This window comes from Cheilinus undulatus, linkage group 21 (assembly GCF_018320785.1).
Source record: "Cheilinus undulatus linkage group 21, ASM1832078v1, whole genome shotgun sequence".
In the NCBI taxonomy this organism is placed as follows: Eukaryota; Metazoa; Chordata; class Actinopteri; order Labriformes; family Labridae; genus Cheilinus; species Cheilinus undulatus.
This window is the reverse complement of record NC_054885.1, coordinates 14,852,786-14,996,964: the sequence shown is the minus strand read 5'-3', so window position 1 is coordinate 14,996,964 and position 144,179 is coordinate 14,852,786. Positions and strand designations below refer to the sequence as shown.

Here is a 144,179-nt window from a genome sequence, read left to right as displayed (position 1 = left end):
GGGTGAGTGGCAAAGAGAAATTCACTGTTTAGGAAAACTCATATCAAATCTCAACTATAGCTCACCAACAGGCATGTGGGAGACTCCATGGTCAAGTGGAAGAAAGTTATTTGGTCTGTTGAGACCAAAATGTCACTTTCTGGTCATCAGACAAGATGCCAAACACTGCACATCAGCATAAAAACACACCATCCGCACTGTGAAGCATGGCGGTGGCAGCATCCTGCTGTGGGGATGCTTCTTGGCAGCTGGCCCTGGAGGTGCTCGTAAAGGTAGAGAATAAAATGAATGCTGCAAAAAATAGGAGGACAATCTGCAAGAGAACTACGGCTTGGAAGAAGATTTATTTTCCAGCAAGACAATGACCCAAAGAATACAAAATTAAAAAAATCAATGAATGGGTATGTAGCGCCACATTATGTAATAACATGTAATGATGTAATACATTTTCAATTCATTATGTAATAATGCCATATTTTGTAAGCCACTAAGCGGTTAGGGTTACGGCAAGGTAGTAGGGTATACCCTGGAGCCCACCTTAAGTCCTAGGGTTAAGGTTAGGTGTTCAGTCTAGAGCCCTGAAAGGGGGTTAGGTTTAGGCATAAGTCACTAAGCGGTTAGAGTTTGGGCAAGGTTGTTGGGTAGGGCATACCTTGGAGCCCACACTAAGTCCTATGGTTAGGGTTATTACATAATGTGGCGTTATTACATAATGTGGCACTACAGGGTAAAACATCCCATGGGATGAATACTTCTTAAAGGCACTGTGTCTACAAAATGCTTAAAGAAATCTTTTATTAGCTTTCCACAAATTATTGCTCTGACTAAAGCATAAGCATATTACATTTTGGAGGTCAAAGTCAGTGTCATTAGGCCTCATGTTTAACCCTTCCTCGAAGGATGTTATTTAAACTTTGCACAAATGTCGTTATTTAACTCCAAACTGTAGTCCCAGATTTTTACTAAAGCATGACATACATAATGGAGGCCAAAAATCATATTCCACATATATAATAAGAGATGTCTTTACCTAAGGGATGTAAAATTACCCCAAACAAGCAAACTTTCACATCAGTGGGACGAGGAAGAAGATTTTCCAGGCTTTGATATGCACATGTCTTGTTCTTGTTCTCTTCTCTTCTCAGTGTTTACAGACACTTACCTCCTCTCTCCCGTCTGTTATTGTTGTCTTCATCTCACTCACACACACACACTCACACACACTGACACACAAAGACACTCTCCTCCTCTCCTGCTGCTCCATCTCTCCACACTCATCTGCATTATGACACACCGCCTCCCCCCTCCAACCCCCCTCCATCTTCATCTCTCTGTCTGGCTGCTTTTCCACCTTTGTTTCCTCCCTCGTCTATTTTTTTTCCCACTGCAACCACCCACACCCAGAGACACCAAGAGACTCCTCCATCCATCTCCATTACAAACAACACTGCTTTCACTTTCTCAGTCTGCTTTCTTAGCATCTTTTCTCTCTCTGTCCATCCTCCTTGCAGCTACTCCTTCTTCTCCTTCTCTCCTTTCCTTCATCTCCTTCACCCCCCCCATCATCCCTGATCTCTCCAGTTGTAGCTTCAGCAGTGGAGTCTCTTAATAATTTATCAGAATCTAAAATTCAAATGAAGCAGTGAGAGGAGAGAGGGAGTCAGACCTCTCCCCCTCTCTGCCTCCGTCCCAGGTTCCAAGGCTGCCTCTCACTCCCTTGCCGACGGTTGCCGTGACAACCTGCGCTGTCGTCCTAGAAACAGGGTGTAAGAAACGAAGCATCGCCCGTCGTTACGTCTCCCGCTGCTTGTTTTCTTTCTTAATTTCTTCACGTCACTGTAAATAAATAACCAAAACGACCTTTCAAAGTGAAAGCATAGACATGAACTCTTATTGAAGCTTTTCCAGCAGACTGAAGGTGTTAATACTTGTTCATCTAACTCAGCACTGTTACTGTGATTGTGCTTTTTTTTTGTCCTGATGAAAGGGACACTTTCTCCCAATAATGTGTTTGTGTTTTTTAACATTTTTTTTTAAGTTCTCTTGGCTTTTAGGTAACTTAACCCACCAGATAGACTGTTTCATATATCCATTGCACTGGACATATTTCACATTAATCTGCGAAAACTCCCATACAAAGTGTTTGGGAAGGACAGGGCTGTCAGGAGGTGATTGGATGATGGTCTTGTCTGTTACGGGTCAATCAGAGCGACAAGGCAAAATGAGACATCAGACATGCACAACTCCTGTAGAAGCCTGAGCTTGACAGGAAGGAGCTGGTGTAGTTTTTGAAAAATGGTTCAAATTCTGATAAAAATGCATATTACAGCTACATCTGAGTGCTACACCGGCTGCAAGCATTGCTATTGGCTCCAAGTACAACTAAACCCTGCATGTAGCTACGGCACCATTCTCCTCCAATGATGCTGTTTGGTCCAGTCCCTCTCAGACCTGGCACAATCGTACCTGACTGGAGCTTTGCAAAATGGATATGCCTGATAACAGTCTGGCCAGTCCATCTGCTTTGCAATGTTAGCTTTAAGGTATACTGCACAGCCACATTAAGTTTGGTTTTATGCTGGGTTTAAAGGTACAAAATTGATGTAAAATTTTTGCACCAAAAAGTCTCACTTTACAAAAAAACATCAGCTGCTATGTTTTATATTTCATAGTTAAGTATTACTTCAGTATTTCCAACAATCACGAACTGTCAAAGCCAGAGAAATTCTTAAATTCTTGTCATGGTAGCCGTCATAACCATGGGCGCTTTTAACATTTAGCAAAGGGTGTCAATTGCCTTTTGGATACTGCCTCATTTTTAATGATTTTGAAGCTTAATTTTATAATTTTGGAGACATTTTACTTGACTGAAATTTGATTTAGGGGTTCATAACACAGTGACCTGTCATACAAAAAACCTAAACACAGATTTATTTTCACTTTACGGGGTCTTTAAGGCTTAGTTAAAGGTATGCATAACATATGAAGTATACAATACATAAAGGACTGTTTCAATAATTAATATGGATATTTACAATGTAAATAATGTATCCAGATAGCATAAAAGAAAGCATAAAGATATCAAGACACAGTTTGACTGATCCATCCATCCATCTTATTCCTCTTATCTGAGGTCGAGTTGCGGTAGAAGCAGGCAAAGTATGTCAACCTAGACATCCCCCATACCCCGCATACCATAACGTTTTCCAGTTCCTCCTAAGGTGTTCCAAGGCTGATGAGATATATAATCCCTCTAGCAAGTTCTGGGTCTACCAAGGGGTCTTCCAGTTGGATTCTGATGCCTGAGCTGCTCAACTGGCTCCTTTTGACGTGATGTGGCAGCGGCTCTACTTTGAGATCCCTCCGGATGTCCAAGCCTCTCACTCTATCTCTACCACTTAGCTCAGACACCCTCCAGAGGAATCTCGTTTCGACCACTTGTGGCAGTAATCTCATTCTTTTGGTCAATACCCAAAGCTGATGATCATTGGTGAGGGTTGGAACATTGAGGATTGGTAATTTGACAAAGCTTTGCCTTCTGGCTTAGCTCCCTTTTTACCACAATGGTCTGGTACAAAGCCTGCAACACTGCTGCTGAACCAATCCACCTGACAGTCTCACTCGTGAACAAGACCCTGACATACTTGAACTCCTTCACTTGGGGAAAAGCCTGACCTGAAGAAAGGCCTTTCTTGTAAGCATCATAAGCGGTCCCCTAGGCTTCTATTAATGCCTGCAGTATTACTGGTTTTTATAGGGTGTTTATAGTGGCTTTCTCAGTAAGTGGTTCGTCATACATTGATGTCTTACAAAACTGTGAGTCACCATCAGACCCACAACATACATTTCAGGATGTGAACACTTCCTGTTACTGTACAAAGACATGCATTAAACTCCTGGGAATTTTCAGTGATCGCACAAGTCATATCCAGGAATATCTTTGAGCATGCTGCCTCACATTGATTCACCATAAGCAGACTCACAGGAGGTTGTATTGAACTGGGATTTATTCCCTTCAAACATGTTCAGATACTTTACATCAGTAGTCAAGATCAATAGTGTCTTTGATAAATGTAGTGTGTACACCCATACTCATTCTGGATGCTTCACAGAGCATTCAATTTAAGGCATGCACAGGCACAGAAAGAGTCCAGTGTCAGGAGATAGCAATCAATAATTAGAGAAAGACATAATGAAGTCTATTCATGCTAACAGAGTCCTCCCCCTCCAAACCTTGCAGTTTAAAAAAGCGAGCAGGAAGCAGCTAATACAGAGCGTCACAAACAGTAGATTATCATACAAAAGTGATCCGGAGAATAGGAATAGAAATATAAAAATACAAAGATCAGGTGTCAAAGGGGCATTTACAAAAATAATTGAAAGGATAAAGTGAGAGGGTGACATGAAACAACATAAATACAGGAGGATTTCAAAGGTGTCAAAGTGTGAACGTCAAATTAACCACAAAATACAGCATCTATTTACACTAGTTGGTGGAGTTCTGTGGAAGATTTTCAGCATTTCCCCCTGATAAAAATAAATGTTAGAGTAAATATTTTATTTTCTGACCCTAGACTTAGCGGGATCCTATTGAACTGGCTACATTATCATCTGATATTTCCATTTATTATTGTATATGTTGGAGGAATGTCAGCAGTCACTCCTTTTGTTGCTAAAGCCTGAAAGTCTATTTTAGAAATCCAACATTTAGAGCACATGAATTGTTAAACTGTACGTCTGAATTATTTAGTGAATGTCAAGAAAACATTAGTGAACAGCCAAATTCCAAGTATGTCCATGTTTCTCTGTCCAGTAGCACACTACATAAATTCGGATAATTTTGGCTTACAGATGATGTTTTTCATGTTTCTCTAGGAAGTGTGTAAGGCCAAGTAAGTAGTTTTGGAGGGGCTCCTGGAGCTATTCTGGTAAAATCCCTTTGAGAAGAAAATATCTGAAGCTTGAGTCGCCAAGGTTGTACAGCATTGTTAATCAGGTTTATTTAAGAGTAAGCATTGCTAGCATATTCATTCAGAGCTTTAAATTAACGTAACTTTTTTCTATACACCTTTCAGAAATGTTGCTAGCTTAAAAGAAAACTAAACATTGTAAACCAACAGTCAAAACAGTCAGCTATGTTTTTTTTCTCCAGTTTACTTTGAGTCCAGCTAGCATAAAAGAAAAAACAGTACACTGCTTTACTAGCTGATGTCAAGCGAAACAAAATACTTCACTGCCATGTTAGCTATTTTAGCTTATTAGCTAACAGTAGCTACACTAGTGTGGTGGAGCCAAAAATTTGGACGTGTGTTTGTCTTTCTTTACTATAACTTTTTTAGCTTTAGTGGGACTCTTTAGTTAGCTACCATCACTAGCAGAAAAGCTATTATAGTATAGCTATTGTGGGTCATATTTTGACTATTTCATGACTCAAACCATTTTGGCTTGTTACAGTTTTCCCCTGTACAGCTAGCATCCATTTTTCATTTATAATCAACCAAAAATCTTCCTCAGAACTGTTGATTTCTTAGTGTAAGACCACTTGATTATCGGCAGTTTTCTGCTTGTACCTTTAAATATGCTAATATTTGTAGTCCTTTTATTTACAGAACTTTTGCCAGTTAAGATAAATGACTGTAAAGATGTGGGACTGTGTTCACATTAAAAATCCTGCACATTAATATCACATTTACAATGTTAGCTGTGAAAATCTCCAAAAGCACAAAAGAGCAAAAATACAAACAATAGCACGAAGGATTTAACAGTCAGTTAAACTCATCAAATTGAAATGATGTGAGGCGCTGTTGATAAAACACTGTAGGCAACTCTGAGAGGTAGCGCAAGCAAAGTCCATACAAAACCGTGTACAAGTACACAACCATAGCAAAACTCAGGGAAGCTAGCATTCATACTGACATCGAGCTGGGACCTCTTTTTTTTTTTTTGCATAATGTGAATAGTAAACAGGCATGCTACATACAGTACAAGAGTGAGTAGCGTGAAGGTGTGGGTGAGACGGAGGCAAGTTTACACGACCCTCCACTCTGCCCCCACTCTCTACCTCTGAGCTGGACCTCGTCTGACCTCTCCTCTACGCAAAGACGCCAAATGACTGGTTCAAATGTGTTGCTGTCTTTTGAAGCTTTGAGCTGTGCGTTCTCCTTCCTGCTTCTAGAAAACACTTTTTGGCGGCAAGTCGACTAAATCAGTTACGTCTTCATGACGACATGTAGAGAAAAAGAAGGTATCGTAACTTTGTCGATTCAACAATTCCCCAAACTGTTTATATACAAAGTGCTACTCAGTTAGCTTTCCTGCTAAATGAGGCTACAGTCTCATGTAAAAGCGTCCCGTAATAAATACTGTAAACATGCACAGGTTATATAAGATAAAGGCTGATTTTGTCCCATAACAACAGCTTTATTCCCTCTGTCTAATACGTCCAAGGAGTGGCTGTTAGCTTATCACATTAAATATAACAGGCTAACAGAAATGTGAGGGCTGTTCTTGTGCAGGTTGGCAACCACTCAGGTGTTTGGCACAGCGTCACACTGAGGCTCTGAAAGCTGAGACGAAGCTGATTCAACAAGGACAAGATGAGCTCTATGGCGGTGTAAAAGAAGCTGTTAGACAGCAGGTAAACCCTAAAAGGTGTCACAACGCCGTGCTAGTTTAAACTAGCTTGTTCATGTGGGTTTTCATGCTTTAGTTTAAGATCACAAACAATCCCTGGAGGATTTTAAGACACTGGAGAAGAACAAAAATGCTTATTTTAGGTTTATAAATGACCAGATGAAGATGGATCAGCAGCATTTTGCATTTCGAGCATTGTGAACAGTGGATGAGGTGTCATTTAACTATTAAACCAGAACTTCGAATTAGTTATAGGCCATTTAATTTCATTGCTAAAGTCGTGTCCCAAGTGCACCTTACATCTAAGCTGGTTTTGATTTTGTAAGGTGTTGCAATGAGAAATGAAATCGGATCAAATGAACAATCTGAAAATATGCTAGATTGTTAGTGTGCTTTGATAGGCCCAAGATGCATTGCACCAATAAAACTGAGGAGTTTCTGCAAACTGTGGAAGGGAGGGCAATATAGGGAAAATAGAGAGAAAAACTTCTTCAAAACTTTTGCTATAATTTTTAAAACCCTAACAATATGGATGAATAAGTAATGAAAATGTGACACAGTTGAGTGTTATGCTTGCTGGCATCCTACATTAGCTGTAGAATTGATACTGAAAAAGGATTTAGAGGATGAGCATCTGATTGAATGACTGTGATTCAAGACCAGAGTTACACAGAAATATGTTACGAAGCAGGAGTCAGGCTGAAATTACCAACTTAAAAAATAATAGACGAAGGTCGAAAGAAAGGGGTGTGGGGACTTAAATTAAAAGCCTGGACAGATAATGAAACCAAATTAGGAGTAATAACGCTGATCCATGTCATGTCAGAGCACATTGTGGTGCACAGGAAGTCATGGCTAGCCCAGATCTGTGGTGGAAATGTAACCCTAATCTCCCAAATTAATAGAGGGGCCTGGAGATCGCAGGGAGCAGCATCAAACTGCCGATCACTTCACATCCATTAAAGTAGAAAACGCTGCACATACTGCGGTCAGACAGAATAATTAAATAGGTTTGAATCAGAGGGACTCAGCTGGAATCAGTTACAGGCAAAGAGACGCACTTAGGCGTCCCGGCGACCACAGCCGAGCACTTAACCCTCTCCTCAAACACTCCTGCTGCTTTTCTTCATGGAGATAGAGAGGTAGAGTACACAGTTAAAAATCAAATGTTATGTTTGAAGAAAATGAAGGGGGAAAGTCAGCAGAAGGACCAAAACGTGGAGCATAAAGAACTTTAACAGAACACTCACTGGCTAAATGTTGTGGCTGAAGAGGCCGGACTGAATTCGATTAGAATTGAATTTCTGAGTTTTTACTGGATGAGGATGACACTGATTTAAAATGACAAATTCCTTCTATGATCGACCTGGAAGAGGCTGTAGTTTATTTCTGTGTTAACAAATTAAAAAAAATTTAAACATTTAAAAATCTGTTCTAAACACTTAGTTACTATTTCTGTTCACAACCCTTTATTTTGGTAAGGTTATCATTAAAAAATGCTTCATGAAAGAATGCACTGAGTTACAACCAAGGCTGCACAGGATGTGACCTTTTGAAATAAAGCTCCTATTGTATTGTTTTCTCATTTACAGCTGACCAATTGTATCTGTTAAAGGGGATCAATAAGAGGATATTGCAGGATTTGCTAGAGTCCTCTAGGAAGAAAACAGAGATTTATTTTTTTTTACCTTGTTTCCTGTCAGTCATCAGAAGAAAGGTTAACATCTCTTGCGTCCATCAGCAATTTAAATGTTTCAGCTCAAAGTGAAAGCAGCATGCATGTAACAGTCATAAGCTCCTTTCTGAAGAGGAACAGAACCGGGGGCACAGTAAAATCTGCAGTGTTAAGTGTTAGACTTTTTACAGCTGATTTTAACTCTTTAACCAGTGTAATTTCAACTCCATTCAGAGTAAATGCCCCTCAGTGTTGGAGTTGTTTGATAGTGTTGATCCATTCAAAGTTAATCTAACTCTGTACCCACTGCCATGTCAAATCTAGGGGGCAGTTTTCCCAATCATGCCTTTGTGCAGTGTGAGTGTTAAATTGTGTTTAGATGTTGCCTGTTGTACAGTGATCACTGCTGAGATTCCTTTGCTTTTGTTTGTGGTGAATTATTATTGTTATTTTGTTTACATTAAACTCTTCTGCACCGTGAGTGAAGTTATCTACTAAGTTGGTCACTTCCTGACTGTGATAATGGGTTGGTCTGTAAAAGCTGAGAAAGTGCAGACAATCAACTCAGGGCACAGTCTTCATCATTTACGTGGGGTGGCAATCTATAAACATTGAGACCGCTTTGTACCGTGTAAAAAAACAAAAAATGATAAATGCCTCAGATTTCCACCAGATGAGACAGAGTTAAACATTAACACTTTCCAAATTGTTTAATTAATACTCAAAAGAGTGGACACATAAACTTTTCTAGCTTTAGTTTTAACACTGTCAGTGTTAATTCAACACAAGTGATTTTGCTGTGTAGTGCTAATGTAACCAACTCTTCATTAGTCTTAAAAAAGTATAACACTGGATTGAGTAAACCTTTAACACTGTACAATAGCGGCATGTAAAATTCACACAAACCAGTGTCCATCAGTCTTAAATTTCAGCCATCAACGGTTGATTTAATTCTGTCATACTGTAAAATATTCAATAGTTTCAAATGTTTAAGCGTAGTTATAACTTTATGTAGTATGGACCAATATAGACACTTTGAAAGCGTAAAAAAATAAAAAATAAACTATAGGTGTTTGATTAACACTGCTGATTTTGCTGTGAGGAGGCATTGTTCTCTGGTAGAAATCAGGTCAAATTCATGTCAGCAATCTCCAGTGTTGAGAACAAATCTAGGTTTGAAGTATAACAAACTGCAGCTCCTTAAGAGTCCACTTAGGGCTGGCTCCAAAAACCATGGAACCCTCACTTGAGCCCATATAAAAGCTGAATCTGGGATAAATATCATCTGTTACATTATATTAAGGCAAAAGTTTTGCATAAAAAGGCTAAGCTTCACTTACATCCCTTAATGACCTGGCGTTTTATCATGCTGTTTTCATCTTGTAGAAAATGCTAGCAAAATAATGAGCTAGGCTAGCTTGATGGACCTGTTCAACGATCAAGATATTCATTCATTAGCTGATTTAACCATATCTAATATGGCAACCGCTTTTGTTATGCTTCACAATGCCTCTTCAAGAAACGGTGGTCGACTTCACTGAGACTATGTCCATATTTTTATGTAAAGTCTAATTGGCCAATCAGATGGGGAGGGTGTGTACTACCTGCCACCAAAGAGACAACTCATTGTCATCAACTCTCATGAGGAGTCAAACTAATGTGTATCTGTGTCATTTAGAAAGTCCTGATTCTAACAATACTCAAGTAAAGACTAAATAGGGATTCATCCGCCACTAAAAATAGTCCCCAGAAATAACAATGTACTCTGCAGCTTGAGTTTTCAAAGATGACTGGGCCTTTTTTGAAAATAAGGCTAGACTAAGAGGCTATTTTTATGTGAGCATTCTTTGAACCAATAGGTTTGGAGCTGATAGCCACATATAGGAGGTCAGAAAGAATTAGGAGACAAAGGAACCCAATGTTGTTTTGGATCTTGATGAGAGGAAAAGTATGGGATATCACAGATTCATCCTATAGTGTTTTTCTAATATGAAGATCTGTTATTGATGGTTGTGCACTATGTTTATAAAATGGATAGTGAAACACTGAGATGCTTGTGTGTGCTCTACAAACGCCTACAAGAGCAGATAAATGATGAAACAATCCACCACTTTCTTAAAAGCAGGTCACTCTGTTTGTGTTTCCAGCCTTTACCGCTACAAGACTGACTGTTTCTTCTTCAGTTCATGTCAAACAACCACAACTGCAGCATCTTCCAGCTTCAGTTCAGCAAAGGTTTCTATTTTTTGGCATCAAAAAGTGAAAACCGTGTCCTACAGTTTGCTCATAACTGGACCTGCAGCATGGAGATTCATTAAGAGGTCAGAATAATCCAGTTTCCATAGAGACAGATGCCAATTCCCATGACAAAAGACCTGCATGTTCATCGATGAGAAAAGTGGTCTGAGGAAGTACGCATGAAATTCTGCATAAGAATGGAAAAAGCATCTCATGATCCATCAATTTTTCCTCATCCGTTTCAAAATAGAGCATAGGTTCAGGAGTGGGTTGGTCGTTGGGTCGTGTTGGAGGTAGAGCGTCAGGCAGACCATGCTCTTCGTGCAGCAAGAAACAACAGCAAAGTACAGGAACAGATGTTTTTTTCATCTGGTGCAGGTGCTTGAGAAGGATAGTGCTTCAGGATATCGGAGGGAGGAAGTCGGTCAGATGCTGTCATCAAGTCGGTCCTGTAATTCAAGCCCAGTTTTATCAGGATTTTAATATCACTGCAGACAAGAGAAAAGCAGAATGAAACAAAACTTTAGGGCTGGTTGAAAATCTTTAAAAAAAAAATAATACTTAGAAACAAAGCAAATTTCCTAGCAAAGTGTGGGGCCTCTTTTGTTATTATAGCTGGCTTTTCAATGGTGGCTAAAGGTCTGATTGTCCTGATTTGTACACTTTTATCTCTTTCAGACTGGGTGCATGTTTGCTGCTTGTTGGCTGTATCTCCCTCCTGTAACACCCTGGTATGTCTTCATAATTTTGATCTCCCTAAACCCAGTTGAACATCAATTTGACCTGTTTTCATTGACAAAATCATGTCAAATGTCAAAATATTTTGGCTTGAGGCCTCCGTCAGGGTCGTGAAGAAACACACTGCACCTGCATCATTTTACAAATGTGGACAAACATATACTATATGGACAAAAGTTCTTGGCAACGCCTGTTGATTATTGAATTCAGGTGTTTTAATCAGACCTCTAGCCACAGGTGTATAAAATCAAGCACCTTATAACAATCAGAGATAGAGCACACACATCAGTGGATAGGGAGCAGGATCCAAAAGCAGCCTAGAGGACTAGGAGAGAAGGTCCACACACCAAAGAGCACCCGTATCAGGCTAATAAAAAAACTGATATGGGAGCTCTTTGGTGTGCGGACCTTCTCTCCTAGTCTATAATCAGGCACCCAGCCATACAGTCTCTATTTGCAAAACAGTTGAAACAAAATGGGTCGTTTCAAAGAGCTCAGTGAATTCAAGCGTGGTACTGTGATGGATGCCACAGTTTGTGAAATTTCCTCCCAGCTGGATATTCCACAATTGACTAAAAGTGATATTAGAAAGTGGAAGTGTTTAGGAGGAAGACCATGTAAAATCACAGCACAGGGTCAACAACTGCTAAGGTTCACGGTGTGTAAAAGTCTGCAACACAATGCCAAAACTTCAGAGCGTCATTGAATGACTTTTAATGGCCGAGCAGCCGCATGCAAGCTTCACGTTGCCAAGTCCAATACCAAAGACCAAATGGAGTCGTCTGGCACTGGACTGTGGATCACTGAAAATGTGTTCTGTGGAGTGATGAACCAGCTTTCTGTTTGGCAGACAAATGGGCACATTTGGGTTTGGCAGATGCCGGGAGAACGTTATCTGCATTGTACAAACTGTGAAGTTTGGTGGAGGAGGGATACTGGTATGGGGCTGTTTTTCAGGATTTGAGCTAGACCCCTTATCTCCAGTGAAGGGCAATCTTAATGCTACAGCAGACCAAGACATTTTGGACAATGCTATGCTTCCAACTTTGTGGCAACACTTTAGGGAAAGCCTTTTTCTGTTTGTTTATGACTGTACCCCAGTGCACAAAGCAAGGACTATAAAGACATCATTTGATGAGTTTGGTGTGGAGGAACTTGACTGGCCCACACAGAGCCCTGACCTTAACCCTATCAAGCTCCTTTTGGACGAAATGGAGTGGAGATTGCGACCCAGGCCTTCTCATCCGACATCAGTGCCTGACCTCATAATTGATCTACAGAACAAATGGGCACAAATTCCCACAGAAACACTCCAAAATCTTGTGGGAAGCCTTCCAACCAACTCCATGTAAAAGTACATGCATTTAAGTACAATGCATTACAGTCACTATTAGTGTAATAGTCTAACAGCGAAATACTTTTTCCTTTTTATGTAACTTCTTGTCACTGTTTTTGTTACCTTTTTTAAAACTACAGTTCAGTGTGATGCTACTTACATCCCCAGTTGAAGACAATAGCAGCAGTGATGATGGCAATCCCACCCAAGATAGAGACAACAGACAGAATCATGGCGTTGCGGCCTAGACGTCGAGCTCCGTCGATGTTTCCTTGCTGCAGACTGTTCCGGGACTAAACAGCAGAGAAAGGATTGTATGGGTAAATTATCAAAACTCAAACCTGCGTCTACTTTATTGAATTAGAAAAGAGAGTTTAGAAAAAAATAGTCTGATGTTTGGTATAATATATACCAGATTAGATTTAGTTGATCAATTCATGACTTTGAGACTTGCATATCCTAATTTTCTTTAATGTCTTATCAAAAGCCACAGTCTAAAGTCATACCATCACAGAGAAGGTGAGGGCTACTATGTTGATGGGCCACAGTGGGCAGAAGCAGGATAGGATGGCCAGGATCAAGTAGTCCCTTGGTTTGGACCCATCCACAGTGGCCTCTGTGATTGCACTGGGCTGGCGGGTGAGGGAGGGCCTGGGTGAGCCCCCTGCCACCGAGCCGGACCGGCTGCCCAAACCAGGCCGACCGTTAGCATGGCCACCGGGCTTGGCATGCAGTTTGGGCGACACAGAGGACACTGTGGGAGAGGAGTCGACCCTCACAGGGCCGATGCCGTTGCCTGGGAGAGAAGTTAGCAGAGGAGATATATTAGTAAAAACCAGGGAGTTCGAAGATGATGGATTACGATGTTTATGATGTGATGAGGTTTTTATGGAAATGAATTAAAGGTAGGGCACAGTTACACGGCACATTGTCTTACTCAATTCCAAGTTATGCCAATGTAACATTCATTCAAACATTCTGTCACTACTACTGAAAAAGAAGAAAATAAAGAGGAAGAAGGAGAGTAGAAGAAGGAAACATTGGAGGTAGAGCAGAGATAGATGATGGATGGTGGTCATGGAGGGTCATGCATAATTTCAGTACAGGTGTATTTACTGGTCTCCATGTTGTCATTGATCACTGTAAGGAGGTCCATGTCTTTGCCCCCTCCTGTTTGACCGCCATCAGGAGCTTCTGTGGTTGAGGGCGGGGCTTCTTGCTCACCACTGACTGGTTGCGAGGTCACAGCAGCGTTTTGGGCCTCTGCGTCCTGCTGCTGGTGTTGCTGCTGAGATTCCTCCATGCTGTTGGACGGCTGGCTGGCGGTGGGACTGTTTGCCATCAGACGGTGACGATAGAGTGAAGGGTTGGAGAGGGGCTTGGGGCAGGGTTCACTCTGAAATTAGTTAAAAGATACCCTGTTTGAGTTTATCTGGATCAGCTGTTGGGAATGAGCCAAAGATAGCTTTAGTGTCACGTTGATGGAGCTGAATGAGAAACCCAGGGTGTAACACCAGTATAAACTTACAAAACTGGTCCCTATCAGTGGTTTACAAGAACATATAGTGTTTTTCAAACATTATAAGTGTTTATTGACGTGTAGAGGGCATTTAACTGATGTGGGGTTTTTGTATTGCTGATGTCAACACTTGCACTGTTGGCTGGTTTCATCAATAGAACTGCATCAGATTCAAAGAGACCAAGAAAAGCAGCCATTTCAGCTTTAAAACTATTGTGTTTCGTTGCTAACCTAAACTTTAAGACAGCACAATTTGAAGCTTTGATTTAACCCTTCGGGATTGTTTTAAAATTAGTCATACTCAAGCTGCTAAGTGCAAAAAATGTGTTTTTCATATTGCAGCTATAAAAGTATTATACACTAATATTTTATTCTTTCATCGTGTTATTTTTTCACCTACAGCAGACCTTATTATTGATGTCAAATATTCATTATTTTTTAAAGATTTTATCTGCCAGTTTTTTGTCATGATGATATTATGTTATTCGATGAAAATTAATTATTTCCAACATCCTACATGCAAAGTATTTTTTTTGGTATTGACTGGAATATGTCAGAGATTAGCAGCAACATTGGTTATTATGCATTTCTATTTTTTGTGCAATGTCACATACTCCCTCTCATACTGCTAAGTGCAAAAAAATGTGCTTCTCATATAAGGATAGCTTCTCATATTTAATCTACTTTTAATGAGCTAATTTTTCCAACTACAGCTAACCCAAAAATTGATATCACATATTCATTCATTTTTGAATATTTTAACCCTTTGAATGCCATTTTTTGGTCATGATGCCAACATGTTTTTCAATGAAAAAAACAAAAACAGAAATCAAATTATTTTCAATATACCACATGCAAAGTATTTTTTTGTGTGTTGAATTATTACAGCCTGGCCTATGTCAATAATTAGAAGCAGCATTGACTTTTATGCACTATCACTAAATATATATATATATATATAATTATCAAAAAATGAAGAATTAAAAGTGTTTTAAGATAGATAGATAGATAGATAGATAGATAGATAGATAGCATTTATTGTCATTGTACAGGAATATACAACAAAATTGTAGCAGCTGTGGTGTTACCACACATAAAAATAAATAAGATAAAGTCTTAAAAATCTTTAAAAAGGGAGTTAAAAAGCATATATACAAGAAATACAAAAGGTGCAAAAGGTACAACAGTGCACAGCCTCCCTTTAGGGTTACCAGAGCAGAGAAAATGACTGAAGACTCCAACTTTGATGATGCACTTCTTCTGATCCAACTAAACATCTGTGTTACAGAGAGTTAAAGACCCTCATATCTTGTTACTCTGCCAAGTAAAGAGAAAACGTTAAAGCGTTTAACAGTGACATATATCCCTTTTCCACCATGCAACACAGTCTCGTGTGGTCTAAATGAAATATCTGTGCTGTGTTTTGTTCAAAATATAATATAGATCAAGCACCAGAGGAGGTTTTGACCCTGTATAAACATGCTTTTAACTGCCTTTCTCAGAACCCTCTGTTTTGGCTTGTTTCTCAATGTATGCAAATGAGATCCTTCTCAACGTGCCCCTCTCCTCCTTATGGTGTACCAACGTCAATGCAGCTGTGCACTCCCCCTGCTGTGGGTAAAGTTCTACGGGTGGAGATACCAGGTAAGGGGTAAGTATTATTATAATGGCTCACTGTGATGTCACAATGAGCACAGGTTCTAAAATACTGACAGATTTTCTGACATAGGAAGACCCCAAACAAAATTCAGATTTTTCAAGATTGCACATTTTGTGGGTTGGTAGCTATTCCAGATAGGCCCATTTCCGTGTTTCTCACTGGCAAGTCCATCTTGCAAAGCTCCCATCTGAACTGGTTGGGCCCTGTTAGAAAGTGACAGGACCAATCAGCGATGAGGGGGAGTTCTTTCAGGCGCGGCAGAGTCGTGACATAGGCAAGCAGCAACAAGAGGCCAGTGCAATTATGGTGTAAGACATTACTGTGGATGCTCCTAAAGCGCCAGTTTTATCAGAAATTGACCACATTTTTTTGTTAAAAGAAGAACAAAGAACAGCATTGAGCTGTTTTCTTTTCAAAAACAACAAAAGTCGTGTACTGACATGTCTACAGTTGCCGTTTTTCGCATTTTGCAGTTCTGTATGGAGTTCACTCCTCAGTAGCGCCTACGTCATGTGTTTTGTTGCTCTGATTGGCCCGTAAAGATGTGACAGACAGAACGTTCATCCAGTCACACTCCAAGATTTTTTCAAATCCTCTGCCCTTCCCAAACGCTTAGTATCTAAAGTTTTCCAGATGCATGTGTGAAACAAATCCATCTGGCATGTCAGGTTACCAGATACCCCCAAAATACTCAAATTGTTCATGATAAGTCACCTTTATATCAGAAACGCAACTGTATTTTTGTACCAATGACATATTGTTTGATCAGTCTTCATCATAATAGCCATAATCAGAATTCAGAAGAAAAATCTAAATGGAAAAAGAAAAATGGAAATAAAAAAATTCAGGCCTCATGATGCATATTCGGCTATGTAGGGCCTACTTTGTGTGGAAAAAGAAGGTTGTTTTGAATATTTGTATTGTGTTTTTTTAGATTAGAAATTTGTTTTTGAATTATAATTTTGAATTTATTATGAAGTTTTTAAATGGTCACAAAAAATCCATGACATCATGTTCAAGGTTTTCCCTTTTTTTCTGTGCCACTCTGCACAAATTTCATATTCATTTCATATTCATATTTGAAAGTTTATTTTTGTACCTTGTCACATCATTCCATCTCTCCATGCTTTGGGTATGAATGTCCTGGACAAAATGTGAGATCAGCCATTTGATCACTGAACAGCAAATCTACAGCAGTCACCACTCTCAAAAAGCTGTCTCAGTCTATCTTTTGCTCAACATAGGAACAGACAGAGAGGTGGAGCAGAGGCGAGTATTAAGCCTCCTAACAGACTGTGCAGGCCTTAATGTGTAACTCATATCCTTAAGACAAAGACTGATGAGTTATAACCCCCCACCCACAAGTCTTGACCTATTACTGTTCATTAGATGTTCCCACCTGCTCCTGCCCTAAAACAAAAATTCTGTGTTGACATGGATCTGTGCTGGTTTTGGTGTTGCAAACGATTTCATGTATCATGATATATGTTATCGTTGCATTGTATCATTCTTGCATTTTTTTTTACAGTGGGAAACTGATGCACTGTAGTTTGATCTTATTCATCTGAGAGTTTTCATTCAATAATCCTGCATCCTACATCTCTGTTGATTGTTACTTTATTGGTTTATTCCCTTTATTTCAGAACTGCCAGATTATGAAAATCTCGTCAGGAGATGTGAGAGAATATTAAAACTGCTGCACAATAATGCTGAAGCATTATTAGATTTCACAGATGCTTCTATTATGTCCCTGAAGTTGAGCTGAAAATAAAAAGAACACAAAAACAAGGACATGTAGAGTTTAGGGACTCCTAAATCAACAAAAGATGCATTTCTCAGGAACTAAAGACACGCTGAAATGACTTCGGTCCAACTTTTAACACCACGTTATGGACTTCAAGGTAGCAGAAAGGCTAAACAGAGGGGCCAATATAGCCAAGAAGGGTGCTACATTCATACAGCCAACAGGGGCCCTGCCTTCATACAGCCAATAGGGGTACTACTTTGATATGGCAACCAGTGGCACTACTTTCATATATTCAATAGGGGCACTACCTCCATACATCCAATAGGGGGAGCTACTTTCATACAGCCAATAGGGGGAACTACTTTCATACAGCCAATAGGGGGAGCTACTTTCATACAGCCAATAGTGGGAATTACTTTCATACATCTAATAGAGGGAGCTACTTTCATACAGCCAATAGAGGGAGCTACTTTCATACAGCCAATAGGGGGAACTACTTTCATACAGCCAGTAAGGGGAACTACTTTCATACAGCCAATAGGGGGAGCTACTTTCATACAGCCAATAGTGGGAATTACTTTCATACATCTAATAGGGGGAGCTACTTTCATACATCCAATAGAGGGAGCTACTTTCATACAGCCAATAGAGGGAGCTACTTACATACAGCCAATAGGGGGAACTACTTTCATACAGCCAGTAGGGGGAATTACTTTCATACAGCCAATATGAGCCCTACAGTTAAAGCCCAAAACACACTGGTGCTGTCTGACGCACATTCAAACGATTGCCCCTGTTTTACTCCATGAGCAAACCCACACTAGTGTCCAGGCACACCTAGATGCGATGCACTGCAGCTCTTTATGCCACTGCTCTATTGCCAGTAAAACTGACCTTGGTTGTTGGAGAGGAAAAAAATGTTTTAAACAGCTGCTCTCTTTGAGAGCACAGAAGAAGAAACTTTGTGCCATGTTCCATTTGAGCTGTAGAGTAAGTGGGAGGCCTTATCAGGGGCTTTTTTTTTTTTTGGCACTTATCTAGTGAGGTGGGAAGGTGAACCCTGAGCAGGTTCTCACGTCTGGTATCGAGTGCCTGGTCCAGCAGTGGCTGGTAGGGAGTTTGACCAGTACATGCACTTTCACTACAGCCAATGGAGGACTTAGCAACGTCCCCCCACCACCCAAACTCTGCTGAAGTTTAGCTTTCCTTTACTTTAAATGCAGAGTACAAACTAACAGACATTTGTACATTTATCACATGAATATGAGGGAACTTTTCAGAAAGCTTAATATTTTTCCCCCACCACAGGCGTGCTTAAGAGTAACAGTGTTATTTAACAATCATATCCCTCTACCTCTTATGTTCATGAACTAAATTTTCTTTGATTTGTGTCACTTCTTCTGAAAACCAACAGCCTCTGTCAGAGGATCACTGATCTATGTGTCATTCAGTATATTAAGTAAGCCTGTCAGTAGGCTGCTGTCAGTAGGCCGCTGGTTAAAGTATGAAGAGTTCTTCAGAGTAGTCAGGGGAGTTACAGGCTAAAATCAAGAGCACGAACACTGTGATTGTCAAAGAGAAGAAAAAGAAGAAGAAAGTTTTTGTAACCTGGAGCAGAGTATAAATATAACAGAAGTGACGCGTGTGGGTTGATGAGGTTGCTCCTTGCTGCCAGCTGCTGAGGTTTCTGGCTCTGGGTCTGATGTGTAGGTGGACGTGAGCTCAGGCTGTTTGTTTGAAGTCCTGTAGGTCACTGATGGAGTTTATTTAGACTCGTACGTCACTGACTGCCTCTTTAAAGCAGAAACATCGTGAAGTAAACATTAATCAGCAACAGTGAAACTGTGGAGGGATGTAAATCTGTCAGTCATTACACTGAAAATGACTTAAATTATACTTCTAGTGTTTTAACCATGATAAATAACTTTGAAGCTGTGTTGGAAGTCAAATGGAATTAAATTTAATGAAGGGTTGTACTTTCTCATGAATCAAGATTTGTGAGCTTCACCGCACTGAAGAATTGTTTTTACTGTAGCACATCAATCTTTTAATCTTATACTGTGTCCTGACATCATGGGAGAGTCATATATCACTTTACATCAAGCAGCAGTGGACGCTGCATTAAAAATTTAGTTCTCTTCCCTGTAAAGGTTAGTTTTACCCTTGAGCAGTATGACATCTAATGCTTTTATTTTGAATGTGGAAAAAAGGAAGTGTGGTGCTCTGCGTTTAGACGAGGCTTTAACAGCTGTGAGATGAAGTGTTTTGCCTCCATGTTGACACAAGTCGGTGTAAAACATTTCAAACGTGGATATAGATACTGTTAATCAAAAATCTTTGCTGTCATTCAATACTCAATCAGTTTTGTGTTTCTGTTTCAGTTTCATATCAGCATGAACGTCAAAGGATGAAACAGAAATGGTTTGTTGCATTGTGGAGTTTTGTGCTACATCGTTCTGACACTAATACCAAACAGTCAAATATGGATGGTTTTATTGCTTCTTACATCACATACTGTAAGGACATCCTATTACAGCTTGAGTTACACTAAGGAAACACAATCATGTGGTATTTTTCTTGATCTCTCTACAACATTTGATAGTGTTAATCATGACATTTTAATAGCAGAACTGTACAAATATGGATTTCATGACAATGTTTTGTAGTGGCTCAGTAATTATGTATATAAGAAACCAGTATGCCAACATTAATGGTATAGAATCTAAGAGAGCATTGACACAGTTCGGGGTAACACAAGGTTCCATTTGAGTACCATTAATGTTCCTTATCTTTATAAAGATTATTGCAGTAGTATCCAATAATATCCATTATTATGTGCAGATGACACGGACTTACTCATCTTTGTTACTTATGCATTCTCCTTTCACTCATTAATCTGCTGGTCTGGTTAAGAATGCTACAAGGAGCCTCATTCGTCAACTGAGCTGTCAATCATGACACTGCATCTGCTCTTTATTTCATCAAATTACTTTTAACAACTAAATATCTTGGAAAAATAAAAGACCTTAGACGTGAATCATTATGGTATGAACTAACTATAATAGTGAAAATGCTGTTGGAAAAAATGTCTTTTTACATGTGTTTTTGATTTCTTAGTTTAATTATTGACCCATCTGTTAACATAGAGGAGGCGGGGTTTATGATATAACCTGCAGCCATTCAGTAGTGGGGGCCTGAAGTGTTTTGGCTTCACTCCCAGGCAGCTGTTGCTCTGTCCATCTTAAGAAACAGTCTCTACAGGGATGTCTGCTGTCACCCCTTTTATTTAAACCGCCACTATGTACTGTGTGTTTTTAAACACATTAATATAAATGGAATAAAATCAGGGGACACTGGACAGCTAATAGCCCTATACGCAGATGACTTTCTTCTTTTTTGCTCAAACCTACCACAAACCTAATACTTTCGGCACATTTTCAGGATAAGAAAGAAACAATCATAAATCTGTAATAATGTTTTAAGTAGAAAGGAAAGGCTCAACCCACAAAACATGGATCCCTTACCTAGGTGTTTAAACCCCTCCACTATCACTAAAGCTGTACCAACCAACTATAACCGGCTCACAAATGCAGTTTTGCAGCTTAAAAATAGATAGAATAAACTATCCAAGCAATACTGTTCTCCCACAAACCCTCTTTCTTCCAAACATGAGAAATAATCCTGGGGGAGGATGAACAATGAGCTACAGCATCCCAGAGTCAGCCCCCTCTTTTCCAGTTTCATCTGGAACAACAGGCGTCCACAAACATACCACATGAACTACTTCTCAGATTTCTTTCCCCTTTTTTTTCAAACATAGTGCCATAAAAAAGTATTTTCCCTCCTCCTGATTTCTTATTTTTTGAATATTTGTCACACTTGAATGTTTCAATCATCAAAAATGTTTTATACAAGACAAAGATTACCCCAATAAACTGAAAATGCAGTTTTTAAAATCATAAGGGAAAAGCCATCCAAACCCACTTGGCCCTGCGTGAAAAAGTAATTGCCCCCCACTCCAATGTTAAATCATGGATTATTTTTGATTTACCACATTTTTTGGAAAGAGTTCAGTTTCACTCGTCACAGCCAGGCCTAATTCCTGAATCAAGAAATCCCTTAGATAGAACCTGTCTGACGGTGAAGTAGGCTAAAGATCTCCAAAAGCAAGAAATTCAAAAACAGATGAGAAACAAACTTACTGACATCTATCAGTCTGGAAAGGGTTACAAAGCCATTTCTAAGGCTTTAGGACTCCAACAAACCACAGTGAGAGCCATTATCCACAAATGGAGAAAACTTGAAACAGTGGTGAACCTTCCCAGGAGTGTCCGGCCTGCCAAAATTACTCCAAGAGCGCATTGAGGACTCATCCAGGAGGTCAGAGAAGAATCCAGAGCAACATCTTTAGACCTGCAGGTCACCCAGGACTTTGGGCCTTGTCCACATGGAGACAAAAATATTATATTTCCATTTCGTTTTAAAAAAAACTTTGTCTGTAAACACAGAGCCGTTTCAGGAAATGTCTGCATGAACATGGAACCACTTAAAACGACTGTAAACACTGTAGTATATATGCCAAGCCTGTAGGTGGCACTGTAACTCTGCCAGTGAACATTCATATAAAGAGCACAAAACGCCGATATGACCAACAACTTTTCATCTCCATCTCCATCTCATCCATGTGGATGGGGCCTCATTTACGGTTAGTGTTCATGATTGAACAGTAAGACAGAGACTGTCCAAAGACTTCTGGGGAAATATTCTGCAGTTGTTGCTGCCAAGAGTGGCACAACCAGTCGTTAGATTTAGGGGGCAATTACTTTCTCACATAAGGCCGGGAAGGTTTAGATGAAGATGCTGTATCCAAGCTAAAATATCTAATATTTTGATGTATTTTTTAACCTCATTTCCACTCAAGTTTCTAAAGGCACAAACTGAACAGCCACAAAACCGTACAGTACAAGAGGAATTCTTCTGATCGTGGGAGGTATTAAAGCAAAACCCAGAAAATGAGGCCAGATTGGTACAGATTTTAAATGTTTGACCCTAATTTTAAAACAGTTAACTGTTTTATTCTCTTTGATTATAATAAGTAAGCGTTATGCATTGGGGCGTATCATTTTCTTGCAGCAGTTATTTAACTGCCAACCTAATTTCTTCCTTTTGTCTTATTTTGAGCCCATTCTGAAGAATGACTGTAACTTTTTCCTCCGCCATCCTCAATCTGTCGGACATAAATAAACATTCCCGTGATCTTGTTTGATAAGAACTTCTTTTCTCTGCAGTGTAGATGTTGGATCTTTGTGGCAGAGCCTCATTGATCTCAGCTACGAGCAGCTTCTTAAAGAGCAGATTTGGGGAGAAGGCTTCGACTGCAGTACCCTCACACTGAACGCTGTAATGACCTGCCAGGACTCGATTGATGACTTGTATTGCCCCCCCCCCACCCTGAGGAGTGAACAATGCGGTGCTGCGTCCCTCTCTAAAAGCTGACAAACGCAGTCTTTTCTTACAGAGTTACACTCTGTGTTAGCGTTGCAGCAGCGGGCCGAGGGGCTCAGAGCTGCAGTGTAATTTAAAACATGTTACAAGATACAAGTGTTCTTCAAAGGACCTCTGCAGAAACCTGTGAATGAGCCACGTGTTTCACAGCATCAACTTCCTGTTAGAGATCAGCAGAGACATCCATCACTTTCAGGCGATAGTGAAAAAAATATCTGCATATCTAATCATCAGCATAATTTAATCAACAGCTCACTCTTATCTCCCTGATCACTGCACCTCAACCCACCTCCTCTTTCAAGCTCTGTCTTCAGACTTTTCTCTGTCTTTCTACCTCCTCTTGTGTAGTCTTATTGTTCCTTTTCATGTCTAATTTTGGCACCAGGAATAGTTGCTTTTGTTTGTGGGGGCCATTAGGGACCATATGTAAGGGTAGGTAGTATCAGCATTGTCACCATGTACTCAGCCTGGGACTGTTGAAGGTGGTGGTACTGTTTGGCCATCACTATACCGGATAAATGTGCTGTCATAATATTTTGAATCAAACAGCCACAATTTTTTTTCTGAACTGGGTCTTTCAGTCAGTTCATGGATTCAAATCTAAGCCCCCTCTTACTTTCATCACACACCAAAGTCCTCCAAGACAGTCTGGCTGCAGATTACAGCTCTCACACGTTGCCCTCTCAGACCGCTACTGGGAAGCCTGCCTCTGTCAGACACACATGCTGAAACTCTCTAATAAAATCAGATTAAACTTCTGTCCAGGGCAAAGGTTAATTAAGGGTCAGGATGCCAAAAGTAAAAAACACTAATGTGAAAACCTGATTATAAAATGTTTGATAAAGCCAACTTCAGTCTGCTTCAAAAAAAAAAACCCTCCGTAACGCAGCCGACATTACCAAAGCTAAAGCTAATAAAGCTACATTAGCTTCATAGAAGCTTCATGTAGCTTATATAGTTAAATTTGAATGCAAACACAGCTATGTAAGCTTAACAAGCTATGTAGATAATAGATTTATGTAGCTAAATTTGAACACAAAGCTATGTTTACTACATAAGTTACATAGACAATGTAGCTACATTGATAATGTAGCTACATAGCTTAATTTGAAAGGTATGTTTGAAAGCTACTTTTTATAGGTATGTTAGCAACATAAACTATGTAGATAATGAAGCTATGTGGCTAAATTTGAGCAAAACAAAGCTTGCTAGCTATATAAGCTACATAGATAATGTAGCTACATATCGAAATTTGAAAGCAAACAAAGATATGTAAGCTAAATAAGCTACGTAGATAATGGGCTTATGCAGCTAAATTTGAAAGCAAACAAAGCTATGCTAGCTACATAGATAATGTAGTTAAATTGATAATGTAGCTAGGTAGCTAGATGTAAAAGCAAAACAAAGCTGTTAGCTACATAAGATACGTACATAGATAATGAAGCTACATAGCTAAATTTGAAAGCACACAGAGTTATGCAGGCTACTTAAGCTATGTAGAAAATGTAGCTACATAGATAAATATAAATGTAATTAAGTTATTCAGCTAAAGCTAATGTGTCTACAATAGCATACGTACAAATATTTATGACATTCCTAGTGAGCTATGTTTTAGCTTTAGCTAAAACTAGCAAAGCTAAAGTAAGCCACCTCTAACACAGGTCTACAGGTGCATCTAAAAAATTAGAATATCATGAAAAAGTTCAATATTTTTTGTCACTCTTTTCTGAAAGTGAAACCAGTATATATTATATAGACTTGTTAAACATAGAGTGAAATATTTTAAACCTTAATTTCTTGAAATGTTGATGATTATGGCTTTCAGATAAGACAACCCAAAATTCAGTGTCTCAAAAAATTTGAATATTACATAAGATCAATATAAAAAGGATGTTTTAAACAGAAGTTTCAGGCTTCCGAAAAGTATGTTCATTTCTATGCCTTCAATACTCAGTTGGGCCTCCTTTTGTATGAATTACTGCATCAGTGTGGCGTGGCTTGGAGGCGATCAGCCTGTGGCACTGTTCAGGTGTAATGGAAGCCCATGTTGCTTTGATAGTGGCCTTCAGGTCATCTGCATTGTTGGGTCTGGTGTCTCTCATCTTCCTCTTGACAATACCCCATAGATTCTCTATGGGGTTCAGGTCAGGCCAGTTTGCTGGCTTGAAATATTTCACTCTATGTCTAACAAGTCTATATAATATATGGGTTTCACTTTCAGAAAAGAGTGACAAAAAACATTGAACTTTTCATGATATTCAATTTTTTTTTTTGATGTACCTGTATATAATTCAATCTTGAATCAGTCCTCTGACTTTTCTTTCTGTTTTATTTATGAAATGTTGATTTATCTGTATGTTAATGCAATGTGGTTATTTCATGAATGTAACAGCCAGAAATTGTTTATAAATTAAGTAGAATTTTAAAACAAATTCTCAAACTGGAAATATGTTGTATCATCTGAGAGCAGGTGTGACACAAGCAAAGAAGGAGCAGAAGGAAAGGTGAGGAGAGAAAAGATAGGCCATCATGGCTGAGCTGCAGAAACATGAATGAGATAATTCAGCAGAACGGTAGCTTCCATGCTTCCTCATGCAGCAGTCTTTGATGATACATCAGGCGTTTCCACACAAACAATAAACATTTCATGTCTGTCAAAGCAGCACGGTCACGGTGCCATGGACTTTTAGAGCTATGAAAGTGAAACACATTTTTCTGGCTTTGAAAACTGCTGGAAATATTTCAGGTACTGAAAATACTCAACTAAAATGTCATAAATGACAATGGAGTGGACATTTTAAAAATCCACATATCGTACCTTTAATAAAAAAAAGGCAGGCATTATTAAAGGGGTTGGGGTCTTTTGCTCCCACAGCAATTAACCTGCGGTTTCTTTCTTTCTTTTCTCACTCAGAGACAGCATCGGCTGCATCGAGCTGCCTTGGACACTTAGGAGGCAGTAGGGGAAATTAGTTGGAACCATTAAAGCCATCAGGCTCTGTTGTTTTTACTCTGCTGCAGCAGCGTAATGACTCCATACTTTGATAATGTTTATTTCATGCCAGAGATGGACGATCATTAAGCTGCTGATTCAGATCTGCCATTAAATACTGGGTGTAAGTCGGTGCAGTTTGGAGTGTAGATGCAGACTCTCAGAGTCCAGTCATGGAGGGAGGGACAAATCTAGTATCTGGGGCTGTTTGTAAAAGAGGACACAGCCTTAGCCTTTATCTTCAAGTCTGAGAATACAGCTAATGTTCAAGCCCCGCCCTCATAAAATGTCAGTTTAACACGATTGCATGGAAGTCTTTGAAACAATTACTCTACTTATCTCTTGAGGTTTCTCATTTAAAGTCATAATCATTAGTTTCAAGTCTCCTTCAGCGCAAAATGATGTTTGTTATGAAAATAATGATCCTATCCACAGTAAATAAGATAAAAGCTGGGAATGCTATCTCAGAAAAACTAAATATTACACTGCACCCAGAAAAATGTCTTATTCAGCATTTGGTTGATGTAAAAGACTTAATATTTCACAAACTAATAGTCTTTGTGTATTTCAAATAGTCAATGGGGCTTATGCATCATGGTCATTTTTTTATTTAAAGATTTATTTTAGGAGTTTTATGTCTTTATGTAAACATGATGATGGATAGAGTAGAAAAGGAGCCACAGACAAGATTTGAACCCAGGCCATTCACTTTAAGTACATGAAGCATGTGGACAGAACCACTAGGCCAAATCCCATAGACCCACATGTTATTCACAATAGAACATAAACAACAAATCAGATGTTGAAACTGGGACATTTTACCATTTCATGAAAAAATAACACATCTGGGTTTAAAAGGAGCATTTTAGTGAGGCAGAGTCTTTCAGAAGTAAAGATGGGCAGAGGTTCAACAATCTACAAAACCCTGTGTCTTAAAGTTGAGGAACAATCTCATAAAAATGTTCTTCAATGTCAAATTGTGAAGACTTAATTATCCCACCATCTACAGTACATAATATCATCAAAAGATTCAGAAAATCTGGAGAAATCTGCAATCTCTACGTGCAGGGGACAAGGCTGAAGGCCAATGTTGGATCCTCAGTCAGCACTCCCTCAGGCTGACTCTGTACTGGAAAGCACTGCAAGGGCTCAGAGACACTTCCAGAAATTATTATCTGATGACTGTTCACTGTGCCATCCATAACACAAGTTAAAGGTATATCATGCCAAGAAGAAGCCAGGAGAAGATCCAGAAATCTGCCGTCCACTCTGGGCAAAAGCTCATTTAAAATGGACTGAGACAAAATTGAAAACTGTGGTACTGCGGTCAGACAAATGGTATGGGGTTGCATTAGAGTCTATTGCGTGGGCAGTTTACACATCTGGACAAGCACTATAAATGCTGAACAGTATGAAGAAGTAAAACATATGCCCCCATCCAGGAAAGGCCTTGCATTTCTGCAAAACAGTGTTAAACCACATAGTGCATGTATCACAGCAGCATGGCTTCACTGTAGGAGAGTCCAGGTGCTGAAGTGGCCTGCCTGCAGTCCTGATCTTTCGCCAAGAGAAAACATTTGTCCAACATAAAATCCAGCAAAGAAGACCCAGGACTTTTGAGCAGCAAGAATCCTACATCAAACAGGAATGGGACAGCATTTCTCTCCCAGGACCCAAGAAACGGATATCCTCACTTCCCAGATGTTTACAGACTGATGTTAAAAGAAGATGTGATGCCACAGAATGGTTAACACTGCCCTGTCCCTACTTTTTTGACATGTGATGCTGCTGTCATAATCAAAATGGGTTTATCAGATTTGCAAATCATTGCATTCTGTTTTTATTTATATTTTCCACATCGCTATAACTTTTTTTGAATGCCGTTGTAGAATAGTTAGAATCACCTTTTAAAATTCTTCCATGATCATCAGAATCTTCACAGTAAAGTAAGTATAAAACTTTTTAACTTGTGTCATATGAATGAAGTAAATGGTTCAATAGTAACCACTACAATAGCGTTCAAACTGATTTTTTAAAGCTTAGGCAGAGTACTCGGTGTGATGACTTTAAATGTTGCTGGTTAAATATTTTGCTGCTGCATTCAGATTGACCAACATAGAAATAAAGCAGCATATAGCAGAGGTAGATATTCAGCCTCCTCAGATCTGTTTTAGCCCAAAAATCAATTTTCATTTCTTGTTGGTGGAGCTGCACATGGACACTTCTTCCACATGTAGAAAGAATTCATTTTGTTGAGTCTCAGCATTTTAAGAGTCGCTGAATGCCTCGTTAGATTCACAGGGTGAACCAATATGCTATTGAAGCCTATTTTAATCCAGCTTTTCGTGTTTCTGCTACCAACCCTGTCAAAACAGGAAAAGTTTGACTTTCTGCTCATGCTTAAGAATGTAACGAGTGCTGTTGTAGTGGACGGCTTTATATTTAAGTTATTAATCTGGCCCTTTAGTGTTCATTAATGGACTTGGCAAAAAGACATGGACACCTGTGCATAATTCAGTCTATTTGATCACCTCTGTAAACTACAACCGCAGCAGAAAAGATCCAGTTTGACAAACACCTCAATGACCGTGTCCACAAAGCACTGAACATGCTTTAACATCTGTAATGGTATTTACTGCTGCTCTCTCATGTGCCTGATGATTTGTCTGCTCTCTGTGTATTTATATTCAGTTGTCGTCACACAGCAGCAGATTTCTGCGACCAGAGGCTGTGATGCTGCGCATGCTGCTGCAGCGTGTGAAGCAGCATCGATTACTAAAACAAAGCACAAAGTGGCACCAACTGTTCCAAAAGCCGCTGTTTACTGAAATCAAACAGATGCTTTAAATAAATACCTTGTTGTAGGAAATGACAAAGAGTTTATCTCTGTTATTTGAAATCTTTTGAGGAAAGAAGACAAGTTTATCTGCTTTTTCAGTTTTCTCGCTGCAGCGGGAACATGACAGCTTTTCTGTTCAGTTGAAATATAACAGCCATGCATCATTTTTACAGCTACTTCTACTTTTGAATACTGTTTAAAACATGTGAATTAAGGCTTTATTCATATTATCATTATTCTATCTCTATACTCCTACTCTTAAGCATCTAGTGTGTTTACTGTGGCAATAAACACGATCATGATGTGTTTTGTTTGTTCATTAATTTGCTGAAATGTGCAAAAAGACAGTTTTGATTCTAAATGTGAGACACAAATCAGCAAAATGAATTCATGGTGTAAATGCTGCAACAACAACAAAATAAACTGATATGTATTTTTTTTTATATTCCACATGTTTTTATGCATGTAGAAGCTGGACAAAGCAATTGCACCATGTTTTTTAAAATATGTTTTTATAAATATGTTTGCAGGTTTCTAAGATGAATGCCTTTATCACTGGGCAGATTTTGAAAGTTTTTTTTCCTCTACCTAAAACCAAGGAGCTGATTTAGGAGAATACTTTACATAGTAACAGTGTTTGTCCACTTTACAATGCTGCAACTATAAAATAAATAGATAAATAGATATTCTCAAAGACTGAAGATCTATCTCTGTAGCAACTCTATAAAACTACATTTAAGTTGGAAACAAAAAATTCTGTGACTCCAGCTATGTTCTGAAAAGTGGAACTAAGTTATTCAAATAAATCAGACACAAAGCTCCAGATTTCAATGAGATTAGATGAATGCACTATTTTTTATTTTAAGATTAAGGAGTTGAGCTTAAAGTTCCTGTGAGCAGTTTTGAACTGGTTATGAAACAGACTGAAATGAATACTGAAGCCTCCCATACCAGGCTGCCTGTAGAGGAGGGTGGGGATGGATTTCTTGGGCCCAGCTGCATGGGGACCCGTTAAGTTAAGACAGACTTGGTCCTTACTAAATTTAAGCAATGAAAGCCAATTTCTCCAATCTAATTTGATATATCGCTGCTTGTTATAAAATATAACCCCTTCTTCTGTGAATGTAAGTAATGCAACTGTCCTCCAGCCAGTTGAATTTTTTTGGGGGGGGGGGCATTTTTGTGCCTTTATTAGATAGAGGAGGACAGTGGATAGAGTCGGAAACAGGGTCAAGAGTGGGGGAGAGACATGCGGTGAAGGGCCTCAGGCTGGATTCGAACCCGGGCCGCCCGCGTACATGAGGAGCGCCTTTAACCACTAGGCTGCCTGCTCCCTGAGCCAGTTGAATTTGACTATAAAACCTGGTATTAACTGTGCAATCTTGGGCTGTCCCAGGCGATAGATGACCAATAGTGGCAATATCTTTAGTCGTGGCACTAATATTGGGGTCCTACGTCGCACTGAGACAGGTTGACAGATGGCCTGGGATAAAATTTTGACAGTGTCAGAAATTTAGGATCAGCATCTCAAAATTTTTGGCTGCTGCTACAACCTACGTCAACTAACCAGCCAATGGGAATGCAGCAAGAAATGACGTAACGGTTAACCTGACTCTGGCACCAACAAACAGACAAGTTAGCATTAGAATAGACACAATGCAAAAAAGCAGAAGTTTGCAGGATTCCAACAAGGAGAAAAATCTTGATCTCAGATATTTTTCTAAACAATTACAACAGCTTTGTTGTTGCTTTGCGTCATTATTACCATTTACTTTTATGTCTTGTATTGGTGTATGTCCTATCTGGGATTCAGCTGCGTTTATTTGGAGTTCATCGTTCACTCTACACACATCCAACCTGTCGTATGAGATTCATGTGGCACACTGAAGCATACCAGAAACTTATAAGACTGCTAGAAACGCACAGTCTATAAGAGGCTTTAGGTCAGTAACACTTGGATAGTCAAACATGAACATAAAAGTCAGGGTTCCAAAAAAGAAGGGACGCCACAGCATTTGATCCCAACATTAAGTTGTCAACCAGTTTTTTTCAGTAAGCTCTAAAAGCTTACCAGAACCAGGCTAAAGAAGTGGATGTGAGCAAAGATGCTAGCGCTTGTATTTATATCACTGAATCACATTTTTAAAGGCTTTTATTTATTTATTTATTTATTTTTTGTGGCTCCAAGATTACACATTTGGAAGGGCCCATGCTACTTTTGCTGGGCCTGTTAATATCAAAAGTTAAAAGTGTTTCTCCTCTGTACAGGCTACCTTTTCTTTTTCGAGAAACACCCAAGATCTTTCTCTGAAATGTTTAGCCTATGACAGCCCTTTGTTTACACATGGACAACTCTCAAGTCATTAATTCATTTATGAATTGGTGCAAGTAAATAATGCAAAAATGCAATGCCCAATGCAAAAAATATTATCACCTTTGACCCATGCAAACATTTGCTAAACACTTTTCTTTAATGTGGGAAAATCTTTTTGATGGCTAAGATGAACTATTCTTTATTTACTCTGAAAGTGGGGAGAAAGTTAATGGAAAAAAGCAGCGCACACAGTCTGTTTGAGTGTGTATCATTAGTAACATTTTGTGTTTTTAAGACAATTCTAAGAAGACCAGATCAGACAGAGACACTACACTTCCTCCTGTCCCTACTTTTTTGGGTTTCTGCGGTGTCATTTAGAAACAGTTATGAAATCACACGTGATTCTCTCAGCAGATGCAGCTTTCTCTGTGTCTTTCATGGATGAGAAACATGACGTGTGAGTGTGAATGCTTTCGTTTTACAAACCTGGGTAGCTTCAAATTTTATGACCTCAAACATGAAAGCTGTATAATTCTTATGTGCTTAGCATGTTTTAAAGCAGGATCTATATTTAAGATATTAAATGACATTTCACAATCAGATATGAATCAATAAAAGTCCAAGTGAGTAGTCTATAATCTCCCAATCATTTTGGGTGGACCAATTGGACAAGTGGGTGGCCCAGGCCCTACAGAACCACCTATAGCACTGTGGCTGGGCCCAGACATTTCTGTGGGTGAGTCTCCTTCCTATAATAAACAAAAACAAATAAGACCCTCAGAATTCTGATTTGCTATTACTGATCATTTTATTCTTGAATGTCAAAAAACAGTCACATGGTAGGCGTTAGACGACATGATTAACAACATGCTGCAGAAATTGACTTTCATTTAATCTATTCATTGCTAACATTGTTGAAATACAATAGGATGTACTACATAGCTCAGTTAGCCACATAGCTTATGTAAGCTATGTAGCTTAGGTAGCTATGTAAGCTATGTACGCTGTTAAACCCATGTAAGCTTTGTAAAAATGTAGCTGCTTCAAGAGCTAAGCTTTAGCCACATTAGTTACGTAAGCTATTTAGCTACTTTATCTACATAGCTTAAGCAGCTAATATAGCTACATTCTACATTTGCTGCGTTAGAATGGTTTCGGCCCCCAGAAAGAATATTACACAGGCCTCCCTTAACTGCCTAGCCGAGCAACAAATGTTGCATAATTTTTAAAAAAAATATAATGCATTTTAATGTATTTTTGAAGCATAATTTCCCCATTTATGAGCAATACTTTTTCTTTGGTTGAACTGAATTTACTTGCATTATTTTGCAGTGCTGGACTATACCATTTGGACATTTTTAAGGGAAGAGCAGAGGCCCCCCAGTATTTATTTTACTCTATTTATTACAAATTTCAGACTGTTGACTGACTCATTTTGTCCCTTTTGATTCAATAATGACACTAATTACTAAGAAAAAATTTATAAAAACACACTTTTCATTGCAGGCTCCCCAAGGGCCCCTCCCTACTGTGGGCCCGGGTAATCAGTACCCTTTTTCCCCCCTGTGCTACGCCCCTGGTGAGGGGCCAGCAGTCTGCAGTCAGACCCCTGTCAACAAAAAGTTTCTCATGGGAGCTTAAAGCCAAAAGGCTTTGAATTTGTTCTGTTTGTTTTTTAAACTAATTAAATATGCTTTTGTGTGTATCCTGTTCTAAAACACATAATATGTAAAATCCCACTGCCAGGGGTCGTCTAGTACAGACCAGTACTGCTCAGCCCTGCCCATCTCCACCGTTCATTTCTTGTTTTGAATTGAAGACTGAAGTTCAATAAGTATGGCACCTCATAAGACGCACTCACTAAACAAGAGAACAAATGTTTGTTTCACTCACAAATCTCATCATGAGGGGAAAATGTACTGAAAAGTGCACTTCAGGGTTCAGGCTGGAAGTGGTCCCAGAGTAAACATGCACTCTGGTGTTTCTCCCAGCATGAATGTGGAAGTGAATTTTTTAGGACATTTGTTCCACATTAGGAGAAATTTCTGAATGAAAACAAAGCATCTGTTTTCTGTTTGGTTTGGTGATACACTTTTTGAAGTGCTGTTTTATTGAACGAACATATCAATTTTTAAAATTGATATTGATATTTCAATACAAAAATTTGTACATACTGTATCTTTAATTTTTCTTTTCTCTGATGTTGCTAAAAGTTGATAAGTCAAAGATTCAGACTTGATCTGACAATGAGGTATCATTATCATTAACCTAGATTTGCAGGTCATTACTACATCATCACCATCATCACCAGCAGCAGAGTCAGCTTTGTACTGAGCCCAGAGAAATCTCTAAGGCTTTTAAACTCTGGACAACATTTCATAATTTTACTTTGGCTGGAACAGATAGAGGAAACATTGGCTATCTTTGTTCCTTTTTCTTGTTATTTTCTTGTCCGTGTTTTTTGTCCATGGCTCTAATCTTCATCCCGCTGCCCTGTCCACACAAGCAGCCATGTTTCTGTATCTTCACACTTCAACCCACAATAAAAGAACAGACCAGCTTTAGTTTTCTTCTGGCTGTAACACAAAGTCATACATCTATCTTTCTGAGGCATCAAATTAAAATCCATGTGAGCATTTCCACAAATCCTGATTCTTGAAACATGTCAATACTTCCTAGTCCTTCCTCTGGTATGCTTCATAATTGAGTACTCTTTGTCACTTTATCATGTTTTTTTTTTAATCATGTTTCCCACAGAGCTAGGATGTGAGCAGAAGAAGCAGTGAGCCTAACTACAGTAACTGGTGTCTCATGGGGGTGGTGATAAAAATCCAAAAGCTCCAACATGACCAAATAATTCCTGTTAATGTCAGGAAATGATACAAGAATAATAAACTACATCTGACTGAGCAGCAAATATTTCAAACTGTGCTACACCACAAAAACAACACAAATCCAATCACACTGTAATACATAATTTACAGATTTCACAGACTGTACAAATGCACCAAATGCAGACAAAAGCAGAGAAAAAGAGTGATGCAGGCTGAGCAAAAGAGAGCCGACACACCCACTGAGAAAGTGAAGCAAGAGCAGCACAAGTTTCACACACCCAGCATGGGAAAAAGATGTTTTTTTTTTTCTTTACCTGGTCCTAATCTACAGGGAGCTTCAGGCTGATGTTCATGGTGTCTCTGCAGGAGGTACAATCCAGTGGTGCAGATGCAGCAACAGAACTGAAAAAATATAAACAAAGGATTCTGAGTTAAAAAGCTTGTAGATCTTTTTTTAAGAAGGCGGAAGAGCTCTAAAGCCTGTTCTAGTCTTATTTAATGATGCTCTTAAGGTTTCAGATGGAGCACAGTGGTGGGATATCGCTGCAGCAGCTCTCAGTCTGTTCCACTGCAAGAGGTAAAAGGAAAGGGAGGGGTGCTGTAATGTGTGTGTTTGTGTGCGTGTGCGTGCTGGAGGCTGTACTTTCACTACAGTAGCTCCATCCTCCAGCAGTGTGAAACCAGCTGAAATTACTCACACTTCTTTTGTCATTCTTTCAAAATAAAGGTTTAGTGTGTGGAGCATAATTGGAGAACTAGTTGGATCTTTAAACAAGGTAAAGGTACAAACATCAATTTATAAAATCATTCTGCTACAAGTAAAGAATGCAAATTTAGGCAGAGTAGTAAAAAGGCCTAAGCGTGGTGGATGTTTCACATATGAAACAGATTCCTAGAAAATTTCAGAAATGTTTTAGGTGTGCAGCATGTGTGGATGCAAATGACAAAATGCTTCACTCCACCTTATCTGGGCTTTGTCCTTGACAGTCCCTCAGGTAGAAATACATCAGGGTGAGCCACCGCGAGAACGAGAAGGTATTATTCAGGAAATACAGCACAAGAGAGCAGTGATCATGTGGATATCACATAACTGATGCCACATACAGTGCCTTTAGTGGCCTGCTTTTGCTCTACAATTTGATTGAGATTTTGGGGCTGACAAGAAATTGTTTAGAAATTTTGGTGGTGCAAATGTAAAAACATTTAAAAAACCATTACAATGTGTGATTATATCGTTGTGCTAGTCTGGGTGTATTTACACTGACTTGCGTTACTGCTATGCCAATTAATTACCATTGTCCTAATTTAATAATATATATTAAACAGTATTATATATCAAGGTGCCAGTGTCATTTATTAGCAAAAATATTTCTATATTTGTAATTTGTTTAAAATCAGAGCACATGTATTTTTTACAGTATAAAATGTTTTTTCCTTGAATAAAAAAAAAAACACTATATGTTGACTTTTTCCAAAAAAATGCATTGCTTTTTTTGGTTTGTTAAAGTGACAAAATGTAAATTTGGAGACAAAAATGTCACTTTTAGATGGTTGTTTCATACACAGCATTATCAGTTATTTAAATATAAATGAAATTAGTCAGATATGTATTCTTAATAACAAGATATTTAATAATTTAGGATATCAGATGAATGTATTGCTGTTAAGATAGTGTAATCCTATCTGAGATTTAGTTCAGACTAGATTACTTGACTACAATACATTGCCTCAAATTTGGACTTTTATTTTGAAAGACAACGGTCCCGTTCCTGTTACAGTCTTGGCTGACTCTGGATACTTTGCTGCACCTTTTTCTGTCCCCATCCTGCTGCGTTTTTGCTGATGAAGCACAATCCAACAATGCACCAGTTACAATCCACAACTCTTGTATGAAAGAGAATTGTAGAAATGTTTTCTGTGGGTTAAATTGATGCCAAATATGTCATATTTATCTAAATGTAATGGTAAAATATCTGTCGTATTCACTTCTGCATTGTGAAATAAATTATATCTTACAGGTAATCCCCCTCTAAATTAACAATGACACTTCAAATACAGTCAGTTACATAGTCAGGATACAACCTATCAAATCACTCAATTTTGAAAGTTATACTATGACAGCATTTGCCTTTATAGAGACCGGTGACACAAGTGTAAATACAGTAATGGTTTTTTACTGCTCTCAAGTGGTCACGGTAAGGAACAACAGGGAAAGTAGTGTAAAAATCAGTAAGATTGCCTTTTCTTTTCAAATTTACGCAAAGTACACGAGCTCTGCCCAGAGAGAGCGACAGCTGAGCGGCTGTCTGCAGCGGATCAGTCTGTGAACTGACGGCAGTTTTGTGTCAAAACGCGCTCATATTTAGATAAAACGTGAACTAAACAGTTTAATATGCAGCCGTGAATGAAACATGGGCGTATTTTCACTGTGGAGACAAGAGAATGACCGCAAACGGCATGAGTTAGCGGGAATTAAAGCTCTGTGAGCTGAAGATGGAAAGGCGGCACTCGGTGAGAATCCTGCACAGAAACGACGACTCTTCCGGTGTACTTTTCAAAGTAAAAACATAACCTTTTTCAAGAGCCACTTTGACCTGCCCCCGTTTTAACAGGCTTTTATTTTGAAGTGGTTTCCGGGACAGTATTTAGTGAAGTCAGTCAACTGCAAGTTGCTTTGTGCTTTCTTGGCGTCTCAGCCAAACTTTCATAGTGTTTAATAGTAATAATGCTAATAGCCTAATAGCGAGAATAATTTAAAATATCAAGTAATATTGAGCTTATTTATTTGAAATTTCCTTTTCATTGCTTGCCCTCCTCTCAGTCTCTCTTTATCTGCAGATTCTTTACCTGTAAGGAAGCGTTCTTAATATAAACAAGTTTATTTTTGTTTACTCCCGTTGTTGGATGAGGTGGATACCATTTCTGCAATGTGATACTTGCATTTAACCGTGTTAAGCCCAAAATAACCAACAGTGATCTAATTTCCTCAAATTACAAACTTACTTAGTCTGGTGTTGTAAAATAACATCACAGGCGCCTGCGCAGATATGATTCAGTGATCAGAAACCGGGATACTAGTTTTCTCATGTATACGGGAGTATGAATAATCGGGTTTCTCTGTGCGCATGTAAACACAGTATCCCGAATATGATAAAAACCGGGATACGACTCATAACCGGGATACTCATGTCCATGTAAACGCAGCCATTGTTCCATCTTAGTATTATCATTTTAGGTTGATTTTTGGACAGTGAGTCAAATCACATGGAAGCTATTGAAGAAAAACTGCCATTTTGAGAACTTCAACAGATAATTTATTGGCGGTCCCTTAATTATCACCCGACGTTGACGGCGCTGGTGCTGAGCAGATTTACCCGTCCTGCTGTTACCATTCCTGGGTATGAAGAGTGAGAGGACACCGGTAGATCCGTAGTGAATGTCTGTGAATATCCAACCTAAAACTAACTTCACCGCGGTATACTCAAGTGTGAAACAGTTTAATTGATGTTACTCGCAATGGATCATTTCCTTGGGCCAAACCTTCCCTTTTTAAAGTTTTCTGGGAGGTTTATTTTTCCAAGAAACACTTAAAAGAGCTAACCTGACACGCCAGATGGATTTGTGTCACACATCCAGACTTTAAGGAATAATGATGCACAACATTCTGAATACCTGACTGAGGCGGAGTGATACGACAGTGAAAAGTCCCAGTGATGCATCAGTTTCAACAGGAGTGTCTTCTGTCCAATCACATTTGCTGGTCTGAAATTGATATTAACTTAATTTCATATTTATAGGAAAAATAGAACCATGAATGACTAAAACCATCCTAGCCACAAGTAATTTATATGTTCATTTTTTCAGTGCTAACATTTTTAAATAAAATCGGAATTAAATTTTTTTTTTTTTTCTAGAAGCCACTTTTATTCTGAAGGTACATGGTGATTCATACAAGCTGTTTCCGGTTTCGTTTGTTGTTGTCTGTCTGTGTTTCCTGTGTGGATGCTGCCGCAGCTGTCTGTGTTTCCAAAATGACCAAACTCCAGCTCCTGAACGCCTACCTAACGGAGCGGCTGACGGTGGTGGTGAAGGAGATCCTGGACGTGGTGGAGGACACGGTGACCGAGTACCGGGAGGAGACCGCCAGGACCAAGCGGGAAAACGAGAGCCTGCGGAGGCAGCTGCGGGACATCCTGCTGCTGGAGGCCGAGACGGAGTGGCTAAGTAAGAGACAGCTAGTCAGCTAGCACCGATACCAAGGCTCCAAACTGATCCGGGAATATTGTCAACTTTCAAAGAGAATAAAGCTTTATGTCGGAATAAATATAAGTGAAACAGTTACAAAATTTAATAAAGTTGCGATTTTAAATTCGGCTGGGATGAAATACTCTACATTGGTCGATTTTTGTTACAAAATTGACTTTTCTTTGCGTTTTTTATAGCTTCCCTTTTCCTACATTCTGGCGTCAGCTATTGCACCAACTTAGGAAGAAAAGGAGCTGATTCTTTGGATAAATGAAGCTATATTGCGAATTAATTTTCATGCGTATTATAACAGAATACATGGAAAAGCATGGCTGTGTTGGCTGAGTCATGAACGACAAAAACAGTAAACAGAAAGAAAACTGCCTAGGGTCTGTTCTTTCCACTAAAGTTCTAATGAGTTGCAGACTTTAATTATATTTTACAGAGCTATAAGAATTCACTCCTTTGAATGTTTCACCATTTTATTGACTTTATAAATCAATTGTGGTCAACATTATTTGGGATTTTGTAATTTTGTTTTAACAATAAACCTCTTTAGTGTTAAAGTGAAAACAGATTTCTTCAAAGTAATGTCATTACATAAAAATATGTAATGTACAATGAGTGATTTCATAAATATTCAGCCCCCTCAAGTCAGCAATAGATGCACCTTTGGCTGCAATCACAGCAATCAGTTTGTCTGGATAGGTCTCAATCGGGCTTGCACATCTAGGCGCTGCAATTTTATTCCATTCTTCTTTGCAAAACTGCTCCAGCTCAGTCTAGGCAATCTCTTTTGGATTGAGATCTGGGCTATGACTTGACCATTCACAGAACATTCACCTTGTTGTCTTTAAACCATTTCTGTGTAGCTTTTGCTGTATGCTTAGGGTCATTGCCTTGCTGAAAAATTAATCTTCTCCCAAGACATAGTTCTTCTGCAGCCTGAATAAGATTGTCTTCCAGGACTTCCCTATAATTTTCTGCATTCATTTTACCCCCTGCCTTTACAAGCCTTCCAGGTCCGGCTGCCGAGGAGCATCCCCACAGCATGATGCTGCCATCACTGTACTTCACAGTTGGGATGGTGTGTTTGTGGTGATGCGCAGTATTTGTTGTACACCAAACAAAGCGTCTGGTCTGATGGCCAAAAAGCAACATTTTGGTCTCATCAGACCAAATAACGTTCTTCCACTTAACCATGGAGTCTCCCTCATGCCTTTCGGTGAACTCTAGTTGAGATTTAATGAGTTTTCTTCAACAGTGGCTTTCTCTTTGCCATGTTCCCTAAAAGCTCTGATTGATGAAGAACCCAGGGAACAGTTGTTGTATGCAAAATCTCTCTTATCTCAGCTGCTGAAGGTTGTAACTCCTTCAGAGCAGTCATAGGTGTCTTGGTGGCCTCTCTCACTAGTCTTCTTCTTGCAAGGTCATTCAGTTTGTGAGGACAGCCTGATCTAGAATGATTTACACATGTGCCATAATCCTTCCATGTCATGACGATGGATTTAACTGAACTCTGGAGGATGTTTAGTGCCTTGAAATTTACTTGTATCCATCCCCTGTCTTGTATTTTCAGTAACATTTTCTCTGAGTTGCTTGGAGTGTTCTTTTGTCTTCAGGGTGTAATGTTAGCCAAGCATACTGATTAACCAGTTACTGGACCTTCTAGACAGATGTGTCTTTAGACTGCAGTCACTTGAGATGCATTCACTGGACTCTGTTGATCCACATTTCACTAACTGTGAGAGTTCTAACACCAAACTCTGTTGAATTTGGTCAGTCATTTTAAAGGGGGTGGATATTCATGCAATCAAGTATTTTAACTGGCATGTTTTTGTTTAATTGACCTTAATTTGTAGAAATCTGTTTTCACTTTGACAGTAAATGTTTCTTTTCTTTGTCAAATATCCCAATCATACTGACCCTGATTGATTTATCAAACCAATAAAAGGGTAAAATATCCAAGAGGTTGAATAATTTTATAGGCATTGCATTTTTCATAAGCTCATATAACTCAAAGGCATTCCTGTTTCCATAAATCTTTTAATGGCTTGTCACCTCCACCACCATTGAAATAATAACAAAATGTAGCTTCTAAAGTATTGGTGACAAAAAAAAAGTGCTGAACTTTTTTCAAGTTTATAACCTTAAAAGCACAGTCCACAATGTGAAGATTCAACTAAAAGGCAAGTTAAATGAGTAGTTGAAGAACAAGAGCATTTTTAGGTTACTGAAATGCTATTCTAACTGTCATTATGTTGAAAATCATTGCTGAACTCAGCCCTTTTCCCCCCATTGGGACTTGATGTGTATTTCTATTGCAAATTAAGAGCTTCAAGGCTGCCTGTGATATTTGTTTGTCTCTGACGCAGCTCTGTTGTGTTACTGTGTGTTGTTCCAGGGTCGACCAGGTCCAGTGTTGGGTTTGCAGCTTCAGACCAGCAGCAGCAGCAACCTGATTTGCAGCTGAGGCCTCTCTCAGAGGAGTCAGACTCCACCCTGAACCAGCCCAAACGCTCACCAGCCAACACCTCCAATCCTATTCATGAGCAGGTTGTTTCGGTGCAACTCCCATCACTGCAGGGCGAGACGTCTCCAGGGCCGGTAATCCTGCCACGAGAGAAGAAGCCTGTTGAGGTCAGGGAGACGGTGTTAAAGTGTGAACCGCACAATGAGGAATTAAAGAAAGCATCACCTCTTCCTACTCACTCCTCTCTAAATCCTCCCACCACCTCTGTTCCTAAGATTCATGTTCAAGTTCCAGTGCTGAGAGAGGAGACGCAGGCCCCAGCTCCTCCTCTGATCAAAGCTGAACCTGAGGAGTACAAAGTGAGTGAACCTGAAGGTCAGACTGAGTCTTTGACAGCAGCCGGATCCGCTCACATCACACAGGAACAGCCGAGTTTCAGAACAGATGCCGACAGAACTGTGCTGGTGCTTTCAGACCGACACGAAGCTCATCGCAAAAAGAAACCTCAGGAGAAGCCGGCTGTTTCCAACGACGCTGCAGCAGCCGCGTACATCCCTGAACTCGTCCATCGCTGCCCTCGCTGTGGCGAGGCGTTCGACCAGGCCAGCAGCCTCCGCCTCCACTTGGAGCAGAAGAGAAAGACCTACGCCTGCGAGTGGTGCTGCAAGTCTTTCGCACAGTCCGCAGACCTGCGGCGTCACCTGCGCACGCACACGGGCGAGAGACCGCACCGCTGCAACTTTTGCTCCAAGAGTTTCAGCCAGAGAGGAAACCTGCGGCGTCACCTGCGTATTCACACAGGGGAGCGGCCATACAGCTGCCCATACTGCTGCCGCACGTTCAGCGATGGAGACACCATGAAGAAACACAAACGCACACATGCAGGGGAGAAACCAGACCGCGGTGTTCAGTGCTCCAAGACACTAACTAACACGGGCGGTTTGCAGATTCACTTAAAGAAGGACATGTGTTTCATGGTTAACGCCTGATTGGTCCGTTCAGGAGAGGTCCGTCACTTTAGGAGAGATCATGGCATCACAAAATAGTGGGCTGTAGATATGAATAAGACAGGCATATGTCTAGTTTTTGATGCATATAATCATAGTATTTGTTTATACTGAAGTGGTGCATCTTCTTAGGTTACAGGCTTCCTTTTTACATCCCATTATCATATACAATACCCATAACTTACCTAGAAACTACAGCTATAATATTTTTACAGGGGTGTAAATCTTTATTTCAATAGCAAACACAACACAACAAAGTCATACAATGCGCCTTTATTGATAGAAAGCAGGTACAAAAAGTATGGAAAGATATACAAGTACAGGAATCTCAAAATAGCATTTCCCACTTTTTTTTCCTTCTTCTTTTGTGTCTAGAAAGTAGTGACATATTTGGGCAAAAAAGAGTTGTTGTTTTTTTAAACTCGTGGAGAAATGGCAGGCAAGACTCTAAAACTCCATCTATCTAAAGCCTAGGTGAGCGGTGTCACACAACGCTTGTGTATGGTCCGTTTTCACAAAGTAGTCTGGTTTGGTTCAGTACAGTTTTGCTTCAGTTTAGCTCATTAAACTCAGATCTTACCTGTATTACTAGAGCTGATGTCTGTATTACCAACCTCCAGCTTCACTCGTGACAGGAAACCAGCTTCACTGAGCTGAGCCGGTTGTTTTACCCCCAAAAGACTATTCGTTTGGTCACAGTTTGGCTTTTTAAATGTCGATTAAATAATGACAATGGAAGTAGGAAAGGAAACTGGCACTCAAATGGGAGCTAGCTACCATGGCTCACATTAAATAGCTTTTTTTAACACAGGCTTGTTCATTAACGGTGCATCATTACTTGGTCGCTTACCCAACAAGGTTTGTTTGGTTGAAAGTAAATCACTGTTTTAATTTAAAGCATTTCTGCGACATAATGAGGACTTTTTTGAATGCTAAAGGGCTCAGCTAGCCTCTTAGCTCAGTACAAGAGTCCTCCAGACTCTTGTTTCCCTTCATCTGACTAGACCAGGTCTGCAGGACTGAGTAATTTTCTTATATTGATCACCTCCATGCCAAGAAAATCAGTTAATCTGTGATGAAAAACACGTTTACTTAAGTGAAGGCATCGAATTCAGTGAATGTAGAAATTCTGTGATAATTGCACCATAGAGATGCTTTTAGAGCTGTAAAGTACTAACTCCTTTGTTCCTTTTTATTCCTAATGGCTCTCCCCCACTTCCTGCCTCCAGAACATTTGGGATTACATGATTGCAACTTGTATACCAGGATTAAACTGATGATACATAACTGATAAAAATCTTGCGCTGACATCTATTCATACCACATTGTTTGCGGATGTCTGTTAGCAGGGGCGATATTGCTGATACCAATGTTGAACCAATGCATCCTCACTATTGCTAGTTGTCAAATACCATCTGCTCAGCTCTGATGCTTTGCTCCTTGTTTAGCAACAAGAGTATTACTGTAGTAAACTATAACCCTAGCTTAGTTAATGATGCAGCAACACTGTTCTAATCATTCTGAGTTTTTTGGTCTGTCTATAAACATAAAGGTAAATACTAATTCCTTTTTTTCTGTGTATTTGTACTGCCAGACAAGTTGCATTTTTTGTTACCTTGACATGTTTCGACTGCTTACTTCCTGCAGTCTTCCTCAGAAGATTCACTTGCCTCTTTTTAGCTGATCTCGTACACTGTGGTCGTCCTGTCTTGGTTGACAGGAGGACCATGCCCCCTGCTGTCTGGCAGCTTCTTGAGGACTATGCTATGATTGCCTGATAATATCAGCTACTTGCTCTATCAGTCAGGCTTACTAAGATTACTTAAAGATTGTTCAGAAGATCACGACAGAATCTATTATTCATCTCTTCGGTACAAAGCAAGGACATAGAAGCCATCAGCTTAAGTTTCTGACTAAGACTGCAGCACAGTAGACTCGTGAACATTAGCATAAACCTGAGGAGGGAAGCTTTGTCTAGCAGACATTAAAAACTGATGATGGTTCAGCAAAACAAAACAACACTTTTTATATGATTAGATGCAATAATGTAGCAGGTTTAGACCAAACGTTTGATAATAGAACAGAAAGGAAACTATATATCTAAATCCCACTGGTTTGTGATGCAGCATGATTGAGGTTTGTGATGAAAGAAAAGAAGGATTTCATAGGACGAGCAGCAGAGGTCTCCCGTTGAACCGGATCTACATTCCCACTGACGGTTTCTCTTTGATCCTCCTGCTGAGCATCTTTAACAAGCATTGTGTTTTCACAGTATGATGTTTGTAGGCAGCTAGACTGATCATTCATGCCTTTGTATTTATTTATTTATTTTTATTTATGTTAACTTTTACAAGTAAGTGTGTGATTTCTGGAGAACCCGCCTGCAGGGGATCCATCAACCCCAAAAAGACCCTGACTCCAGGATCGTCGTATTCAGTCTCAGAGACTTTTGCATCTGACAGTCGCTGTCAACCAATGTGGAGAAGTTAAAGAAATAATGTGAGGAATTGAAGTTTGCACTTGATGGGCTCATAGGGTAAAAGAACCATAAATGACAGTTTGAAGAGGAAAATAAGACTCACACAGTTTGAAGATCTAAAAAGGTTTTACTGATGATACAGATCTGGGTATGATCAATACACCAAGTAACCAATTTATCCAAAACACCTCCCTCCCCCCCAACATCACTAATGTTTCTATGGTTTCAGCTAATTTTTACGTATATCTACCATATAGTAAATAGATTATCAGTCCTAGAAAGAACAAAATTGAAGGACTTTTTCCACCCCAAATTAATTAAATGAAACTTTGGGGGGAAACTAAGTAAAAAAAAAAGAAAAAAAAAAAAAAACACACACAAAGAGACAGCTACTGCAAATAAAAATTCCTCTTCTGCTGAGGAAGATCTTGTAATCTAAAACTCCAGAGCTGTTACAAACAAAATTTTTGGTTCAAAGACCTGAACATAATCTTTTCATAAATGCCCCATGTTTTGATTATTTACTCAAAATTTTCCAAGTGAGCTCTTAAAGGACGGAAATTTTACTTCAAATTTATCTGGATTTTTTCCTGCCAGGCCCCTAAGAAACCATTCATTCTTAATGTTTTTAAAATTCAATCAGTGCAAACCAGTTTGATGTTTTTGAAAGATATGGTTGCTCTACAGTCTTTCTGCTTACTGTTTCTGTTTTGTCCCACCCTTCCATATACAGATACACCTAAAAAAAATTAGAATATCTCGATAAGTTTGGGTGTTTTTGCTATGATTTAATTGAAGTTCAACTTTCTTGTATTCTGGATTGATCTCATGCAGTGTGTAATTTTTCAATCCTCTTTTGTTTTAATCTTGATGATTACAGCTCACAAAATCTAAAGTTCACAATCTAAAAATATTACAATATTGTGGAAAAGTCCAATTGTCAAACATTTCCTGAGCCTTTATTCTCTCACCCTGGTTCAGTACACACAACTGCAATCATGGGAAAGACTGCTGACTTGACTGTTGTCCAGAGGACAATCACTGACACCCTTCACAAGGAGGGTAAGGCTCATAAGGTCACTGCTGAAAGGACAAGCTGTATCAGAGGCTGTATCAGAGCATATTCATGGAGAGTTGACTGAAAAAGTGTGGTAAGAAACAGAGAACAAGCAAAAGGGATGAGCTCAGCCTCCTCAAACAAAGCAGATTTAAGAACTTCAGGGAGCTTCACAAGGAGTGGGCTGAGGCTGGAGTCAATGGATCAAGAGCCACTACACAGAGAGGCCCAGGAAATAGACTACAAGTGCCATGTTCCTGGTGTTGAGCAAATCCTGAACCGCAGACGTCATAAGCGTCTCATGTTGGCTAAGGAGAAAAAGAACCAGTGTTTTCAGTGTTCACAGTCAGTGATGGTTTGTCATCTACTGCTGTTAGTCCACTGTGCTTTATCAAGTCCAGAGTCCATGCTGCCAGCCATCTACCAGGAGATCTTAAAGCACTTCCATCTGCTGAGAACTTTTATAGAGATACTGATTTCCTTTTCCAGCAGGACTTGCCCACAGTGAAGCCAAAACTACCAGAAACTGGTTTGCCGACCATGGTGTTACTTTACTTGATTGACCAGCCACCTAGCTGGACCTGAACCCCATAGAGAATCTCTTGGACATAGTGAAAAGTTAGACCCCAGACTCAACAATCCAGATGAGCTGAAGGCTGCTATCACAGCAACCTGGGCTTCTTAACACCCCAGCAGTGCCACGGACTGATCGTCTCCATGCCACGTCACATGGACGTAGTAATTTGTGTAAACAGAGACCAGACTAAGTTCTGAGTGCATAAATGAGCATAATTTTCCAGAAGGTCAACATTTCTGTATTACAAATCTTTTTTTGGACTGATGTTTTGTAATATTTGGAGAGAGTGGATTGTAAGAGAAGCTGTAATCATCAAGATTAAAACAAAACAAAAAAAATCCTCAAATATTTCACTTTAAATGAGATTAGTCTAGCATATCTGGGTTGAAAATTTGGAATGAAATCACATCAAAAAACATGATATTCTTATTTTTTGAGACACATCTGTATACTGTAAATATGTTTCACTTTGTTGCCCCACCCACCAACTTGGATTTGTCGTCAACTTTCTAGTTAAGCCCTTTTATTGTGTTTTTGTTACAGTACTGAAACAAAGCTCTGCTGCCATCTGTGCATTCATGATGATTCCACAATGTCTTTGTTTTGCGTAATTTCACAGTGGGTTACAGCGTTGTGGAAACAAATGTTAGGTGCCCCACATACAAAGTCAGACATGCACACAACACTTCTGTTACTACCTCTGATGCCAGCACAGAGGTGGGATCTCTTCATCCCCCCAGGACGCCTCTGTGACATTCATACTGAAGACAAAACATCACAAGAGCGAGAAAATTGCACCTTGAACCTGCTTTTCTCTTGTCAGGGAAAATCTCCCACAGTGAGCAGCATGTGTGAAAGGGAATTTCTGCAAATGTCCTTAAAAATTTCCATAGGGGTAGATGTTTTTATTGACACATGTAGGGCATTTTCCATGTCTTACTCCAGGGCTTTGTCCCATAATTTATTCTCCATTGATTTTGTAATACTTTAACTGAAAACCCTGCCATTGCACTAAAACGGTCCCTGCTTGTGTCTTGATTCCCTCTGCTTGTGCTCAAACGTTAAGCCTACTATTAGATATGCTGTTACTATTGCTTTAAAATATTTTCAGCATTTTATTGTTTGATTGATTAGGCTGTGTTTGTGTACTTTTAAGCCCAAGCAGAGTGAACAATAGCAACAGCAGGGTTTATTTGAGTGCAAAGGAAGAGTGTAGAGTGGAGGCATTAGGTCTGTATGTAAAACCAGTAAGGGCCTTGGATAAAGAAGGAAAAGTAGAGAGCCCATAGATGTTGACATGTTTTAGTACATTTGTTCTGCTGTGTTGTCATTCCTGTTTGGTTTCCACATGTGAACTTCATCACCAAGAGAGGGTAATTAATTAATGTAGCTGAAGAAGTACACGTGTACTGGATTTTAAAACTGATCTAATGAACTCATGTGGAGAGACTTTTTTGGAGCAGCCTTGCTGCTGCAATACTACACATAGATTAATATTTATTTTCTCTTTGATGGCTGTCAGAGGGGTCTCATCTCGTCTGATGTCACTCCTGGAAATATCTGTGCTTTTGGAGACAGCTGATTGTAAAACATGACGGGAAACAGCTTCACACTGCAAAAGACAAGATGAGATATTTTTACAGTAACATGAATAAACATTTTGACAGTGGTGAAGCCCGTTGGGTTATCAGGGTGAATGTGTTGATCTCTGAGGAGACTTTGATTCTGTGAGATGATGAGTATTTTGTATTGATGTGACATGTCTTTTTTTTTTAACAAATAAATGTTCAAACTGTTATCATCTACATTTTTTCCTGTGATGAGATAATTGCTGGTGATCCAGCTCACAAAACACTAGTCTGGTCGCTATGATAGCAAGACCATGGCATGTCATGATGCCATAGGCTGCAATAATCCAGTGTTAATTTCGTCGACTATAACAATTCGTCGACAGACTTTTTTTTTCCATGACAAAAACTAGACTAAAACTAACAAAAATAGATCTTTGATGACTAAAACTAGACTAGACTAGACCAAATGGAATTTAGTTTTCATCAGACATTCAAAATGCAATGCAATGCATCTGTTGGTATTCCGCCTCTCAGCTGTAGAAAGCAGGGACCCCAGGTTTGACAGGGTGCAGAGAACACACTAGCATGATTTGGTACCAAATTAAGGCAAGAAAATAAATGATTGGAATAAAAGTAAAGACTAAAATGTTTTGACTTTTTATGGACTAAAACTAGACTAAAATGTTTTGAGTTTTTGTCGACTAAAACTAGACTAAATCTAAAAAGAGTAGAAATGACTAAAATGTGCCTAAAACTAAAATGCATTTCATTTAAAGACAAACTAAAATTAGAAATAGCTGCCAGAATTAACACTGCAATAATGAGATCAGGGAATTTCTATACTTGTTTTGTGCTTTTGCAATTTTGAGAATGAAAAATGTATACGTTGACATTCAAAACAACAAACTTCTTATCAGTTATCACCAAAAGATACAACAATAATATCAATGTATAGTATGGATGCCCCCTTTGGGCTACCATCTCAATCATACTGTATATTTAGTGTTTTCATATGTTGTGTCTGCAAAACCTAATGCTGTAAAAACTGCAGCCCTCTCATTAGAGATGGAGTAGAAGCAAAGAGACTTGAGTAAAGTTCAAGTACCTTCAACTTGTTTTGAGGGTCAGTGCTTCAATCAGCTGAGTCCTTGTAAGATTCTGTTGTACTTCTCTGTTTTGTCTCTAGGGGGCAGTAGTGAACCACAAACCTCTAAGAGCAGCACGGCATAAACAAACTCAAACCCAGAGCTCAGTCTGTGTTGCATTCCAAATTTATTGTTGCATTGTACATAAAACACCTGATAGAAATATAAGAACAACTGTAAAGCACGAGATCAGTGTAAACAACAGTTCAACGATATCGTATAGAAAGCCACATTCATACATCCAGTCGTGCATAAAAGATGAACAATAACACTGTAAACAGCAGGAGTTTAACGTGAGCCATTCCTCAATGTGTCCTCATGTAAACACTTTAGTTAGAAAACAGGCAAGAGGGGTATAGAGATAGAAATATAATAAACATATTGCATCATGCAACAACAAGGAAGAACCACTTGTATTGAGATATCATCATCATCATCAGTCATGGTAACAATAGGATGCAGTTTGAATTTTCACAGTTCAGTTAAGAGTGCAATAGTAATGTGATCCGTGCGATTCACAGCATGGCAAATATCAGAGAAATGATGTGATGTGAGAGAAAATGAAATGATTAAGGTTTGACTGATATGAGAATGAAACATGAAACCTCCACAGTTTTAAATGGAAGCTGCTGATGGGTCATTCTGACTGATAATCACCCTCCTAATCATAGCGTACAAACACAACTGCTTATATTGATTCTGTGTAAATAGGGCTGGTGTAAAGCTGTAAACAGGCCCAAAGACAGGCTGATTTTTGAAGCATGCTACCTGTGTGAGTTTGACAGCCACATGTTTATGTTAAACTGAGCCTTCTGTTCATACTTGGTGTTCAATTTGTCCACATTTCCTGGAAGCTTACAGACACCAAACAAACTTGCAATACCACTGGAAATCATAGGGCAGTGTTGAAGAGTGTAGCCTGCTTTGGTTGGGAACTGTAAACATATGAATGAACATGGACGTTCAAATACTGCCGGAACAGCTGGGCAAAGATCGGACGGGAAGTGAATGTCACTTGGACAGAAACAAAGGAGAAGTGGAGGTCCATGCTAGACTGCGCCTCCTGGAAGCATTCTTTAAACGTCTTTCCCAGTGTTTAGGTAAGAAGCTAGAGATGGTAATATTGTTGAAAATGTATTTTCATGACTGAGGAAAGAAAAATGAGCCTCAACAGAGATCTGTAAAGATTTACCCTCCCAGGTACATCCAGCAAAGCCAAAACTGAACACAGCAGTATCTGTTTTCATCACATCATCCAAATGCTGTTTCCAGGAAGTCGCTTCAATTATCAAGGAGTTTAGCTTCCATATTAGTGGGGGGTAAACTCAGTGTATGAAACCTCCAGGCTGGCCCATCCATTGTGTTGCAGTAGATGCTCGCCCATTTTAACCCAAAATAAAGTCACACAAGCTAATCCTTTCTGTAAACATCTTAATATCATTTAAAGTAAAAAACAAACTAATGTATTAGCTCAGCTGCCAGATATGGAAAGTCTAACCTCTAACCTTTCTAATGTGAGATCCTCATAATACTGTTACCATGAACAGCACAGCCATCCATACTAGACAGAAATGGTTTCCACTTCATATTTATGCTCCATTAGCAGTGGGAGGATACTGGAATTTTACTGGAAATTGTAAGCCAAAGGGTTGAAACACTTTCTTGGACCTTTACTCAACTTCACCCATAGTCTGTTAGCATGACGCAGCAAACTAAGACCTGTTAGCTTAGCCTTAGCCTGTTAGCATGATGAAAATATCTTTTACAGTTTATAATCAACAAGTAAGGTTCAACATTAAACATAGACTGGTTCTTCCAAATTGCACACTTCTACTAAATTCTTAATATTTTGAGTGAGATGGGTCTGGCTGCAGACATCTATAACAGCCACTCCCACACCTGATCATCTGAGACACCATCTCTGTTAGAACGGAAATACATCCTAAAAACTAGTCAGATTAAGGATTAAGGTAACAGTTGGATACCAAAAGTTAAAAGATAAAAACATGACCTGCAAAACCTGATAAAATGTTTAATGAAGCCAAGTAAACAGTCTACGTACAGAAAAAAGAGCTTGTCCTCTATGCAAACGTTCTCACACAGCAAACGTAGCTGACATGGCCAAAGCTAAGCTTACAAAGCATGTAGCTACATTAGCTTTAGCTGTGCTAGCTAAAACTCTCATTTGCTAAGCTAACTTAGCTACATTGTCTTATGTAGAAGTGATAGCTACGCACCTAGTGTAGCTTTGTTAGCATAAGCTAAAGTTAGCAATGCTAAAGCCATGAACTGCTTGTGTAACTACTTCTAAAGATGTGAGTACACCTCACATCCTCAGTAAACTCATATTGGTGACATAGCACATTTGGTACCACTGGCATGCTAGCTACAATAGCATTACCTACCAAGCTAACATGCAACTACCGCCCATTTTAATCAAGCATAAGGCAATTAAGGCAAATTAAGAAGTTTAATTTCTTTGAGGGAATAATGTAAAAGATAAAATATGGGTTAAATTAATTGTGTGTGAAAATAGTGGTCAGATTTTAATGATGATTGCCAAAGACAGAAGAACAGATTTAACGGGTGCCACTTCTGGTAAGTGTGCAATGGAAGTACATGATTTGGGATAACACTCTCCTGTTGAGATCTGTGCTGTGTGCCAGTAGAGTATACTAACAGAAATATGAGTTTTGAAAAAAATGTGAGTTTTCTGCTGAGTCATGAGGATCAAATCATGTTGAATTTTCTGCTAGAAAAAGCTGGTTGACCTACCTGACACTACTGTCAGTTCAGCTGGCTACTATGACTGCTGGTCACTTAACTTCTGTATCAATAAGGGTAAAATTTCAGGCCATTTTGAAATGCAGTGTTACATATAGTACACTGCAGAAGTTTTAGGCATTTTTGGGCCGAAATTTGAGGCTGAAGTAAGGCGTGTAATGGCGAGTACGCCCACCTGAGGGCCTCATTGGGCGGGAAGGAGGATTGACACAACCCAGGTCATGCTCTGGATGTCTTTGTACATTACTAAGGGCATGGGAAAATAATCTGATGAAAACAAAACAAAAACCACAGCTTTAGGGCAGAGTTATGGGTAGATGTGGTACTTAAACATAGCCTAGGGTACTGTTAGGAGGGTTGCCACAACCATCTGGTTGTCGTGTGTATGTTCTGAGCACCTGAACACTGTTGGTGGTTGCTGGGCGTATTACCAGGAGTGCAAAGGCCCGGACAAAAGAAATGCTTTTAAGCTCGACCTTGGCTGCTGAGCGACACACGTACATGTCAAATGTGTCGATACTGACTCTGGCCGCCCTCCCTCCTCTCTTCAGCTCGGGGTTATGGAACATCAGGACCTGTGAAGAGCCGTTAGCGCTCTACATGCCTAAAACTTTTGCAAAGTACTGTAGTAAAGACTTTGTGTTGTACCAGAACATGAAAAGTAGGAGTACTTATCAAAAATTTCATAAAATTACAGTGAACTCTTGCATGTGCAGAAAAGCTAATACAACTGTGAATAAATCTTTGCCAGCTGATCTAATATTTAGTGAAACTGATTCAAAACTCCCTAAACAACAAAGAAAAAACTACATTTGTGTGGAAAATAAAAAATATGCATTTTTTAAGTTATTCCCAAAACCTTTTTATAACTATCAGAGTCACCATTCTTGACCCAGTCCTGAACTCCTGAACTCCAGTCCAAGTCCAGTAAAAAGACAGAATACTGGCATGTAAAACTGGAACACCTGTAGTAATGTTTGTAGAGTTAACTCTACACATTAGACAATGAAGTAGACATTGAAAACCCTACATGTGCACAATCAAAGGTTGACTCAGGAAAATGTAGGTCTGAAACTTTTTATGTCTGGTCCATTCTTTGTATATATGATATATAAATTAAGTGACAGCTCCTTTATCCTTTTCACCAGTGTCATGCTAGGCCTCTACCTTTGAAAAATTGTAATTATTTCAACAAGAACTCCACATTTTTACCTGTTCTATCAGCAGTTTGGATTGTCCTCATAAAAATTTTCATGCCTAATAATCTTTGTGAACCTAATTAATCCTTTTTTTGGGACAAAACACTATTAACATCCAAATCTGTGCTGAAATTAAATGATAAAACCTTAGATTTTCTCTCATTTCTTTAATTCTTTGAGGGCACTCAAAGTGAATTTTAATTGTGAGCTCTATTTTGGCACTTTACCCAGAGACAAAGGTCTCTGCCCTTTTCTTCCTGAAAAGGTTAAAACGCTTTACATTATTTGTGTTGGATTTGAATTAAATGAGCTGATAAATCAGATTGTACTTACCCTTCAACATGGCTATGGCTTAATCCAAAGCTCCCTGTGGATTATGACGTTCATGATATGTATGAAGGAGCTCCACTTAAACCTTTCACTACGTTAAAGGAGCAATAAAAAATCAGCATTATGCTCTTCAAAATTAGACAATAAGTTTGAAATTTACCTTAAAAAGCCAAACCTTTTGGAACACTGTAAAACCTGATATCCAAATTAAAATATTTGCTGTCATTGGTGATGGTAAAGGAGCCATAATATTCTAATCTAGACTACACTGGGTCTTTCAGTGATGAAGAATGGAGTTCCATTCTGCACAAACCCAGCAAATCCTCCTGCAAGATAAAGACTAGATTAGACTTTAATTAGTAGTGATGTCTTTGGTGTCAGAAGTGTTACGACTCCCTTTGAAGTCCCAGATTCACCAATATGTTCGACAGAGATCTGGTTGTATGCTGTTTAAGAGTTTGTGTAGAAAGAGAGAAACAGTTTTTAAACCCAGCTGCTATGCACTGATGACTATTTAGCTTATTGTTATTTCTTGCAATAAGTATCTGCAAATTAATTCAGATAACAACTTCTTCAAGATCCTGTTTCTAGACTTGACTGTCTTTGGTTGCTTGGTATCAACGATGAATGGAAGGAAGAAGAGGTCTTGGGCTGGTTAACTGCTGAGAGTGCCAAAATGCTGGTCACCACCATCAAAGGAAAAGCCGCGATCCAAAATCTAGAATCTAGTCAAGATCAAGTCTACCTACATGGGAGAAAACTGTCCAGACCTGGATGACCATTAATGGTGGGATTATATTGATAAATAAGCAGGGTTTTCTTCCACTAAACCAGTGTTTCCCAACCATTTTTTCTTTCCAGTCCCAGATCTGATCCAGACTACTCATAAGAAGTTAACATAACTGTTATGATCTGACTTGTTACTGGACTCAGAGGTGACCAAAACAGGATAAGAGAAGAGTTACATATCAGAACATCCAGAGAACTATGACGTTGCTTGTCACAATCAACTGGGAATAAACTGTAAAAAATGAGATCCCATCTCTGTTTAAGGGGAAAACGGTCCTAGGAGGCCTACACACATGAAATAAATCTCTGTTTGGGATGGATTTATCTTCTTAAGAGAGGGAATGATATGAGTTACAAAACAGTTATGTCATAGAAAAAACATGCAGTTTTATCTCAATCTGACTAAAAGTACAAATGTGGCGTCTGCAGCTGTGGTTTGATTTTAATCTCTGAGTTTCATCTCTCATCAGTGCAGTGTGTCACTGACCCTGTGATGTGTGAATGAGGTGAGATATTGATGGTGTTGATGGAGCCAAAAGGTTTTTCTTCTGGATGACTCACCGATCAATAATGAAGGCACAAAGCCATGCTGCTCCAGCTCCACCTTACTCTCCACTCATCACGTTGGCTCTCACTATAATACACTTTGCTTTCATTCCTGTGGTGAAGTTGCTCAAGTCCGTCCCTCAAAGAAAACAGAGGATCTCTGCTGAACTGCTTGTTACCTGACAGTGACCGCCTGCAGGATGCTGTGCAGGTTTTTTAGTCGTGGCTGAGGGTTTGTGGGAGCTCGTTAGTCAGGATGTGCCACCGCTCCACCCTCCTGCCTTGGTTCTTCAGGCAGTCCATCCAGTGACGGAGGGCGTCGCCCTGAGAGTGACAGCTCAGACACACGCCACCTAAACAAGAAATGAGAGGTTACCACAGTCAGACTCATTGTTAGGTAAACCTGCAGATAAGTAAGGATGATCTAAAGATATTCAAGAACAGATGAGAAATAAAATCACTGACATTTATCAGCCTGGAAAGGGTTACAAAGCCATTTCTGAGGCTTTGGGATTCAAACAAACCGTGTTGAGAGCCATTATCCACAAATGGAGAAAACTCGGAACAGTGACAAAGCTTCTGAGGAGTGGCTGGCCTACCAAAAAATCCAAACAGGGTATCAACTCATCTGAGAGGTCTCAAAAGAAGCCAGAACAACATCTGAAGATCACCAGTGTTAATGGCTTTGCAAACCAGACTGCTAGAGCAACTACAGTAAAATCTGGAATATAAGCCGCCCCCAGATATAAGCCAGTACAGAAGCAACACGTTTACACAGTCCTCTTGTGTAATAAGTTCTGCTTTGCTTAGCAAGTCCGAGGAAAGCAGTTTTTGTGCAGCTTTGCTGCTCTTTCAGTACCATCTGTTTGCTCATCTGTCAGCTATAACATGGTTGTTGAGCTCTTAGCCTGTCCTGACCTCTCAGCCTCAGCGGTGATTGTTTTGAGACAGATTTACAGCCCACATCTATCTCTTGCTCTGCCCTCCATCTGTTACTTTTTGCTGTTAACTTGAGAAATGTTTTCAATCAAACAGGCACTCCACAACTGTTTACTTGGCAGTAAACCCCCAGTTTTCTTTTAAATGCAGGATTATTATTCGTCGAAGGAGAAAAGCGGTCAAAGAGTGGCACCAACTCCCACCAGTCTGGAGTTGTTCTGAGCAGTGAAACTACCACTGGAAAAACATAAAAGAATTGGGTGAATTTTCAATTGCATTAATTGTGACAGCGGCAGCTACACATACTTGTGGTAACGCTGGCATGTCTCAACATTTTAAAACTTAGTCTCATTCACCAGATTTCACAGTATGTTGGATGACATCTACAGTAATGCTTTTTACAGAAGATTGGGCTCACTGTTGACAAGGACTGTGCTCATCTGAGGCAGACATAGCTGCAGCATTTGTCAATAGATGGTTAATCATGGCATTTTTCCCTATTTTTGTGCCATATAATGAATCGAAAATATACTTATAAGTAAAAATAAAAACTCTGGTGTTAATCAGCACAGCAAAAACTATCCTAACCAAAAACAAGTCTGAGAAAAATGTGTGACTTTTTATGTTGATTTCAATGTTAATAACTTCTTTGTTAACATTAAAGGAGGCAGAACTCTAACCGTGCAAAGCATGGATTTGCCAGACCCCATGTCTGTCATCAGGCAAATCCATCTTGAAAAGCTCCAATCCACAAAATTAATGTTGAACTGAACTCTGTTTGGAACAATCAGCGGTAGCGACAGGCAGGGCAGAGCTGTATTCAAAGCAGTTTACCATGGCTGCCTACATGCAGAAGTAGCTTTAGGATAGTTTAACGAGAACTGGATCATCTTTCTGTATGAAATAAAGAATAAAAACAACACCAAGAGCTTTTCTTGATGTCGAAGATGTTTTTGCTTTTCTGCTGACCTGCTTTGGCATGGGTTTGTAAGAGTTATGGGAGGAATGGTTAGTTGTTGTGTGAGCGGTTGTGTACAATGGCCGCTAGTAGAGTGTTTAGCTCAGACGTAGCCACAGCGGCAGTTTTGACAGAACTGGACAAGGTTAGAGAGCCACACTCAAAGCGTTTCATGACAGAAGATATGTTTTTGCTACTCTTCTGGTCTGCCTCATCACAGGTTTGCAATCATTACGGGTGGGGTTTGCCGGTGTATCCAATGGCTGCTGAAGCGGTAGCTGTTAGCTCAGTTGTAGCTGTAGAAAAGCAGCAGTTTAATTGGAAGTGGACCACATTTCTTTTAAAAACAAGAGCAAAGAGCCACACCGAAAGCTTGTCTTGCAGAGAAAATGTTTATGCACGTCTCCCAACTGGTCTTGACATCAATTTTATTGACCATTAACAATATGCAGCAGTAGCCTCTCAGCTCACGAGCATCATGAACATGAACAGCATATAAACATTTTAAAGCTTTTCTTGTCTGCCTGACACAATAATTTGAATTTAATAGTCGCGTATAAACATAGTGAATCAATAGGAAGAAGGGAAAGCAAAATGGCTTTATGAGTTTTCCTGGCTTTGAGCCTTCAGCTGTATTTTGATTGCTTTATTAAACTCCATTTGTGTTAAATCCTGGTTAGTCTCTATCTCTAGGACACACAGATTGAACCAAACTCTGCTGAAATCAAAAAGCTTTTTGATGTAAATTAACAGCTTCCAGGAGGGCTCTTTGTTTCCATGTTTAAAAACAAGAGCTACTCAGTGATACAGATGGCAAAAGTGATAAAAATGCATTAAACACACAAGTCCTCAGAGAACAGCTTTGTGGGCATATGCTGGATTCATTCATATTTACAGAGTAAGCCTTTTCTCACAGCTGACTCAGAAAATTATCCAGTCAGTTTATCTTGTGATTATTTACTCAGATGTTCACCACAAACCTGAAATTATTATCAATGAGAATTTAACAAAAATGTCACATGGGAGTGGCAGTTTTACACAGCTTTGTTTTCCTTTTTACAGGCGGAGATTAGTGTCTGTGTTCAACCCTGCGGAGAGCCTCACCTATGAAATCATTGGAGCGTCCCAGGTCGTAGTCCCACACGGTCACCTCCAGAGTCTTATTGGCCAGCTCGGACAGGGAGATCTCGTAGAAAAACTCCTGCAGGGATCAAACACACTCAGGGTTAAAGCTGAGAACAGGTCTTTGAGGTCCAGCGTTAAAAACACTGCTGTGTCTTGTCTGATTTATTGGGAGGTGACAGTGGTGTCTGAAGCAGGAGCTTAGAGCTACAGCAAACAACACCAAAAAAGGTCTTGCTTTCTTTCCCCAGAGCCATTCACTCATCCATTTTATTTGCAAAGCATGGCATCAGAGGATTTAAGGAGTTGTCATACTGCGTTGTTCACAACACTGGCAAACTAAGTCTAGCGACATCTATACTTGAAACTTTGTTTAGTGTTTATGTTTTTTTTTTAAAGATTTATTTTTAGCCTTTTTGCCTTTATTTGATAGGACAGTGGATAGAGTCGGAAACAGGGAAGAGAGCAGGGAGAGACATGCAGAAAATAGTGCCACGGGTCGGATTCGAACCCAGGTCACCTGCGTACATGGCGCACCCTAATCACTCGACTACCGGCGCGCCAAATGTTCATGTTTAAAAGGATATTTCTGTTTTTTTAAGTTGAGCTGTATTTGGGCTGTAGTTGCCAGTGATTTTAGTGAGCATTGCTCCTTTAAGAAGGCTGGTTGTACCGGCCAGAAAGCTAGGCAATTCAGTGAAACAGATGGGTACAGTTTCTCTGCAGAATTTAAAGGGTTTTTGGTTAAAATGGGCCACAAAACAATGTTTGCTCAAATGTACACACTATTGAAAACTTTTGAAGCATTTTATTGTTTTACACAGAAAGTCTTTGTGTTTTTGTCACTATTTTTCAACATGCCCATATGCTGATATGCCAATCTCTGACTTCTACTTTAAATTTTGAGATATTTTTTTTTTTGCTCATTATCTGAACTACTCATTTGAAATGTTGAACACTACATGACCAGCCTCACTCATCAGCAGGGGAGATGAAAGATTTGAGAGATGGTATTGAGATGGAAGCCATCAAAGTAGGACTCATTCTGTGCAGGAGAAGCAGAGCAGCATCCATCTACCTACAGCTTTTTAATGTGTAATATTCTGAAGATGAATAATGTTGGAGAAACCCTGCTGAGCATGACAGGAGAAGATGAAGCGGTGCAGAGATTCTTCCTGCAGATTGTGGTGACACTCGGAGCAGAGATACCGTCATCGAGCAGCAGCGAGAGCGAGATTTAAATAAAACAATAAAGATAGAGATCATTACCATTATTATGTTCTGATGTGGAGCCATCTCTGTTGGACAGGCAGCGGGGGATCTTACCTCATTGAATTCAGGGTTGAGGGTTTTTTTCATCACTGTTGTTTTGTGCTTGGATTTTTTCTGTATGTCGGGCTTCAGATATCTGACAGGACGAGAGCAAGAGAAAGAGCTGGTTATTTTTTCTACTTTTGATTAGAAGGTAAGTGTTAAAGTTCAAAACATGATCCAGAGGTGCACAAAGCTTGGTTCATTTCACCCCATTCTCCAGGAACTCTGGAACCATCTCTGATCTAACTCTGTTAGTCATGTGCAACTTTGCATTAACTTTGAATTCAATCAGATCAAACTTGCTTCCCCTTTGGTTTGAATACATGCTTACTGGTCTTTAAGATGAGTCATATATTGTTGTGGATGTCAGTATGGCAGGGTCTGTGTGAGCAGTCTGGACTCACAGAAGAGCACAGAGAGTATTGTCTGACTCATCTCATATCCTGCATCCTGAGAAGAAGCTTTGTTCATCTGACAGACAATACAGAGATGCCCAGTGGAATCACAACAGGCCTGCAAACTTATTTGTGCATACATCAATCAAAATTTTAATTATGTTTGAGGTTGTACATGTTGTGCCAATAGTCTCATAGTACTCTTAACTCTCTTAATATATGCTCTGTTAACACTGAAGTGAATTCAATGTGGATAACATACAATACATCTATAAATAATAGCATTATGATAAAATATGTTTTATATTGTTGAAGTGTTGTATTATATAAATTGTGATGTTCAGAGACATAGCATTTGTTAAAAACCAATAAGTTGGTCATACCCACACTGAACAGGAAGCTGCAAACTGCTAAACATGGCAGACAGGCAAATGGACATGCAGTTCACCTAGACTGTGGAAAAGGAAGGAAACTAGTGGCTCTGCGAAGAGAGCAAGAATGTGGCTCCAACTTTTAAACTAAAAAAGCAAAGAAGAAATCAAGTTAAAATTTGTTTTAACTTATTTTTTCATCTGAATTTTTCACATATCGAGCTCATGTGTATCAAAACACATTTGCAAAAGCAGAAGGATTCGCCCAGGGGCGTAACTAGGGATTTGAATATTAGAATGAATGAATTGAGAATGAATATTACACAGGGCCCCCCTAAGCAACAAATTTTGTGTCATTTTTACAAATATCTATGCATTTTAATGTATTTTTGAACCCATTTTTGAGCACTGTTTTTTACTATGTTTATAATAAATCTACTTGCATTATACCATTGTATTATATGCATTGATTCAATAATGACACCAATTACTAGGAAAAAAATATATAAAAACACACTTTTCATTGCAGGCTCCTGAAGGGCCCCTCCCTGCTGTAGGCCCAGTTGATCAGTACCCTTTTCCCCCTGTGCTACACCCATTGATTTGCCTGTTTCCGTGTTTCTCACTGGCGAATCCGTCTTGCAAAGCTCCCATCTGAACAGATTGGGCCCTGTAAGAAAGTGACAGGGCCAATCAGGAGTAAGAGGCAGTACTTCCAGGTGCAGCAGGGTCGTGATGTAAGCAAGCACTGACAAGAGGCCGGTGCAATTATGGCGGAAGAGATCAGTGTGGATGCTGTTGAAGCGTCAGTCTTATCAGAACTTGACAACATTTCTTCCTTAAAAGAACAACAAAGAACAACACTGAGTTCTTTATTTTTGCGGGAACTATGTTTTTGCCCTTCTCCTGACCGGATTTGGCAAGAGTCTAATTGTCACGTGTTTTGTTGCTCTGATTGGCCTGTAAAGATGTGACACAGGGAACGTTCATCCAATCACCCTCCGAGTTTTTTTAAAGGCTCTGCCCTTTCCCAAACATTGTGTATGAGAGGTTTTCCAGATTGATGTGTGAAACAAATTCATCTGACGTGTCAGGTTAGTTGTCACACTGATGCTGAAACTTTCGCCCTTCATTATTTTCTTCGGAGCAGGCTTGATTTTTATGTGAATTTTGCACCAGTTAAAGTCATTTAAACAGGTGATTGTTGATTCAGATCAGCGCCTGCTTCTCCCTTCTCGCTCACTCACCCCTTCCCTCTCTCTCTCTCCCTCCCTTGCACTGAACCCTCACTTTAAACACTGTAATTTGCCCATGTACTATGTGGAGATCAACCATGGAAATGTAACAGATTAAGGCATACGTTTGCAGCAAACTTAGACTGACTTCAAAAGTTGTTCTCCATCTTCCAATTTAGCACAATGCTATGAGGCATGAGCATGTGCTGTATGGAGCCCTCTGTCAGAGTGGTTCTAAAGGAGTGACACAGCCACAGTAATTTGCCATATTCTACAAATTTTCTAACCTGACATGCCAGATGGATGTGTTTCACACATCCATCTGGGAAAGCTTCAGTAGGAAATGTCTGAGAAAAGGCAGAGGCTTTGAAAAAAACTCAGAGTATGATTGGGTGAATGTTCTGTCTGTCACATCTCTACGGGCCAATCAGAGCAACAAAACATGTGAAGCAGATGCTATCAAGCTGCGTGTCAGCTACTGATGAATAATGCGAAACATGGCGACTATAGACATGTAGGTACTTGACTTTTGTTGTTTTTGAAAAGAAAACAACTCACTGCTGTTCTTTGTTCTTCTTTTAACAAAGAAATGTTGTCAAGTTCTGATAAAACTGGCGCTTAGCAGCATCCATGCTAATGTCTGCCTCCATAACTGCACCAGCTCTTGCTGCTGCTTGTGTACGTCTCGACTTTGCTGCGCCTGAAAGTACTGCCTCTCGTCGCTGATTGGTCCTGTCACTTTCTAACCAGGCCCAAACAGTTCAGATGGGAGCTTTGCAAGATGGATTCGCCAGTGAAAAACAAGGAAATGGGCGTATCCATCTGCTTTGCAAGGCTACAAATTTTTCCAGTGAAAGGAAAATAAAAACACAATGGATGCAGTGTGCAGTGTTTAAGTGCATTATGTTTTTTTTTGCATATGAAAATAACAGACCCAGTGTGTGAAGACCTGTAGTCTGGGACTACAAACTCTGCTGGTTGCTGATACACTGTTTTAAGATATGAGACGCTGTCAAAAGTTAAGACATACACAATGTATTTCTAGTAGAGATGTAATGGTAGTGTTTATATTGCAGTATCACAGTGACAGAAGCATCAAAATAACATCATGGACATGTTACATTTCAATGATAGGTCTTCAGGGCAAAAGTGTGGTATTATTGTAGTGGAGCAGAGCGAAGGGAAGTGTGAACCACAGTTACCGTGAGCACTTGCGTACCCATCATCCTCACTGGCTTGATCTGATAGCATGAAAATAGCAGATGCTACGAGTGATGAAGGAGAACCGAGTGACTTCTAAATTTGATTTATGGAAGTATTTTAGTTTCCTGGTGTCAAATAATTAAAAAGGGGAAAAGGTGACGGTGCAGAAACCAGATGTGTCTGGGCTGACAGGTCTGTTCTGAGCCTTCGACCTCTGATGATGCAGCACGTAATGATTGGCTGTGATGATGTGTGGCATTATCATTGCCTGGAAGCTTACGAAGCAAATCCGTTAGCTTTCAACAGGCTAACTTTGAAAGCTAACTTTAACCTCTTTCATACTGTGACGTTCTCTGTACCTCAGAATCACCGTCTCTCTGGGTGGAAGATGCAACCTGTTGGACACCAATTGCAATTGAACAAATGGGAATTTAAGACATCGGTATCTAAATTTCCTGTGTCAGTGTGTGAAATGCATTACTATTTAGATATATATATGCTAGAGTGCAATAAATAATCTGTATTTTTGGAGCCCTGCAGTGTTTTCAAAAGTTTTCACAAAGTGTTTGACTTAAAGCCTTTCCAATGCATCTGATATTTCTAAATTTGTGTCGCTAATATTGAATTACGCCTTATTTTAAACTTACATTTTTCATCATTATGTAGTCTGCAAACAGTATATATTTTATAAAGCCTCCTAAAGTCCATTAGAGGCACTATAGTTGACATTATATTTTATATAGTTTATGTCAAATATAAAAATATCTTACACAACCATTTTCCCAATATTTTTCCATTTATTTGTGTGTTGTATTTCTTTTTAATTATTATGATGTTGGACCATAAATTAATTAGACCTTGTAAATCATCCTGATAACACAGGAATTAATAATGAATCACACTGAGCCAGGTTTACACACACACGCACACACACACTGTGGGCTCAGTGATTCACACTTGGCAGTGAGGAGAACGGGGGAAGACTAAGCTTCACAAATGAACCTTCATCTTCATCAGTGTAAGATTCCTGCTTTGACTGGTTCTGACCGGTTAATTAACCAGAAGAAACTAAAGACTGGACAGTTATGCTCGACTGCTTCAGGCTAACAGGAGGAAGACCAGGACCATGTTCCAGAGCGTGGACATTGTGTTAATGTCTTACAAGCAGCGCAGCAAATTAAGGAGCCTGGAGCTGAAATGTAACACCTTTAATAGTTCAGTTCTGTCTGAATGGACTTCACTCTGATTACAGCCACACCGCATGCTATCTCATGGGGATGTCTTCAGCCTTTAGCCTGCTCTGATGTCATATGCAGAGGTGAATTCAGGCTGTCTGAGTGGAAGAGGAAATAAAACCCTGGTTATTATTTCAATTTTTAGAACTCTATGCTCCATAGCCAGCCTTACATAGGGCCATTACGATGAATGCTATGAAAAAAAAACAATTGTGGGAATAATCTATTTTTCCTCAAATGTCCACTCTGATTAAGAGATGAACTGATTAGATTTGGAGGTCAAAGGTCATGAAGGTCAATGACCTTCATGGTCAACCGTTGCTAGTGAACACATCTTATGGAATTTCTTTTATTGTTTTCATGAATGTCCGGTCAAACATTAACCCTTGTTCTTCTCTTTTTTTCTAAACACATTATCTCAAAGAATTTTCTTCAAACTTTGCCCTAATGTCCACTCTGACTCAATGATTAAATTATGAGATTTTGGGAATGGGCCTTCCTGATCATCTTTTGCTTTTGAGTGTATTTTTTTTAGAAAACTTTGAGGGATTTTCTTAAAAAAAAAAGTCAAGAATATCCTCTCTGAATCAAGGCCAAATCTCAAAATCATGAACTCTTTCTGCTTTGATGAACAAGATATCTCAAGATTGCTAAGAGACATTTTCTTCAAACATGATTAAAATATGAATTTAAAAGTCAAAGTTCAAGGGTACTGGCCCTATGCTATGTGAATGTGGTATTTGAAGGACGGCCCCTAAACACCTAAGCCTCAAAATGTCTGTCTGGACTTTTTTTCTTATTTTAACTATAAAAGGCCAAGAAAATGTCCTGTGAGTAAATGCTTCTACCCATTTTTTCAGAATACTTAGAACTCTCAATATCAGGCAGTTATTGACAATTAACTGCATATTATAAAAAGGTTTAACAGTTTAAAATGAAGAAAAAACAACAAAAAACAGGATTTTTATTGGATTTTTAGTGGGAAAAGGTGAAAATACCATAATAACCAGATGTTGTCTGTGAGGCACACCTTCTCAGCTTCAGAATCTGTTTGAATTTTTTCTGATAATACAAACCAGAATACAACCACCATAATTACCATCATGCAAAGTGGGTTTGCCCAAATGCATCGACACTCTGGCAACACACTAGGTTAAAAAAAGGGTTAAAAGAATTTTCTTCCAACTTTGCCCAAATGTCCACTTAGACTTAAGGATCTTTTTTTTTTTTAATTTTGGAGTTCATTCAGTATTTTTAAAAAAACAAATTATGAACATCCACTTTGACACAAGGATAAGGTCATGAGATTTTAGAGATCATAGGTCAGACGTAGAGATCACTGGCTCTTATTGATTCTTGCTTGCCAATGAAATGCGTCAAGAATCCTTAAAGGGAATTTCTTTAAACTTCGCACAGATGTCCACTCTAACTAAAGAATGAAGAGATTAGATTTCAGAGTTTAAAAGTCAAGGGCACTGGATCACGCGTTTATCCTTTTCTTTTGAATATGACATCTGATGAATATATAAAGTGATTAGATTTAGGGCAACACAAGCCAAACATCAAGGTCATAGGTTGCTGTTCATCCATTACTTATTAACCAGATTTCTCAAGGGTCCACTCTAACTCAGGGGTAGCTGAATTAATTTAGAGAACAGGAGTCAGAGTTGAAGATCACTGGCTCACAGGTTCACTGGTTAAGCTATTTGATTGCGAATTAACTTCATAAAACCTGTGGGAATTTTTCTCTAACTTTATTTGGGTCTCCACTCTGACTCAAGGATGTAATGATTTGATTTTTAAGGTCTTAGGCCAAAGGTTACAGTCACTGGGCCTTCTATCTTTTGCTTTTTAACACCGATATCCCTAGAATGTTCTGGTATTTTCTTCAATCTTTGCATAAAAGTTCATCTGATTTAAGAATAGACTGTGTGTATTAAAGAGGTAAAAGGTCAATGTAAAAAAGAGCAGCCCTTCTTCTCAGCCCACCTCTGTACTTTCAGTGCTAGGCAATCGTGTACCTCCCTGAGGCATATAACCCCCTGTCAATAGTTCTTGTCTGTTACGTGAACTTCAATCTAAAGATTCTGTTAGAAAAGACTTCACCAGACTGAAAACTTTTTCCAGTGGAGTAAGATTTGGCTGTTAAATACAAAGCTTTGACTATTTGCACTTTTTCAGCTGAATGTCACACCAGCTTGTTCATCAGCCCACATGAGTATCATGTTTTGCCTGCAAGATGTTGATTTTCTTGTTTTCTATCAATGCCGGCTGTCGAATGAACTTTAAACATACCCAGCTAACCCTTTCTTAGTGTTTTGAATCAAGTTGCAGTTGTTTCTGGCTATCATTTGACCAAAGGGAATAATTTTAATTTGCAAATGAGCCAAAGTTAGTGGCAAAGTTCGTTCGCCTAAGGAACGAATCCCAAAATCTGACTGCTTTACAGTTTGTTTGAACAAGGGTCTACTTTACAGATTGAGCACTGGCTTGTTTTAACGTGATGTGTACTTACTGAAAGCAAACAGAGACACAGTATGGAGATATCCTGAGTTATTTTAAAGCTCTGAATTCATTATTTGCTTTCTTGTTCTGTCTCAGACTCTGTTTGTATTCTGACAGCGTGTGACAGTTTCCCCAAGTGTGAGAGAAACAAAAGCGAGGAAAAGCCTTAAATCCTCGATTCTGTCCCTGCGGTGTTTCCTCCTGACAGAGCTCAGCTAAGACGACTCTGCTTGCTCTGTTTCCTTCTTCTTACTAATTATCTGTCCTGCTGGTGAACAGATGGGGCTGCTTTTACAACAACAGCATCGCTGATTAGCAAAGTTAATAATATGGCCGGACTCCAGCTTGTTTTATTTGTCTTGTCAGCGCTCAAGTCCAGCCTTCAATGGCTCTACTATGTGATCCGGTCTGGTTCAACATATGGAACCCAGTGAGACCGGTTCCCCTAATAAAACAGTATGTATATCAACATTTGACATCTACTTCAGGAGGTTCACCAGCACAGTTATTCTGAAGCAGTGTCCGCTCGCTGAATCTAACTGCACAGAAAATAAATGTGTTGTTGAACTGAAATGTTGTCTTGGTCTTATTTTGGCTGCAGTTCAGACATGTCCACTTTTATCATGCTTTTGTAACCATGCTAATTAGTGTAAGGACAAGTGTTTGGGAAAAACTGTAAGAAATGAACAGATTTAAAGTCAATGTATGAAAATATTAAAAGAGTATTACATGACTTTATAAGATCTTCAACATTTTTCCTTATTTAGGATTACTTTCAAACTTGAACCACTGTGATTCAAAGCCCAAAGGTCGTTTTAAATCGTTCCAACCCCAGATGTCTAAACTTCTCACTACCACTACGTCTGCCGTCACTGGACAAAAAGCTTCTGTTTGTTATGTAAATAAATAGCTTTAAAATCTCATAGTCAACATGTTAAATTCAGACTTAATTGACATCTGAAACTGCAGCTTGTGCACAAGGCGCTGCTACTATGCTAATTCTATTAACAAACATCTTGACAAGGAGAATTTATTGATGTAATTTTTTGTGACTAAACTGAAACAATGCTGTAAATGGTAAGCATACTGGCAACCAAAATAAGAATACCTTGTTTAACTCCCTGGTGGGTTACAGCAGCAAATGGCAGTACTAATAATATTCCTGGGGCAGAGTCAGTGATAGATGGGGGCAAACAGGACCCCCTGAAATGTGATTGGCATCCCAAAAAACCTTGAAATGATTGTCCATTTGCCTTGTCATCCATTAAATCAAGCATATAGCGTTAGTTCAGGCAGGCCATGGAGTCCAGCGCTGCCATATTTGAGATCAGCTTTACAAATGCAGACTCATTGTTCCCACTAAATTCAAGGTGATATACAGTTGCAAGAAAAGTATGTGAACCCTTTGGGATTTCTTGGATTTCTGTATAAACTGGTCATCAAATGTGTTCTGATTTTCATCTAAGTCACAACAATAGACAAACACAGTCTGCTTAAACTAATACTGCACAAAATATTACATGTTTTCATGTTTTTCTTGAACAAACCATGTAAACATTCACAGTGCAGGGTGGAAAAAGTATGTGAACCTTTCGATTTAATAACTGGTTGACCCTCCTTTGGCAGCAATAACCTCAACCAAACGTTTCCTGTAGTTGCAGATCAGACCTGCACAACGGTCAGGAGGAATTTTGGACCATTCCTCTTTACAAAACTGTTTCAGTTCAGCAATATCATTGGGATGTCTGATGTGAATCGCCCTCTTGAGGTCATGCCACAGCATCTCAATTGGGTTGAGGTCAGGACTCTGACTGGGCCACTCCAGAAGGCGTATTTTCTTCTGTTGAAGCCATTCTGTTGTTGATTTTTTTCTACGCTTTGGGTCGTTGTCCTGTTGCATCACCCATCCTCTGTTGAGCTTCAGTTGGTGGACAGATGGTCTTAAGTTTTCCTGTAAAATGTCTTGATAAACTTGGGAATTCATTTTTCCGTCAATGGCAGCAATCCATCCAGGCCCTGAGGCAGCAAAGCAGCCCCAAACCATGATGGCCCCACCACCGCATTCTGCGCTGTGCTCTTGCAGTCATCTTTACAGGACTACCACGCCTAGGGAGAGTAGCAACAGTGCTGAACTTTCTCCATTTGTAGACAGTCTGTCTCACTGTGGACACATGAACATCATGGCTTTCAGAGATACTTTTGTAACCCTTTCCAGTTTCATGCAAGTCATAAATTCTTGATCATAGGTCTTCTGAGAGCTCTTTTGTGCGAAGCACGGTTCACATCAGGCAATGCTTCTTGAGAACAGCAAACTCAAAACTGGTGTGTGTTTTTTATAGGGCAGGGCAGCTTTAACCAACACATCCAATCTCATCACATTGATTGGACTCCAGTTTGGCTAACTCCTGGCTCCAATTAGCCTAGGGGTTCACATACTTTTTCCACCCTGCATTGTGAATGTTTACATGGTTTGTTCAATAAAAACATGAAAACATGTAATATTTTGTACGGTATTAGTATAAGCACACTGTGTTTGTCTGTTGTTGTGAATTTATGTAGAAATCCAAGAAATCCCAAAGGGTTCACATATTTTTTCTTGTAACTGTAATTATAAGGCATTATTGAAGTTTATGGCCCAAGCAGTGAACTAATTGCCCTAAAAAGGTGGGTGATTAAAAAATTCATATGCTCCACTTAATTTGATAATGAAAGCTTTGGCGCTGGGCCATGTGTTCTTTTGCCTCAGCGTATTGTCATCTCCTGATCAGTTGTTTGAGTCTGGGGGCTTCTTTTTTTAAGATTTATTTTTAGGCCTTTTAATGCCTTTATGAGGTTGTGGAGGACAGTGGATAGACTCAGAAACAGGGATGAGAGAAGAGAGAGACATGTGGCAAAGGGCCGCAGGCCGGATTTGAACCTGGGCCGCCCGCATACATGGTGCGCGCCTTAAACCACTCAACCATCTGTGCGCCCAAGTCTGTGGGCTTCAACAGAGAAAACAACACACCCAATGTCCAACGCTATCCACTGACCTCCTCTCTGAATAAAGGTATAAAACGCCCAAAACATCAGAGCAAAAACTTTCTTACTCAGTTCTTAAAGAACACCAAAGATGATCTATGTCCAGTGTTACGACTTCTTACATTTTGACATAGGGGTCTGAAAATCCGTTGACGTCCATCGCTGCTAAGTGGGCGCAGCGCTTCACTCCAACACAAAGACCTCCACTGCGACGTCCTTCACCCTCTCCTTCGCCTCCCCCTCCTCCTCCTCCTCCCTCCAGACCTTCATCCTCCAAACCGAGCGGTGGCAGAAACTGCAGGGAGAGAAGAAGACGACCTCTCTCCTCCAGGCTGTGCAGCTGCTGGTTTTCCCACTGTGGACGACATTAAATCAATTAGATCAATTTATTCAGATTCGCTTGATCTTACTGGTTTGATCAGACAAGTTTGAGCATTCATTAAACTGAATTAGTTTAGTGAGGTAATATTCTGCAGTTTGGATGTCAGACTGGTTTAGACCACTGAAACTGAACTGGTTTAAACAGACTTATTTAGAAGAACTGGTTGAAGTAGATTACAGTAAAAGCAGTGAATAAGAAACACTTTCAATATCTGTTTTTTCATCTGAAAAGTGGGCTTGGCTCTTTACCAGAGGAACCAATATAACAATATGAAGAGCTTGAGTCATGATCCTTCATTACTGCAAGACCAGTGGCTAAAATCCCACATCCATACAACCTAATGCTACTGAGAATTTGGCCTGAATTACTGCATAATAAGCAGCTATACTGGCCAAGCTGGCACCACTTTCAACAGCTTTCTTCCTCATAAGGCCGTAATAGGGCTATTTTAAAAAAATGGTCGTATACTGTAGAGCAGGGATGTCAAACTCAATCACAGCAGGGGCTAAATTTTAAAATTAGCTCTAACCTGGGGGCCTAACAGGATCAACATTTAACCATAAACTTTCAACCTTATTTTCACCAACGATAAATCATGGGGCATAAAACTCTTGACTCATGATGAATGATTTTGAGGTTTAAAAAAAGTCCAAATAAAAAGTTTAAAGGCTCAAGAACTGAGATAAAAAGTCAAATTCATTAGATTTAAAGGTCAAAACACAAAATTAAGAGTCGAAAAAAAAAAGATTTTAAATGGAAGATATATAATATAACAGTCAAAATCATGAGTTTTAAATGTCAAAATATGAGATAAAAGTCAAAACCATGAGTATTAGAGGTCAAAATCTGAGAAAAAATTTGAAATCATGAGTTTAAAGGGTCAAAATATGAGATTAAAGATGAAATTACGGGTTTAAAAGGTCAAAATATGAGATTAAAATTGAAATCATGAGTTATAAGGGTCAAAATATGAAAGTACAAAAGTTGAAATCATGAGTTTAAAAGGTCAATCTGTGACGTCTAGATGGATGTGGAACATATCCTATGATATGGATGAGCATCAGTCTATCTGGTGGGTCAGGTTAGGATTAGTTTAGATTGATTAGTAAATCACTGCTTCTGGTGGGCTGCCTTCTTCTGACTTATTTAAGTGGATTAGTTTAATTGGAATAGTTCAGGATAGTTTAGGTAAAGGTATTTAATAACTTTACTTTAAGATTGTAAATTGAGGAAAATTTCAGAATTTGATGAACCTCGTCTGCTAAGTTTAGATGGATTACTCAAAACTAATTAGTTGAGTAGCATAACTTGAATGTAACAAATATAACTTGATTAGATTAATTGTATTAAAACGGTCAAATAGGGTTAAATGGGTGTCTTACACTGGACGGGTCTGATTGTTTATTGGGACTCGTTTAGGTGGATCAGCTCCGTATAAATTAAGTCTAAGTTGGTTTAATCAGCAGGAACTAAATTATGACAGGTTGAAGAAAAAATTCAGAATCTGTTCAGGCAACAGTTTGATGAGTTATTTATGTGAGGATTTTAATATCCCCAGAGATTTAATCATTAAATTTGTGTAACTGAACCAATACAATGATATCTATTTGTCATGATACCTTCTTGTCTTGTTTTGCCATGTTTTAGTCCAAACATGTTTGTACTCGTTCTCAACAACAACCTCCAAGGATTTAAAGCAGAAACTATGGCATAAATAATCTCACTCTTGAATATTTGAAGCATTGCGTCCATCTGACATACTCTTTGATGATTTTTTTCTGATGTTTCAGCATCTCCATTCCTTTTGAACTCTGTGTTTGCCTCTGGCATTTCAGCTACTTTTGGTGTTTTTTCGCTTTAGGCGTCAAAAATTGAAAATGTTCTAGAATTTCACATTCATTCAGCCCTCGGTGTCCTTCCCACAGGTGGAGACATCACTAACACTAAACCACGTCCTGCTAGTTTTCCACCGAGGATTCACACTGCCAACAGATTAGTCTTTCTGCTCGTGTATCTCCCCCTCTTTGGATATTTTAGTATTTGTTCTCTCTGGTCGTAGGTGTTGCTTGACTGTTTTACTTGAGAAGGTCAGCTGTTGTCTGTTACGAAACCAGATTTTTCTAAATTAGTTCCCTGACCACAAATCATGCCTACCTTTATTGGATGGATCATCAGCAGCAGACAGTCTTTTAAATGATTGAGTCTTTTACATAATGTGTAAAAATAGAAATGACAGTTGTTCCCAAAATATCATGAGAAGACACTGACACCTTTAGTTTTCTTCCTGTCAGTGAGAAAATGTGAAAGCAAGGACAGGGCTAGATAGCGATCAAGAGTGAACCAGCACTGATTTTTAGTAGAGGTAGGCTGAGTCAACTCAAACTGGAGGTTAGAGCCTCTGCCCAAGTTGGGGGTTTGGTGGTTCAAATACATCAACAATTTGGGTTCACCTCTAATATGTTAATTAATTTCCATGACCACGTATTTTACAGTATGGATATTTTTATTTTTATGCTGCTTGTTGGCTGTATGGCAAGCTCCGCCATTAAATACAGTAAAAAGTTTCACTTCATTGTATGGCAACTTAATATGAACAGGATGAAAAGCACACAGTTTCAGATACAGCCGGACTGTGTACTAAAATGGACGGTGCAACAGATGCCTGTGAGTAAAGCCAAAATATTTAGAGCTTCCCCTAGTGGCTGTGCAAAATACAACTTTTCAGGCTTATGTGACCCTGGCCTGTCCACTATGCCCCCCAAATTCTGACTGTGACCCTGTGACTGTGACTCTCTGTTGCCCCTCAGAGAGGGGCAACAGAGAGGAGGATCAGGAGAGTCACATCCATTTCCTGAGAGAGGCGTGGTCAGGGGCGGAGTCAGACAGCCCATTAACAATTAAAGCCACAGACACAGAAACAGCTTGTTCTGAGCAGGGCTGAAACAGAGGAGTTTTTAGACATGTAAAAATCTAATATGGGAGTGTTTTTTCAGCAACAAACTTCACAGGCATGTCTTGGGGACCTCTGAGACCAATATAAACTTGTCTTAAAGGAGTAAAGTATATGACCTTTAATAATAAATTTAGATATGCATGGTTAAACCGTTAATTTTGTTTTTTATGATGAGCTAGTGTGATATTTACGAGTAGGTTAAACTAGTTACCTATCATTTTTTTAATAGACAAAGGCTTGAAATCCCAGTCTAATGCTCTTTTAAACTGTTATGAACCTCCCGCCACTAGAGGCCGCTGCCCTCCTGTCAGATAGTTACATCACATGTAAATTTAAGAAGCTTAGCAGTTAGCATATAGTAGGAAAAGCATGGTATGACAGTTTTCAAAGTAGAAAATGGAAATAAAGAGGTGTGCAGTCTGTCCAGGGTTGTATGAATTCCCATACTTGACTGAAGTGAAAAGACGCCACATATCAAAGCACGATATTAGGCTGCATAGAGGTACAAAGGGGAGCTAGCTTTTAATGTTAGCCACGCTCTACAGAGTATACATCATACCCGCTGACTCAATATTTGACTGTTTTAAGTATTTTCTCATCTTTAGACAAGTTGGTCAAAAGAGATTTGAATGGGCGTTTAGCTGAATAGGGAAATCAACATCTGGGAACATCCTTAATGTTTAATTAAAGTAGGGCTGTCAGCGTGAACCACAATAATCAAAGATCAAGTCAAAATCAAGTCAAAAGTCATTTAGCATATAACTGTTCCTTATTTCATTATAAATCCATGACAAGTTTCTTTTTCTGTAAAGTTCCTGTTCTTATCTTTAAAAGTATTTCTGTTCTCAAACAGTAAGTCAATTATCCTTAGTTTAAGACAGTAGAAAAGTCCAAAAAGACAAAAAAACCCAAAACAAAACAAACAAACAAAAAAAAAAAACAGTTTTGAATGCAAAATAGGGACATTTTCAAAGTGATGTAAAGGATGCAATGATTGTGACTAACTAAAGGAATTCTGAGATTAATTGCAATTAATAATGCAGTGTTTCTTAGCTATTATCAAGCTGGTTTATATCCAAATGTTCAGTTTGAGTGTTTTAACTGGTTTTGATTATAACCCTGGTATTCATTATGTGTGTTCTCAATCTGATACAGTAATCAGCGGTAGACACGTAGCTGTTTTGCAAACTCGCCGAGGAGGAAAAAGAAGAAGAAGCTACCACTGCAACCACTCAGGTCATGCCTTAACAAAGATGTTTATGTTTCATGCCAGTAAAAGAGTCCAGCCTGCCACCATGGGTGGTTTTTAAAGTCATAGATGTGTATCTACGTGCAGCTCAGACGGTCAAATGGATTTGCGCTACGTGGATATGATGATTGTTGTGGAGACTGAAGAAGTTTATTGTCTTTGCAACTCTAGTCTCTGGCTACAACTTGTTTCCATCCATAAGGTGAGTCATTTGGGCTCCTAGGACTGTGTGGACTAGAGCTTGACAACTCGATGCTCTTTTAATGCCCCAGGTCACACTTATCCAAGGATAAAGACACATCGACATGTGACTGCGGGAGCTTGGGATCGAAGTCCTAACCTTCCGGTTGAGAGTGGACCATCTCCACCTACTGAGCCACAGTCTCCCTTGGGATCTTTGACATTTCAAAGGTTAGTTTAATGTGTGCTTGAGTTTGCAGAAATGATGTAGCATCAGCATCCCTTTTTGCACATAACATGGCAGGGGCATTTTGGCTTCACTTTTGTGCAACAGAAGGAGACAGAGGCACACCGTTCACATTAATAAGCAGTCAATGGTCGTAGTACTCAGCCACGTTCCAGTACTCTCAGACTCAGATAACCACTGATGCAGTTCATTAAACTCCACACACTGCAGCTCTTTGATTTCATCTCTGGTTTTCACCCAGCAGAGGGTGAGAAGATCAATACTTTGATCCTCCTTCTATGTCTCACCCTTTCTCCTTCTCTCTCCCTCCTGTGGAGAGGATTTCTGTCTCTAATAGTCTCTCTGCTTCCACTTACTCACCCCCTCGACCCTTATTATAGCAATGTCTTATAAAGTCATCCTTCAGCCCTCTGTGTCTGCCTTTTATCAACTCATCTTGCCTCACAGATTATCCGATCACAAGCTTCACAAAATACCCACAAGATTTGGTTTGGATCCAAAGAAAAGTAAAATATTTAATTCAAGCCGTTTGCATTAAGTGCTTCCTACAAATTCAGTTGACTAAAACACAATTCTTCTCAATAAAGCCACAGGTTTAAAAGAAGGGGAGGGGGCAGAGAGAAGAAGATCGATTGCTTCTAGCAGGAGTCTGTGCAGCCTGGAAAGGATTTATCTACCGCCCACCTCCAATCTGTGGGAGCGGCACTCTGTAGATGAACCCTGCACTGGATGAGATTTCAGCTCAGCAACATTTCCAAAGTCAACTTCGCCGGCTGAAAATAAGCCATCAGTGCCGCCCCAGATCTGCTCCAATCCACACTTCAATAAACATGTCAGACTGCAGGTTCATGGTCCAGGTGAGTAGCTGACAGACAGGTTTCCCATCATAGCGATAGCTCCATCCATCGTGTTTAAAGAAAGAGAGGGCAAAGGCCTGAACAGCAGAGGTCATTCATACCTCTACATGGTTTAACTGACAGCTGAGGTCGAAGGAAGGTCAACATCAAATCTAGTCACTGTTTGGATGTTTTCAGGAGACGGAGAAGAAAGCAAAAACCTTGGTGTAAAGAGAGATATGTTATTTATTTGACACAGACATAGTTCCTGTTTGAATTACAGATCACTATTTATTTGTACATAGCTTACAGGAATGCCTAACTTATAAAGAATAAATATTTCAGTCTTTGATTTTTGTTTACTATGAAATATTCATTAAACTGTGTAAAACAAGAGCTATGTAGAAATAATTTTGTCCTCATCTGTAAATTCAATTTAAGAAAAAGTAAAAAATCAGGTTGTAAGTCAAAGCAACAAGCCCTAAGTCAAGACAAACCCAGTGGAGACTAAAATAAGACAGAGCCCAAAGTTTGGGGCCGAATCCAATTCAAGAGAGAGATTATAAAAAGACTATTCTCATGGCAAGGTACAACCAGTCAAGATGCAAATCAAAACCAGTCTCAAGTAAAGAAGAAATTCAAGGACCAATAGGCCAAATTCAAAGAAACAGAATTAAAACGTGAACTAAACCCAAGCTCAATTAGAGTCACAAATAAAGTCTCAAAAATAAAAGCAACAAATGACAAATCATGACCAATCCCACCAAGTCTTAGTTTAAGGTCAACAGTGCTCAAGTAAAAAGATAAACTGAGAACAAGCAATGAGAACAAGGAAGATCTTAATTAAGACCTAGCAAAATATGAAGATAGACCTCCAATATTAAGACTTGAAGACAACTGAGTACAAGAAAAGAAAAAAATAGTGATACACAACCAAGAGGGTCAACTCAAATTCCAAGAAATCCCAGGTCTAGACTGAAATTGAGACCAAGGAGTCCAGAGACGAGACAATACGATACGATACAATATGGTACCATATGGTGCGATGCGATATGATATGATGTGATACGATACGATGCAATGCAATGTGATACAATATGATATGATGCAATATGAAACAATGCTATGTGATATGATGCGATGCTATGTGATGCGATATGATATGATGGGATAAGATACGATATGATGCAATGCGATATGATACAATCTGATATGATACAATACAATTTGATGAGATCTGATACGATAAGATGTGATGCAATACAAAACGCTACCATACGATCTGATACGATACAATATGATCTGATGCTATGCGATACGATACAATATGATTTGATAGGATAGGATAGGATGGGATGTGATAGATGATGTCATATGATATGAGATGATACGGTAAATTATATTGCATGGCATGGCGTTGTATTCTATCACACCATACAATTCCAATAAATCATCATTGTTGTGACATATATTGTGTATCATCTCATGTCCTTTCAGCATTGAAAAAGTGAAATCTGAACAGAGATGGAGCTGTCAAATAATCCCAGAGTTACAACTTTGAGCTTCTGTTTGTTTTTAAGTGTGTATTTGTCACGCAGCTCCTGTCAGATCAGCCTTCACACACAAAGTAAAGACGACAGGAAGCCATTAGATAAAGCCCTTGTTTGTCCCCGCATAGGGTCAATTGGCTGCCAACACTGGAGGGGTTCCATCAATGTCCCCTCACGCCTCTGTCTTTGTAAAGACACCTGTTTGATAAATGCAGGTGACTAATGAGCTCAGGCCAGGTAAGAAGAAAAACACTGCAGCGCCTGTTAAACCATCAGGAAGCTTAACAGGAACTGCGTCACAGCACACACCACATGAATGTAAACAAATCTTTTAAAGAGACTAATTAAACCCTGAAGTCTCATTTTCTTCAAACTGGTGGGCCTGATGTGGCCCCCAGGCCGCCAGTTGATGATCACTGTTTAAAGGTTTAATGGTTTAAAGCATGTGGAATCAAAAGATTATCAAAGTAGCAAAAAATGTTGACAACCTTACCATGTCATACAAGTCTTAACATGCCAGCACCTTTATGTCCAAGGTACAAATAAACATAAAAGACAGGAAATTTTAGAACTAGCCCACCAAATTCCAATCTTCTTCAAAATGGCTACACTCAAAACTGCACACATGAACTGAGTTGAGATTAAAAAAGGCAAAGTTAAATCTCTGGAAAGAGTCAGAAAGTCTGAGAAAAAAAATTAAGAAGGGATCAAAATGCTCTTATTCAAGTCTGACATCAGGCCAGAAATAAAGTTAGAAATAACTGGACTTGTCACTGTGCAGGAATAATAGTTGAAAAGCATTTATAAAAATGTTAATATAGTTATAAAAAATCTGGATCTTTCATGCAAGAAAACAATTTATTCCTCTGAATTTTTGTTCTTTATGTTTGGACTTTCCCCAAATTTATTCACATTTCATCTCATTATTAGTTCTAACAGACTTCCTAAAATGTTCTCGTCTCTGAAGATGAAATTATTCTCCAAACTGAGGTGTTTGTGGTTTCTCCTTGTCAGAAAGCTTTCTGTAGTTTTAGAAGCTTCAAGATCTCCACCAGTCTTGTCAGTTTTTAATGAGCTGTTGCTACGTGACTTGAATTTTTCTTCTTAAAGCTAACAGTGTGCACAGCAGGCGGCCGGGGTTTCTACTCAGAACCTTCACTTAACTTTAAACTACTCGAGACAGACTGAAGACTCTAACCGTCTTCTCATCCCTCTAGACCATCTCTACTTCTTACTCCTCTGGGAAGGTCTTCATCAGTCATTTCATCTTCACTTATTACACTCTCTGCCTCCTCCAGCAGTCACTCTCCACTCTGATGTGCGTCCTCTCTCATAAAGACTTGTGCTACATGGCCTGGCTCTCACTTTTCTTACAGTCAGTGTCCTTTATCGAGGAGAACTCTGCCCCGCAGATCTTTCCTCCATGTTTCACATATAAGGTAGAATATCAACTTGGTTTTAACTCGCCACATGAATCTGAAACGTGCCTCACTTTTAAGATGAAGAAAGGTTTCAGCTAAAAAAAAAAACAGTAACCCATTCAGACCATGTATCAAAAGATAACTGAATACTAGAGCTGCCTGGCAGAACTCTTCTAATAATTCAAAGATGTTTTTCAGACATCTGTAAAGGTTTTATAAATACTTCATAATGCAAAATAGATTATAATCATTACATATTTAATTAATTGCAGCTGCAGATGTGAAATCTCCCCAGGCATATTATCACTTCTTGTGCAGACAGGCGATGAAAAAGATCCGAGTCTTCCTATTTAAATGTGACTACTGTGTCAGAGCCTTTTGCTGAACATTACTACACATCATCAGCATAATAGCTGGAATATAAAATACATTTCTGTCATGTCTGAAAAATCAGGTGGGATATAAGCCCTTGTTACTATTTCAGGAGTGCTTCAGCAAACCTAAAAAAGGTCTAAATTTGTCTGTGGTTGCTACTGATTATTTTTCAAAATAACCCTCATGTATGTGGAATCAAATGATTGAGAGTCTGCAAGATCTGGAATGATAACTATCAAAGATGTCCAGGTCAGTCTGCTTACAACAGAATTCCCATAATGGTTAGTAAGAGCGAGTAGACCAAGAGGACGTGTCACAAATTGGATTTTGGATACTTTTACACCTCACAAACATGGTACAACCAGTGCACTGAGGACTACAACCTTTTTATATGGGCACCTGCTCCAGTACCCGATCTGTTGTTTCAAACCAAGCAGTGACCTCTGGTCCTGAAAAATGAAGCCAATGCGGAAGTGCGGAAAACTGCATTAAGACAAGTGTCCGCTTGAGGCTGGCTGCAGGAACACTGGAAGTCCTGTCTAGACACCTTCTTATTAGCCGTTTTTTACACTAGAGATAAACTGGTTTACTGCCTGGTTCAAATAACCAAACGTGCCTCATTAGCTAGTGTCTTATTGTGCTCTCACTGTACAGGGGGTGAATTTTTTTGTACCATGATCATTTGGATTATATTCAGGATAAACCTCACTTTGCGGTGATTGGTCTTTCATTTGATTGAAAGATAGCTCGACAGGCAGAGGCTATGTTTCTGTCAACCAGAATGCTAGCTAGCTCGCTGACAGGAAGTTGCGCTTATTGGGCGGGCCGTTAGGTTGATCCAAAGCTCGGTTGAGACTACGATTTCAATATGGAAGCCGCCATGAATTGGCGTCAAAAGCTGTTTGAGTCCACCTATTGTAAGCAGACGGCTGATGTCACACAGAGTCCGTCCAATTCTTTCTACAGTCTATGTTTCAAACCAGATGGCAGCCTTTAACTGATGAATGACACTTCAAGTGAGAAGTAATTTCATGTAAGCTGAATGCAAAGGCAACCTTTGTACTAACAGACTCATCCAAACTCAATCCCATTCTCTCGGCCCTGTCTCCTCTAGAAATAAAGGCATAAAAAGACGGAAAATACATCTTTAAAATGTCTAATATATGTTTATGATTGCTAACTTGCCTCTTTATTATTTAGTCTGAATCCTACAGCAAATCTGTGTTAGCCTATACATTGCTAGCCAATCACAGAGACTCTGTGCAAACTTGTGCAATCAGCAACATAAGTGAAAAAACAAACAACTATAGGGCTTAAAGCCACCACTTGGAGCTGATTGCGAAGAACCCAGAAGTCCCATTAACATCAATATTAAAATGCCCATTCTGACATAAATCTATTTATCATCCGTTTTTATTATATCAAGGGTATGAGTCACGCATGATCAGGGGTGTGGCTAATTTGACTGACAGGAAGGCGTGTTATAGCTGCTTTCTAGGAGCCACATGGCCCATCTCGGCTCCAGCTTAGCCTGTAGTTATTTGCCCGAGAGTTAGTTTGACGCAGCATTCAGCTTCTGGCTACCATCACTGAGCTTTAAAACTGCTGCAGCATCCATGCTTTATATTTTGAATGCTTGTGTTTGCATTTCTATCTCTCTCTCCGTCTCTTCTTGCCTCAGTGGTGCTGAGAGCTCCACGGCTGTGCTGCACACACCAGTTGCTAGTTTTTAAGTTCTTTGGATGAATTCTGTTCAGCTGTCAGTGTTTTTTTTTTCTCTGAGCCCTACATAACTGGCTGAGTGGAACAGACAGTTACAGTTACAGTGGTTGGTGCATGTTTGGTGGTAAAGAAAAAAAACAAGCTTAGCAGAGTAACACAGGGTAGCAGAGGAAGAGGACGATGTTTTTTTTAAGAAACAAAACGTCATCCATGCATGTTGATGTAATCAAGAGCAGCAAACAGGTGAAACACAAAAATGTCCATTAGTCACTCTGACCTCACAGCTAGTTTAGTTTATTATGATTAATAGCCTACTTTTAAATCTGAATCATTACATGTTGCCTTTTATTCTTTTCAAAAAGTGTTTCTCTTTCTGGTTCAGTCTGGATGATACAGTCTTATTTCAAATGTGCTTTTCTTTGGTGACTGTTTTAGCAGAAAATAATGTATCCACATGTGGTGTTCCAGTGAGAATTTGCAGCAGAAGAACAGTGCAAAAAAAGACCAAAAATACCAGGCATTTATGGTAACGAGAGAAGATGTCACCCAGTTCAATGGTGCAGATCAGAGAAGATTTTTAATATCTGTTCTCCAACACAGAGAGAAAGGAGACTGGGTTACACACACATTGATAGAAGACACCTCTTGCTGTTTCTTATGAACCACATCTGAATTATAAAAACCACATCCAGTCAGCTGAGTGACATTGCGTGGCCTGTCCCTGGATTTCCACGCTCCGTCACTGAATTATTTCACCGTCATGGGGAGTGAATGGGGATAATCACATTACCAGCCACTGTGCCTGGGAAAAATCTAATTAATGACCCTCAGTGGCCCCAGTACAGCTGCAGGGAGTGAGCTATAAAGAGGCTCAGCACAGCAACCTCACGGCAGGAAACTGGTTTGAACCTGATCCAGGTCCTGGTGTGACGGGTTCAGCTACAGGGGTCCGTCAGGTGGAAGTCATGCTGTGTGAGATAGGTCTAATGACACTTGTTTTAATTAAGTTTCTGCCACTTATGTAGCACCTAGCTGTGGTGGTATTCAGGTCTCTGGAACTAGAGAAAGCCCTGCATGCAAACAGGATCAAAAAAACACAATAGCATTTGTTTCAAAAGCACCTGTGAGGGCAACTTTTAACTGCTTTTCTCCCTCATTACATAAAATTCATCCATGTCACATACACTTGTTTTACTATATATGTTTTACTTTTACTATATACTCAGGATTGTAAAGAAACATTCAATGTTTACAACCAAAAATCCTGATGTGTGCAGTGAGCACCAAGGACAGCCAAGCAGACATGAGCATCAAGCAATGGCCAATCAGGAGGGAAGCTGACCAAAGGAGGAAGTAAAACGAAAATACAGCCATGGCAATGATAGTAAACATTAACCATAAAGTTTGATAAACTTGCTGATTGTGGCAACTGCAATAGACTTAGCATGTAGCTAACAGCTAATCACAGTAGCTTCTTTACTTTAGTCATATTTGACCGAGACTCTGGTAGTCCTTAGATAGAATCTGTAAGTGTGTGTGTTGTGTTGACTCATCCCACATATCACACTGAAAAAAACGTTCTATTATGGCTGAGTTCTTAATGATTTAAGTTTCCTCTTTTATTTTATAGAAGACTTTTATTTTGAAAAGCAACATTAGGAAATCAAGTGTATTCAGTGGAAACTTAATGCCTCAGACATCTATGATAGAAACCTGACTTCACCTTTCACATACACAGACAAAAAAAATATTTACAGTCTGAAATCTTTCAAGTCCCTGTACAGTGATAAAAAATATTTATTTTAGGTTTGCTGTATGACAGGTCATGAAAAAAAACTCTAAGTTTATAAAATCACGCTTTAAGAACGACGTGGCCATGTCTGGTGAGTGAGTTGAAGCCACGCCCACTCACGAGAAATACAATCCTCTCAAATTTTAAAAATGCTTCTGATCATAGTGCAGCTGCCTGGCTCTGTGCCAGACCAGAGAGACAGAAGTTGGGGATTAAGTTTACTGTTTTCTGGTACAAATCTCTCTATTATGATACTTTGAATTAAACGTAGGTTACAGTGGCTGATAGATTTAGGACATTTACCTCAAAATGAACAAAAACATAGCATGTAGCTAGATGTTAACTTTTTAATGAAGGCAATGATATCAGCTAACATCAGACTATACTGACATGAACTGCTCAGGGATTTTATAGCTTTGTAGCATTAGTGGGCAGGGATCAGTGGTGTCATGGGCTCCCATATTTGCCCTGCTCAAATAAAATCAAGCCAGGAAAGAGATGAACAACTTTCTAATGGTATAAATCTAAAATGCAGTCACACATAGACCTCAGTGTTTTCACATATTTACCTTATTCCAATATATGTAGTTTGTTAAGACACAAAGTTTGGATTTCACTTTACAGGAACCTTAAATTTATTATAAAATAATGTTATTTTTCTCTGAATTTCTAAACAAAAACCACTGTATTTAGAAGTATGACTAAAATTCATTTGTAGAGCAAAATTGAACAGCTGCGCCCATATTCTGACTAGAAAATTAGTGTTTATTAAACAAAACTTAAAGCCTTCTGTTTTTTGATCGTTATTTATTATCACAGATAATCCTTTTCTAACTAGCTCTCATAGTATAGGCCAGACTCTCCTTCTGCTCAATACACCAGTTAATCTAATTCCCTTTATTCATTTATTCATGAGCTTTGGTGGAAGGAGATTTTTTCCCTACAACAGATTTAATTAGGAGAGTGACTAAGGAAGTTTGCTTTAATCTTTTCAGTTGGTTAAATTAATAAAAAATAGTCCTGTTATTGCTAACTTTGTTAATATATTGTAAATGGTGGTATGCGTATTACACTGTCATTAATACTTTTATTCTGTTTTTAATGGTTTCATTTTCTCTTTTTAAGTTTCAACCTCATTACTGATTTACTGAAGCCAGGAACATTTAAAACCCACCATAGCAACAGACACTAAGGATTAAAAAATTATATTTAATTAATGTTACAAATGAGATAAACACAAGGGAAATCTTTGAAAGTATTTACCAACTACAGACATCAATGACAGCATTCAGGTATTGCACACAGGGCTGCTATGTTTTACAAAACTTTTAATTCACTATATAAGAATCTATGTATCCAAATATGAGGATGATAAAGCAGAAAGGTTTAGGGTGTGATGTGAGTAAAGCTGAAAAATACTGGGAAACACAGCGAGACCAAGGGTGTAATTACCCCACTGATTTTTAGAACAGGTTTTTCTTTCTCCTTTTCAGCTTCACAGGATCAGCCTGATAATCACTCGCCTCTGCTGGAAATGTCAGGTGGAATCAGGAACATTTAACATGCAGTTAAGGAGTGCAAACTTGTTTACCCAGTTTGGATAAAAGTACTAGAAAACCATGGGAAGCGTTTCAGTTAAACAGTTCTTAGACAACATCTACACAGAGACCAGAAAATCTTTTGTTTTGTTTAAACTTCAGAAGATCATCTCTACCATGTCTACATATGTGCATGCACTGGTTGCTGCCATGTGATTGGCTGATTAGAGACTTGCCTAGTTGAGTAGTTATAGGTGTACCTAATGAAGTGGTCAGTTAAAGTTAACTAAAATATCACTTAAGGAAATGGAAGATGAATGAAATGCATGTTTGAAACCGTATTATATACAAAAAAAGAGAAATGTTGGCCAAAAATAAAAAAGTGAGAACTCAACAAGTGACAGTTGTCTTGCTCATTGTGTTTTTCGGGAAACTCAAGGTGTGTAAGTGACACATGTTGGTTACGATGAATGCCTAAATGAATCGCAGGCTTTTGGATATTTTGTTACCAATTCAGTGATTATACTTTGTGGTTATGTGACTAAAATAAATGAATGAGTGAATAAATGAAACAAGTCATTCAAAAGAAAAATAATCATTGGAGAATAAAGTTACAGCAATCTGCTTTAATAAATGTTTTTAGCCATAAGTGAGCCTCTCCTGTTACAAAAATCCACAGTGTGAATTTTCAATCAATTAGATTTTATTCAATTTGATTCTCCAAAGAGAAGGATACATTGCAACAGATGTGTAATAAGAAAACTAAAGAGTTTCACTGGCTGTATCTGATAGTTTCTCTCACATGACTGTCTCATTGTTATACTATCCAAAAAAATAGCTCTATTTCATTTAACTAGGCTTTTTCTGTGCATGTGACAGAAGTCAAGAGGCATTTCTTAGGTATAAAAATAAATAATCTTGACTTGGTACTGTGTTAATCCCTAAAGGAACAGGGGACAACTACCTGAGATAATCTGCTATTTTTTTTCCTCTCTGGGTTTTCTTTCTCAAAAGGGGTTCTGTAAAAGCAGAACCCAGGCTTGGGCTAGACCTGAGGTCTCCTCATCAGTTTGCATATCCAGTTGGTCAACAACTTTCTTTCATTTAAAAGATAATAAAATAGGCTGTTACATATTGATATACCTAAACATATGTTGTTGAGTATGCTTTAATATAGAATCAAAGTAATATAAACTCTAAGTAATAGTCCTGAACTTCCTGTATGGTGCTGGAGGCTGTCTATCTATATAACACACACATGGCTAATTTAGGCAATAAGTATTCATCTCATCAACGTGTATGGTGTGTATGGGGTGTTTAGCGCTCTAAAAACTATGCAGGGAAATTCATGAAAGGATTTTGAGTTATACGTTGATGCAGGTAAGACAGAAGCCAAAACAAAGAGAACTGCAGAGAGCTGAGGGACTTAATCACTGATGCAGCGGCCAGAACAGGGATGGACTTGGGATGAGCAGAGAGTTGTAGTTTTGTCAATGGGTAAATCTACCTGTGACCTATTCTCAGACGAAGAGACACTGTACTCAACGCAGACTGATGATGTGTGGGGAGGCATGGATATTTTGAGCCAATGGCGAGAGCAACATCTCACTTGTCCTAAGCTGGGAGTTCTTGCTCAGAGCTCAAGTTATGTAGTGAACACAACTTCAGATGTGGGGAAGAGCCATCGACAAGAGGAGGACGGCACTAGACTATCCATACTGGACCCTTTTTTTGTTTTTTTTTTTACACAACTTCTTTAAACCAATGGACCCCACTGTTTAAACAGTGGTTACATTTGAGATCATCAGTTTATGAAGACTTAAACGGGACAATTGATGGTAAGACATGATTTTCTTTTGAAATGCTGAGTTTAATATGGTGTCTAGTTAACCGACCACTGGTTAGGTATAAGTTGGGACGATTCCTTGGTGTTTTCTGGTATTTCACTGTTGTAAGCTGACTAGCTATGGTAGCAGCTAATTTGCTAACAGGCAAACTAAGAGCTAAAGGAGCTAAGTGCTATTGTTTGTGTTTAACTATAATCATGAATTGTGCAACTGAATGCATGTGTGAAAGAAACAGCGAGGAACTTTCATATTTCGCTTGTTTAGATGAATAATGACTTACTTTGTTTGTAAATGCTGTTGATGACTCAGCATGTTATAAATGATGGCTCAGTAAATCCATAAACCTTAGAGATGACTCAGTATTTACTTAGATTCTGGCTTAGCATGTTAATCTACAGCTAGCCATGTTTCAGCGTGTTTAATAAATGATGACTCAGCACTTTTATTAACGACTAGTGATGGCTGAGTGTGTTTGTGAATGTGCATAATTATAAAAGGCTAGTTGTCAGTGTTTTTATAAATGATAGATGGTGATGCATTTTTAAAGACAATTTCATGGTGTGGTCATCTGTAAAATGTATCAAGCTGGCTGTAATAACAGGGTAAAAAGAACTTGGGTTGGGTTTCACTGATTTTCCACTAGTGACTTCAGCACAGACATAAATTTGTATACTTGATGTCAAAATGCCAACTTTTACAGCAAGTTATGCATAATGAGGAGCTGATAAGACTGCAAGGCAGTAATGTGTAGGTGTTTGTAAAGAGGTCTGGGACATGCTTCATCTCCACCTCTTCGTCTGTTTCTAGGTGTTCTGAAAGTTACGACGGATTGTTTTCAGACAGCTACAGTAGCCAAAGGGATGATATCACTCAGACTCCATCCAAAACTCTCTACAGCCTGCGGTATGAACTCAGCGGCCTGAACTTACTGATGCATGGATGGTTTAATGGATGATCTCTAACCTCTCTTAAGTAGCAGGAGATCCCTCGCAGAGCTTCACCCATGGCGGTTGGAGAGGGGAGCTGCTTGAGAAAGAAAGAAATAAAAGGAAGGATGTTTATCTTTTTGTATTTGTTCAAAGTTTTGCAGTTTATTAATCTGCAGAAACACAACTACTTTGGGTTACAGTCAAAGAAGAAAACACATGTTTACTGTTCGTTCAAACCCGTTCTCCATGTATGGTGAACCAATTAAAAAAAATTCTGAATGCATATCTCCAGACGGAGCAGCACAGGCAGCATTTAGAGCACGACTGTGTGTTTGTGTGTTACCGGTGGTGGATGTTCCAGGCAGGTGTGAAAATGTTTCGTCTGGTCGGGTTTAACTCGTTTGAGGGGGACTCGCGACTCTCCAATTAACTCATTGTGAGTCAACTTGTCCTCATCACAGACGGTCAACCTACAGAGAGTGGAAACAATGAGGGGAGACAAAACAGGATAGAGAAGAAGAAATAAGTTAAAGCATGACAGATGGCAAACTATGGGAAACAAACAGTAGAACAACATGCTAATCACATTTAAGGAGGGTGGGTGGGGGGTTAAATACATATATAGACCTTTTAAAAGCAAAAGATTAGGAACACGTGACTGACACGTGTGTTTTGTTGCCCACATGTGTCCTATTACATTGATTATTCAAACAATAATTTGTGCTGAATGTCTACGCTCAGTTTCAGATTTAGGTTTTGCCTGTGCAGACTGTATTTCTAGTTAGACCTGTAACCAACATGAAAACCAGAGAACCGTCAACTCTGAAAGGTTGGCCATAGTCAGTACAACCATTGGGAATGTCCCAAAGAAGAAAGAAACCACTGGTTTACAAAGTGACAGAAGGTGCACGGGTAGATCAAGGAAAACAGCAGCATTGGGAGAGCTGTAAAGAAAGACCCTAAAATAACTGTTAATGACATCAGGTACAACCTCCAGAGGGCAGGAGTGAAGGTATTACTATCTACTATTCACAGGAGTGAAGGTATCACCATCTGCTGTTCACAAGAGAATTCATGAACAAAAGAACAGAGGCTACACCAGAAGATGCAAACCACTCATAAGCTAAAAGAACAGGAAAGCCAGGCTGAAATTTGCCAAAAAGTACAAAGATGAGTATCAATTTCTGGGTCAAAGTCTTATGGACTGATTAGACAAAGATTAACGTTTACCTAAGTGATGGAAAGGCTAAGGTTTGGAGGAAGAAAGTATCTGCTCATGATCCCAAACATACAAGCCCATCTATGAATCAGTGGAGGTAATGTCATGGCTTGGGCTTGTATGGCTTCCTCTAGGATGGGCTCATTAATCTTCACTGAAGATGTAAAACATGACGGCAGCAGCTAAATTAACTCAAGTCTACAGAAACATTTTGTCTGCCAGTTTAAAGAAAGATGCAACCAAACTGATTGGGAGGTCCTTCATCATGCAGCAAGATAATGACCCAAAACACACTGCTGAAACAACAAATGCTCAAATTTGAGTTTAAATCCATCAGTCTCACACAAAGATCATTCTAAATCACAGTTGTACAAATTTTGGAACACAAATTATTTCATTCAGCAAACACTGCTGACCTAGAACCACTGGCTAGTTGCTGCTATAGACTCAAATTGAAGAGCACTCCAACCATGTGCGAGGATAGGAAGAGTTATCAAGTGAATTAAACTGGGTTTTTGGCAAGAGGATGGAGAATCAAGATCATGATCATGGAAGAAGAGGAGAGAGAGAGAAGAGCTAGCAGGCAACAGAGGAAAAGGAAGGCAAAGGGGAGGCAATTTTTTCCAATGAAATGCCTACAACTGTGGTGGACCATGTGATCAATCATGGCCCTACCAGGGCTGAAGCAGGGCAGCTAGTCCAAACAAATTTGAGCAGCTTTTCTTCAGTCTTTATAGCAGTTACAAATAAGAACTGCTTACTGCAGCTGCAACAGCCTCCACTCTTCTTAAAAGGCAGGTTTGAAGCATTGCATTGTTCAAAATGTCTTGGTATGCTGACGTGTTAAGATTGCCCTTCAGTGGAGGTAAGGGGCCTTAACCCTTTACCTACTGAGTCTAAAAATGGTGATTTGGACATATTTTGTTATTATGGCTGTAAAATAGTCAGGAAATGCCCTAAGTCTGAGAGCTTTGGTCCCTTTTCCCAGGAGTACTTGACTTTTTAACATCTGGTTAATGATTATTGCACATTATAAGGAATTGTCAGCAGTTTAAAAGAAGAAAAACACAAAAACTGATTTGTTTTTCATGGCTTTTATGAGAAGAAATTTTGTTATTGCTCATGAAGTTTTGATTTGACATTTGAAATGTGAACCTATACATGTTTAGAACAATCACCAGTCATTTTTTGAGTCTAGGACTCTGGGTGTGCAAAACACAGTGCAAAAGATAACTATATACATAGATGAAAATTAGTGCAAATAAAGGTGAAAAAATGCAATCTCAACATTCTCAAGTAACATATTGTTATTGCACATGACAAATGTGCACAAATGCCACTAATGCTATTTTTCACTCTGCTTTCTCTCTCGTCTTCTGCTAAGCTGTCGTTTTCGCGGTGTTGTTTGACATTACCGTAATATATATACCACACATAATATATTGCCAGAAAGCACAGATTCTCTGCTCTCTGTCAGCATTAGAATTTTTTAGATTGAGCAAACTTTTGAGGAGTTACAGTGTTGAGAATCCGTGTAGCAGTCTCATGATACTTCTGGTGTTTTGCTATGAATGCCCACGTCAAATGGTTGCGAGTACCATAATGAACCATATATGTGCGCATGCCCGCAATTCTCAGCTCCAGCACCATTGGAATTTTTCTTGTCGGACAAACTTTGACAGAGTTACGGTAATAATACTCTGGACATATAAAACACAGCGCCGGCGCTGAGTCAGTAGGTAAAGGGTTAAAAAATGGTCCCTACCATTATCCCCCATCACCAAACAGTTGGAACAATGCAGTCATGCAGATATCCCAGGCTCGCCCATCTGACAGCCAAACAGAGAGATGTGATTCATCACTCCACAAAACATGTTTCCACTGCACCACAGTCCAGTGACAGTGGGCTTCACACCACTCCATCTGACACTTGGCATTGGACTTGGTGATGTGAGGCTGGCATTTCTGAGCAGAGCAAAATATTTCTGTCACTGTAAGCCAAGCTGGATGGAATAAATAAAGCCATTGTTTTCATTTAGTGGTTGACTACCTTAGTGTGGCATCTACATTACCAAACCAGTCCAGGTGAAAACATCCCATCCTCTGTGTGTAGTCTTAGCTATCCAGTAGTTAACTGTCATCTTTGTGCACTGATGAGCAGAACCATGTAGTATTACCAGATGGTATACAAGCAAAAAACAAGATGTTCATTCTTTTTAATGCAGGGTATAAACAAGGGTCTAATAATCCCAAACAGGTCCAGAATTTTTTTGTTTGTGACACAAGGGTCAATCTGAATGAAGGGTTATCCAACAAGAAAACAAAGAAAAAAACAGGATCAGGTAAACATATATTTGTCATCTGTGAAAGCCTTTTTAATACTTGTTTGAAAAACCAAATCAGATCTAAGAGGAGAGCAGCATATCTCTGTCTCTGTTAACATCAGCTCTGTGGTTCAGCAGAGACTGACATTTTTAAAACAGTGAGAACACAGCCAGGAGCTGTGGATTAAAGCAAATACAAACAGCATATTAAATGTGGAGGTAAACAATGTGGAAACACTGACGGGGAAAAGGTCCTCAGACTGAGAGAACAAAGAACAACAGTCTAGCAAAGAGAGGAACAGAATGTGCAGCTGAATACATTATATCATAGAAATGATATTCATAAAACTGAGAAAGAAGAAATCAGTCACTGAATGACCTCTGGAATCAATTCAAATGTGTATTTATTATTTATGAAATAAATCAGAGCTAGATTTGCGGCTATTTCAGGCAAATGTGTTTAAAGGTCAGCAGTCAGCACATCTTCATCTCAGCTGAATGATTTCTCAAACCAATGCTTGAAGAGAAATAGGAGACACAATTCCTCAGTTTACAGGTTTTTTTCTTGAATCTTATAATAACTCAACACTTTCTCTAAATTGAATGTTGCCCCCCCACACACACCCCTACCCAGTCAGCTGTGTTCTCCAGGGTGTAGATTGTTTCGCCACAGACTGCAAACTGCAAGTTTAAGTTCTCTCACAGCAGCGACACACAATTAAAGTCAAAGTCCTGCTTAAAAATATAACTTAAGAAACAGAATAAGACTATACACAGGAGCATGTGAAGAAAATAAAGCAAGTGTGTATAAAATGTCTCTAATTTCAGTGCTTTAAAAGAAACATGTAGTTGGGGAGAGGGGCAAAAAGTGAAAAGTTATACATGTAATATGACCCTTAAGAGATCCACATTTTGTGCCAGTTCTTTTTTCAAAACTATTTTGGGTTCTTAGGACTTCCTGGAGGCTGTCAGCCCTCATCCTCTACACAAAGTCTCTCTCCTTTTGCAGATTACAGACAATCTTCTCCTGGGCCTCAAGCTTGGACATGAGCTTATTTTCTAAGTTTTCAAGCTGGTCTTTGGTGGAAAGTTCCCTACTGGAAGTTTCATCATGTAGGTTTGTAACTTCCTGCTGCAGCAAGGACTTCTCTTCTTTCATCTTTTCAACAAGCATCAAGGTACTCTCGGTCATCTCCAGATGCTGATGGGGGGATTGTTCCAGATCTCTCTGGAAGCCATCAAAATCTGTTTATGCTGTTATTTCTGAGCTGTGATTGGTCTTGTCATTTGCTCTGAAAGCAGCCTTTTCCTGCTGGCAGCTTCATCTTTAAAGATCTCCTTCTGCAGTGCCATGTTGGCCTCCTCTTGGGTTTGGAGTTTGGAGGCCATCTGGAGATTTCTTTCAGTCATTTTGTTTCAGTCTTTCTTTAAGCTGGTGATCTCACCGGCACTTTTGCTGTTGCTGCTGAAGTTTGCATGTAAGTTTTCCATGTTGGAGGTCTCCTCTCTGAGAACTTTGACTTCCTCCTCCAGTGATTCCTTTTCTGCAGAGAGCCTCTTGACAATCATCACGGCCTCACTGACCGCCTCCTCTTGTTGTTTCTGGAGGCTGTCAGCTTCACGTACTGCTGCCAATTTGGTGTTTTCCAGCTCCTTTTGCAGTCTAGTGTTGGCCTCCTCCATGGCTCAAAGTTTGGAGTTGAGCTCCTGATAACATTTATTCACTATCAGGTTTGAAAATGACATGAAAGTCCCCTAAAAGTTCTGCAGATCTCATCTAAAATTATTAGAGATTTCCAAGACATAAAAATACCCTGAAATTCCCTAAAATTGAAACTTGAAAAAGGCTGTAAATTTCAAAACAATTTCACCAAAGTGTCCCCCCCCAAAAAAAAATATGCCAAAGGAAATTCCAACCCCAAACTTCCAAATCAAATTCCCCAAAACATAGAAATAAATCCCCCAAATACAATGAAAGCACCTTAAAATTTGAAATTAAATCCTCCTATAAATCTTCAAATAAACCTTTCCAAACTATCCAACATTTTCATGAAATACCTCAAATTTTAAAGCAAAGTCTTTAACATTTAAAGCAAATAACTTTTATACTTCTTTAAAAATTCAGAACAGTTCTCTGGAGGTTGACCAAACAAGCAAGTGTTTGGACTGTGGAAGGAGGCTGGAGTACCTGGAGAGAGCCCATGCATGCACAGGGAGAACATGCACAGAAAGGCCCTGTCTAAACGGGATTCGAACCAGGACCACTCTTGCTTCAAGGCTACAGCTCTTATTGTGCACCACCATGCAGCCCTGAGGCCGACACAGATACTTAACATAACAATTTAGCTGATACAGAAACACTTCTTTTGGTGTAACACTCCTTGTATGTCAACATTTTCTCTAATATTGGACCATGAGGCCAGATCAGAGTCTGTCCAATAGGTCACCTTTTCTACCCTGTAAGAAATCTCTTATTTGATCCAGCAGCTAGATATGCCAGATACCAGCATAAAATTGATTAGACACAACAGATTAACGATGATAACTGCTACTGTTCATACTACAAAATGTGGCTGAAACTTATGCTGGATCAGAAATGTGACCAGATAAATATGTCTGACCTTTGTACACCTGAAAAGAAACATAATGAGTAGATGCATTGTAATGATAAGTGAGCATTTTTCTGCAGAATGGTTCTAGTCAGTAATTAAAGCGTCTGTTAAAAGGTGCTTTAGTGATCTGTTTGATATTGAACAGCAAGATTCATCAATGATGCTACTAAGCCAATCACTGACATCTAAAATGCTTGTCTGAAGTGGAATTAAACTCTTTATTTGTGGGCTGCCTATGGCTGAGAACATGTAATCTGGCAGTCTGTACAGCATCTGCTCTTATTGTGACACTACAATTAGCCGCTGCAATAATACCTTCCACCCAGCTGGAGCATGGACAAGAGAGAGGCAGGGTGAGAAGGTCCTGATTTGCATTTAAACAGAGTGTTATGAGAAATGTAGTTTAGAGCAGGGTCAAAAAGCTTTTCTGGTGCTTGATCTGTGTTATAATTTAATTGAACGTGGCAAAAACGTTCTTGACCGCAGGAAACGGGGTTCAAAGGTTAAAAAGGGGTATGATATGTCACTTCTAAAAGTCCCAGTGCTGTTGTACTTTATATCAGCGCTGATTGCTGGTGTTTCCCATGATCAAATTACTTGACCAGAACTGTTTGATACACTGTAAGAAAAAATTAGTTGAGCTTACTTAAAAAATTATGGAAAGTCGTTGCCTCAGAAATAACAAGTAAACTACACTTGACTTTTGTGAGTTAAAAAAAAACTTGTTTGTTAGTAGTGTGCAGTACTTGTTCTACTTGAACTATTTAAGTATTCACTACTAGTTTAAAATCAATTATTTTAAGTTTTCACAACTGAGATTCAAATGTTAATTTAAGTTTGCAGGACTTAGCCTAAATCATCTACTTTGAGTGTGTAATACTTAACATTTTTAGTGCATTGTACACACTGATAACTTAATAGCACTCAAAATATCTTAGATAACTGATTACCTTTGAACATCGGCTAGTACAAAAGTTTTGTAAGTCATCATTTCACCTAAGATGGACTATCTTGGTCACCATTTGCAATAATGGATGTTGGTGACCCACTTCGTCAATAACAGTGTGCCACACATCTTTCACTGATGTTAATAACAGTAACAGTGCCCCCTATGGGCGGAACATCTTTAATTGAGACAGCAACTTCACTCGTGGTACATTTTATTTATTTATCTTATTTCACCTTTTCTTAACCAGGAGAAAACCTCACTGAAATTAAAAATCTCTTTTTCAAAAGTGCCCTGGCAAAGACAGCTGCAGCAAACAGAGTGCATAAAGGTTTAGTGCCCAAAGGCATTCTGGGAAAACTGCAGATTTGCCACAACTCAAATAATATGAGTTATAACAAAAAATACTTAAATTGTTTGAGTACTGTTCACTTAAAACTGAAATAAGTTCTATCAGCTCATAAAAATAGAGTTCAAATCGCTGTTTTGGATTTTTAAGTCAACACAACTTAATTATACCCCCTTTTTACTTAATTTTTTTAAACTAAGTAAACTTAAGTAAATCAAGCCCTTTTGCTGTTATGGCCAAGAAGTACAATTAACTTGTTTATTAAAGTATTTAGAACAGGTTAAGAAGAACTGAGTAATTTCAACTCAATGTTTATGAGTAAAATGGATGTTGCTTTTTACAGTGTAAGAGTTTGTGCAGTCTTTTACTCTCCCATGTTCTGACCTCACTGGTAAAGCCTTCAATCAGCACTGAAACATCCCTTTGAGAAGATGAAGAGTATAACGACCCAAGAAACCAAGGTCCTTACAAAGTGAGATAAGGACTTTGTCAAACACCCCCCCACACACAGAGAGGCCCTGGGGAAGGGCCACAAAATGCCTTTTTCTCACTTTCCCTTAAAAGCTGAGGAGGAGTGAAAAAGGAATCCCAGCAGAACCAGGAACCTTTATGTCAGCATGAAGGTCTGGGAGAACAGTGGAGCACATCGAGGGCGACACCGTCTCTAACATTTACAGCAGATAGCACTAATTAGCTCTGCCAAACATGTATCAGAGGAAACCTAATTGGTGCTTGGATTATATATGCCTCATCTCAGACCAAGGAAGTCAGACCTTCTTATAATACACAGACTGGAGGAAGTGTAGAGTGTAAAACTTTTAAAACATGGTTTATGTGCCACAGACACTTTTCTCTGTTCCAAAAACATATTACAGAACAACACAAACGGTTACAACTGTTAAAAAGGATGAGTTATCACAACTTCTCATGTTGGCTTTTAGTGCCAACATAAAGATAAAGTTTTCATAGCAAATAATCTTAAGTTCCCCAACCAAAATGTTAAGTTGTGACAACAAATGCTAAGTTTTCCTATAAGATCATCTAAAGGCCGGCTCAGACTACACGAATTCAGCCAGATTTAAGCCCGACTGTGACCTCGCAGCATGTCGTCAAAACTCGGGCCTGATTTTGAGAGCTGGGAATGTCAAACCGTCTTGTAGTGTGACATAATTAACAACGCGTTCAAGACTCCTTACGATTCCTCACGACCACGATTCTACAAGACTAGCATGTCAGAATTTTTCATACATTGTCGTCTAGTTTGACACCCTGACCTGACGTCAACGACATAGGAAATCGTGGGACCCAAGGGCCACCTTGGGCGCTCAATATGGCAAAGGCCAAGGTGAAGATAAGCTGAGCGAGGGGAATCAGGCCAAGGCCAACCCAAGCCCCCAACCCCCAGCCTGTCCCACTGGGTGCGAGCCCATGCTAGTTTCTACTACGACACAGGATTATCGTATTCAGTTTGATTGTTGCCCAACAAACTTGAAGACCCAAACCGTCTTTTCGGTGGTGGATTGAAATCACAAGACTGTACTCCAGGAAGAATGGAGCCTTCAGAGATGTACCATTTTAGACTTAAGGGGGCTCAACAAATTCCTCAAACATCCACCATGAAAGATGCTAACAGTCCTAAAGTTGTGACAACAAATACAAAGTTGCTCCCCATATGAAGTCCTTACAACCACAGTAAGTCTCCTAACCAATTTTATGTTCTCCTTCATTGGGAAACATAAAAATAATGTCTACACTGTGAATTTATATTCATTTCATGATTTCAATTAAAACTAAATGCTCATTATTTAACTGATACAAAATGCATACCAATAACAGAAATAGGAGATAGTATGTCAAAATCTATGGTTCTGAGAAGAGTTGAGAAAAGCCTGTTTTCTTATGTGAATAAGCAAACTCAAATGAAGTTACAACCATACAAAGAAGAAGTTGAGTGGATCTGAAGACCCTAGCAGGGGTGACCCAATAGTTATATAACTGACAGTGACTTTAGAAGAGTACTTTTGCTATAAATGCACATCTCTAGCCTGAATCTGAACACTTTTGTTGAACTGAAGTTGTAACTCCGAGTATGGGGTAGTCACAAATACAGTATATATCCTTCACAGCAACATGTGTATTTGGAAACTTTGTGTTGGCTCACTCTTGTTCTTTATTTTGTTTAAGCGGTTGCTTCACAATTACACACTGGCTTTGCTACATGTTTAGTTAAGATTAAACGTTGGCTTTGAGCTCAGTAATTTAAAGCTTTCCACTCTGTTATTTCACGCTCCTTTTGATTAAAGACACACTCCTCCGATTGCCCCAATCTGTGCCTTCAGTGAGGGAAACACTAATTCATCATTTAAAGGGTTGGAAACACATCGGTGCAGAGTGAGCTGCTATGAAATCCCTCTCATCAAACGGAGTTAGAAGAAAAAAAGGTGCACATTTGTCTGAATGACACTGCTAATCATGCTGCACTTCAGTCCCTGCTGATGGCTGCTTCTTTGTAGGCATTTTTGAGACCAAGCAGTGTAGAGAATAATGAGAGATTAACTTGACACTATGGATTTTTGGTCTTAAGTCCGGCATGAGCTGCGTGCAGGTTTCTGCCCTGATGGTTAAATTAATCAAAGATGACGACTGAGCTTCATGTCTGAATGTCAAGATGTCCCTGCGCCTGATTAATGGCTCTGAGTGTAATCAGTCCAGAATGAGAGCAGGCATGAGTTATTCCCAGTTTCACACACATCGCACACATATCGCACAGAAGAACACGCACAATTAGGGCTGCAAGCAGCACTGTCATGCATGTCAGGTTAAGTTGCAACTGCAGGTGTGTAGCAATAGTTAAGCTGTAGCAACTAGTGCAGTGTTCAGCAGAGAGACCATGTAGATCCTTGCAGGACTGTCATTAAATCAAAAATAATGAGGATAATGCGCTTTGTATATTGACTGCCTGTCAACATTAGGTGTCAGTATGACAAGGCAAGATGGTAATAGGTAAATGTGATTGGGGTGAAACGGGGAAGTCCTGGTCTCTTCCCATGTCTAATTAAAAAATTGTTGTGGTTTAACATTTTAATAAGTGTGCTAGTTAAGCTGGAGGGTATTATTTAGTACATTGCGCCCCTCTGCCTGACTGGGATCATCTGGGCCCGATAATCTCTGTCGGTCTGAAAGCTGCCAGCACTGTATGTTTAGTGCCAATTACAATTACAGGCCCTGACAGTTCTCTGCAAAATTAGCAAACTACTGCATGCAAAGTTTGCCACCTTATACTTAAAAAAACACAATTACGGTTGATATATTAGCGTAAATTCTTTGAGAAAACAAGCTACTGTGCAATGTTAATTTCATCATCAACCAGTCTCTAATGAGCAAAAGAAAAACTGGAATCAAACGAATGAAATTCTTCATACAAGTGCATTTAATGTGAAAGTTGTGACTTGGCCAACTATGCCAAAATTTGGCCTCTAGCTATGTGTAGTGTGTTTCTCCTTCATTTTAGAGAGAGACTTTTTTGTCTAGTCATGATACATATTACTACCACTTTTAATACCTATAGCTTTTACCCCGTCTCCTGATTTCTGGGGTCCCAGGGGGACCTTGAGAAATGGAATATTAAGAAACCACCAAAATACCAACATTCACACAGGGACTGAATTTTGTGCAAAATTTGATGAGTTTTTGGGCCTGTTAAGGCCCCCAAGTTAACATTTTATTGGGTGGAACAATGATAACTCAATCAGTTTCAATAGCATCCTTTCTCCGTGGTGCTTTAGCATTATTTATTTACACACCTGAGTGTCTTCCTGTGCATGTCCTCCTCTGTGATCCCAACGTAAGTAAGCGTTTCATTCCACACTGGATTTAGAGAGTTTCTGATCGTCTTCGTCTTTAGCTTATTGGCCTGAAAGAAAAAAAAAATGATAGAAAGACAAATGGAATAAAAGAATCAAAGAAAGACAGAAAACTCCCAAATCACATAAACTCCAAATGTGTCGACTTTACTGCACATGTAAATATGAAGCAACAAAGGTGACTGTGCCAGTTCCTGACTAGGTGCAAAACCCAGGGCCCACCACTGAATCAAAAGGCCCTTGGAAGACCCCTGTAGGCGTCACCTGAGAGATGGTATCCACCCTATAAAGGTGGATCTTGCCAGAAGCATGGGGTGTTTTTTTTTTTCACAATCACCGCCCCTGTGCAGACTGACCTTTCTTCTTGCAAAGAAATAAAAACCTTGTCGGCAGGCAGAAGTCTCTATTTCATTGTTCATCAGCAGCAGAGAAATATTTCCACAATTGATCTAGAAAATGGGGATGAAGTCTTCAGAGACTGTATTTATAGAATATTTATTAGAGTTTAGACAAGTCAGCTATCCGTCTATCTGTTTTCACCCACTTATCCAAGGCCAGGTTGCAATCGAAGTAGGTCAAGCAGGGCCACCCAGACATTTTTCACCCCAGCAACATTTTCCAGCACTTCCTTGGGAGTTCCCCAGGCCAGATGAGATATATAATCCGTCCTGGGTCTACCTCGGGGTCCCCTTCCAGTTGGATGTGCCGGGAAGACCTCCACAGGGAGGCAACCAGGAGGCATCCTGATCAAGATGCCACCTCAACTCACTCCTTTCGAGGTGAAGGAGCAGCGGCTTTACTTGAGATCTCTCTGGATGTCCGACCTCCTCAGCCAAACTCTAAGGCTAAGCCTTGCAACCCATCTGAGGAATCTCATCAAGACCGCTTGAACCCACAGCCTTATTCTTTCGGTCATTACCCAGAGCTCATAATCATAGGTAAGAGTTAGAGCAAAGTCTGACTGGTAAATTGAGAGTTTTGCCTTCTGGCTCAGCTACCACTTCATCACAACAGTATGGTACAACGCTTGCAATACTGTCTGTTGATCTTGCAGTCCACTCTACCCTCACTTGTGGACAAGACCCTGAGATACTTAAGTCCTTCACTTGGGCCAAATATACTCTCTGGACCTTGAGGGAGTAATCCACCATTTTCCAGCAGAGCAACAATGGCCTCGGACGAGGAGGTGTTGACCCTCATCCTTACCGCTGCACACTCAGCTACAAACTGACCCAGTGCCTGCTGGAGGTCCCCGGCTGAAAAAGCCAACAGAACCACATCATCTGTGAAAAGCAGAGGTATTCTGAGGTCACTCAACAGAAAACCCCTCTCTTCCTGGCTGTGCCTCGAAATTCTGTCGATAAAAGTCCCAAACAGAATCTGAGAAAAGGAGCAGTTTTGGCAGAGGCCAACGAGCACCAAGGAACATGTTTGACTCTGTGCTTCAGATATGAAAACAGCTCTCACTTTGGTTATACAGGGACTCCCCACATTACCATGGGACACGGTCATGCCTTCTCCAAGTCCACAAACACTGGATGAGCAAACTCTCATGCTCCTTCAAGGAGCCCTGCAAGTGGAAAGAGCTGGTCTACAGTCCCATGGCTAGGACAAAATCTGCATTGTTCCTCCTGTAATCTCAAAATAGTCAGCCAGAGCATAGGAAAGTATATGCCTAGTAACATGACAAGTAAAGAGCTGTGCATCAGTAGGCTTTAATGATTTCCGTTGTATGTATTTCCATTTTTTTCTCGGTACACTGTTCTGTACTCCTCTGATCTGTCAGGTTTTTCTTTGACTGAAATGATAAAGTGTGTATCTCTGCATCGAAAGAAGGCCAAACAAAACATGGTGTATCAATAAATTATCTTTGGCAAATTATCTTGTCTGCAGACCTTTTGCTACTATGTGATGTGTCATGTGGGTCTCACCTTACAGGCTCCAGGCAGCAGGTGTAGCTTTACGTACGGGTCAGCTAACCCGTTAAAGTCCATGGGCTTCAGACCCTGTAGGAAAACACAGAAACCATGCTTCAGAACAAAAAAAGTTGCAACCAAAAAACTTCTCAGCTGATGAGGAAACACCTCAGGGGAGAAGGGAGAGGACAAGATGTGCAGGCAATGAATGCAGCCACACAAGAGTGGTGTTTTAGTAGGACTGTGGAGATTTTTATCAGGGTATCATAATCAAACTTTACCAAAGTCTCTCCTTCAACATGAATATTTTATAATAAATCAGCGTTGATCACAGATTAACACTGACGGATGTATTATCATATAAATCACTCTATTGTGTGCGCTGACCTCTCTGTGGCTTTGGGATCTGCCTCATTCATACGACCACACTGTGTTACAAACAGGCAGCACCATGGAAACCATCTTTCCTCCACACACACACTCACACAAAAATGTACCTAAAGGATCATTTGACACACTTGATTTAAATCTGTTGACCTCATCAGTGGGACACAGTACATCATGACAAATTGCTCCTAAATTTCTTTCAACAGCTTTGACATTTGCAGCGGTGGCAGAGCGATGGATTTTTTTTTCCTCTAACAGCATTTTTAATGAGGCTGCGGGAGCTGTGAGAGACTGTGACCTTATAGATGAGGGTGCTGTATGTGATGGAGGACAAACACACCTGTTACATGTTGTTTAGATTACACTCACGCTCAGTGTTACCTCTACAATGTTGTTTAGCAGAAAGTGTTGACCATGAGCACACTGTGTGTTTAAAATAACTGAATATATCCATTAAAGGTAGTCAGATTTACAGCTCTCCAACAGGATGTTCCTGCAATTAACACAAATAGCTACATATGGAAGCAAATCTCAAATTACAACCTGATTACTTAAGCTAGGTCAAAGTTCCTGATCTGGCTTCATATTTAGGTTTGCAAAAATTGACTTGAAATCTTTTTTCTAAACTCCAGATAAAGGAAAAGAATATCGCAGCAAGTTGTAGTCAGAGAAGGGACAACTTTGTCCTACATGATGGGGAAAAATTCTAATCTCACAAAGCAACAGCTGTCAGAAAGCCCTGCACTGCAAACAATAGGTGACCTCGGTGCAGCTCATGTTAGCTTGGCAGACCACGGAGAATCCAGTCCATCCAAACGGACAAGTCTTGATTTTAAATCACTGCCAGCACCTTCTGTAAGCCAGGAGCATGGTATGTTGGTGACATGCTTTGCATATCAACTGTTGAGTCTGTCGCCTTCAGAGAGCTAATCAGCTAAGTATCTACATATTGGAAGTGGTTACAATGTGAAGAGAAACGAAATCTTCAGACACCTTTCTCTTAAGAAAACCTTTATATTTGGATATTTAGCAGTACTGTCTATCAAAAATACTATCAAAAATACTGGAGCGCACAGTCTTCAACCAGCTCTCAGAACACTTGCAGAACAATGATCTACTTGATCAGAATCAGTCTGGCTTTAGGCGGGGCCACTCTACTGAAACTGCACTTTTGTCGGTAACGGAATCACTTCGCTTGGCCAGAGCAGCTGGTCAGTCCTCAGTTCTCTTACTGCTGGATCTGTCTGCTGCCTTTGACACAGTAAACCACCAAATCCTCCTCTCCACACTCTCTTCACTTGGTATCTCAGGATCTGCCCTACAGTGGTTTAAGTCCTACCTCACAGGGAGATCTTTTAGAGTATCATGGAAGGGAGGAGTGTCTAAACTGCATGGCTTATCAACAGGGGTGCCTCAAGGGTCTGTGCTTGGTCCCCTACTTTTCTCAATATACACCACCTCACTTGGTGCAATCATCCGCTCCCATGGCTTTTCTTATCACTGCTATGCAGACGACACACAGCTATTCCTGTCCTTTCCACCAGATGACACAACTGTCTCAGCTCGGATCTCATCCTGCCTTGCTGATATTTCTAAATGGATGAGGGAACGTCACCTTCAGCTCAACCTGCCCAAAACTGAGCTCATTATCATCCCAGCCAGTCCCACTATTGAACCGCAGATCAGTATCCAGCTTGGATCAAATAATCTCTTGCCCACTAAGTCAGCCCGAATCTGGGTGTCATGATTGATGACCAGCTAACCTTCAAGCTCCATGTGGCCTCGATTGCTCGGTCCTGCCGTTTCGCCCTCTACAACATCAAGAGGATCAGACCCTACTTGACAGAGCATGCTACACAACTCCTAGTACAGGCTCTTATAATATCACGTATTGACTACTGTAACTCATTACTGGCAGGCCTACCTGCATGCACAGTCATACCTCTGCAGTTGATCCAGAACGCAGCAGCACGTCTGGTCTTCAACCAACCCAAGAGAGCTCATGTCACGCCTCTTTTAATCTCTCTACACTGGCTTCCAGTTGCAGCTCGCATTAAATTCAAAACTCTAATCATTGCTTACAAAGCAGTAACTAAAACTGCTCCTGTTTACCTGGAGTCCCTCATCCAGGTCTACACCCCTTCTCACCCACTACGCTCAGCCAGCGAAAGGCGCCTGGTACTTCCAGCACATCATGCTCCTAAGTCACTAGCTCGACTCTTCTCCTCTGTTGTCCCTAAATGGTGGAATGAATTACCCAACTACATTCGATCTACAGACTCCCTGTCTACTTTCAAGAGAAGGCTAAAGACCCAGCTCTTCAGAGAACACTTTGCACTTAGCTAGGCAATTCTCTACTGTTGTCCCCAGTAGTAGATTGAGTCTCAGCCAGACTATTCTCCACTGCTGTCCCCAGTGGTTGAATGAGTTTCCCAACTATAGTTAGCTCGCACTGTCCTGCTCTACTTCTGGGATTTCTTTGCCCAGCTCTTTGGGAATGATCCAGCACTTGGTACTTGGTAAATAGTTGTTGTGAAGCCTAATGAATGGCAATTAGTGATCCCACATTTTCCTTGATTCATTGTTGCTGTCTAAAAACAAAACAAAAAAAAAAAACATAAAAACAAAAAAACAAACAAAAACAAAAAAAAAACAAAACAAAAAAAAAACTACACAAACAACGTATATTTTAGGTACTCTGCCTTAAACTCTACACGGCAGCACTTGCGTCCAATTGAACCTGAAGCACTTGATGGCACTTACTGATGTTGTTTCTTCTTGTCTAGATCATTGCTTGTGTTGTTCTTGCTCTCAAATGTACGTCGCTTTGGAGAAAAGCGTCTGCTAAATGACATTGTAACATTGTAACATTGTACTGTTGATCTATAGCGTTATGTAAGGGAAAATGAGGTGGTAGTTAACAGCATGGTTTAGTTATACTGCAAAGTCAGTAAACAATTAGCAATAACTGCCACCAGTGAAGCAATTAGCTCAGATGTAGCTATAGCGGCAGTTTGATCAGAACTGGATAACAGTTCATATTACAAGAGGAGCATACAATTACAATGAAAGCTTTTCTTTGAGTTATAGCATCTGCTGCTAATGTTTTGGTGCCAGAGACTGCAGCACATCTTCAGAGGTCTACTGGAATCCATGTCCTTCAGGGGCACAACCTTAGACTCATATGAGCCTGTGTCCATAGCTGGCCTTTTTTTTAGTGCTGGCAGCCCTTATTTTCAATTCTAAATCAATGTAGTCCAGCATTCTGAGCACTCAGCGCCTTGGGCATCAAAATGCCCTCAGCATTAGCTGTTTTTGTCGCAGCACCTAAAACGCTCTCGGTTGAAAACGTTTCAGCTTTTGCAACAGTGCTTATCACTGTCTTCTCCAACCAAAATAAAGAAGCTGCGGGACTTCTGACAATCACAGAAGAGAAACTGATCTGACTCGTCTTTCTTCGTCTTTTTTCAAGGGTAGCTTTCACGTCTGCAGCTGCTGCCTGTGTCAGAGCAGGATTCTTTTACAAAGTCTACATGTCTTCTGTGTGATATTTCCCTTAAATATGAAAGCATGAAGCACACAGAGCTATTTTTGAACAACGTTAAAGATTCTACCAGGGAAAGTGGGATTCATTTTCTGTAACATAGCAGGTGAATAAGTAGGTAAAAAAGCTGACTACAGATGCAGACCCCAGAGGTGGTCATGGTACCATGACTGATCTGTGTTATAAAACACTCCACCTTAATCCATCTGAATGCACATTAAATAATGCATCTTACTGTCAAGCAATTATGCATTAAGGAAAATTTAATATTAAATATATGATTCTGAAAACAGATAATTTGCACAGGACTCTTAAGTACCTCCTGCTTAAAAAGCAGGGGCACTGTATAAAATAAATATATAAAAGAATGCAGTGACCTGCAAATCTCATAATGCCATATTTTATTCACAATAAAACATAAACATTTCAGATGCAGAAACTGGGAAATTTTACCGTTCAATGAAAAAATATTGGCTCATTTTGAACTTGATGGCAGCAACATGTCTCAAAAAAGTAGGGTGTACTATTCAAAAACAGCTGGAGGAGCATTCTGCAATGAATTAGGTTAATTGGCAGCAGGTCTGTCACATATAATAGAAAAGAGAGGCCATATGTGAACATGATCAAGAAATGCTGTCATCTTCTCCTGGCCAAAGCTCTTTAAAATGGCCTGATGCAAAATGGAAAGCTGTTCTGTGGTCAGATGAATCGAAATTTGAAATTCTCATTGGAAACTGACAGTGCCATGTCCTGTGGACTAAAAAGGAGAGAGACAATCCAGATTGTTATCAGTGACAGCTGTAAAGCCTGCATCTCTGATGGTTTGGGGTTGCATTAGTGCCTATGGCATGGGCAGCTTACACATCTGGAAAGGAACTACACTATATTGCCAAAAGTATTCTCTCCCCTGCCTTGACTCGTATATGAACTTAAGTGACATCCCATTCTTAATCTATTGGGTTTAATATGACATCGGTCCACCCTTTACAGCTATAACAGCTCCAGCTTTTCTGGGAAGGCTTTCCACTAGGTTTAGGAGTGTGTTTATGGGAATTTTTGACCATTCCTCCAGAAGTGTATTTGTGAGGTCACACACTGATGTCGGACAATAAGGCCTGGCTCTCAGTCTCTGCTCTAATTCATCCCAAAGGTGTTCTATCAGGTTGAGGTCAGGACTCTGTGCAGGCCAGTCAAGTTCATTCATACCAAACTCTCTCATCCATGTCTTTATGGACCTTGTTTGTGCACTGGTGCACTGTCATGTTGGAACAGGAGGAGGCCATCCCCAAACTGTTCCCACAAAGTTGGGAGCATGGAATTGTCCAAAATCTCTTGGTATGCTGAAGCATTCAGAGTTCCTTTCACTGGAACTAAGGAGCCAAGCCCAACTCCTGAAAAACAATCCCACACCATAATCCCCCTCCACCAAACTTTACACTTGGCACAATGCAGTCAGACAAGTACCGTTCTCCTGGCAGCCGCCAAACCCAGATTCGTCCATCAGATCATCAGATGGAGAAGCCTGATTTGTCAATCCAGAGAACGCATCTCCACTGCTCTTGAATGTGCTTTACACCACTGCATCCAACACTTTGCATTGCACTTGGTGATGTATGGCTTGGATGCAGCTGCTCAGCCATGGAAACCCATTCCATGAAGCTCTCTACGCACTGTTCTTGAGCTAATCTGAAGGCCACATGAAGTTTGGAGGTCTGTAGCGATTGACTGTGCAGAAAGTTGGCGACCTCAGCGCACAGCATCAGCTGACCCTGCTCCATCATTTTACGTGGCCTACCACTTTGTGACTGAGTTTCTGTTGTTCCCAGTCGCTTCCACTTTGTTATAATACCATTGAAAGTTGACTGTGGAATATTTAGGAGCACGGAAATTTCACAACTGGACTTGTTGCACAGGTGGCATCCTATCACATACCACGCTGAAATTCACTGAGCTCCTGAGAGCGACCATTCTTTCACAAATGTTTGCAGAAACAGTCTGCATGCCTAGGTGCATGATTTTTTACACCTGTGGCCATGGAAGTGATTGGAACACCTGATTTCAATTAATTGGATGGGTGAGTGAATACATTTGGCAATTTAGTGTATCAATGCTGAAAAGGAGACTGTGGTTTAGGTGCAATGTAGGCTCCCATCCAGATGATTGCCTCTTTCAGAGAGAGGGCCTTGCATATTTCAGCAAGACAATGCTAAACCACAAACATCCATCACAACAGAACAGCGTCACAGTAAAGGAGTCAGAGAACTTTCTGGGGATGTGTTGCTGCCATCAGTTCTGTTTAAATTCACATTTTACACAGTGCCCCAACTTTTGGGGATTTGGAGTTGCTTATAATGAAAATGCACCTTAACAAGTGATACTGTGTTCATGTATATTTTAGTTTTGATATACTGGAGGTGAGAAAGAATCATTTTGTTTCATCAAACAGTACAGACCCAGCAGCCTCTCTCTGCTGTTTTGAAGTCAAAACAGAAGCTGTACTTGGATCTAATGTTACACTTATAGACCAGAGCAGTTTTCATGTCCCCAAACAGCAGCAGACTTCTCTTCTGCTTGTGGGAAAGCTATTTTAGATTAAATCTTCCCTTCATCCTCACAGAGAACTTCCTTCACAACAGGCGGCTCCATGTTCATCTGCCTGTTCTGCTCTGAAACGGCTTTTCTGTCAGACACAACTCCATGCCAGGAGGGAAATCATCCACGTTCAAGTAGTCCCTCAGATAAAGACGACACAGGATACAAAGCTCAACGACAGCAGGTGCTCGAATTATCTCCCATCTCTCAGATAATGAAGCAATTTAAAGCCGGCTTCTGTTTCTGTTAGTGTGCTTTTCTCTACTGATTCTGTGATGATGTTGTACTCTTTACATCTGCTGCTGTAAGAGCCTCGTGAATCCAGCCTCAGTGGAGAAAGTCACAGATAGATTTGATTTATGTCCTCTTTGACAAGTTCACTCACAATGGGGAGGAAAAATTCAGAGGTGGAATATGTCCTTCTTGTAATCATTACTCTCTAAAGACTCCGATTAAGACGGTGCATTCCTTCTTACAAAAAAGGATAAGAAATTCTGACGCGTAGATATTTCAGGAACAGGTAGTGGCGCACAACAAAACAACCTGATGAACTAAACACAAAGTGTCTTACTGTTTGTGCCTCCTCAGGTTGTAACCATTATTACACACAGCGCTCACGCAGCAGTTGAACTTGCTCCTCTCAGGGGTGTTTGTCTTAAAAAGAAGAGCGGTTAGGTGCAAAGCTGGCACGTTCCTATCAGGCTGAAGAACACGACTGCTCTTTTGACTGCCAAAAACCTGGTCTAAAGTCTGACGCAGTGTGTTTCTGATATTGAGAAGACACTTTAGGCAGATTGGTGTTTATCTAAGAGCTAGTTTCACACATACAGGATGCACATCAGTGCAGCTACTCCATAGTTAAAAATCAGTGCAGATAATAAATGTTTTAATAGGATTGAAGGCTGAGACATGTGTTTAGTTCCAATCTCTCCTCTGTGCTTGCTTGCTCCAGTGTGAATTCTGTCTTTAAAATGCACACAGACACACAAATGCATACTCTATTACAGCCGAGATGGATTTATAATCATTCCTATGTGTGCCACTAACAATTTAGCCCTCAGATATTAAAACAGGCTGTCCAGTGTCCATTACACAGGCATTAGAGATTGTAATCGAGGGTTTCAGCTGTGAAAATGATTCAGTAAATGTTTATAGCCCACCTTTATTTGATGTCAAGCACACAGAAAATCATCATAATAGAGATCAGTGGTCCCCAACCATTTTTCCTTGGAGCCCCCCATACTTGTTTCAAAGACAAGCTGAGCCCCCCCCAAGACCCTAACAAAAAAATTATATTGTTATAATGTTGCCAAAAATCAACACTCATTTAATTGTTTTAGTGATAAAATCCTAAGAAAGTGGCTCTTCACAGGTTTTTCTTATCAAAAGACCATTGTATAAACTGTTAAAGTGTTTCACCATGATTTTAATTCAATATTTGCAAATCTAATTTTGACAATCTCAGAGCACAGAAAGCTTTGGTGAGATAATAAATGAGGTTATCTTTTTGTGCCTCATACAGAAATGTTTACTTCTTATTTTTTATTGTTTCTGATGTTGTAGGAATGCTTCATCAGCATATTTCAAACAATATCCTGTGTATGTTTCTCGCATTCAAAGGAGAGAAATTGGTCTATTAAAGAAGAAAAAGTAAAACCTGCTTTGCAACTGCCATCGTGCCAGCCATTCCCTTTAAAGTCCCTGTAAAGTGAAATCCAAAATTTGTGTCTTAACACGCTTGATATGTTGGAATAAGTCTGCTGTAAACATGAGATCTATGTGTGACTGAAGTCTGAAATTTTGATCGTTAGAAAGTTGTTTACCTCTTTCCTCCTTTCCTTTTAATGCTACGATGATATAAAATCCCAGAGCAGTGAATCTCAACAGAGTCTGTTGTTACAGAAGTCACTGCTTTCATTAAAAGTTAACAGCCAATGCTGTATTTTTGTTCCTTGTGAGGTAAATTTCCCAAATATATCAGCCACCGTGGACTACAGGTCATTCAAAGTATCATAACAGAGAGATTTGTGCCAGAAAACTTAAAAAAAAAAAATTTGAATTTAATCCCCCACTTTGTCTCTCTGCTCTGGCACAGAGCCAGGCAGCTGCACTCTGACCAGAAGTCATTGTAAGGTCAGGGGTCAGGCTAATTACTGGAGTGCCTGTCTATTTTCACTTGAATCAGATGCAGCAGGAAAAAAATCATATCTGCCAGAGCTGTGCTTTAATCAATATTCTGTTAGCACTGCGATGCTAAAGTTTAGTAAAATGACCAGTGATAGACATATTCTAATCCTGCCAAGTCTGTCACAATGAAAGCCTCCAATGCTAATCATCATTGAAGACTTTTATTTTGAAAAGCAACATTAGGAAATTGAATTTTTTCAATTGCAGTTTTACAATATATTTTTAGAAAGTTGCGAGGATCTTATATCTTGTGAGTGGGTGTGGCTCATCCAACTGACACGCCCACACCCTCCTAGAGCAGATTTTACAACCACATTTTTCCTGATTTTCAGGCTTAATTCTATAAACTTAGAGATGTTTTTCATGACTAAAATTTGCCCTGATGGTTCATAACATAGTGGCCTGTCATACAACAAACCTTAAATGCTGATTTTTTAAATCACTTTAAAGGGACTTTAAGAACCAGTCACTTGACTTTAATGCACTCTTAAAGTACATAAAAGCCGTTTCTCTGACTGGACTGATTCATGTTACACTAAAAACAAGCCTATGCAAAATCAAAGCACACAGTCCATCCTCTTTGTGCACTCTGCATGGCTTTATGCCAGAATTGTTCACCATCTAGATAGCAAAATGTGAACAGACATGCCTTAAATGCTTGTGCATGATGCTTTACAATGTCAAAGTAAGGATAAAAGATTGTCATTTATCCCAAAAAGTGCTGAGTCATTACAAACCAAGATTATAATTCCAGGGCCTGGGAAATTTCAAGTATTTCCCCCATGACTTCTCAAGATGTTTCCAATATTTTACAGCAGATTCTACAAAAAAATGTGTGAAGAAATTAAGAATTTCACAATTTTCCTAAAAAGCACAAGTGAAGCTTAAACATCTGGTGCTCCTCCAACATTGCTTATTTTTATTTGTAAAGGCTACTGGGTGAAGAAGTACTTTCAAAATTAAAGTGTACTAAATATAAATTGATAGTTTCCCTTTCTGCATAAACATTTGTAAAAGACCAATAGAAAAGTCTACTCCAATCATCATACTGGTGTCATTTATGCATCAAAGAGCTGAATTAAACATGTATACATTATTTTAGAGGGGATTTTCCAAATATCCTAATATATCATGTATCAGAATATGGCCAAAAATGTTGCAATATTTTTAGGCCAGTTCTAACTATTACCATGCTGTACATTGTCTTACTATTCCTTTAACATAGAAGTTAAGTTAGTTATTTGATGCTTTAAAAACCTTTTGAACAGGTACAAGAAAGTTTTCAGCTGTACTCAGTTTTTTAAATCATTGTGATAAATGTGAGATTTGGTTAGCAGAGGGAGCTGGAAGTCCATCCATACAGAAGTCCATCCATCAGTCCATTATCTATAACACTTGTCCCGTTGGGAGTCATGAGGGGCTGAGGCCAAATCTGGGTTCAAATCTGGTCATTTCTGACTTCCTCTAAAAAAGGTGACTGCCAAATTGCTGAACTTAAAAACAGAGCACTAATGTTTAAGTTTCAGAAACTAATGTGCCTTTCATCTAACCTGGTATGCCAGATGGATGTGTGAAACACATCCATCTGGTAAACCTCTCATAGACAGCGATTGGGAAAGGCAGAGCCTTTGAAAAAAACACTCAGAGGCTGATTGGATGAACGTTCTGTCCGTCACATCTTTATGGGCCAATCAGAGCAACAAAACACGTGACGTAGCCACTACCAAGCTGCACCCTTACCGAAGGAGTAAATTCCATACAGAACTGCATAACGCGAACCATGGCGACTGTAGACATGTGAGTAGACGACTTTTGCCATTTTTTAAAAGAAAACAACTCACTGCTGTTCTTTGTTTTTCTTTTAGCAAAGAAATGTCGTCAAGTTCCTATAAAACTGCCATCCACGCTAATCTCTTCCGCCATAACTGCATCTGTCTCTTGTTGCTGCTTGCATACGTCACGACTCCGCCGCGCCCGAAAGTACTGCCCCTCAACGCCGATTGGTCCTGTCACTCTCTTACCGGGCCCAAATGGTTCAGACGGGAGCTTTGCAAGATGGATTTGCCAGTGAGAAACACAGAAACAAACTGTCTGCTTTGCAAGGTTACCTTTCATCCACTCCCTTGAAATGAAGTTAAAATTAGAAGGTGATTAATGGAGGCAACACTCAAAGAGGTGTCATTAAACAACTGCAGAGGAGAACTCCAGAAAAAGGAGTCAAATGAGTGAAGGATGAAAAACATGGTGGTAAGTATGATGAAAATGACTTCTATGCAGTTTGGCTTCTCCTTTTGTCCTTTAAGTTGTTTCATTGACAGAGTAACTTTCCCAACTTCAATCAAAATTGTATTATTGGTGTCTGAGAATTAAAGGAGAAGGAGAAACTGTAATGGAAAACATAAATCTGTCTGATCCTCCGTGAATCAGTCGGAGTTTGTTTTTCCTTTATCCCTGCTGTATCATTTATCGAGGTTGCTGTGTCAAATACTAATGAAGTCCCTGAAAGTATTTCTGTGTAAATCCTGGAGTGCCTCACACCTGTGACATTTCAGTCTTCTACTCAGATTAATATGAGATGGGGGCAGTAAATATCCCTGAAACACAGAGGATGGGGCGCATTATTATGTTTATAAATCATGTGAGAGCAGATCTGCTGTGTGAGTGTTTGTCTGCTGCTGACTCAGTCAAAGGTGCGTCTTATTGCCCTGTTAACACAGGGCAGGACAGATAAGTAGCAGCAGAGCCTCGGGTAACAGACATCGCTGAGCCCCTCAGATGACGGCAGATTAACCTTGGGGCAGAGATTTCCTCCTTAGGGTCCTCAGGTATGTCTTTGCACTTTAAAATGGCTCAGAATCATGACAGTCACAGCCCGCTGTCCTCAAAAAGGAAGTGTTCAACTCTTAATTTAAGCACCTTTATCTTCAACAGTCTTACATTTTCTTGTACAAGCTGGTGATAAAATTAACCTTGTTTTTAGTGGTTATTGGTTCATTTAAAAAGTGCTGTTGAGTCATTTGGCATTGTATAGCCAGTATACTGCAAGACGAGATCTATATGATTTAACATATGCATGTAACCCCAAAATATGGAGCCCTAGAAACACACTTCTTGAAGAAATCCATTGTCCTTTGGTGTAGCCAGGAACTAAGAGGTGCACAACCAGCCCAACTCCCTAAATCCCCCATCAACATCAATAAAAGCTCAGCAACAGCTAATACCTCCAGGAGCTGTATTTTGGATTTTGCTGCCAGAGAGAGTGCAGGAAAATTAAGAGACTGCACAGACTGCTGATACGAACAGAAAGCTTAGATGTCCTGTGCTTTAATGATTCCTAGAAGGAAATTACAGCCATGGGATAAATAAAACCTGAAAGCTTCAGACACAACAGTAGTAAACAGCCGTAAGCCACCTACAGCATGAGCTATCAAAATATCCAGGAATGACCAAGACTGATGTAACATCAATAGATACAGAACAGTTTTTGCACCAGATACTGAAAAGCATGTGCAATAAATGCAAGACACAGAGCTTCAGGATGGCTCCCTATTAGATTCTACTCGTGACAGTACTAATTGATACTCTTATCAAAACTAATTTCATTTTGTTGTAGTGCAAAAAATCGAGACATTACTTAAAAAGTTGTAAAGGATTTCTGTTTTTAATTGTAGATTCTCTGGTCATGAAATTGTAAACTCATAGTGCTTTACTTCCCCTACCAGACTTCTTAGGTGATAAGGCTATTTATACTGAGCTCTCCCTGGTACTAATGAGCCCCAGACACATTGGCCGACCAGTGGAGGTACTTCAGTACTGACCAATCAGGTACCAAAATTTCTGTCAGGAACATTCTCCTCATACATTTTACTATTTTGTTGCAAAATGGTACATGGTGGATAAAACTCTGCTCAAAAGATGCTTCTTGGGTTAGTCAAGCAGAATGCTTTGACTTTCCAGGGAGCATGTAGCTAGAAACCCTCATATGGATAGATACATTTATGACAATGTGTACTGAATAAAGTAAAATTTGTTCAAAAGCAGTAGCATGAATCTCGATATGGGGGTGCAACAAGCTTTATGCTTCAAAGGAGGAGGCTGGGGTGGAGGAGTTTAAACTTTACCAGCAGCAGTGTGGTGCATTAGCACAAATGCAAGCAGAGATTTATGAGAAGTACGTCGTATTTAAATACACCATTGTGTTGAGAGAAAGAGCTGCGATTGGCTGTGGGAGCTGGGAGGTGACTATTTTGGATCAGCTGTGCGTATGACTACCATGTCCTGCACAAACACTGAGCGTCATTTGTTTAACGTGCTTTCTTTAATCCTGTATAGATTTCACCAGCAGCCAGTTTGACTACAGAAAACCTGCTGATTTCTCCTGTTTCATCCTTTTCACTGACTTTGGTTCAAACATGCAACAGGGAGTGTATCTGACTAGCTAGCTGTGCTACTATCATAAGCAACTCTAGCTCTCAATGTATGACTGTGCCTGACAGACTAATGTGTTGCCTGTACTAGCTATAGAAATAGTGGGTAAGACACTCAGCCTGTCCTATTTTCTTTAAGGAAAAGCATCAGGGTGCAATGTGGATTTTACAAATCCCAAATCTCTCACAACTTTACACCATTTCTCCTCCAACTTTTTAAAACATTTTCCTTTGCCTGAATGTCTCTCTACTTTCTTGACATAGCTTTAGACTGTTTTATTTCTGCACTATGAACAGTGGTGGAGTTAACATCCCCCTGGGTAGACAGAATGGAAGAGGCACGATCCAAATATGCATCACTGGTAGCGGAGTGTCAAAGGCAGGGGTGGAAGGCCAGCTGTGAGCCTGTCAAAGTAGGCTGCAGGGGCTTTGCAGGGTGAACTGGGCACCAAGTCCTGGGAATTGAGGGATCTATGGGCAGCAGAGATGATGAGCCGCCATGAACATCCTGCTGAAAAGCTTCCTGGTGGCTCTGGATTAAGAGGAGTGATGAATGGTATAGTAAGCTACCTGGACATATGTGACCAAAGCTGGTAAAAAGTCCTACAAGTCGTCCAAGGTCATTTTTGGGTTTTTTACACATTATGAAAGTGTAGATTCCAAGCTTTCAAATGGTGTATCATACACCTTAATCTGATCATATTTTACAAAGATATGCTCATATGAATGTTAACTTCTAGTTCCTGTTTGTTCTGGGAAAAACAGGCTCAAAGTTTCAGGACTTCTCCTACCTTCAGGCAGGCCGGGAGATGGGCGTGAACAATAGGGCCACATTTACATAAAGTCCACCCAAACCAAGCTTCTGAATCGGACTGGTGACGCTCATCAAAATATTCCCAGAGGAAATCCGCCGTCGAGTTCCCCTGTCGAGTGATCTTGAAGTTGTCCGAAGTCTGTTGATAATTCTTGCTGCTTCTTCATCGTCTCTTCTACTTTTCTTCGCTGCAGGGTGCATCTTGAGGCTTGTTGTTAAAGGTGATAACTAGAAACAGCTGTAGTTACGTGCTCAGGGGGTTGGCGTTTGAGCCATGCAGTGTTTGTTATTGTCCATCTCAATGGGTGAAACTGGGAACAATGGCAGACTGAGCAGCCAATTATCACCCTGCAATTTCGCTTTCCTCTCCCCTCAATATCCTTGCAGCAACTGCGAGAATAGGGCATTTTAAAACACAAAATGAATGCTTTTAAATATCACATTTGTGTTACTTTTTTAATCGAATGAGTAGTTTAAATGTCGGACTTGCATAAAATGAGAAAAAACGAAAAATGGATTTCTCATCCACCGGAATGTCGACTTGCAGGAACTTTATCTGGCCAGAGCCAGATCACTCCTGGCTAGGGCGCTTTGGAGAGGATGTCTGATGATAAGACAGGGAACACCCCATGACCTACTGAAGATTAGTCCAGGTTGCACCTTGAGGTGTATCATACAGCAGTTTCCAACATCTGTTGTGTCAAGGACACATCCAGCTGAAAGTCACCAGTTTACACAGTCACAAACTATACTGTAACACCTGCTTCACTTGGCATTGCCAACATCTAAGACTTTAGATTAATGACCACGCTTTTTTTTTCCCCTGGTATATGAACGGGTACCTCAAAAGGATCAAAATGAAAATAAATAATAAGTTGAATAATATCAGATCAAACTTTCAAGAACAATGATAGTTCAGCTTTTCCACTACTAGAACAATTAAAAGAAATTCTTCAATTGAAACAAACTGGTCCCTTAATGCTCTTTTGTCTTTAGTGTTTATGTGAAGACTTGTAGTCTGATAGTGAAGTGAATGCTGTTTTAGTAGCACATTGCTACATGTAGTTAACAGACGACTCTTACCTTGGCCCGCAGCACAGTGCAGTGTAGCTCACTGGAGCTCTGCTCATATCTCAGCTCAAACTCCAGCGTCCCCAGAGCAGCTGAAGAAATGACACAAGAAGAAACAGAGATGAGACCCTATTATCATAACCTATTAAATAAACATGATTTACAACACTCGCACCAGTGGAGGGAAAAACTGACATTGTTGGGAAGCCCGTCAGAATAAATTGAAAGCATGCGAGGGAAGAGAATTTCTGAGGAGCAACATGCGTTCAAAGGATGGAAATCCAATTTAGCGGAGCTGCACCTGTCACATGAACGTTAACACAACACATCACATGTCAGCACAGAAAATCCTCTTAAAAAGGAGAGCCATCATGTTTGCCAAGGCTTGTTTTGACCACGCTTAAATACTGTGTGTAATAATACAAACATGTTCATAGAAAGAGACACAAACACACCGCACAAGCTGGAGTTCATCCAGTGTTGTTATATAAGACGATACATACAGAATATGATTCACAGGGATTAGAGGAAACGTTTATTTTAGGCACCAGCGCTCGTAAATACCAACAAACCACAGCTTACAAAACCTATTGTGTTGTACTAAACTATATCCTATTGTTAGCTGTTGTTGCCTCAAAGTTAGCATCTGTGTACTCAGAGTTAGAGGGATCAACTTAACAACAAGAGATGTAATAATGTAAATATGAAGAAACGACAAGAAGGGCGACTAAAACAACTAAAAAAAGGCATAACCAAATTTGATTGGTTCGAGAGGACTTCAAAGAGATGACTAAAACCAAAAAAAGGACCACAAAAACAACCAATAAGGCATAACCAATTGATTACTTTAAGAGGACTTCAAAGAGATGTCAAAATATGAAGAAACTACAAAAAGACAACTAAAAACAGCCTCAGATGCGTAACCAAATCATTACTTTCAGAGGACTTCAAAGAGACAATGACAAAGACATCAAAGATCAAGGTGCAAAACAACCAAAAAGATAAACCCAGGAGAGATTCAAAACAAATCTACGAGAAGCAAAACAAGCACCAAAAAGTCTGCAAAAGTACAAAAAATGATGATAAAGAAACATCAAACAAACACAGAGTGACATGAAATGAAAACAAAAAAAGATCTGAAAAGATAACTGAAACACGTTTACAAAGAGTTGAAAATAATGAGTCAACTACAAAGAGACAACATGACTATGAGGTCTTGATCAAAAGCATGACTTGACTCTATCTTAATCAATCTTTTTAGTCTAAAGGCTCCAGCCCCCCCACCCCTTTTTTTCAAAAAACAAAACAAACAAAACATTTGAATCAATATAGTTGCTAAAGCTTTAACAAAACACCTAATAAGGCTGCTTCTTTTATCTATTATTTATCTTTTGTTTTATCAGAGCAGTTTTTTATCATCTTTGTTTGAATGTGTTTCTGTTGTGTTAAATCACATCACAGGCAAAACTTGTATTTGGTGTGTCAAACTCACAGCACAGATTCAGCCATGCTCCTTTTTTTACATGCACAGTTAAGTCATGCTATGGTTATGGCTCAGTTAGGCCTTATAGTGAGTATTCGACCCCTTGGATGTTTTGCCATTTTATGATTTAAAAATGAATCATGATCAGTATAATTTGGCTTTTTTAAATTTATTTTGTTACATTTTTTTGTACATAAAATCTGTCTAATGTCAAAGTGAAAATAGATTTCTACAAAGTAATGCCAATTAAACAAAAATATGTAAGGTAGAATACAGAGAAGAGCTACATGTTTATCTACCTATCAACTCCCCTCTCTGTCACGCTACTTCACACACCCAGGCATGCCGCTCCTCCTCTTCTCTCTTCTCTTTGTAACAAAAAGTAATCTACTTTTCTTCAGAGTTTTTATAATCAGTAATCTATTTTTAGCCCGTCCTCGTCATGTTTTTCTCATTAAACAAAGGTCATTAAACAAACATTTTTTCGTCATTAACAAAATGAACACTGGGTCCAACCAGTGTTCATTTCTCACAATTAGTGAATTAGTGAATTGGGGATCACCTAAGTGAATCAGTATCTGGAAAGTCTAGTCCCTGGTTTATCGGTATTCCTGGCTACCATTACACCTTGAAGACAAAAGAACACTCCAAGCAACTCAGAGAAAGGGTTATTGAAAAGTTTAAGTCAGGGGATGGATACAAAAATATTTCCAAGGCACTGAACATCCTCCAGAGTTCAGTTAATCCATCATCAAGAAATGGAGGAAATATGGCACATGTGTAAATCTGCCTAGACCAGGCCGTCCTCCCAAAGTGAGTGACCGTGCAAGAAGGAGACTAGTGAGAGAGGCCACTAAGACACCTACGACTTATCTGAAGAAGTTAGAAGCTTCAGCAGCTGAAAGACTGCAAACAACTGCTTCGGGTTCTTCACCAGTCAAAGCTTTATGGGAGAGTGGCAAAGAGAAAGCAACTGTTGAAGAAAACTCATATTAATTTGAAACAAGTTTGCCAAAAGTGACGTGGGAGACTCCATGTGCAAGTGGAAGAAAGAATGGTGGTTTTTCACGATCAGACATCAGACAAGACCTCGTCTGATGGTCAACATGTGTTTGCAGACACCAAACACACCATCCTAACTGTGGAGCAGGGCGGTGGCAGCATCATACTGTGGGGATGCTTCTTGGCTGATTTATCAAATGTATAAAAAGGAAAAATACCCAAAGAGATGAAAACATTTTATAGTCACTCGACTTAATTTATTGACTGTCCTTGTCCCATTATAAAAGCTTTGGAATGACTTTTGGGAATTCAACTTTGGGCTCACTGGCACACTTGAGCTCCAAGGTCCAGTCTGTTTGACCTGTGTGGGTACCCTGTACCATGTATGGTACACCTCTTTGGCCCTGGCACAGATGAAGAGGTGGGCTTTATAACAATGAATACTCATGCCTCCACACAAGCACAGATGACTGATGTACACATGACAAAACCATTCTTCTCAACAATCATTTTAAACAGTGACAGAGTTAGTCACCTGTGTCTGACCGGAAGGAAAAAAAAGCTACAAAGTGAGAACAGCTACTGTCACGTCTGTTTCTCTGTTGTGCTGACTCTGTGAGACCATGTGTTTAGAAAACTGCGTGTCATATTGTGATGTGATGACAAATCTGTGCCCAGGCCTAGTTGGACTTCAATGCAATGTGAGCGTTGGCTAGTAGGGAGTAAAGAGGGAGGCAAGTGTGCTTCAACACAGTTCAGGGTAGCTGGGTCTATGAGTGTATATCACATCATCTGGACTGACAAACATCAACAAAAACTACTGTGTATGGACTTTGATAGCATACTCATCAGGAGCTGAATGAATTGTAATAATTTTGGTGGTTCTCTGCCTGGTCATTAGCTCAATGTTTCATTGTGCCACATACTTTGGTATTCGACTTCATGGCATTGTTTTAGATCTGAAGATGGTGAGGGCGTGGCAGATCTTGTTTTGGCTCCTCTCTCTCTCAGCCCTTATGTTTGAGTCCTTTGACTCAGAATCAAAGGAGGAAACAGAGACCCTACCATCTGTAAATTACTCATCTAAGATTGTCACTGAATGATGAAGTGCTTTGCAATCTTTATTCTTGATAGCAGATAGCACATACATGAAACCGAAGCTGAGATGATCCAGTTTGTTTAAGGCTAATATTATTTCATTATTGATCTAAATTCTGCCTTGAAACGTCAAACACTCACTGCCAAAATAAATCCTTAGTGGCATGAACCAAACACCCACAATAAAAAGCAGTCAATAATGGTCGACATTAAAATCCTGCTGTTGTAAGTCATCAGAAAGCTCTAAATCTGGGGGTAAAGAGTGGAATAGCAGTTGTAGGCTGTATGGCTGTCAAATTCCATGCATGTTTTTCAGAAAAAAAAATCATTCAACTAAAAGGGGGATAATTGGTTGCTCAATGTGGTGATTTAGGACGCTCTTGAAAAGCAAGGGAAAAGTTATACACACTGAAAGGGGTGAAACCAGGCTCTGCAAGAGTGAAAAATGTAAAAATGAGGAAAGAAATACTTAAAAAGAAAACAAGTTTCAACCATTAAGGTCATAATCAAGGGTTGCAAACAAACATTTCTATTGTAGCTACACCATTTTATCTATTACACCTAATGATGGACAGTCTGTTTGCAAACCCAAATGATGTCCTAAAAAGATGAAATCCAGGTGCATCTCATAAAACTGGAAGATCATAAAACAATCATTTTCACCATGATTTGCTTCAGAAAGTTCAACTTCCATTCATTCCAAATTCCACTCATACGAGGTGGAATATTTCAGTTTGATTTAATCTTGATGATTATAGCTAACAGCTGATAAAAATCTAAAATCCACTATCTCAAAATATTAGCATATTTTGGAGAAGTCCAATTTGCAAACATTTCCTGAGCCTTCATTCCCTCATTCTGGTTCAGTACACACAACCACAATCATGAGGAAGACTGCTGACTTGACTATATTCCAGAAGACTGAAAGGAGCTGTGCTTAGAGTCATATCAAAGCAAGAAAAGGGGCACAAGCAACCGGGATGAGCTCAGATTATTATTAAACAAAGCAGATTCAAGAACTTACAGGAGCTTCACTGAGCCCAGAGTCAGTGATCAAAAGGCACCACACACAGATGGGTCCAGGAAATGGACTACAAGTGTCCTGTTGCTTGTGTCAAAGCACTCCTGAACCACCAATGTTATAAGGTTCTCACCAGGGCTAAGGAGAAAAAGAGCTGGACTGCTCAGTGCTCCAAAGTCCTGTTTTCAGATGAAAGCAAATTTTTAAGGTCCCGGAGTCTGGAGGAAAATCCAAGAGGCACAAAATCCAAGGTGCTTGGAATCTGGTGTGGAATTCCACAGTCAGTGATGGTTTCAGGTGCCTTGTCATTGGTGGATGCTGGTCCACTGTGCTTTATCAAGTCCAGTGTCAATGCTGTCAGTCGTCTTCCAGGAGATTTTGGAGCACTTCATGCCTCCATCTGATAAGAAGCTTTATGGAGATACTGATTTGCTTTTCCAGCAGGACTTTGCACCTGCCCACAGTAAAGCCAAAACCACCAGAAACTAGTTTTCTGACCATGGTGTTACAGCGCTAGATTATAGCCAGCCAACTTGTTTCCTTTGAACCCCAAAGAGAAACTCTGTGGAAATGTGAAGAGGAAAATTAAAGACACCAGACGAAAGAATACAGACGAGTCGAAGGCTGCTGTAAGAGCAAAAAGGGCTTCATAACACCCCCGCAGTGCCACGGACTGATTGGCTCCATGTCACAAAGATGTAGTAATTAATTCAAACCAGAAGATGGTCATTTCTGTATTATTAATCCTTTTTTGTACTGATATTCTGTGACATTCTAATATTTTGAGGTAGTGGATTTTGGATTTTTTTAAGCTGTAAACAATATACATCAAAATTAACAGGGACATATGATACAAAAATCACTGTTTCAGGTGTTTCTAACAGGTTTTTCCCTGGCTTGTCCTCAGTCCTCCCAAGAATCAGAAAAATCCTTTCTCCACCTCTCAGAATGTGTGTGCTTAAACAAGCCTTTCTCAGATTTTCCCCTCATGACCTCATGTGAGGAGTTAGCCGCGCCCCCAGCTTTGTTTGGCCCTCCCCGCTTGGAAGAAAGTTCGGCCCTCGTCTAATGATCTTCCTTTCAGCTGTCAGCTGAGATGCCAGATAGCTCAGTGGGTTACCCTGCTGACTTAGGTCTGGGAGACTGATGGTTCAAATCCCAGTCAGTACATAAGCCATATCCAGTTTGGGCCTTGGGTAAGATCCTTAACTTTGGATTAAAGGTAACATCAGGAGTGCCACATCCATTTCCTGAGAGGGGTGTGGTCAGGGGCGGAGTCAGACGGATAAGTAACATTTAAAGCCATAGTAACAGCTCGTTCTGAGCAGGGCTGAAAGTGAGGGGTTTTAAGACATGCAAAAATCCAATACTGGAGTGTTTTTTTTTTCAGCAAAAAACTTCACAGGCATTTTTTTGTGGACCTCTGAGACCGATATAAACTTGACTTAAAGGGGTAAAATTTGTCCCCATTAAAACACAAAAGGTGTTGAAATATTTCACTTTGCATGACATGACTCTAGAATATATAGACCTTTAACTTCTTGAATCAAAGTGGAACTTTTCCATGATATTCTTATTTTTTGAGATGGACGTGTATGTTGGCTTTCAAATGATTTGGCAGTGTGGCTGTTCTGGGATCCCACTGCCCTTCCATGACCCTACATGGAAACAGGAAAAAGCAAGAACAGCACACATTCCTGCCTTTTCTGTGCCCACAAGGAAAGCCTGACCTCCAATTTCCATTTACAGTGAATCGCCGGCAGATCGCACTGCGGAGCACATCACTCCCTCTCTTGTCTATAAGAGCATTTCCACAGCCGGCGCTCCAGACCGGCAGCGGTGAGTGCCTGGACTGACACTTCACTCCCCTTCGTTCAAGATACGCTGCAAGTCTATTTTCAGCACTGGCCGCTGGCAAACCACATCAATACCCATTGATCAGAAAGCTCCAGAAGAGGAAGTCACCGAGAGGTCAGTGGGTCACAGAGCTATAGCCACTCCACTGATGAGGAAAAGTTAACTTTTGGGGATATTTAGCCAAAGAATTTTGCATAAAACCATAGATCCTTTAAGCAAACATTAACCTTTTAACTTCCTAATGTACTCACTCAATGGCAGAAGCAATAATATCATGGACTTATACTGTGGAAAGGATGATAAATTAACCCCAAAAGGTAAACTAGTCCGCTGTTGACATACTATTCCCAATTGAACTCGCAGTTCTCGCAGCTCGCCTTTGGTCAGATTGGACCGGTCACTTCGGTGCGCGGCGCAGTAATCCTGTGTGGAAATTGTGGGTAACGCAGGGAGAGAAGCAGCAAGAAACCCAGAGCAGAGCAGGCATCAATGACAACATAAGGACATTGATTAAGACAGATGCAGCATAAAGGAGGAGCTGGGGTGGAGGAGGGATGCAAAAAGTGGTTTGTCGAGGGGGCAGCAAAACTTAGCCAGGCTAGAGCAGCATGCTTAGGACAAATCAGCTGGCCGTCAGCTGATGAGGGCTTGCGTGATTGGCTGATCTCAGTTATATGACAAGTCTTGACTCTGTGGCCAGCTTGAATAAACGCTATACGGTCTATATCTCGTGTAAGCAGTAAAAGACAGGCACTTAGATAAACTAGTTTAAAAAGAACATCTTTATGCTGATAGTCTTGTTTGCTTTGTAACTTCCTGAAAGGCCTTTCTTTTCATTTCAGTCTGTCATAAGGAGTTAAAAACTCCTCACAGAACCTTTAAGTTGTTTCAATTCATTTATGTCCAGTGGCTTTGAAAGTCAATAAAAATGTAGCACAGTTGACTTGAAATCAGCTTTCATAGAAAATATCAATCATGTGAAGAGCCTGTGTGCGTTAAAACCAAAGCTCAGCCGTCACTGGCTGTATACGCCTGAGCTCTTTGAGGATGAAAATAAATTCAATCTAACTTGCAGAGGGAGGAGATAAACAAACCGTCTACAGGGCTACAGTTTATGGATAAATATCTCCCTGCCGACCCCTCTGCAGCTCTGAACTCCTAAAGAAAAAAATCTGTGCAGTCTCCACTCAAATGTTTTTAATGCAGCTTTTTTTTCCCCCTTTCAAATTTAAATGCTTATGATTTTAATTCCTCCTACCTCCACTGACTTACAGCAGCCCGGGGCAGAGACGAGCAGCTGCAATAAAAACATTCTGCACCAAAATATGCACATTATAACAGCTCTGCAGTGATAAAATCTGTGCCTGAGCGTGAAACCTCTACGGGGATTCATAGAGCACAGAGGAGAAAGTCACATAGAAAAGTTTCAAGCTGTTAAAGTTATCTTTAACATTTGATCAAAGTTCCAGTTACAGATTCTGCTCTTGTCTTTAAAACTTTTAACACAAGAGCAAATGGAGCAGTGGCCGTGTAATAAACACATGTTTACAGGAAAATAAAAACCTCTAATTAGTCTTTGCTTGGATGCAGATCTGACTCACTGAAGAGACTGAAAACATGTCAAACGTGGAGAAGCTCCTGAGCTCCTCCAGTCATTTACCACAATATATTCTACACTCTGTCTGAAGCAATGACACAGAGCATGGAGTGAGTGATCTTTTCTATGTGGGAAGACCATCATTATTCTGCTCTCCTTCACCTCTCACAAAGACCATCATTCTTCTTCTACGCTAACTCTTAAACAACTCCAAAACAGCGCTCTAAGCGTGTTTTATGAGCAGTCAGGGATTTAACGTGTCACCAGACACTTGACATGTCTGTTTATTACTTCAGATGTGTAAGTATGGGCTTCTGGAGGTGTGTGCAGCTTGAATTATTAATGTAGCACAGACTTACAGACATGAATTATGTATAAGACGTTTGTCTGAACCGAGCCCTGGGGGAAACCGGAGGAGGATGGATCTATGTCACGGCCAGTCAGAAATGAAGAAGCTCCTACGTTTTGAGTGTATTGATCAGAGTGTAGTCGCTACAGCGTCTTTACCACACTTCAGATCCTCTGAATGGCCGGGGCCAGGGCTGTGAAAACACTGGGATATACTCTAACAACTCTGCAAAAGAAATGGTTCACAATGCCTGCATTGTGATGAAATGTCTAGTTTCTATAAATTCTTCATTGCGATAACAAAAAACAGCAAAAATTACAGTAGAACACAGTTTATAAGACACACAAAAAGAGGTCGATCTGCAGAAACGGTTCATGAAATTTCATCCCTGCTGAATATGTCACAGTCAACTGTAAGAGGTATTAATTGAGAGTGGAAATGTTTAGGAACAACAGCAACTTTGCCACAAGCAGAAAACCACCTAAAACCACAGAGTGGGGTCAACGACTGCTAAGGTAACCTGACACGCTAGATGAATGTGTTTCACACATCCATCTGGGAAAGCTTCAATAGGGAACGTTTGAGAAAAGGCAGAGGCTTTGAAAAAAACTTGTATGTATGATTGGGTGAACATTCTGTCTGTCACATCTCTACGGGCCAATCAGAGCAACAAAACACATGACGTAGCCACTCGCGCGCAGCTACTGATGAATAACACGAAACATGGCAACTACAGACATGTCAGTACTCGACTTTTGTCGTTTTTGAAAAGAAAACAACTCACTGCTGTTCTTTGTTCTTCTTTTAACGAAGAAATGTCATCAAGTTCTTATAAAACTGGCGCTTTAGCAGCATCCGCGCTAATCTCTTCCTCCATAACTGCACCAGGGCTTGCTGCTGCTTGTTTACGTGACGACTCTGCTGCGCCTGAAAGTACTGCCCCTCGTCGCTGATTGGTCCTGTCACTTTCTAACCAGGCCCAAACGGTTCAGATGGGAGCTTTGCAAGATGGATTCGCCAGTGAAAAACAAGGAAATGAGCGTATCCATCTGCTTTGCAAGGTTACTGCTAAGGTGCATGGTGCATAAAAGTCGCCATTGCTCTGAGTTCTGATCTTCCACTTGCATTAATGTCAGCGCAAAAACTGTGCAGCAACTTCATGGAATGGGTTTCCAAGGCTGAGCAGCTGCCTCACATCACCAAGAGTGATGGGAGGATGTCACCTACCTGCCTGCCTTGTGCTAACTCTGACGTTTGTTGAAGTCTGGTGGAGGGATAATGGTATGGGGCTGTTTTTCCAGGGTTTGGGCGAGGCTGGGCTGGACTAGGTGAAGGGGAATCTTAATGCTTCAGGATACCAAGACATTGTAGACAATGCTATGCTTCCAACTTTGTGGCAACAGTTTGGGGAAGGCCCTTTTCTATTCCAGCATGGCTGTTCCCTTAGTGCAAAAAGCAAGGAGTATAAAGACATGGTTTGATGAGTTTGGTGTGGAAGAACTTGACTGGCCTGCACAGAGCCTGGATTTCAACCCCATCGTGCACCTTTGGAATGAAATGGAATGGAGACTGAGAGCCAGAGCTTCTCATCCAACATCAGTGCTTGACTTCATAAATGCTATATATAATGAATGGGCACAAATTCCAACAATAACCCTCCAAAGAAGAGTGGTGGCTGTTATTGCTGCTAAAGGGAGACCAACTTCATAACAAGTACGTTTTCCGCCATTCAAATACCCATAGACATCTCAGAAAATCCTCATTACTACACTTTGGATGCATGACGCGGGAACTACATTCGTAAAAGAGGAAAAAGGCAAAGGGGCAAGAATGTGAACATATTTCTTTACAAGGATGAAGTAACTACATATCCCACAATCCAATGCGTCTCCTTTTATTTATCATTAAGGATCGTTACAGAAGCTTTCAAACTATACATGGAGCTTTTTTCTAGATGTATCTATATTTATTCATTTAACCTTTATTTAGTCATCAACAGTCGTCAGTCGTTGTTCACGGGTGCGGTAGGCATTACCATGGTTACCAGAGACCACACCAATCTGAGTAGACAGCACCAGCCCTGAAATTGGCTATGTTAGAAAAGGTTAAGTGGCGCATCAGGTCATAACTGAAATTGGAGTCTCTTTATTGAGCACCAATCCTTTCATTAGGGCACAAGTCATTTTAAATCTAGACAAAATAGAAGACGCACTAATGTCAGTTAAGTCCACTGCAGGCATTGCTTAAAATGACAGGAATGTTGTGGCTGTTGTATCTAAAGAGGTAAAGAGAACAAATTCTCCCTCTCAAAAGCTGTGGAATAAGTGTAAAAACTCAAGCAACGTAAACGTTGCATTACACTACTGTGTATCAGAAAACCTTGGCTGGCCTGTAGTTTAAAATATCATGCTGAGTCATGCAAACATTTGTGTGAGGAAACTAGTTTCTGTTTTCTTGAGTTTGTCTAGAGAGAGACAGTTACACAAACACAGACACACAGACACATGCCGACAGCGAAGCTCACTGCAGTCGTCACTGTCGGAGCTGTTCATCTCCACCGACGTGTCCACGCTGCTGGTCAGAGACAGAGACCCGCCCCCGCCAGGCCGCCCGTGGGCTAACAGGGGTGACAAGAGGTTAGCCCCGCCCATCCCCGTGGCCACAGAGCCAGGGCTGAGGGCCAGAGGGGAGGTAGCAGGGTTGGGGGAAGTGGGGCCAGGGGAGGTGGGGGACAGACGGGGGAAGTAGGCGGAAATCTGTCGGATAGGTCTGATGGGGCCGGGGCAAACGTCTATGGCCATGTGTTCCTGGATGGAGATGCTGAGCTTCTTTCCTCTCTGCACCGTCATAGAGTCTGAGAGAAGAAACACACAGGAGTTTAGAATTTCAAATTAAACTACAATCCAAGGTCAACATAGAGCAGATTACAACTAAAACATGACTGATACAAGAAAATGTAAGAAGCACAACCTAAAAATATTCAAAGACAATCTTATATAGCGGAAAGATAAAAAAAGGAAAGTTACGAGAGGGTGCTGAAATATAAACAAAAACTAAACATGCAGAGGTTTTATAGCAGCTAAATTATTTATACACAATTTCAGATACAGAAATCATAAAATTAAAATAAGTCCACACCGGACCAAAAGACAGTTTCAGAAACACAGACTTACCATCATAATTTCAACTTTTTATTCTTATGATTGTGAGTTTTTTTCTCATAATTATAATGTTTTATCGCATAATTTAAACTTTTTATCTCATAATTTAAACTTTTTATCTCATAATTAGGACTTCCTATCTCATAATTTAAACTTTTTATCTCATAATCAGGACTTTTTATCTCATAATTTCAACTTTTTATCTCATAATTAGGACTTTTTATCTCATAATTAGGACTTTTTATCTCATAATTTCTAATTTTTATCTCATAATTAGGACTTTTTATCTCATAATTTCAACTTTTTATCTCATAATTAGGACTTTTTATCTCATAATTTCAACTTTTTATCTTATAATTAGGACTTTTATCTCATATTTTCAACTATTTATCTCATATTTATGACTTTTAATCTCATCATTCCAACTTTTTATCTCATAATTTCAACTTTTATCTCATAATTATGACTTTTTATGCCATAATTTAAAATTTTATTTCATAATTATTACTTTAATGTCATTGTAATGACTTTATTATCCGTAATTATGACTTCTGATGTAATAATCATGACTTTTTATCTCGTACTTTTGGCTTTGGATGTTTTTTATTGCTTAACTTTAAATTTTTTTTTCTTTTTTGAGTGGCAGAAATGGGCTCTTATAGAAATATCCTCAGCCCTTACTGTTTTCTTTTTGTTTAACTCAGAGTATTTCGTAAAAGTAACAGACTTATGAATAAGTCTGGGAGGAAGGTCTTTCTTTATGATGATAAACTTTTTTGCCCAAGTCAATACAAGATTTATGTGTTTATGAAGTATTATTCATGCACCAAGGAGGCAGCTCACTGTAGTTTCACATGGAAGAGTGGGAATAATGCATTTGTGGAATATATTTAGCAAAAAAAAAAAAGAAAAAAAATAAGTCTAAATTTATGGTTTTTATATTGCTGGAGCTCTGCAGCACAAAGATACATGAGACACAAACAATATTTGGCAGCAGGTACATTTAGAGGAAGTTCAGCTCTGAATATGAATCTTAATGACAGCAATATAAGCCTGGCCCTTTAACATCAAGGCTTAAGTGGCAGAAACATCACAGCTCAGCCTCTCCTGTGGTCATAAAACTGCCTCTCACCTCTCTGCGGCAACAGTTGGGAGTCATTACCATTCAGCAATGACTCGACCATCCGGTTCCTGATGTTAATGGGAGCACACAGCCATGCTTATTTTCATTTTTTCTGACACCTGGTCTGACACAATTTATCCCCGGCAGCAGCCTGCACGGCGTGGCAGCAGGTGTTTAATGAGGAGTGTGTGTTTGTGAGTGTCTGAAACATGAAAAAGGGAAATAAATTGAATGTGAGAGAAAAAAAAAAAGATTGAGGATGTGTTTGCGGGGATTGTGTTTGAGTTAGAGACCAGGCACTTTGACTGACAGGAACTCTAAAGATGTGTAGGTATAAAAGAAAAGATATAGGAGGCATATACCGGAGCAGAATCACCCAAGGGGGCAAAAACAATGCCCTAGTGAGTTTTCCATATCCCTGCATAGACACACGGCTTGTTTAGGATGAATTTCAGCAGCTTTGGTGCCCTCCTGACAGAACATTTCATCATCAATGAGCCTCACAGAGGAAACTCTTCCCACTTGACTCCTCCTGCACGGACAAGACGAGTTTGACAACCAGGCATAAATCAGCACATACTGCTCCCAGTTATCTTTTCTCCATTGTACTAATAATAAATCCTCTTCTTATTTGGATATTGATAAATTAGTAATATTAATAATAATAATGAAACATGCATGGTGTAGGCCTCTGAGGGACACATTAACAAGCAGAGGGACAACAAACCCATAGGGAGTTTGACTTCACTTCCTTTTTAGAAAGTCATCTGCTATGTTACATTATACAATACCTTAAATTATTTATTCTCTTCATAAATTTTTCTTTTCAGTGCCAAAATGAGGACCTTGAAGTAATCTATTACAATTATGTGTCATTACAGAAGTGTCTTAGCATCAGAGTTAGCCTTAGTAATAGCTAGAACTGGGTGATATGGCCTAAAATTTAAATCACAAGGTTTATGGTACCAGAATAACTAGAAAAGCATTCAGAGAGCGCAGACCTCTGCCATCAGCCCTATCTCCCAATAGTGAAGAATCCTTTAAAAACATTCCTGGATTCAGACGGTGAGCCTGATGACTCCCAAAATCTAATTCGCCTATTACTCTCTCCCCGGTAGGCCGGAGACACATTGAGGCAAAGCATTGGCTTTGCTACATGTGGACTGTCATGGCAGAAGCACCCATGGTCTCACTGAATGACTGGAAGGCATGGCAGAGGGTGAATATTCCTCTATTCCTCCCAGCATTGTGAGTATACTTGCTACAATTTGCTGTCGTTCTCTCTGTTACGCTCCAACTCGTCTCCTCAACCGGGTGTGTCTTTCAAACTCTATAAACTCCAAAACTTTGAATAAGTTACTCATGTCCGCCATCTCCTGGTGTAAAATGGTAACAGCGCAGACCTCCGCCATTAGCCCTATCTCCCAATAGTCCAGAATCCTTTAAAAAATTACTGGATCCAGACGGTAATCCTGATCACTCCCAAAATCTAACCAGTTCTTCCTTATGCCATTTCTAACATTTCCTGAAAATTTCATCAAAATCCGTCCACGACTTTTTGAGTTATGTTGCTAACAAACAAATGAACAAACAAATGAACAAACCCACCTGATCACATAACCTCCTTGGTGAAGGTAATAACACTGTCAATACTGAGATATGGTCACATGGAAAAAAAAATGCAGGAAAAGGCAGAACTCCAAAATCAAGTTTCTGCTGTACAGGCAGAATCCTTTTGTCCCTGCTGAGGGACAGACCTCTTTAAGATCTCAGCTTAAAATACATTTTAATAAATCAAAATAACAGAGCCCTACAAAATACTTCAATAAAAAATATGTCTGTCCTTTCCAACCTCTGCAGAGATCCGTTTCCAGACTATAGGAAGCACAGTAGGTTGACATCATTAGAATATCTTACAACAATGCTGCTCAACACACGTGAGTCCCTCTGTGGTGACCTCATTCATATTCGTCAGTGTGCAGAATTATACTGAGTTGAATAAAACTGGGAAACATATTAAAAAAGCTCCAGATTTCACTCATCCTCAGGAGACAGATAAGAGGATAAGAAATGTAAGACGCTGCATTAGAGTGATAAGAAACCTGACAGCCAAGAGTCTACAGCTTTCTCTTCAGCAGTGAATGAATGAGATGCAACATCTCCCCAAAGACAGAGGAACCTGATTGTTGTTCTCTCTATAACTCAAGTGATCCATCTGTTATTTAGTTTTGAAAGTCCTCTTTCATCTGACCATCTACTTACCCAGCAACTTAAACTGTACGACTAGAAGAGACGGAGTGACTTCACATGCAACCTTTTAAAATATGAGGAGGGGTGTGCAGCAAGAAAATTTGGAAATGACTGCAACAACTTTTTTTCAACAAGAGTTAATCTTTTATACTTTAACTAATTTTAGTTTTGGCTTTTAAAATTTGTCAAAATAGTGAGGAAATGCCAAACTGACACTGCCAAAAGTGAAGCCTTCAACATGCTCTTTTAAAAAAAACTAATTAACACTCAAAACCTCTGAATACAAAACAGAAAAACAGCCACCAGCAAGGCAAAAGCTAAGCTGGTATCCCAGGCTAATTCACACTTTTAAATTAAGACTGAAACTCCTCCGTTCTGTGTCATTGTCTTAGATGTGTTATCAAAGCAGTAAAGAACAATTTGTCTATGTTTCTGCAACTAATAAAAGCAAATAAATGTCCAAATTCAAATTCATGTAGCCTCTCATTAACTTGATAGATTAGCATTTGGTGCAGCACGGTCTAGATAGTCGTTTATTGTCATTGCATTGTAAAAACATAACAAAATTAGGTTTGGCAGTCTCCTCTGTAGCAGCAAGCAGTGGTTAGAAATCCATCCTGCTGGTGAAGGAGAGGGCATCCAGGAGAAAGATGCTCAGTACGACAGGTTTGTGTGGGCCGCTCTTAGCTTAGCCTGCAGTCTGGCTTGTTTGTCCGCTTTCGCCTTTTTGCACAACTCTGTTTCCTCCCCACTGGCTGTAGGTGTCGTGCTACTCCATGTCCTCCTCCTGTCAGTCTCCAAGCGCCCCGATAATCTCCATCAGGAAAGATGTAAACTCCGTGGGCACGCTGTCAATTCTGGTGTAAGTTTAGGGCTTTGTTTTGTTGCTAGTGATGGAGCGCCAGCCTGCTGCTTTCGTACAGTAGCATTCAGTAGTCTCTTGTTGATCAGGCAGTGTTCCATTGCAGTTACTGGCAGTTACCTTTTTTTTACTCCAACCATGATACATATGTGTACTGATTTTCATGCACATGGCTCTGACCCAGTCCCCTATCTCATGTTTGAGGCCCCTGTGGACTTTAATGATTCCACCAAATGCAAAACTTTCCACTGGGGGACAATTTTCTGTAACGTTTGGTGAGTTTTTGAGCACGTTAAAGCCCCGAAATTAGCAACTCTTCTGCCAGAAAAATTAGGCATACAGATACAACAGGGTCCTCATGCACCCTAGGTCGGTGCTGTGGTCCTAATAACTACAAATCCAAATCTGACTAGAACTGCACATAGTGGACAACAGCCTTTATGTGTGGGGTTTGCATGTTCTTCTCATGCATGTATGGGCTCCCTCCTCCTACAGTCTGACAGTCAGACATGCTTGCTAATTTATTTGGTGACTCCTAAATTACTCGTGAGTGTGAGTAGTTTTTGTCTCCGACTGTGTCTCAAATCAGGGGATGAATACTTTGGAGGGTGGACGTGAAGTCTAATTACATCAGAGCATGTGTCAAAGGCCATAACCAATCCCCAGACCACGAAGGTTCCTTCTGGTGTATCCTTCATGACTCAACACAACACAAATTTCATTGCACATCAATTTAAACAAAATGGCAGACATTTAAGTAAACCAAAGTTTCACTTTTGTCTGAATTAGCAGGGTTCAATTAATCACTAAGCCAGCGCATGAATCTAAGAGAAAATCCTCCATAGATGAGAGATCATCTCAGTTTAGATCAGCCTGAGCTGTGTAAAGAGGTCATGTCAACATGGTTCTTCATAGGTTGGGTTCTCCCAAGAATGCTATCTCTGAAATGGGACACAGCTCTTATGCTGGCTTCTGTGTAATGGATTGGGGCCCTCTACCCTGCCTCTCGCCAAATGACAGCTAAGATTGGCTCCAGCTCACTGGAATGGGATAAGCAGTATAGAAAATGAACAGATTACTGGCAATCTGTCAGACAGCGAAGAACCCAAACAAACAAAACATAAGCTCACAAATTCCTCTGGCTTATAGCTTTAGGAAAGCATCAAATCAAAAGGAAAAATAATGTTCACTCATTATATAGTTTGGTACAAAGTAAAGTTGAAGCATACCAAGAATGACACATTTGTACAGTAATAATGCTTGGTTTCATTCCAACACTTGATTTTGAGTTGGTCTGGAATCAGGGTTTTAAGGCTGCTCTTAATGGTCACGTTAAGGGGATAAAACTGAGAGAGGAATCCACAAGCTCCAAGTCTTAAACAGCTGGCTCCAATTATAAAATAGGTTTCCCCACATCCCACTTTAAGACCCACAGCCATCCTCGTGTTTGCTGGTAGGAGACAGGGATCATGACGAGAGATGACAGATCAAATGTTTAAGGAACGTAAGAAGTTAAAACCAGTGGGAGAAACTCAGAGTGGGTGGATGTACTTCACAGAGTGATTCAATGAAGAAGAAATCCTTAGTGTGTAAATGCATGTTTAAAAAGCTCTGCAGGGCGCCCGTAACGAGGCTGAAGCAGAGCCTTATATCTAAAATAAAAAGTGTGAACAGTGTGAGGGGGTTGATCAAACTGTATTTGCACGACTTCTATGTACCAGAGTGTTACTTAATTCACACCATTGAAGCAAAAAATTTAACCAAACTACACCAGCATGTAAATCTACAAGTGTTCAATGATTCATGCAACAGTTTTTCTGTTTATGTGTTATCAGTGATGCTATTAAGAGAAATGGGCTGCAGTTAGCTTTCCTCAGAGGTGTTTTATATCAGCCATATAAGCAGAGAAAAAGAGCTGATTCATGTTTTTTATACTTATGGTGCTCGAAGATAAAGTTAATTAAAAGAAGTCTTAGGTCTTAAAAGTGTGTCCCATGAAGTTGGCTTTAAGGTGCTGATAAAGTGCTCTGATAGTTATGTTTTAACCCTTAAGAGTTCCTTTAATATGCTCACACATTTTTCCCTAAGGACAAAAATATATGCTGTCCAAAAACTGCTGTAAAAATAATATATACAATTTTTTTTTTCCACTTTAAATGAGTCAGTCTTTTAAAACATCTTCAACCTGAAATATACATTTTAAATATTAATTATATGTTGGGGATTTTAACCTTTTAAGGGTGCATATTTTTACATAACTCCAGTTTTTTTATTTGAGAGTATTCTCCCATTATTTTAATCAGGGACAATGACTGGCAGAAACATTGATTTTCATGCATCATTATTTTTTCTACATTGTCAGATTAAAACAAAAAACTCAAGTCCAAATGAAAAAAACTTCACAAAAACTTACGTAAAAATGTTATCTATTGATATTTTTTCCACTTCAAACAAGTCGATCTTTTAAAACAACTTTAGCCTGAACGATAAGTAACAGATATTAATTATATTTTTCAGATTTTAACCCTTTAAAGGCCAGTATGTTTACACAACTCAACTGTTTTTAATAGAATAAAATCACAAAAGCTCAAATAAATATGTGCACACAACATCAATAGCAACACACACTTAGTAAGGCACCCTTGCAGAAGCAGTAAAGAGTGGGACATTTTGCAGCATGCTTTGAATGGGAAAAGTAGCGCCATCTGATGGACAAATATAAAGATTAAAAACTGAAAGCTAGTAGTCCAAAATCAATCCTAAACATTATAGAATGCATTACTTTATGTTAAGACAAATGTGGGACCAAAAATGCCATTTTTAATGGTTTTCAATGGGACATTTTTGTCCTTAGCAACAAATGTGTCAGTTTTTGTGTAGCTCAGCCATTTTAGGCAAATTCAAGGAACTGAAACCACAAAAAATAAATAAATAAATAAAAAATAAAAAAAATAGAAATGATTATCATTTGGCTATATTCATTGAAAACGGGCAATTTCGCTAGCAAATAAAAAAAACAGATGGCCCAAAATGCCCCTAGGATCTCTAAAGGGTTAATCAGATATGAAGCCATATATGCTAGATAGTTCAGATATCTGGGTGTCTGGTTGGGCTGACTAACGGACTCCCCTAACTGGCTACTGTTTTGAGTCAAAAGCCCTGACTGAGTCCTATCAAAGAAATATTAAGTAATCAAATGAAAAACACCTTTGTAACCTTTATTTATGAGTTAATATCTACAAACCCATGAACATGACTTAGTCTTTTCATATTGTTTAATGATTTGTGACGTGTGCATGTGTTTTAGTGGGTGTCTTGGTTGGCTGGTGCTTCACTGCAGCCATGTTTAATTCACGGGGCGGCAGCACTTATCAGCTGAAACATTCTCCCACTTGAAAGTGAAATCTGGTGCATGTCCAGTGAACGATATCTGGTCACTGTGGGATTACGGGTGAGACTCAGCAGTGGAGAGTGTATTTCAGAGAAAAGCACAGTTGAATATGCTAATGAAGACACATGAAATGCTTCCCCCTCACATTCCTGCCTCCCTCCCTCACCCTCTCTCTTATTTAAGGTTGTATCCCACCTGCCAGTCACTCCTGCAGGTCTTTAATTCTCATACTGTTGCCTGTCTAACCCCCCCCCAACACACACACCTCTCTTTTTCATTTCCTCTGCTTCGCTTGTTTTGTCCTATCTGTTCAGAGAGATACCGATGTGTTAATGTGATTTTTCTGCATTAACAGACACTCAGCCTTTCATGGTAAACAGTCGACCCTGTGGTCAGTTTCTCTTTTAATCCTGATTGACAGGGAGGGTGAGAAAGGGAGAGGTAGGGCTGGGCAATACGGACCAAAAATAAATCTTGATGTTTTTAGATAAATGGTGGAGCCAGCTGAAAAATGTCAACATGTATAGAAAGTAATCAGACCCCCTTCACTTCTGTCCACTTTCTTATGTTGCAGCCTGATGCCGCAAATATATATATATATATATATATATATATATATATATATATATTTATATGTGTGTATTTTTTTTTAAATCTACACACAGTACCCCATAATGACAAAGTGAAAACAGAATTTTGGAAATTTTTACAGGACTCTTTGATAGCTGGTCGCCTGGCCAAACTGAGCATTCAGGGGAAGAAGGGTCTTGGTTGGTGACCAGAAATCTGATGGTCACTCTGACTGAGCTCCAGAGATCCTGTGTGAAGATGGGACAAAGTTCCAAAAGGACTGACATCACTGCAGTCCTCTACTGATCTGGGCTTTATGGCAGAGTGGCAAGATTGAAGCCTCTCCAAATCATATGAAAGTCAGCTTGGAGTTAGCAAAGAAGCACCCTGAAGGACTGTCAAGATACAAGATACACTGGTCTGATAAAACCAAGATTGAACTGTTTGGCGGGTGGCACGGCGGCGCAGTGGTTAACGCTGTTACCTCACAGCAAGAACGTTGCTGGTTTGCTTCCCAGTCAGGGCCAGGGTCTTTCTGTGCAGAGTTTGCATGTTCTCCCCGTGCATGCGGGGGTTCTCTCCGGGTACTCCGGCTTCTTCCCACCACCAAAAACATGCTCATTAGGTTAATTGGTGACTCTAAATTGGCCGTAGGTGTGAATGTGAGCATACCTGGTTGTCCGTCTCTATATGTCAGCCCTGTGATTAGCTGGCAACCAGTCCAGGGTGTACCCCGCCCAATAACAGCTGGGATAGGCTCCAGCCTTCCCCCGACCCGGAACGGAACAAGGGCTATAGAAAATGGATGGATGAATGAACTGTTTGGCCTCAATTCTCAATGTTATGTCTGGAGGAAACCGCTCATCATCTGTCCAATTCCATCCCAACATTGATGCATGGTGGTGGCAGCATCATGCTGTGGGGGTGTTTTTTAATGTCAATAGCAACACACACATCAATTTACAAGCAAGGTGTTTTTGGAAGCATGCTTTGAATGGAAAAAAGTAGTGCCAGTGGATGAATATAAAAATTAAAAACTGAAAGCTAGTAGTCCAAAATCAATCCTCAACATTAAAGAATGCATTAAGACAAATGTGGGATCAAAAATGCCATTTTCAATGGTTTTCAATGGGACATTTTTTGTCCTTAGGAACAAATGTGTCAGTTTTTGTGTAGCTCAGCCATTTTAGGCTAATTTAAAGAACTGAGAGCACAGTTCTAACAAAAATTAGAATGAATATCTTCAAGCAAATTGAGCTATTTTCATTCAAAACAGCCAAAACGGCTTCAAAATAAAACATGAATGGCCCAAGATGCCCCAAGAATCTCTTAAGGGCTTATAGATAATGTTATTATGCTTTCTGTGAGGAGGTTTTATAAAAAAAAAAAATACTGGCCCCGTTTCCATGAAACTTAGTGAAAGAATGCTGCTTCATTGGCTAGGAAAGAATGCTGAAAGGGCACCATGTCTGACTTTAAGGTAACTCTTCTCACCAATGAAAAGGTTCAGTAATGCTGAAGTCTCCCACTTTGAATCAAAGTTGTGTTTGCTTCAATTTGATTCAAACAAGGCAAAATCAATGATGACACACAAAAAAACATCCCTCCCCTCCTTGCGCTTGTTGTTAAACTGGGCATGTTTTGCTCTCTGTCAGCCATAGCTCACTTGCTAAAAGTCACAGCTGCTAGTGGTGGAATGGAAAATGAACACAGGGGAATAGCATCTTTGGTTTAAGATGCCCTTGTCCAATGGATTGATAACGCATAGTTGCAACCCCCCTTTAGAGGTGGATCCTAGAGAGCATAAAGCAGACCATCCAACTGTATTTCTATACACAAAGTCAGTGTATACAAAGCAGTCGCTCCATTAGCTATAACAGAGTATTAGGGAGCATTAAAGAAGATCAGATCAATCATGCTGCACTAGTATGCGGCCCTATTCTATCATTATGGAGTTAATAGAAATTAAATGGCATGAGACATCATTGATAGAAAATGTGTACAAATACAGTAAATATGTTGCACTAGCTGTGTGTGCAGTTCTGGACCTTCTCCCAGCATGCACTGAGGCAGAGACAAAAAGCCCTGTACAGATTGGTGGTATTCATTAGCAGATAGAGTTGTCCCCTTAGTATTTTACTTAACTATTTAACCCTAGAGTCGTAGAAGACCACCGATCTGCCCTGTTTAACACTTCCCTCGCTGCCTTTCTCAAAGGCTTATTAACCAAATTTTCTGCAGAAACGAGAGAAACAAACATAATTTAATTCACTGCTCCTGCCAACATTTTCTGAGTGTCTCTGGGATTTGACATCCTCCAGTCATTGAAACACCACATTATAATTCATACCCACCAACAGCTGCATGTAAATCAATACTGCCTCTGCACTGACACAGACCTGATGGTAGCGGCTGTTTTTGAAGGAGTTACATTGGCAGGGTAAAGTGAGAAGGTGTCAAAAGCGTTTCCTGGAGAGAGATGGGGAAGAAAGAAGCTTTCTGCAAAACTATGACTTTAACAATCAATAAACAATCTCACACCAAAACACTCATTAAAATGCTACTGTATGAGGAGAATGGAAAAGAATCAGGCCTGTTCTCTTCAGATTTCCTGTCATGTTTTCATAAGACTTCTCAGATTACATTTGTATCTAGTGGTGAAAGTTTTTAGAAAAGTATATTTGAACATGTGGAGTCATTTTGGAAAACTGTATATGAGATCCTGTGCCAACAAAACCCCTGTTTACCCACTGAATAATTTAATCAGATGTAATATTGTACAAAACCCCTGAGGGCTGAATTTAGAAATAATGTTCGGATGCACATTATGATCAAAGCAAGAGCAAATATCCAATGCCTGTCATCAGTTTGGACACATGGATCCACTTATTTATAGTCCATGCATCTAAATAAATCCGATATAAAATCAATGTTAACACTCAAACATGCCTACACACTGAAAACCTGCATGATCCATTCACACACTTGACTCCTATCACCCAGAGCAGTGGTTTTAAACCTTTTTCTTGCCCAAGGCACACCGAAGACTAAGCCAAAATTTCTAGGCACACCAAATCCGTATCTATACAAAATTAAAATATGTTAACAGTGAACAGTTAGTTCAGGTGAATAGCATTAGTTCAGGCAGGCCACGGAGTCAATCACTGCTATATAATTGAGATCAGCTGATTTCACAAAAGGCCTTATCAGCTGACGGCCAGCTGATTTGCTTTTAAGCACACTATTGGCTATTCATACTAATGCTGCCATATTTTAACTGCTCTAACCTGGCTATGCTTTGCTGCTCCCTCTGCGAAGCCACTTTTTACAACCTTCCTCCGACCCAGCTCCTCCTTCCTAGAACAGCCACATATGAGTAACAGCAACAAGTGCAAATTTACATCTGCTGATAAAGAAAAACTATTGCAAATCATGTGGTTCTTGACAAAGTTATTGTACAGTTGCAGTAATTACCAAGACTTGGCTCATTACACCATTTGAGAACCACTCACCTAGGGTGAGTCCGAGGTTCAACCCAGTGCTCAATGTCAGAATTACCAGAGGTGTCAAGTAACTAAGTACAAATACTTTGTTACCTTACTTAAGTAGAAATTTGGGGTATCTATACTTTATTGGAGTAATTCTTTTTCAGCCGACTTTTTACTTCTACTCCTTACATTTTCATTTATATATTCAGGACCAGTTGACTAAATTCTCTCTATCTTTTTTAATGTCTGTTTAAGACAGAAAAACAATTATATAAAAGTCTATTGCAGGGAAAACTTGCAGAGTCTACATTCATGGGAAAATGATTTTGCACTTGAAATTTAACATAACAAGGCTAAGGATGGGATTTGGCAAGAATTTATTGATATCAGTTCTTCTCATTGATTCAATTTTTTAGCGAATCCCTAACTGATTCCTTGAACAAATTCTTCTCTGGATCTTCAGTCTCTGAAGTTGAAATTGAATTGGGATTTAAAACTACTGCCCATATTCTTTACAAAATAAAACCTTTAAATAAATATAAAACTAGTCTCTGGATCCTACACCTCTGGATGTATGAAAATTAGTTGAAATCTTGTACAAAATAAACAGTTCTTGTGCAAAAAGATGCATGCTTTGCATGAAATCACTGTTAGACAAATGTTGCATGTCTAGCTGTTTGAGTCATTTTTTGAGAAATGAAGCCACTCTTTTGACCGCTTTAGCCTGACTGTCCGCCATGTTTTCTTCCTCAACTTTTCTGTTCTTGCTCTTGACTGCCTCTCACGAGACTGTGTTTTTAAAGGCACACAGAAGTAAGGCATTGATAAGGGAATAGCTAGAATTAAATGTTAATGATATAGATGGATTGAACGTATTCTCAACTCGAACCGGCTTTTGAATCCCATCTCTAAATAAGAAATGTTAACTCTTTATGTATATGTATAGAATCTAAGAGCTTTTGTCACTAAAGGTTTCAGTTCCAGAGCTTTCACTGCTCAAATGCAGCATAACAGACTGTAAACAGACAATAATGCTGTGGATTATTCACTGTAAGTGAATAATTTTTCTCATCTTTTTAACTGCTGGGTGACTAAAAATGTAACAATGCAATCTTTCTAAGAAGAAGGTCACATCAAAATTAGTAACATTGATTAGACTGATTAACATTTACAGAAGAAGCCCAGATGCAATTACCGTAAAATCCAGATTATAGGTTGCACCCGTATTCAAGCCTCTATTTATGGGCCTCCTCAAGGAGGAAAAAAAAACATTCTTACTGCATGACAATCCTCACTGCATTCAGCAAAGTCTGCAACTTACAGTTTGTGTGCAGCTCTTTTAGTACCATCTGCTGTTACCATCTTGAGTTTGCACCTCTGCTAGCTGTAATACGGTAGATGAGCTCTCAGCCTTCACTGATTGTTGTGAAGTTTCTCTGTTCACCGCCAATGATTACTTCTTGTAGGAGTAGCAACCTCCAAACACTCCAAAGGTCCGTATACATGTTAGTAAGTTACTTGTATCCCCATTGAAATAAATGCAGGATTATGGAGTAATGACAGAGAAAGGATATCAAAAAGTGGTGCTATGTTGTTATGTATCACAGCACGTTGTGAGCAGTGAAGCAGCTGCAAAATGAATGGAGGAAAAAAATTGACAGCGTCAGATCATGACAGTGCGTCTCAGCACTTTATCTGGTCACTGCCAACTTTCTAGATGAATAAATAGTAACTAGAAAAGCACTCAGAGAGCGCAGACCTCCGCCCTTAGCCCTATCTCCCAATAGCAAAGAATCCTTTAAAAAATCCCTGGATCCGTCCCCATGTGCCCCCCACTACTACATTTGTTGATTACTCCCTCCCCGGTGGGGTGGACACGCAGTGAGATAAAGCATTGGCTTCACTGCGGGTGAACTGTCAGGGTGGAAACATTGCCTGCTGGTGCGACCAGATGCACTGACACTCTCACCCATGGTCTCACTGGACGACTGGAAGTCATGGCAGAGGGTGAATATTCCTCTATTCCTCCCAGCATTGAGAGTATTCTCACTACAATTCGCTGTCTTTCTCTCTGTTACGCGCCGACTCGTCTCCTTGACTGGGTGTCCGTCTTTCAAACTCTATAAACTCCAAAACTTTGAATAGAAACACACCCAAAATGCTGCTGGGATTGAAGTTGCTCATGTCCGCCATCTACTGGTGTAAAGTGGTAACAGTGCAGACCTCCGCCATTAGCCCTATCTCCCAATAGTACAGAATCTTTCAAAAAAATTCCTGAATCCAGACGGTGGTCTGGATCACTCCCAAAATCTAATCAGTTCTTCCTTATGTCATTTCTGACATTTCCTGAAAATTTCATCAAAATCCATCAATGACTGTTTGAGTTATATTGCTAACAAACTAACAAACCCACCCGATCACATAACCTCCTTGGTGGAGGTAATAAATGTGTCTCATATACTGGGTTTTACGGTAATGCTTTGAAACCTAAAACTGATGTGAGGAAATTTTTGCTTTAGTGCCCCCTGTGGATAATATGGTCATTTTTAAGTCTTGATGACGATGAAAAATCTCATCCAACTGTCAAACATATCACTCTTTGACATGGAAAATGTAGAAAATGTCTGTTTTATATGAAACCAACCCAACAGGAGCTTTACAGGCAAGAAAAATAACTACATAGATGTTATAATTTTATTGTTGGTGGTGTTTTTTTTAATCCATGAACCTTATAAAAACATCATCATTAACTTCAGATAGTTTTGTCACCCGCTTAAAAAACACTCAGAAGCTTTAAGAAAGAGAAATATGCAACTTAAAAAAGCTGATCAAACCTTCAAATGAACACGTAAAAATGACTTTTTGGGTGTTTTTTGTTAATTTTATCAGACATGTAACTACACAATTCAGAATCAAACAGTGTAGAGGATTTGCTCCTAAATTCTGAATAGATAAAGGTAAAAATTGGGAAAAACAAAAGTAGAACTTGGAAATCTACTGCCACTGCAGGCACATACAGCTGGAAGATTTACAGAGACAAATAAGGCAGGATAAAAACAAACTATTCCTGAGAAGTGAATAAAAAATTGGGAGTCCAGTTAGAGCAAAAAAGAAAGCTGGAAACCACGTAGACAAGAGACAAAAATGTAGTTCTTACCTTTGATTGTGTGAGTGGAGTAGATTCCTACACAAACAAGTGGATGTCAGTGCACGAGGGGTCCGCACTAACAGGTGGTGAGAGAGGCGGCTGAGTGGTCGAGAGAGGATGGGGGGGAGGAGGGGAGAGAGAGAGAGAAGGCGAGAGAGAGAGGAAGATTTCCTTGTGATAGCGTTGGACTATTAACTCTTTCTCTTCCTCGTTGTTCTGTGAGATTTTCAGTGTTTAATATCCTCAGTGCAGAGCTTCACATTCATCTGAAATGTCAACAGCGATGAAGGTCTTCCTTTAATCACACTACAAATGTATTAGATTAACCCCCCCCCCCAATCCTTCCCTCTCTCTCCTGCAGATTGTAGGGGGAGAATAGAGCAACATAACATGCCAGCAGCAGCATCTGTCTTTCTTTTCTCTCTCTGTATAATTTGTGCTTAATGATGCCTAATGATATATATGTGCGTCCAACACACAGAGATAGGAACTCCTCCTTCCCAGGAAAAGGAGGAGATGATCAGGACCTCCTTTCCTCCTTGTTTCTTTTTTTCTGCCTCACCCTTCACCCCTTCCTCCACTCATTTGTCCCTATCTTCTTCTTCTTCTCTTCCCATGGTCAGACAGATCCCTGGGGTGAAGGAACCCCTCGTTAAAAAAAAAAAAACATCCATCCTCCCACCTCCTCTTCTTCTCCATCTCATCCACCCACACAGCCTCCTTACCCACCCATGCATGCTGAATGGTCCAGGAAACTCTGAGATGATTCCTTTCATTTTTCATCGATACCTCTCTGAGGTGTAACGTGATATAAAAACCCCCGCAGGCTGCTTCAGAGGGAAATAAAGAAGAAGTACCACTGCAGCTGCTGAGGCTGCAGGTTCTTGTGTTGTAAAGCCCAGATGGAACAATTTCTGCATGTTCCAGTTTGCACCAGCTTTCCATCAGTCTGACCAAAGCAACCCATGGAGGAAAGTATCTCACGATCTACCGCTCTGTGAAAGCAGGCTGTTTGTTTGGGATAAACAAGTTAATGGGATGTCGGTAAAAGGTGCGGATAAACAGGGCATTCAAAAAGAAATCTTCACTGTTTTCTATTTTTTTATATTGCAGCCTCATACTACAGTCATTTCAATTCATTTTTTCTCCTACTCAGTACCCCAAAATGACAAAGTGAAAACAGAATTTCACATTACTTAACGCATTGAAAATAAAAAACTGAAATATCACGCTGACATTTAACTTGAAATTGAGCTCAGGTTCCTCTAAATGCCCCCCCCCCAAAAAAAAGAAAAAAAAAAAGACTAAATAAATGATAAATCTTATACAGTTGTAAAGCCTGTTTATTACCCTATTTTATGGTTCCACATTTGTAAGGAGCATGCATTTGAGGGATGAGCAGCACAGCTGAGTATTTGGGTTGTACCTGTGAAAAGTTTGCCCAAATTTCTATGCCAATGCCAAAAACCTCATTCTGCCATTGAGCCTTGTTTGATATTGTTTGCTGGATTGGATAATTGAAGTCAAAAGAAAAAAGACATATTGGCAATTTAACAATTTAGTAATTTACCGGACAGGAGCCTTAGAAGCATGTGGAAGGACCAAGCACAACTACAAGAGCCTGGCACCTCCTCCTCATGCTGGTCACCACACTGCTGTGGGAAGGCATCCCATTCTTCAACCAGCATTTATGGTTGTGTTGGTCACTTTGGTATGAACAGCACGCCCAAGCTGATCCCACAAATGGTCAGTGGGGTTGAGATCAGGACTGCTGGCAGGACATTCCATCCTCAACGCTCCCAAATTCTGGGCTCATCTCTGAACATAACGTACCTTCACATGTTCAGGTTCCATTCCACGTGTTGCAGACACCAGCACAAACAGGCCTGATGGTGCCACAGTGGCGAAGGGCAGTAATGGCAGGCCTCCTTGCATCCGGAGACTGGGTGTGTGCGGTTGATCCCGTCTGGACAGAGAGCCATCGGACATATCGTCCTGCAAACCTGGACTACAAATCTGTAGAAGACAGCCTGGGATTCTTAAGTGCTGGCGGGGTGAGGAAAGGGTCTTCTTGGGTTGTCATTCTCTTGGGACAACCACTTCCTGGCCTGTCTGACATCCCCTGTTATATGGAACTTGGCCTTCAGGTTGGAGATGGTACTGGGACTCACTCCAAATAATGCCATAACTTGGTTTTGTGGAACACCATCCTGAGGTTGCCCTATCACACAGGCCCTATCCAGATCATTCAAACGCGGCATGCCAAACCTACTGACCGCTGTAGCAGGGCTCATACCCACAGGTGCTGCCAATCAGGCACCTGAAGCTCAAAACAAGAGTCAATAGCAACAGCAGAATAAGCTTTTCGGCACTGGCAGAGAAGATTTGGCCATTTTTCCATGGGTGCAACCCACATACTAAGCTCTGCTGCTCATCCCACAAACGCATGATCCTTAAAAATGAGGCACCATTTAAAAGGGAAATCAACAAATTTTACAATGGTTTAAGATTTATTGACAAGAGGCATTGTTACAACAAAGGCATAATCTGCCAAACACAATCCATTATGGACCAGAAACACATCTGGGGTATTTTAGGGGTTACTCTCTGTGACTATCTGACCCATAACCAAGGCCCATCTGTTAACTAATCAACCAACCAGCTGTTACCTCTAGTTACAACATGTCCTTGTACTCCTGAGTCAGAATAGTTGGGATCTAATGATCTTATGTTGGACAGTTTCCACTCAGCTGTACGTTCTCCTGAACTTTCAAACATGCTGGCAGTAAACAGACAGTGGCTAAGAGCTGAGATAAAGACGATGAAGAGGAGATTCACTCCACTCTTAGGGGAAAATAACTGCTGTGTAGGAATGTTTTGGAAGTTTTGTTTTCCCCTTTGTTTTTATCCATTTCCCATCAACATCCAAGATCCTATACGGATCAAAGACAGTCTTCCCTTGTTGTACCTGTCTGCTGAGGCTCTGCTGGTAAACAGAGAGAAAGAAATCCATGGTAACAACCCCGCTTAAATGCTTTTATTGTAGTCTGACATCTCTTTTTCTCTTCTCTCTAGATATAAGGATGCCCTGTGTCGGTCAAAATTAAACTTTTTCACAACAAAAGCAACCTTACCACATCACCATGTGTCATAGATTTAATAAACCCACCCTCCTCCCTAAACAGATTTTCTTGCCTCACTTTGGATGTGTCCCATTTCAGCAACAGCATCCTTTGAAGGATACATTTTAAGACCGATTACATCACAGCAGCATTATGAAGTCTGTCCCATTTCTAACGCATGTGTCCTACTTTTCCCTGGCTGAGGAAGAGAGAAAGACATGTTTTTTTTTTTTAACTGTGATTATAAAGACAGAAAAGTCCAGTGAATGGTGTCATCCTCCACATCTATCAGTGTGATCAGGATTTAACAGGGTTCATCACTGAGAAGTGGAACTGGGGTTAACAAAGGCAGAGGTGAGAGGAAAAGATTAAGGTTGTCCCATTTTAAAGCTTTCCTCTCCCTCTCTTTCAGCCAACAAAATACCCATCCAGTGTATTCTTCATGGTTCAATATTAGAGGTGTTGGGAAACTCTATTTGTGTCAGAAATAATTCTGAGTTTAAAATGTACTTTCTTTCATCCAAACTAAATTTCCACCAGCAGCTGCTGCTGGCGTTTTCCTCCATACACCAGTGCTGTGAGGGTTGTGTTGGTCCTGGCTGGTAACATAAGCGGCACTAGCTCTCAGGTTCAGCCATGTCTGACTGTGCCCACTGTACTAATGTACTGCCTTTGCTGTCTATGGAGCAAAACTCATTTTGAACTAATGTCAAATAATTTTCTGCTTCATAGAGCAGAGAAGACTGAAGATCCTCACATAAGCCCCCTTTTGAAACAAAGAAGGAATCAGGAGTCAGTTTGAATCAAAAATCCATTTTGAATGGAATCATGAGCCTAAAAATTATAATTTAATCA

General features: G+C 39.7%; 3 protein-coding genes across 4 annotated transcripts; 1 reads left to right on the top strand and 2 right to left on the bottom strand.

Annotated features, from left to right (window-relative positions):
* Positions 1–4,056: 4,056 nt before the first annotated feature.
* Positions 4,057–34,583, bottom strand: LOC121529239 (trafficking regulator of GLUT4 1). Of its 2 annotated transcripts, none has more exons than XM_041817013.1 (5): positions 34,345–34,583; positions 13,737–14,016; positions 13,127–13,416; positions 12,781–12,913; positions 4,057–11,034 (listed from the first exon to the last, which is right to left on the bottom strand). In XM_041817013.1, the coding sequence occupies exons 2-5, from the start codon at positions 13,960–13,962 to the stop codon at positions 11,018–11,020; spliced, it is 666 nt and encodes a 221-aa protein (XP_041672947.1). In that variant the 5' UTR covers positions 13,963–14,016; positions 34,345–34,583; the 3' UTR covers positions 4,057–11,017. The 2 variants fall into 2 exon arrangements, with proteins under 2 accessions (XP_041672947.1, XP_041672948.1); XM_041817014.1 differs by having other exon boundaries at positions 4,057–10,995.
* A 3,440-nt stretch (positions 34,584–38,023) lies between these two features.
* On the top strand, positions 38,024–43,318 carry zgc:66443 (uncharacterized protein LOC406856 homolog). The gene is made up of 2 exons (XM_041778525.1): positions 38,024–38,254; positions 40,680–43,318. The coding sequence occupies exons 1-2, from the start codon at positions 38,062–38,064 to the stop codon at positions 41,735–41,737; spliced, it is 1,251 nt and encodes a 416-aa protein (XP_041634459.1). The 5' UTR covers positions 38,024–38,061; the 3' UTR covers positions 41,738–43,318.
* An 11,008-nt stretch (positions 43,319–54,326) lies between these two features.
* On the bottom strand, positions 54,327–140,274 carry doc2a (double C2-like domains, alpha). The gene is made up of 11 exons (XM_041778339.1): positions 140,212–140,274; positions 124,734–125,063; positions 113,815–113,894; positions 98,796–98,870; positions 96,805–96,914; positions 85,895–86,021; positions 85,586–85,645; positions 68,653–68,885; positions 58,578–58,659; positions 57,234–57,330; positions 54,327–54,585 (listed from the first exon to the last, which is right to left on the bottom strand). Exons 2-11 carry the CDS (start codon positions 125,056–125,058, stop codon positions 54,449–54,451), a joined length of 1,326 nt encoding a protein of 441 aa, XP_041634273.1. The 5' UTR covers positions 125,059–125,063; positions 140,212–140,274; the 3' UTR covers positions 54,327–54,448.
* Positions 140,275–144,179: the final 3,905 nt, after the last annotated feature.

What these genes read in the sequence shown, in the direction of transcription:
- zgc:66443 (XM_041778525.1), top strand. Translation starts at nt 38,062, where the DNA reads ATGACCAAACTCCAGCTCCTGAACGCCTACCTAACGGAGCGGCTGACG. An exon ending in GGCCGAGACGGAGTGGCTAA is followed by an intron (nt 38,255 to 40,679) that starts GTAAGAGACAGC and finishes GTGTTGTTCCAG; the next exon opens with GGTCGACCAGGTCCAGTGTT.
- doc2a (XM_041778339.1), bottom strand. Translation starts at nt 125,058, where the DNA reads ATGACGGTGCAGAGAGGAAAGAAGCTCAGCATCTCCATCCAGGAACAC. An exon ending in TGCTGCCTGGAGCCTGTAAG is followed by an intron (nt 96,915 to 98,795) that starts GTGAGACCCACA and finishes TTTTTCTTTCAG; the next exon opens with GCCAATAAGCTAAAGACGAA. An exon ending in ACGCTCCAATGATTTCATAG is followed by an intron (nt 54,586 to 57,233) that starts GTGAGGCTCTCC and finishes TTTCTTGTTTAG; the next exon opens with GTGGCGTGTGTCTGAGCTGT.
- LOC121529239 (XM_041817013.1), bottom strand. Translation starts at nt 13,962, where the DNA reads ATGGCAAACAGTCCCACCGCCAGCCAGCCGTCCAACAGCATGGAGGAA. An exon ending in CAATGACAACATGGAGACCA is followed by an intron (nt 13,417 to 13,736) that starts GTAAATACACCT and finishes CTTCTCTCCCAG; the next exon opens with GCAACGGCATCGGCCCTGTG. An exon ending in CCCTCACCTTCTCTGTGATG is followed by an intron (nt 12,914 to 13,126) that starts GTATGACTTTAG and finishes TCTGCTGTTTAG; the next exon opens with TCCCGGAACAGTCTGCAGCA.